Source organism: Cricetulus griseus (genome assembly GCF_003668045.3).
Source record: "Cricetulus griseus strain 17A/GY chromosome 1 unlocalized genomic scaffold, alternate assembly CriGri-PICRH-1.0 chr1_0, whole genome shotgun sequence".
NCBI lineage: Eukaryota > Metazoa > Chordata > Mammalia > Rodentia > Cricetidae > Cricetulus > Cricetulus griseus.
The window spans coordinates 209,293,350-209,434,842 of NW_023276806.1; the positions used below are offsets into that span (position 1 = coordinate 209,293,350).

General features: G+C 40.6%; 2 long non-coding RNA genes, 1 other non-coding gene and 1 pseudogene across 4 annotated transcripts; 1 reads left to right on the forward strand and 3 right to left on the reverse strand.

Annotated features, from left to right (window-relative positions):
- Positions 1–36,786: 36,786 nt before the first annotated feature.
- On the reverse strand, positions 36,787–48,304 carry LOC118239483. Its single transcript, XR_004771752.1, has 3 exons — positions 47,652–48,304; positions 46,167–46,254; positions 36,787–41,937 (listed from the first exon to the last, which is right to left on the reverse strand). It is a non-coding gene; the product is annotated as an uncharacterized LOC118239483 (long non-coding RNA).
- LOC113832651 lies at positions 46,816–46,879 on the reverse strand (annotated as a pseudogene).
- Positions 48,305–56,625: 8,321 nt separating the features above from the next.
- On the reverse strand, positions 56,626–107,431 carry LOC103160985. Of its 2 annotated transcripts, none has more exons than XR_003479984.2 (3): positions 107,328–107,431; positions 106,883–107,026; positions 56,626–61,087 (listed from the first exon to the last, which is right to left on the reverse strand). It is a non-coding gene; the product is annotated as an uncharacterized LOC103160985 (long non-coding RNA). The 2 variants fall into 2 exon arrangements; XR_003479985.2 differs by lacking the exon at positions 56,626–61,087 and adding an exon at positions 97,833–99,461.
- Positions 107,432–138,754: 31,323 nt separating this feature from the next.
- LOC113832649 lies at positions 138,755–138,861 on the forward strand. Its single transcript, XR_003480074.1, has one exon. It is a non-coding gene; the product is annotated as a U6 spliceosomal RNA (small nuclear RNA).
- Positions 138,862–141,493: the final 2,632 nt, after the last annotated feature.

Sequence of the window (141,493 nt, forward strand, 5' to 3'; positions counted from 1 at the left end):
AGATAGAAATCATCTGGAGGCAAGAACACCTTCCTTAATGTTTCTAGTTGTCCACAATATGAAATCCACATGTCATTATTATCACATAAAACTTTATGCTTATGACAAAATTATTAACTTGTGTATTCTTCATGCTTTAGTCACTGGAAGTCTGAATGGGACTGACTATGAGAAATCCTGTCAGATGGGGTTTGGGGCAATTAGTCTACTGTTTCTGTGACTTGCTCCTCAAACCTGGCACTCGTGGTGGCCTTAAGCTTTTGTTTCTATACCAAGCACATGCTTCCCAGCTGTGCCCTAGCTATTGTCTGGTACCAGCTACCTGACAAGAGAAAACAGATTCGTGAATGCAAAAAATGGATGGTTGCTTGATGTTCTGTCCCCCCTAGGTGTGATCGTATCTTTTCTAATAATGTCTGAATGGAAACAAAGTGCTTACTTCATTGTATTGGGGAAATTCACACTGCATTGAGGATGTATTTTTAGCAAGAAGCCATTCCATTTATATTAAAGAGCCAATGTGGAAGGCAGTTTCAGAACCAATTGTGGGTGTTGTTTTAAGCAAGTAGGGCAGATGATATTGGGACAGAAATACAAAGGTTGGACATTAAATGGGTCTAGGGCTTAAAAACATTGAGAAAGAAAAAATCAGTTATGGATTTAGCATAAATTCTACTCACTGTGAAATAACATATTCTGGGCTCATGCATAAGCCCTTTATGTCTATAACCTCATTTAATATTGATGATAACAGGTTATTGAAGCTAATGAGATCTTCATTAGATACCTGAGAAAGTGAGACAGAAAGACTTGTTCATCGTCTTACAGTAAGGAGAGCAGCCAGGCATTAATTGTAGAGGAATCGGAATAGTGGAAGCATGTTTTATCTTCTGGGTGGGAAGCTTTCCAAATGCTGTAACCCTTCCTGAGGGGCTTATTACTCTTTCATGAGCAGAAATACAGGGGAAGGAGTACAGAGAAATTACTCATGTCTCTTCAGGCTCATTGCAAGCTTCAGTCATGTATCATGACTTAGTCACATAAATTCCTGATTGAGGAGTGTTGGTGGGAAAATATTTCTCTTCCATTCTTCTTTCACCTCTGTCAGATTCCAAACTTCCTTTCAAATTTCCAGCTTCTGAACAAACGAGTGCCTTTCTCTGTTTGGCCCACACCTCTTTCCTGGCCTGCCCAGGGTCCCAGGCTTTGGGCTCCATTCCTGCTCACATTTTAGACTCCTTAAAACTACGATTGTTTAACATGTATTTTTGCTTTCTTTCAAAGGTGATTTAGGTTTTAGTGTCTCCAGTAAGCATACACATACACTTACTATAGCCCTTTATTCTCCATAGACAGATTTCTTAAATAAGTACATTTTCTTTCATTTGGAGTTTACATTCTCATTGGCATGTATTCATTTCCAGTTTTGCATTGGGTTATATTGTACCATTGCAATTCTTAGATTACTTCACCCTGTTTCTTTCTCCTTTTATAGCTTATCTTTTTAAAAAAGAAATAATAAGTGTTACTTCAAAAAAAAACCATAATGAACTATTTTATTCATAACCCTACACAGAAGATATAGATATCTTTTAAAAATGGATTGGCTTTAAATTTGCTTTCATATAATGTATTTGATCATAATCTTTCCCCTCCCCTACACTTCCCAGGTCTTCTTTACCTCCCTACCCACCCAACTGGGTATTTCTTCTCTCCTCAAAATAAAACAAGCAAAACAATACTCAAACACAATGCAGACATAAAACAAATAAAAATATTAAAAGCAACAACAACAAAAGCATGCAAAAGCATGGACCTCTTTTGTGTTGACCAACTACTGAGGATGGGACCTGCCCTGGTGTGTGATTGACATGCCCAATGTTACTCCAATAGAGAAAACTGAATCTCCCTCTCCCAGAAGCTGTCAACAGCAAATAGATCCTTGACTAGCAATGGGACTTTGTCCCCAGTTCCCCTTCTTAGTGCTGGGATTTGTCCGGCTTGCACTTGTGCAGTTCTTGTGCATGCTGTCACGGTCTCCGTGAGTGCATATGAGAACCAGCACTGTTGTGTCTGGAAGATGCTGCTTCCCTGGAGTCATCCATAGTCTTGTGCTCTTACGATGTCTTACATCTCCTCTTCTGCAAAAATCCCTATGACTGAAGGAGGAGTGTGTGATAAAGACCAAAATCTCTCCCTCTGTGCATTGTCTGACTGTGGATCTCTGTTGCTCTCCACTGAGGTGTTGTTTTTCACTCAAGGGGGAACACCTCTGTTTTTGTGAATTCTTTTGTTATTTATTAAACGATATATTTTTTGTAATTATGCACTGAATGAGTGTATTGATACAGTAAATTGTAAAGATTTTATGAATCCGACTACACTTACTGTCTATTGGAACATTCTGAGGGAGGTGGCTGTAAACAGAAAACAGGATGGTTAGTCATGATCTCTATGTAGATAGAAGGGAACTAACTCACTTGGGAAGCTAAGGTATGAGGATGTCCAAGTTTGAGTTCTCCAAAGGCTGTAGGGAATTCAAAGTTAACCTAAGCAACTTAATGAAACTACATGTCAACAGTGAATACACACACACTCATGCATGTACAAATACATACACCACATATATCCCCCACACAACATATACACACCACGCACACATACACACAAGTACCACATATACATATAACACGTACATAAAACACACCACACACATACACAACACACAGACAGTACACACGTATACACACGCACACACCACACATATACCAGATACACACATACCACATACACATCACAAACACACACACATATGCACCTACAAACACATATACCACACACACACACACACACACACTACATACACACACCACACACATACACATACACACCACATACACACATACCACATACACACACATAGCATACATATCAATACACATAAAATACCACACACACACACACACACACACACACACACACACACACACACACACACAGGTATGGTCTTTAGCTAAGTAGTAGAGTGTTTACCCATCATCCACAACACCCTAGTTTCAATTGCTGGTGTAGCAAATAGGGAATGGCTGTACAAAAATAGCTTCAAGCCAATTGTTCTTAGCATTTTCTTCTGACATTAAACCCAGAAGGGAGTGGAAAGTTTTTAATAACGATAATGATCTAAAGGCAGTGTGTATCGAGGGAAGGCATGGAGGGAAGGTATGTTAATAAGGAAAATTAGGGTATCTGTCTATTGTGAAAGTCCAAACTTGCTTCCCATTTCTATGTACTAGCATGACCTTGTCTTAGCCTTTGAACTTTTCCATGCCTCAGTTTATTCATTTGTAAAATGGGACTAAAATGAGTGCTCACTCAATAACTTTTTAAATGAGAGAGTTTGGTATATATATATATATATATATATATATATATATATATATATATGCCTAGTAGTTAAGAGCACAGACTCAAGTTTTATTCCCAGCACTCCTATCAAGTGGCTCATACCCACCTGTAACTCCAGCTCCTGGAAGTCTTGTGCCCTCTTCTGGTCTCTGCAAGAAACTTTACTCATACATGCATATTACCCACATACATAGACACATATAAAATAAAATAAAAGACTTTCAGAAGTGCTTATTATACATTAAGCAGTATGCAAGTGAAAGCTAGTACTAGTAATAAAATTAAGTATTTAAAATGACAAGTAGAATTCCTTTTTAAAATTACTACATTTATGTATTGTTTATTTTGAACAATACATAAGTTGGTTTCATCTTCCACCACGTGGGTACCAAGGATCAAGCTTGGGTAGCCAAAGTTGGTGGCAAACTCCTTTGCCCCCTATGACATCTCACCCATCTCACTAGTCCAAGGAGGAGGTTTTTGATTATGATTATTGTTTTTGGTAGGTACAAAGTATTTTAAAAATTTAAACAATAAGTCAGCTAGAGCAAGATAAGGGCTGAATATCAAAGAATAGCTGAGGCTTTGGGGGAATAGGCTTGTTTATAAATAGAGCTCATGTTATTCCCAGAGGTCTGGTGGACAACATTCCAGAGCATATTTTGACATATTTGGCCAGGAGGATGGTGTGCAGTTTTGGTGTTGGGGGGAGGGGGCATGATTACGATGTGGAAGAAACAGCAGACTAAATTGCTCACTGCTAGGCAATCAATGTTTTGATAGAGTAAGTTTCATGGACAAAAGAACTGGCATGCTTGGCTAACTTCCATACCTCTCCAGCTCTCTCTACTCACCCTGCATGTTGTTTGTGCTCTCACAAAAATCTGCTGGAGGAGTAAGGACAGAGGCTTGCCAAATGGGGTTATGTGTTGTATGGAGGGTTGTCTCATGCATTGCCCTGAGCATTCACCAACTCTCAGAGTACATGCTTTCATGCACAAATAATAGGTGATATTTTAACTCCTGCCAAAATGTCTGGATATGAAACTAGTGTAATTTTGTGAGACCCAAAAGTATTACTTGCTATGGTCCTGTCAGGAATACTGTTCAGTCTTTTTCTAAATTACACATAGTAGCTGTTTTTAATGGAGCATTGCTTTTTCGGGATCACAGTGAATCAATAAACTCCAATGTTTTGCAATGCTGTTTTGCTCTTTATTTTCTTTCAAAACTCTTTAGGCTCAAGGTTCAGGGGACACCACAAATGAGAGAGTGGAAAGATTACAGGGGCCAGATTATGGGGAAGAATGCTGCAAAACGGTACCTCTGCCCATGACAGGAGGGTTGCACTCATAAACTCACAGTAGTGGTACTTGCCTGTGTAAGACTTGTACAAGATCATGCCAGACAACATCCCAGCATTGATGGAGGAGGGCTCAAGAGATCCTAGCCCTCGATGAGGAATCATCAGCCGTTGTTGTCTACTGAGCATGGAAGAGTTAATTACTTCAGGTGTATGGTGACTGCTCAATTGACCATGCTCCATTGGACAGTCCTACCTCAATATTCATACAGGAAGCGCTAATTCAACCTAGTGAATTATATATATATATATATATATATATATATATATATATATATATATATAGGATGTTATGCAATTGGGAGGAGAATGTGCGGGGAGGGATCTAGGAGAAGTTAGGGGAAATGAGAATTGAATATGATCAAAATACATTATATACATGTATGAAATTCTCAACAAATAAATTAAAAATATGTTTGTGAAGATCTTTTTCCATTCAGAAGGTTGCTGTTTTATCTTGTTGACTGTGTCCTTTGCCTTACAGTCGCTTCTCAGTTTCCGGGGTTCCCATTTATTAATTGTTAATCTCAGTGTCTGTGCTACTGGTGTTATGTTCAGGAAGTAGTCTCCTGTGCCAATTCATTCAAGGGTACCTCCTACTTTCTCTTCTAAGAGGTTCAGTGTGGCTGATTTATATTGAGATCTTTGATCCATTTGGACTTAAGTTTCGTACATGGTGATAGATATGGATCTATCTTCTATATGTCCTCACTCATATATGGATATTAGACATAGAGCAAAGGATTACCAGATTACAATACACACCTCCAGAGAAGCCAGAAAATAAGGAAGACCACGAGAGAAACATACATGGTACCCTGGTGAAGGGGAAATGGACAAGAGCTCCTGAACAAATTGGGAGCATAGGGGAGGGGGAGGGAGGTAAGAGAAAGAGGAGGGGAGATGAGGAGGGGAGAAGAGGAGGAGGGAGGAGAACATGAGGGATCAGGAAGATTGAATTGGGGGAAGAATAGAGGAGAGCAAGAAAAGAGACACATCAATAGAGGGAGCCACTATAGGTTTAAAGAGAAATCTGGCACTAGGGAATTGTACAGAGATCCACAAAGATGACCCCAACTAACAATCTAAGCAATAGTGGAGAGGCTACCTTAAATACCCTTCCACTATAATGAGAACTATCACTCCCTTAAATGCCATCCTAGAGCCTTTATCCAGTAGCTGATGGAAGCAGAAGCAGAGATCCACAGCTAAGCACTGAGCCGAACTCCTGGAATCCAGTTGTAAAGAGGGAGGAGTAATGAGCAAAGGGGTCAAGACCATGCTGGGAAAACCCACAGAAACAGCTGACCTGAGCAAATGGGAACTCATGGACCTCAGTCTGACAGCCGGGGAAACAACATAGGACCAAACCAGGCCCCTGAACATGGGTGTCAGATAGGAGGACTGGGCAGTCTAAGGGGCAGTGGAAGCAGTATTTATCCCTAGTGCATGAAGGGACTTTGGGAGCCCATTCCACATAGAGGGATAGAGGGATATTCTCTTAGCCTAGATACTTGGGGGAGGGACTAGGCCCTGCCCCAAATGACTTGACAGATTTTGATGATCCCTCATGAAAGGCCTCACGGGAGGTGGAGGGGGGGTGGGATGGGGGATGGGGGGACATGGGAGGATGGGAGGGAGAGGGAACTGGTATTGATATGTAAAGTAAGGTTATTTATAATTTAAATAACATTTATAAAATATGTTTGTGATTAGTAATTAACATAAATTTGATTTAATAAAAAAAATAACCTTTAGGAGATAAATTGGATATTGAATCCACTAAAGTGGATTCAGTCAAAGAGTTTCAGTTCTAGAAAGTGGTTTTAGTATCTATTTTATCCTCTCAATACACCTCATTGCTTTGTCCCTCTTTGTGCCTTCTCTAAATGCTGGAGCTCTCAGGTTTTCACACGAGTCCTTTGGTATGAACATTCTTTGATAGATCCTCCTTGGTGCTTATCCCAGCAGCTCTGAGGTGGTTAGCCTTGCTCACATGGTCCTGCAGGGTCCTGCTGGTTCTCCCGTCGATTTCGTCTACAGATTGAGCCATGCTCAGTCACCTTGTGCTTGTGAATCAATGCACCTTGTAAGTCCACAGGCCACATTTTGCAATCTGTCTTTCTCTCCGATCCTTAATTGTTTTCTTGCCCCATCTAATGCATGTTTTATTGCATTGTTATAGTTGTATCATGGGGCCTTGCAGTTTTGGTCCCCCCTTTTATCAGAGTTATCCCCCAACTTAGTAAGCTTGCTTAGTTATAGATCTGAGATGGTCACTCTAGCAGGGATGTCATGTGGATCAAGACTGTATATGTTACTTCCTAGTATAATCCAAGAGCTTAGAAAAACCTGTGTCTTATTGTATTGTGTTTTACTTGTAATGTTTTAAATATATTCTTTGATAATTTTATACATGTGTACCATGTTTGATGATCATTTTCTCCTCCAAGTCTCCCCAGATCTCATTTATATCCCCTACCAAAGTCTTGTATAATTTTTTTTCATCCATAGAGTCCACTTACAGCTATCTGTTTGCCCATGGGAATAGGACCATACACTGGAGCAGGAGCAACATACTAGGGGTGGCTACCTCTTTAGAGAAAAATGAGTCTTCTTCCGGTAGATGCCATCAACTACCAGTAGCTCTGGCCTCACAAGGCTTTGCTACACTCATGCTTGAATTTTGACTGGCTTATCTTTTGTGAATCTTGAGCAGACTATCATAACTACTAGGGGTTTGTGACAAAGCAGCTCTATCATGTCCTGAAGGTTGAATTTCAGAGCATTCCTCTCTATCTCTTCAGTCTCTTCCATTCTTTGTGCCCCCTTTATGATATGTTCCTTGAGTCTTGATGGGCAGCAGCTGTGGTGAAATAGACTTAGGGTTGGTACACAACCCACATACAGATTTAGGCTGATATACATATTTAGTGTTGGACACTCACAGTCACTTATTCTTACTTAGCATTTTGGCTGGAAAGATGGCTTAGTGGATGTGATGGTGTGAATAGGAATAGGCCCCACTGACGCATGAGTTTAAATGCTTGGCCCATAGGGAGTGGCACTATTAGGAGGTATGGTCTTCTTGGAGTAGGTATGGCATGGATGCAGGAAGTGTATCAGTGGGGGGTGGGTTTTGAGGTCTCAGATGCTCAAACGGAGCCAGTGTACCACTGTCACTTCCTGTTGCCGGTGGATCCAGATGTAGGCATTTCAGGTCCTTTTCCAGCACCATTTCTGTTTTCATGCTGCCATGGTTTCCACAACAATAATAATGGACTAAACCTCTGAACTGTGAGCCACTCAATTAAATGCTTTCCCTTATAAGAGTTGCTGTGGTCATGGTGTCTCTTCACAGCAATAAAACCATAACTAAGACTGTGGGTAAAGGCATTTTTCCCCTAAGCCTGACAACCTGAGTTCAATCCAAGAACCTACATGGTGAAAGCAGAGAAGACACCCACTGGAGATTTTATGAAATGAATGTATCTGTATGCATACAATGCCTTTCATATCAGAAGGATTTAGTAATTGCTAAATGACTGAGTATTCAAAGGGTCTAGGTTCAGTGCTGGATCCACTTTTAATCCATATTGATTAATAGTTCATCCTGATGTAAGTTTGCACTAATACCCACAAATTCATAATGCTGTATACTTCTATATTGCAGTGATACGTAACTGTACGGTGGTCAGGTGTTAAGGACTATAATGAACAGGTGCAACGAACTGTTTTTTTTTTTTTAGAATTTTCTGCATATTAATTCACTGTTATTAATTCATTGTTTCTAATACTTAACTATGTGAAGAAAGCATTATTGTATACATTTTATAGAAGTGAACATGGCAACCTAAGTGAGTCCCTGAGGTTAAAGGTGTAGATAAAGGTGTACAACGAAAGCCAGCCCTGGCAGTGGGGCTCCAAGGCTCTTCTCTTAATCCCCTACTTGCTGCTCCTCTGTGATGCTGCATTTGCCACAGCTTCGGGTTGGGATATAACTTAGTTACTATTCTACTGTTGTGATGAAGCATCATGAGCAAGGCAAATCATAAAATAGAGAATTCATTAAAATAAAGCTTGCTTACAGTTTCAGAGGGTTAGTGGGTTAGCATGTCCAGGAATATGATATAGTGATGGAGAAATAGCTGGGAGCTTACATCTCATCGTCAAGTGGGAGGCACAGAGAGAGAGAGAGAGAGAGAGAGAGAGAGAGAGAGAGAGAGAGAGAGAGAGAGCTGGTGTAGGCTTTTGAAACCTCAAAGCCCACTCCCAGAGACATGCCTCCTCCAACATGGCCACAACTCTTAATTTTGCCCAAAGAGTTTCACTAACTTGGGACCAAGCATTCAAACTTATAAACTTATGGGGGCCATTCTCATAGAAACCACTGTAGAATGATTTCAGCTATAAGTCACAGAAAGCCCATTTCCAAACAGCTAAAGCTGTGCAGACTGTAGGAGCAGCTTGATCCGAGCCCTGGTGTGAGTGACAGCTTTACATTTGTCAATATATATCAGCCTCTGGTTGACACAGAACCTGTCAAGAAGCTGGTTGTGGCTTTTCCAAGTATCACCCAAGGGAAAGATAAAGTCTCAATTTGTTTTTGAAGAGAAAACTCCTTTCACAGATACCTTTAAAATAGCTGCCCCAGACTCATAGCCAGACTCTATATATTGTACCTTCTAGTTGTCATAGCCAGTGGGTAGACTTATAATGTTTGCTTTAGGCCTGAGATGCCTGTCTGGCATAGTGAGGGAGCTAGTGTTCCTAGAAGTGCAGAGGCTTCTTGGAGAACCTGTGACAAGCACTCCAAGGCTGTTGGTTCCTTTCTTCCTCAGGCTGCAGGCTCTCAGAGACAAGGTAACTTCACAACATTAGTTAGAGGTTGGTTTAATTTTGAGCTATAACATTATATATGAGATTCTAAGCTACCTCTAAAGAATCTTTGAAAACTTGTCTTGTTGGAACTCTAATAGGAAAATAATATCTGCTTTTAAAGAATTTTTAAATGAAATGTGAAATAAGGCTATTAAGAAATTGGGGCTGGCCATGGTGCACCGTGCACGCAGGAAGAAGGGGCAAGCAGATGTCTGTTACTTACAGACCACCCAGAGAGCAACATAGTGATATCTGTCTCAAAAAAAGCAGAAATAATTTGAGTTGTAAAAGAGAAAGCAGTTTATAAGAACATAAAAATTATCTAACATTTCTGTATTCTATCACTACAGACATTACAATCCTACTCTGTAAGTGACACAGCATGCCTTACTACTTTAGATCCAATGTTTAATTTCACCTGTGCAAACGCCCAGCCATGATTCTCTAAATCCTGGTTTGCCATGTTACAGAATGTTTCCTGGTTGCCAATGTGTTGTCAGTCCTGGTATGTCAGCATGGCCTTTGCCGTGTAAATCACTAATCTCAGGGTTGATTCTAATGTATGGATCCATCTCATAGTGAGTTGGGTGTTACTGAGAGCCAAGCCCTGGGGAATAACTACAGTTCTTGTTGGGAGTGAATTCCCCTGAATCCTTAGGATTTCTTAGCTGAGTTTTTTCCTGCCCTGGCTAAGCCTTCTCACTCCCCCACCAGCAAAGGGAACTTTTGTAAACCTCCCATTATACAGTGATAGACACTTCTAGAGACTGATAGGAAAATATCCAAAATCCTTTAAATGGCTTAAAAACATGTCTACAAGATGATTCTATGGCCACATAACTACCCATCTTCTCACATGCCCACCCTTCAGCCTGCAGTCCTGAGCACTTTGATGGGCATAGAGGAGGGATGCTCCCAGGCCACCTCTTGTCCATGCTAGCGGTTCTTCCGAATGGGTCCTGCCCCCATGCTTCTGCGCCTTTCTAAATATTGCTCATGCTTCAAAACCCAGATCAAATGATGCACATTCTGCAGCCACTTAGACAAGCCCCCTGGAAAGAGCTTCTAATCCTTGATTAAATTTTTGCCACACTTGATGGGACTCTAATTCTCCACATAATACTTCCCCTTAGAATTATTTACATGCCCCTCTCATTATAAAAGAGATGGCAGTTATCATTGGAGACTCAGACTTTGGTATCTGTTATTTAAGAGTCTTTTTAAGAGTTGCCACCTGACCAGAACAATGCCAAATGAATGTTTTCTTTTACTGTTTCAAAGGAAAATGACTGAGTATTTTCTCTGGGCCAGCCCCAGAATGTGACAGAAGTGGCTTCACTTTCTTTGTGTAATTGAGGTGCTTTGGGGACAATCTGGTGTTTATTTTGGCTCTGTGGACTGCCTAGCATATCAAAGCATAAATTGCTATTGCCAGAAGTTGTTGCTGTGTGCTATTAATTTTTCCTGTTTATAGAAATTTCTTGATAGGGCAGGTATGACTTGATCTACTTCCAATATTGCTATTTAAAATTTCGACAAAACAGTACTAAAATATTTGACATTTCCTTCTTTTCCTCTGAGATAACACTTAATGCCTTTCATGTAGTTGCATATGACAAATTTCTAATTTTTTCCTATTTTTCTATGTTAGTATTAACTGTAGAAGTTTCAGGCTTTTAAAAATAGAAATCATCTTCTGTTGAATTATAGTTCTTACTTGGCCTTTAGAGTAGACGTTTTTTATTAGAAACCTCTGTGAATTATTAGAACACTCGCTAATTGACACATGAATCTGAAAAATGCATTTCATGAAAGAAAAGTTGTGGTACACTCAAGTGGATTTTTAAAAGTTTCATCGAAGAACAAGCCGGGTGATCATAAGTCCTAATTCTGAATCCATCCTCGCATGACAGCATTGTCTTATTTTAAGTATGCCCCAGAGATGGAAAGCTTGTATCATTTTCCCATCATAAAGGGAATTCATCATGAGCAGTACAGTGAGAAATCATTAGGTGTGTCTTCTGATTGACTTAATCGTTTCTCAGTCACAGTGGGATGCATTCTTCTTCCTAACTGATCATTAGAGAAGCAGAATTGGATATTTTTCTCTTCAAATTCCCACGCTGCACTTTGTTGTTTTCTAGTCAAGAGACTTGGAACACTTCCATTTATGACCCCAAATTCATTGCTGCAGAGTAAATGCCCTCCATTTCGTAAGGAAACTCCCTGGTCACCAAACTGTCATTGCACAAAGTAGACAACACACAGCATGTTTCTGAAGGAACTGAGATGGCTTACAACCTAAAGGTGGCTGATGTTAGCTGTCACCTCATAAAGAATTATTCACCTAATCACCAGCAAGTGGTCTAAATAAGGTGGTCAGAAATTTGATGCCTAAAAGAGAAATTATCTTCCATGTCTATGGAAATCTATCTTCCACAGAGCCTGGAGCCAAATGTTTGTTAGATCCAAGTGGTAGACATCTAGGGTGTGGACTTTTGGAGTTTCTCTCTGCCAAGCCTAAGTAAGGAATGTGGTCTTGCAGTATGAAGTAGAGAAGGCAATGAAAAACTGAGTGTAACAGACATAATTGCATTTTGTTGTCACTGGTCTTAGTGACAGACCTTACATTGCACCCATGTCTCTAAGAGCTAGACCAAGGATGATAACATTTCTTCCATTAGTTTTCCCACTGGTCATCTCAACTTTTATTGAATCTTCCAGCCAGCCTCCTAAAAGGACCATCTCAGCTCTTCTGATGTGGTAATAAGCTGCAGTTCAGCACACAGATCCAAGCTCGTGATCCTAGTTGCTTCAGACTCATGTAAAGCCATGTTCTTACTCTGACTGCTAAGACAAGAAACACTTGGTAAGATGGCATATGGAGTATTTGGTGGGTAATGGTTCAAACCACTAATTTAAGTGACCTTTTTGTTGTCCTGACTGACCTTCTGTCCCCTTCATTGGGAGACGGTAGGGAAGGGAATACCACTGCCAAGGGAAAAGTCCACAGATGAGAACAAAGAGCTATGTCCTCTACTTACACAGTCAAGAGATATTTTGAATAAAACCAGAAAGATCTGATGGGGTCACTTCCGGGGGGACAGGTGATTCTTTCTGAGCATTAGACACAGGGATTCATAGAAATTGGAAAGTTTAGAAAATTGGGAAGCTAGAAATAGTGCAGGGAACAAGTGCTGTACTCCTTCAATTTTGAGAGTTTGCAACATGTGGACATTGTGTGTGTGTGTGTGTGTGTGTGTGTGTGTGTGTGTGTGTGTGTGTGTGTTGGGGAAAATGTAATGCAATCAACTTTTGGATGTACCTTCCCATGATACCAAGAGATTGGAAAAATTCGTCTACATTTGGGAAAAGTGAGGAAGCAAACAGGGATGTGAATAGAGCATGCCAGCAAGAGATCTGAAGGACAGGCAGTGCTCAACTCCAGGTGTCAAGAAGACCCAAGCACACACTGAGTGGGTACTTTGCAATTATTGCCTGGTTCCACAGAGATCAAAGAGCCACTTGATTATAAAGGATGTCACTATAGGAAAGACAGAGGGAGACTAAGACAGACTCCAAGCTCTACTTTCACTGAAGCATGGCAGCAGCTCTGTTCCCTCTGCTCTCTTGTTTCTAGCAATGTTAACTAAAGATAAAACAGGAATATTTTTTCATCTGAGTAGTGGAGTACTAGTCAATGGGAAAAAACAAAACAAAACAAAACAAAACAAAACAATGGAATCTTGAAATTCAAAGGTAAATGGATGGCACTAGAAGAAACCATCCTGAGTGAGGTAACCCAGTCACAAAAAGACAAACATGGTATGTATTCACTCATATATGGATTTTAGACATAGAGCAAAGGATTACCAGTCTACAATCCATACCGCCAGAGAAGCTAGGAAACAAGGAGGACCCTAAGAGAGACATAATGGTCCCCCAGAGAAGGGGATAGGGACAAGATCTACTGAGCTAATTGGGAGCATAGGGGGATGGGAGAGGGAGCTAGGAGAATGAGAATGGGAGAAGAGGAGAGGTGAGGAGGACATGAGGAAGCAGGAAGTTTGTGTAGGGGGAATAATAGAGGAAAGCAAAATAAGAGATACCATAATAGGGGGAGCTATGATGGTTTAAAGAGACATTTGGCACTAGGGAAATGTCCAGAGATCTACAAGGATGACACCAACTAACATTCTTAGCAGTAGTAGAGAGGCTAACTTAAATGCCCTTCTCCTATAATGAGATTGATGACTACCTTATATGCCATCCTAGAGTCCTCATCTAGTAGCTGTTGGAAGCAGAAGCAGACACCCACAGCTAAGAACTGAACTGAACTCCTTGTATCCAGTTGCAGAGATGGAGGAGTGATGAGCAAAGGGGTCAAGACCAGGCTGGAGAAACCCACGAAACACCTGACCTGAACAAGGGCGAGCACATGGACCCCAGACTGATCCAGACCCCCCTGAACGTGGGTGTTAGTGAGGAGGCATCTGAAATCTAAGGGGCCTTTGGTAGCAGTTCGGTATTTATCCCTGGCATACAAATGGACTTTGGGAGCCCATTCCACATAGAAGGATACTCTCTCAGTCTAGACACACAGGGGAGGGCCTAGGCCCTGCTCCAAATGAGATGACAGACTTTAAAGATCCCCCATGGAAGGCCTCACCCTCCAGAAGTGGATGGGATAGCGGGTTAGCAGGGGGAAGGGAGGCACAGGGAAAGAGGGGAGGGAGAGGGAACTGGGATTGATGTGTAAAACAAGCTTGTTTCTAATTTAAATAAAAAAAGCAAGAGACAGGAGTATTTACACCGTATAACACACACACATACATACATACATATATACATACATACATACATCATACATTCCTACACACACACACACACACACACACACACACACACACACACACACAATTGGCTAAAAGGAGTAAATAAGGGTGACTGATGTGAAGAGAAATGGAGTAATTTGTATTTCTTAATATTGGGAAGATATTAAAGACATTTTTGGGAACAACAAAGCAATTCTCTTACCCGGAAAAACAGGCCTGCACATGCAGAAGGAGAATAGCAAGATGAAATGGCAAGAAATGTTTTCATGTAGATGATCTGGCTATTTTCTTTCCCACGCTTTGCTTTTGCTGAAATGTGGACTCTTGGGGGGCAGTGGGGAGAGGGACAGGAAGTGTGGAGACAGGAAGGGAGGAAGAGATAGAAGAGAGATCCCAAGAGCAGTAGAGGCCCTTAAACCCACAGCAGCCACTGGTACACTTCTTCTGTATCCTGCCTGGTAACAAAGGTCAGAAATGATGTGAATTCTTTCTGATAAAACACACAATTTTTGCCGGGAGTTGGTGGCACACGCCTTTAATCCCAGCACTTGGGAGGCAGAGGCAGGCAGATCTCTGTGAGTTCGAGGCCAGCCTGGTCTCCAGAGCGAGTGCCAGGATAGGCTCCAAAGCTACACAGAGAAACCCTGTCTTGAAAAACAAAACAAAACAAAACAAAAAACCAAAAAAACAAAAAACACAATTTTTATGGACTGGTCACAGTTCAAAAGATGGTCACAGTTCAAATGAATAGAAAAAATGAGCACATCTAACAGTATGAGGAAGGATTTGGAAAGGAAACTGAGCAGATCCAGCTTTCTGCCGTGTGTGTGTGTGTGTGTGTGTGTGTGTGTGTGTGTGTGTGTGTGTGTGTGTGTTTTCTATGTTTATATGTTTTGGTTTCTATATCTATAACCCCATTAATTTGGTAGATAAATATAAATAATCAAATTGAGTTTTCCAGAAATCATATTGTTGAAAAACTAAAAACCACCCCTGCAAGTACTGGTGACCATCTTTCTGGCCACCTGGAGGACTACATTAATAGAAAAGAACAAATGCAAGCAAAAGAAAGAGATATTGGGAGAAGGATAGATAGAGATGGATATAAAAGCAGAGGTAGAGATCGAAATAGATGGAGACAGAGATAGAGGTGGAGATTGAGAGATGGAGATGGAGACGGGGTTAAAGATGAAGATGGAGAGATAGATGGAGGAAGATGTAGACATAACTGCGCTTGGGAGGATAATGAGTCATGTCCTGAGCCACTGTGTTTTGTAATTTGGTGTGGTTCCTTTCTTGGAGTTATATTAGAGAACACAACAGAAACATCTTAACCCGAAAATAGCAATACATGGCTCCAGAAAAGTCTCTCCTACTTGTCAATTAGAATGCCTTTCAGAGCCAGATGACAGCATTAAAGGCACTGGGTTTCCAAAATGACAATTAGCTAATATGTTCTTCCAAGAAAACAGATCCATTACGTCTATATTCTAGTCTTTAATTTTTAGTTTATTCCTGAAATGTGAGAGGAGATAAGAGTCCTGCAAATTTTACTGCCTTTGTCTATCTGGACTGTATTTTTTTTTTACTCATTAGACTCTTTGAAGTGAGGTTTTGATGCTAAGCTACTGAAGAGAAAAGTGAATAACTTTAGTGGAACCACATGGGCTGAGAGTGGAAATAGATTTAATTGGTTTGGGGCTTTAACCAAGGAATTTTATGGACTTTCTCTTCAGCATTCTGTTTTAAAACAATGACTCCTGGAAGATGTTCACTGGGATCATCACAGAAAACTAGGAAATAGTTAATGCCAGGGGCTGAGATAATTTTCAAATCTATTTATAAATTAAACATGAATATGTATGGGGCTTTATGTAGGAAGAAGAGGATTTAAAATTATAGTTACAGGTTGCCTCATTTAAAGTTAACTACCACAAGGTTAGACAACAGTTTCTTATCATTACTGAACTGACAAATCTGTTGAGAAATGTTCTTTCTATATTTGACATAAGTTCCAAAAATTACATATGAATTCTGGTCTTTACGGTTAAAGCACCAGCTAACAGAAAAACAATTTCGTGTGGAAGCCACACCACACCTAAGTGAGATTTAAGAATAAGTGCAAAAGACAAGACATTAAAAAAAACAACACCCAGCTGATATGAATGGATGCTTTGGTTTCAAATCAAACTTGGAGTGTCTAGAATCTGTCTGGGAAGACAATCCCTCAAGCCTACCTGGCATTTTCAGTGAAGGCCTGTATCTCCCTGCAGATGGGAGACTGAATGAGAATAAATATGGAGATTGTCTAAGGAAAAAATATCTGAAACTCACTCAATCAAAGTTCAAGACTAAAAACTGTTGGGTCAAGTTCAGGCAGTCTAGTCTATGGAGACATGGCAGTGCATCAGGAATTAGCCATGACAGCACCCGGGAAAGGTCTTCAGGAGTAGCCTTTGCAAATTCTACCACTTTTTAGTAGAAAAATCTGTATCTCTTTTATTTCATTAGCTCTCTCTCTCTCTCTCTCTCTCTCTCTCTCTCTCTCTCTCTCTCTCTCTCTGTGTGTGTGTGTGTGTGTGTGTGTGTGTGTGTGTGCTGCAAGTGTCCAGGCCAGAGGTTGACTTCATGTCTCTGACATTGTCCACCTTGTTTTCTGAAACAGGGTCTCTCACTGAACTTTGGACTTGCAACCAGTTTCAACTGGACTTCTGCTTAGCCAGAAAGTCTCCAGGACATCCCTGTCGCTGTCCCCTACTGCTGGGCCTATATAGATGCCACCAAGGCAGGCTTTTGCATGGGTTCTAGAGATTCAAACTCAGATCCTCATGCTTGCACAATAAGCACACTACTTACTGAGCTATCTCCGCAGCCAGTTTCTTGTTTGGATCCCTCCACTATTTTGCTTTGTGATTTCAACTAGGGTCTTCCCATGTGCCGCAGGCTGGTCTGGAACTAGCCATCTACCTGCTTTGGGTTCTTGAGTGTTTCGATCACAGGTGCAAACAAACCAACATGGTTGGCAGGATGGCTTCACTTATACTTATTTTTCCATCACATGCTAGACCTTTCCCCCTTCATTAATCTGTGGTTTCTCTTATAAAGATAAAAATCTACACACTTCCCACATACGTCAGCTTCTTACTAGTTTTCCAGTGCAATGTCCATGTGTATTTGTCTATTTCATATTAGAGTGTCAGTTATCTCCTGGAATGCTATTTTCACTTTATCTTTATGGTTATACTCCTGAGGTCATGCAAGTCACAGTTGCACCAAGTCTATTAAGGTTGTGGTGACACTGGCCATGAGCCCAGCTTAGAGGGGAAAAAAATGCCCTGACTTCCAGGGAGTGGAATTTCTGAGTCACACATCCTTGCCCTACTTCTTTTATGCAGATGTATCCTCAGAGGATGAGAGCCATTCTGAAGAGGCATTTCCCTGTTTAGACCAAGATTCTACAAAACAATTAACCATTTAATTTATCTAAAAGTTATCTTTCCTTTCCTCATTAGAGCAATTAGAGGTTCACTCCAGCAGACTTTGATATATGTATCATGCCGTTTTCTGATTGTCATTGGAAGAACTTCCAGAACTTCAAGGAATGTTTGAGGACTCTGGTGTTGTTTTGAGATTGAGGGAGCCACCTGCAAAAGCTCTCTATAGAATGACTGGCTTTATGGGAACTATGTACTGTCATGTCTTGAAAGGCAAAGCATTTCAGCTGTGTTCCACTTATTCATGAAGCAATGATGACTAAAAGACTAAAAGACTTCTCAGCAGAGGAGGTGATCTTCCTACTTAAGGTAGACTTTGAATTTACAATACTCACATATAACAACAACAATATGGGTCTAAATGTCAGATTTGTGGGTCTCTGTTCTATTGCTGTTACTTTTTATGTGCTAATATGTTCTAGTATTCCACAGCTTTTTGGTAGAGCCCCTTTTACCCAAATCCCTGAGACTTTTAACTGTCTTCATTGAGCTTGGCTTTCCTGATGTCCTTTCTAAGACCTGTGACTACAATGATGGATGAGTCAGAGACCCCCTTCAACCTCTCCCCTCCAATCCCTCACACTCCAGTCCCTCACCCCCACATCTAAAAATGCACTCCTAGAGAAAGGGAAAGATTCCCAGACAGATCAGAAACATGTTGTATTAGCTACTTGTTTCTTACTATGACAAAATGGACTGACAAAGCATACATGAACTGAAACCTTCTTCAAGGTTGATTTGCCAATCAGAACTTTAAAGATTCTGGAGAGATGGGGTGTTGCAGATCCAAAGTCAAACTGTAATTATCTTAGGGTATATGTTAGCTCGCCTTATTGGCCACCCCTTTCCACCTGTGTCTGATGCAACCCTTGCCACTAGCAGGCATAACATTTGAGACAGACTAATGTAGATAACCTCTGATTTTCCTGTAGCCAGCTTCTCTGATGTTTCTACAAATGCATTTGAAAAGTATCTCCAACCTTTGTTCTGTTACCATTAAAATATCATGAAACTTCTTTTACTTTGGAACCTGGGATCTGGGGTGACCTAAAATGTGTTCCTAGGACATGACTGCTTGGTTCCAGAGTAAACTATCTCTGTATTCCCTTTGAGGTCAGAGTTGTGTTTTGTTGTGAACAAAAGCAACGTAAGGAAGGGGCTTTTTATTGTTTCGTCATTCAAGGACAGGTGCAGTTCCTCAGTTCAACACTGCAGGTATGATGGCAGGGACAGGAGGCGGCTGTTCACATTGTACCCACAGTCAGGAAGTAGAGAGTGACAAATGCTCCTACTAAGCTTGTTTGCCCCTTTTTCTTCAGTCCAGGACCTCAGTTAAGGTGAGTCTTTTAATTTCAATTAACCTAATCCATATAATCCTTTGCAGACCTGTGAAGACTCAGCTAATATAGACATTTCTTCACAGGCGTAATCCCTAGGCTTGTTTTCCAGAGAATTCTGTCAAGATGACCACATTAACCTTCATAGATGCCCTGGTAAAATGAGAGGCTCAACAAGGTGATATTCAACTTAGATGCTCAAGGAAGTCTCCCCTCTTCACTAAAATAGATCCTTTTCTCATATAATACATCCTAATTACAGTTTTTGCCACCTCTACTTCTCCCACTTCCTCTCCACGTCCCCTCCCTTCTGGATCTACTCCCTTTCTGTCTCTCACTAGAAAAGAACAGGCTTCTAAAAGATAACAAAATAAAACAAAATGATGGATAAAAGATAAACATAACAAAATAAAACATAACAAAACAAGTTGAACAAGGCAAAGAAGCAGAAGGAAAAGAGCCCCAAGAACAAGCATTAGAATAAGAGACCCACTCATCCATGCACTTAGGAGTCCCATAAAAATACTAAGCTGAAAACTGTAACATTATACACAGACCAGACCTGTGTAGGCCCTGTGCTTGCTGCTTCAGTTTCTGTGAGTTCATGTGAACTTTGCTCGGTTGGTTTAGAAGCCCTTGTTCTTCTGACATCTTCCAGCCCTTCTTGTTCTCACACTCCTTCCTCTTCCATGGGGTTCCCTGAGTTCTGAGGGAAGGTATTTGATGGAGACATCTCATTTAGAGCTGTGTGTTCCAAGGCCTCTCTCTTTCTCTTTGCATAATATCTGCCCGTGGGTCTCTGTCTATGTTCCCATCTCCTGCAGGTGGAAGACTTTCTGGTGATGGCTGACTAATACACTGATCTATGTACATAGCAGAATATCATTAGGAGTCATTTTATTGTTGTTGTTGTTGTTTTTAAAGACCAGGAGAATTTGACTTTACTGTAGGTCCCTGGGCTAACTAGTTTCAGGTTCTTGGTCACACAAGCAGTGTGTGATCAGAGGTGATTTCTGTCTCATGGAGTAGGTCTTAAGTCAAATCAGACATTGGTTGGTTATTCCCACAAATGTTTTACCACCACTGCCCTAGCATATTTTTCAGGCAGGACACAATTATAGTATATCAAAGGTTTTGTGGCTGGGTTAGTGTCTACATTTTTCTTTTGGTAGCCTATAGAGTACTTTCCTATACCAAAGACACCAGAACATATGGGGAAGAGAAGGTTTTATATAGGTACCAGCTTGAACTCTCATTGGTATAATTCATGTTTAGTGGGCTTTGTGAGTGCTGTCTTCAGCAATGAGGCCTTACTACCAGTTTGTGGAGAGCAAGCTATTGCTTTGGCAACAGCCTGAGTTGTTTGGGATTTCCATGAGATCCTTTTGTCCAACAACTGAATTGGATGCAACCCAACTCTGGGACTGAAAGCTTCATTTTGTGACAAGAGATGGCCAGTTGAGACTATGTCTCTCTCATTATTTAGAAACTTCATCATGATCACCTTCAGATATCTTAACAAGTTTCTGTTGCACTGTAATAGAGGGTTTCTTATCCCTCCAACCTGGTTCTGTAGCTGCCTCAACCCCAAATAAACACACAGATGCTATATTAGTTACAAAACTTTTGGCCAGTGGCTAGGGCTTCTTATTTGCTAGCTCTGTCTTAATTATTAACCCATTTCTATTAATCTAAGTATTTCCACATGATCTTATCTTACCGGAGAAGGGTCCAGACCTGTTACTCCTTTGGTAGCCTACATGGTGACTCCATCTGCCTACATTTTCCATAATTCTCCTCATTTCCTAGCCTTCCCTATACTTCCTGCCTGGCCAATCAGCCAATCAGTGTTTTATTCATTAACCAATAAGAGAAACATATATACAGAAGGAGATCTCCCATCACTGCCCTAGATTTCCATATCACCTATGGTGGTTTGAAAGAAAATGACCCTCATAGGGAGTGGCACTATTAGGAGGTGTGGCCTTAGTGGAATAAGTGTGGCTCTGTTGGAGGAAGCGTCTCACTGTGGGGCTTTGAGGTCTCCTTTGCTCAAGATATGTTCTATGTGGTGCATAGTTGCCTTTGCTACCTTTGGATCAAGATGTAGAACCTTCAACTCCTTCTCCAGCACCATGTCTGCCGACATGTTGCCATTGCCACATGCCATGACAGTAATGGACTAAACCTCTGAACTGTAAGCTAGCCCTAATTAAATGTTTTCTTTTGTAAGAGTTTGTTGAGGTCATGATATCTCTTTATAGCAATAGATATCCTAAGATTCCACCCTTTAAATGTTTCTTAATCCTATCTGTATCTCTCCCAGTTCCCTCCCTCAGCTCCATCTCCCCTTTCTCCCCACCTGATATTCCTGTTCCCATCCCTGCCCCCAGTCCATTCCTTTAATCCCAGCACTCAGGAGACAGAGTCAGGCTAATCTTTGTTTGAGGCCAGCCCGGTCTACAGAGTGAATTTCAGGACAGCCAAGGCTACTCAGAGAAACTCTGTCTCAAAAACAAAAACAAAACAAATAAATTTATTCTATTTCTACTTCTCAGGGAGATCCATGTGTCTCTTCTAGTCGCTAAGGAGGATTTTTTTATTGGACATGATAATGGAGGTTAATTAGGTAAGGAAAACAAAGCAGGTCATTCTGGAGAAAGTAGGCTTTGTGTGTTAATCCATGAAGAAAATTAAGCACAGTGTGTGAGGGTTTTCTGAACTGGATTAAGGGAAAGTAGGCAGTAGTTAGTGGTCAACCTGAAAGATTGAAGTCATGTTTGCAAAATTAGCTTTAACCTTGTCCAGGGAGTTAGGTGAACTACCATAATTTAATTTGTTACTATTCTCATAGGTGTAACAAAATGCCCGAAATGATCAATTTAAGGGAGGAAGGATTTATTTGGCTTGTGGTTTGAAGGGTACAGTCCATCCCAGCTAGAAATGAGCAGTCTAAAATGGGAGGGAACAAGAGAGAGGTTAGCAGAAATTATTGTGAAATTAGATTTTGGTACAATTCCTTTGTTTGGAGAAACAATATGACACCGTTGCATAAAACCAGAGAAATAAACACAGATGGATGAGAGAAACAATGAGATTAGATAACATTTGTAAAAATAAATAGAATCTGAAATTTTTCCCAGGATCCTGGAGATAACCATTAGCTGGGCCATGAAGGATCTATGTTTCACCGAAGAGGCTTGGTATTTGGATAATATTTTCAAAATAGACAGTAGTAGGTGGAGGAAGAAGAGGCTCCTTAATTCTCTTTTTACTATTGGTTTTATCCTCATCCATCCACTCAACAAGGGCCCAGGCAGACTCTAAAAAGTGGATGACCATCAGCTTTCCAGGCCAGTAAATAACTAGTGTCTGGAATCCTTTCCATTCAGTGTTCTCTCCATTTCTGGTGTTCTGCCCCCGCCTCTTGGAGTGCTTGATTTACCACCTACACACTCGAGTTAAAATAAATTTCTAACTTTAATACAAATATTTTGTGCAGGAAGTTGTTTCTCATAGACACTAAAAGGTGAGGCTGAATTCCTTGCATTTCTTTTGTCTACACCCTGATGTCCTTGGCATAACATCAGTTCTTGGGGTTTGGACATTAAAACATATGCTAATAATCATTGATTGGCCTAATCTGGCTAAGGCACCTGAAACTGAAAAACTGCTCCATAACCATGGAAAATACTTGTCACCTTCACTGCTGTTATGAAATAAAAACTATTTGACACTTAACTCTAATTTTTCTCAATGATACAACACTATCTCTTTTTTTATTTTTGTGCATATTATTTTTTCATTTAAATTCTTCAATTACTACTCATATTTATATATCCATCCCCTCATTCCCTCACCCTCCCATCCCCCATGTTCTCAACCTATCCCCCAACTCCTCCCCAGGGATAGTGAGGCCCTCCACCAGGGACCTTCAAAGTCTGTCATATCATTTTGGGAAGGGCCTAGGACCTCCTTGCTATATCTGGGCTGCAATAGTATCCCTCCAAAGGGAATGGACTCCCAAAGTCCATTTGTGCTCTATGGTTAGAGACTGGCTCCACTGTTAGAGGTCCCATAGACTGTCTTGAACTCCTAGCTGGCACCCACATTCAGAGGGCTTGGTTCAGTCCAATCCTGTTTCCCCAGCTTTATGACTAGGGTCTCCATACTTTCACTAGGTCAGGTCAACTGTTTCTGCAGCACCATCTTGGCTCCTTTGCTCATCCCTCCTCCCTCTCCACAACTGGATGGTTCAGTGTTTAGCTGTAGGTGCCTGTTTCTGCTTCGATCAGCTACTGGATGAAGGCTCTAGGAATGGTAACCAAAGTAGACATCAATCTCATTATAGAGGAAGGGCATCAATGGCATTTTCTCCACCACTACTTGGATTCTTAGTTGGGGTCATCTCTGTGGATCCCCTAACATTTTTCCTATGCCAGACCTCTCTCTATACCTGTACTGTCTCCCTCTATCAAGGCATCTCCTTTCTTGCCCTCCTCTATTCCTTCCCTCTCTCAGTCCTCTCTTTTTTAAACATAATTCTTTATTGATTCTTTGGGAATCTCACAAAATGCACCTCAATCCTATTCACCTGGTAGTCTCTCCATATCCACCCCTCACCCCTGCAGCATGCTACCCCCATATTAATCAAAAGCAAACAACAACAACAAAAAACCCACATTGCTTCTCTATCTTTCCAACACCTCTTCATTCATCCTAATGGCATCAGGAGCAATGATGTATCACACAGTATACCCTTTGTCCAATCTGCCCACCCCCAAAATGTTTATTACCTGCTCTAACATCTGTCCCATCTATGACCCACTGGAATTCCTGAAGGGACTGGTCCTGCAGAATTTACAGACAGGATCTCCGAGACTCGGGGCAACAGCAGGATATCCGAGAGGAGTTTCAGAGGGGGTGAGGCATTGATGGTGGGCCAGAGGGCTTGAACCAGACTGATACACACCACCTTGGAATTTAGTTTTCTTCTTTTCATTTCGCATTTGCACTTAAAAATGATGACTTCATTCATTTTGCGATTTCACTTTGGAGATGGTAGGACACCCCTTTAAGTTCTTCCTTCTTTGACCGGCATTTTGGATGCCGTTATCAAGTCCTTGTCTTCTGGATGATGTAAGATGTGAGTGGTTCTAGTGACACATTTGTCACATGGGTGCTGTACTGTGGCAGACACTGTGTGCCTTTTTATTGGATTCTTTTTCCTTTGTTAATGCCTTTTGGATGGCTATCTCTGCTTGGGAGGTAATTTTTTTGAAGTGTATTCTTTGATAATTTCATATATGTACGTAATTGTTTTGATAATTTTTTTTTTAGCACAGATATGTGCTGCCAGGAAAAGGAAGATTTCAAGTGTCACTTTGTTTATGTCCCTGGGCTCAACTGCAGTCTGGTAGTAGAATCTCTTTTTTGATGCGTAAGAACTGCACAGCGTCTAGTCATACCAGTCATTACTAAGTGTACCTTAGAAGAAAATAGAATTTGCAAATATGAATTAATTTTGTCTCTACATTTTAATGTAATTCGTTAATTTCTATGCAAGCTAACAGTCCTGTTATTGGCTAGCAAAACAAGATGTTTTTGCTACCCTTTCTATATTTGGTAAGATGGAATAGAAATCTATTTGAGAAATATAAAAACAACCTTGTATTAAGCTATACGGGAGGCATGTTCACAGGAGAAATATCAGTTTCTTGTTTATTTCTTGGCAGCTTCAGGGTGGTAAGGTGCCTTATAGAGTTATGAATGAGAAGCAGAACAAGATTCTCTGGGAAGGTGGAAATTGCATCCCGCACTATGACTAGTGTTAATAGTGCTGGAAGGTGCTGTGTATACTAGCCATTTAAAAATTGTATTTAAAGCCTGCTCCATGAGATGGAGCCCATATCTGATACTGTTAATGAGGACAAGAGCATAAGACTAGAAAGGTCATGAGCCTAGGGGAATACTGTTATTCTGCTAAATATACAGCAATTTTAAAAAAATGACACCTAATAAAATACCACATAGATGAACGCACCCCTCCAACCTCATCAGAGAAGTTTCTTCTTGCAGTAGATAATGTAACACAGAGAGCCACTTATGCAGAGTGAGGGACTTTGGAGCACTCAGCCCTATGTGGGAAATTTTCATCAAACTCCTCCTCTCAAGGCGAGATATCTACGCAGAAAGAGGGGAGAAAAATTCCAGGTGGTGGTGGGGCACGCCGTTAGTCCCAGACCCAGTACTTGGGAGGCAGAGACAGGCTGGTCTCTGTGAGTTCAAGACTAGCCTAGTCTACAAGAACTAGTTCCAGGACAGCCTCCAAAGCACAGAGAAACCCCATCTGGGAAAACCAAAAACAAACAAAAAAGAAAGAAAGAAAGAAAGAAAGAAAGAAAGAAAGAAGGAAGGAAAGAAAGAAAGAAAGAAAAAGGGAGCGGGGAGAAAAGATTTTAGGAGCCAAAGTTGGTGGACAGCAAGGAAAGAGTGTTTTCTGTTTGTACCGAAGCTGATTCAGGTATGAACTCACAGAGACTTCAGAAGACCTAAATAAGCTCAAGCAAGACCAAATCCCAGCACCGAGAAGGGGAAGTAGGTACCCAGTTCCACTCCTACTTGAGGAGCTATTGCAATTGGTGGGTGCTTGGAGAGGCAGCATTGGGTTTTCTTCAATGGAGTGACCCTAGGTTTGTTAACCACATCCCAGGCAGGACCCATACTGAAGAGGGGCCAGCTGGTCAACACAAATCTGACTCCATGTCTGTTTGTTTTCTTTTCAAGAGAGAGAAAGAATAGGAAATTGGTTAGGAGAACCTCGGAGTAGTTGGGGGAGGTAAAATAATATAGTCAAAACACAATGTATAAAATTCTCAAAAATTGAATAAAACCATTTTTTAAAAACCCTCAAATTCTTTAGGAGCCTAGGAAGAGAGCAAGGGCAGCATGAGCTCAGAGGGCATCTGTTATGTAAATACACACTTCATATCACTCACACGGACATCTGTTCCGTGTTTAATCTGTTTCATTGAAATCTAAGGGCAGGAAGGGAGGCAGGCAGGTGAGAGAGGAAACCAAGTCTCGCATATAGTAAACACACACCACATATCCAAGTGATCATCCAAAGCTTAAGACGTACCAATATCACAATCGTAACTGCTCAACTCCTTTTGCAACAGTATCCTCATTTGTAAATAGATTTTGCATAAATGTTGCATGGTTCAAGTTAGTGTACCTCCTCTGAAGTGCTTTAACACTGATTCACCCATTTTTTTCAGGGCCAATTCTCCTTGAAGTGTTTTGTTTGTTGATTTAAGAGCCAAGAAGATAAGATTAACTGCTTTTCTAGTAGGAGGCACTGAAATTGCTCTCTGAGCACAAACATTGTAACGAATTTCAAAAGACAAATGGCAAAACAGATACTTGGAAGTACTTTGAAAGGATGGGCATGTATTCTAAGCCTCTGGCACACAAAAAATAAAAGCCATTCTGTTGTGAATATTAATAATAATGAAGTTATTTTGCATATGGTAGGAAGCTCCTAAATATGATGCCTGTTTGGCTTGCTCCCTAGGTCGGGATATTAGCACAGGTTCCTCTTTGCAAAGACTTCTAAAAGGGACCCAAGGTGTGTTGTTGGGATGAATCTTTGGAAAATGTGTTTCAGCCCAAGTCAGAGCACTTAACTGTCTAACTGAAATTACCCTTCGGTCTGTCAATTGATCGAACTATTTGCAACTAATTAATGCATGAAACTAATGTTCCATCCAAGTAACCTTTCCAAGGCAGAACTTTACTGAGATGCTCTGAGAGAACTGTGCTTGGAGGCAGTCACCTTTGTCTTCCTTGGAACTCTAAGCTGTGCCCTGCCAGTCTCATCCAGTGTGGTCCATATTAAGTGTGGAGAATGCACCTGTGTGCCAAGGTAGATCCATGGCGATTATTCAATTTTGGTCTGCCATCTAAGCTCCACCATTTTGTTTTGGAGAGTGTGGGGATATTTCCCCCTCGTGGTTTCTAAGCCAGGATCTTGCTGTGTAGTGCAGGCTGGTCTTAACTCGCTACGTAACCCAACTGACCTTAATGTCTTGATACTCTTTCTGCTTCAGCCTTCTGGGCACTGGGATTATAGGATGTACCACTATTCCTGGCTCAATCTGTAGTTTTGGGGTTGGCCTTGCAAAGCATCTATTTCTTCCTTTTGTGACCAGTTGTGGGGGAAGCTGCCATCCTCACCTGAGGCTTTGCAGGTGCTTGGGATGCATCCTTGCAATAAAGGTGACTGGAAAGAGAGCCCAGGAATAGAAGTTAGGATCCTGGTCCCCGATTCTTTCTGTACTTATAAACTGTGAACCAATTCTTGGGTATTATTCTGCTTCTGTGGCTTGTATCTACCTCTGCATCTGTAAATGAGACATGATGCAACTTAATTGCTCTTCTGAGTTCAATATTCTCTGTTGCATATGGTAGCCATTTGAAGGAAGAGAAGTAGTTGGAAAATGTTGATGCGTAGTTTGTGGAATACTTGTGTTAAGTTTTCGAAAATGAAAACTGTGCAAGATGGTAAACTGCTGCTAAATGCTGCTGCTTCTGTGTTCTTGGGTTTTCTCTTTCTAAAAATAAATTTATTTATTTATTTATTTTACATCCTGGCCACACTTTCTCCTCCCTCCTACTCCCAGTCCCTCCCCCAATCCCCCCTCTATTGCCACCCCAATCCACCCCTGTTCCATTTCTGTTTAGGAAAGGAAGGATCTCTCATGAGTATCAACAAAACAAGGCCTATCAAGTTGCAGTGAGACTAAGTTCCTCCTGCGTAATCCTTCTAAACAACCAAATTGTGCCTTTTAATCCTTGCCTCATCCATTCTATGGTTTCAGTCAAGGGGTTAAAGAGCTTTATTTAATTAACCAATCACTCCAAACTGACGAAAAATTCATCTCGCTACAGATGAGAAGATGAATGCTCCATTTTATTTTCTTCCAGGCTAAAGACTCAAGTCGAAGGAATACATAAATAAGCAAGCAAAATAGGATCCATTGCAAAAAGCACATCTGCCCATCACCATCCCACAGAAAGGTGCATTGTGTGGTCTTGGAGGGAGTCCGCAGCAGCTGAAGGGGTGTTCCTTCTTCGAGAGAAAGAGATGCCTGACTAGGCAAGCAAAGATGCTGTAAGGAAAATCAAAGTCTGGGTGGGTAGAATCGGAAGCGGAGGAAAAATCTAGGCTAGGGGACAAATAGAGATTTTAGTTGGCCAATCGGGACCTCAGGAGTCATCCAGCATTGCAGAGAGAAAAGCAACAAACAACAAACTAACTATTGAGCTGAAATTTGGTTAGATGGTGATAAACAGTGTATGCTGAACAGGATATAATGAAAGGGTGGACATGAAGATTAACATTGGATTTTTCTCATCTATAACTTAGTGTTTGAATTCTCAATACACATGTACAATCTGTCCAGTAGCATTAGAGAGAGCATGGCGACTGAGCCACCTAAACGCTCAACACCATCTGCACAGAAAAGCTCATGCGCTAAAGCCCAGAGCACACACAAATGATGTGAAGCAGTAAACATAGCCTACGGAAGGATAGCTTGGTGCCATGCCTCAGCGCTCTCTTTCTCCCTCTTTCTTTATTTTAAATAAAGAGTGCTAATGGGTGCTTTTCGGTGGTGGCATCTCATTCATCTCATTTTGTCATTTGTGCAGCACTTAATAGCACATGTTCCTTCCTGTTCATCTATATTTAATCTTCTGAAGGGATATGTATTCCTTGGCTTCCTTTAGACTTGAGGAGGACCATGAGGATGAGAATTAACTAGACATCTGCTTGCTTCTCCTTTCTCCTGTTCTTGCTTCTCTGGTGAGGATGTGTGCTACTTTGTGACCAGGAAGGAAGGACTCATAAATCAGATTAACAGACACAACAGCACTGAACCACAGATGCCAGTGTTACTAGCTGCTAACTTTGGAACTTTTGTTATGATAAAAACAATTCCCATTTGCTTGAATCTCTGCAGATTGGTTTGTAGATGTTTGTCCTAAGTGGATCCTAGAGTAGCGTATTATGTTCTGTACTCTCTTAGCCTGCATGGGGTCACCCGCTCCCGACTCTACAGCAAGAAGAGATTCTCTTCCCCCTCAGGCTTCTTATCCTGCTCTCCATGAACAAGAAGAGCTGACGTCAGAGCGTCTTGGCAGATGGATATGACATGCGGACTAGCTGAAGTCACTTTGCCATGCTGCACAGTGGAAGGAGCAGAGTAAGGCTGCTGTCACATAGCTCCTTTCTCTTACCAGAAGTAGCCTTGGATCATGAATTCAGTATCACGAAGCAATGTGAACCTGCTTTCATTCTCTCCTTCACTGATAAACATCACTATATCTCTTTAAAGATTCTTGCTCTGGTGTGTGTGTGTGTGTGTGTGTGTGTGTGTGTGCACGCACACGCATGCTCATCTATATACATTATACTGTACTTACTTCCAACAGACAGATAGGCAGACGAGGTGGAAGTGGAGGTCAGTGTCACCTCCAGAGGAAGAAAACTCACCCTGAGGTCAGTAGCTGGAAAATGACTTCAAGCTCTTGCAAACAATAGTGTTAATAAAAAGGCCTGGTGTAGAAATAAGTTCAGAGTAGCTCAAATTCCCTGAGATATCTATAAAAGTGTTGAAAAAATTTCACTGACTGCCACTCTGTGTGGGAGAATAAGGAATGTTAAATTAAAGATGTGTTCATTTCACTCGTGCTTACCCTGCATTTTATTACTCATGAAAGTAACTGGTTATGTCAAGAAAAACGTGTGGACCTGAGTATTTTAATCAGCTCACTATAGTAACTTTTGTTCTCTAAGTAACCAATGGCATCATGTTATACACCTTATGTATATATAATATAATTTGATTTAAAAATAAAGTACAATGTGAGAAATTTGAATTATAAGAAAGGGGGGGTAAGTCCATGATGGGTATGCCAGCTTCCTCACTACCATAACCTTTTATTCTCTGTGGCCCATTGTGTTGCATACCTGAAATGTGCACAACACCATTCATTCATGTCAGCTTTTTTTTGTGGCACTCAGGATTGAACACAAGGCCTTTCCCACGTTCAGCAGGCTCTCTGCCACTGAGCTATATCTTAAGCAGCAATTAAGTTTTTAAATTTTATTTATTTTTATGTTATGTGCATTGATGTTTTGCCTGTATGCATGTCTGTGTGAGAGTGTCCAGTCTCCTGGAACTGGGGTTATAGCATCTACATGGCAACAATTTGCTTTTTTTTTTTTTTAACAGCACACAATATAAAAATCTCTAATTATAAAACAAAGAAAGAAAAGAAGGGGGAGGGAAAAGGAAGTGTGAACACAGGAAACCTGACAGGACAGCTAGTCACAGAGAGAATTGTGAAAAGCTGATTTAGTCGAGTCCCCAGATCTATAAGACACCCAGAAAATGCCTATGGAAGGGAGAAGTAGTTAGAATGAAAATGGCATGCCCTGGGAACACCATCTTCTGTCATGTCTCTATAAAGTCATAACAGAGGTTAGAAAACTTTGGTCACAGCCTTCTGAGTTTTGCTCAATAAAATTATGAAATCTGTGACAGGGGCTTCTTTGGGCATAGGACAGAATTTTAGCTACCAAGCCATTGTGAGAAGTGGCCTTAATGTTGTTATGAATTACATCCTGGCTTGACTCTGAGAAAAAAAATACTGTAGAACTACATTAATGCAAAAACAGTTGGCTTATTTCAGTTAGCTCTCAAAAAACATTTAAGAGGGAGTTTCCTTAATCACAGGGGTAACACCACACCACTCATTAAGAACTAAGATCTGAAGTGCAGACTGTAATTCCTTTATTAAATTATAATTCTTGAAATTGAAGAAATCATTTATGTGAAATTTGGCTTTTGCCTGGAAATTGGAGCATCTGTGGCAAATTTTGGAACTTGTTCGTCATCTGTTTCATTTAATGAGAAAATTAAATGGAGTCCTGTGTCGGTCAGGGGTTAAGGCTGGGCGCTCCTCCTTCACTTGCTGTTACATGTCTTCATTAGCAGCACCTCTTGGCTACCATCAGCTATAGGAATAAGGGTAGTTCTAAAGAAAGCCAATGCAGCCTAATGTGGCTGGCAGTGAGCAGAGTCAAGATGGGGAATGCAAGGCTTGGTTAATACTGTGACCTGTGCTGCTGAGGCTGACCTAACTGATGAGTTTTCCACCAATTCCCTGGTGGCTGACAGAGGTCTAAATGTTAGAAACCTCCATGTGTTTATTCTTCAATTTTCCTTTTCATACTTTCCAGTCATCTTTCTGTATTAGCATCCCCTTGTGGGCCTCCTTAACTGTTCCTCATTTTACTGTATGATCTACTAAATTGTAATGATTAGATCTTTTCCTTCAGAACAGTTTTAAAGGGACCCAAAACTTGCCAAGATGATGTGTTTCGGTGGAATTTACACTCTTTATTTGTTCCCATTCATTTAGATCCTGCCAGTCATACATTTTCTTAATAATTTTTTTTACCATTTCCTGCATTTTATTGCTTATGAAACATTGCTATAATGTCTGTCATTAAAATACCAGTTATGAATGCATTACTGTCTTAGAACAACCTGCTGTTCAACTGTATGGAAACTGTGTTTCAGGGATAAAAATCTAGCTTTCCCTATGATATTTCAGCACTCTTTTAAACCATGAGCCTCGATTCAACTTCAACAATGTTTGTTCTTAAGAATTTGCTTCAGTGGAATTCCTCTTGAACCAAGTACTTTGTTCTTATGATCTTTAAAACAAATACCTTTCACTGGTGAAACAGAGACTCGTTCATTGAACCTTGTCACCAGAATCCAAAGCATCAGCATGGGCACGCCCTGTCCCCTTCACATTTTTGACATGTCTCATACCTCTGCAGGCACATAGTTTCTGGGATTTCCCTCTCACTAGGGCGAGGATAATTCTGGGGCAGTGCTTTGAGGAGTAATTGTTACTCTTTGTTACAGATGACTGTAAGAATTTTGAAAACCAGAAAAAATATTTGAGGAAGATTTGAACTATTGGTTCTAATGTAATTTATCTGAGAAAATATGAGGCTTCTCAAGTATCCAGAAGGGGTTTCTCTGAGTCATCAGTTGTCTTAGAAGAACTGGGACTCACTGTAGCATGTAGGGGTGACCATGGCCTGGACATATTTGAACAATTTGCAAAACTATGCATTTTTTTTATCTTATTCTAGTTGGAATTACTATGGGCATAAATTTTAGTGTTTTAGGTTGATAGATATAAGATTCAGGAAGAAAGTCAATTAGGAGAAAATGGATTTATTTGTTTTAAAGAATTATTGGTTTTCCTGGTTGGAAGATATCGCTCTTTATCCTTAACTACCTGTGTGAGGAATGAGCCTTCCAGCTGTGGGTACTATTGTGTCTCCATTCAAGAGGGGCCTCTAAATCTTTCATAGGAGCTACCAATTGGCAAGGGCCTTGGGAGACCACTTGAATATGGGACCCCTTGAAGATGGGTCGCTCATGTCCTCTTCACCCTAGGCATCTTTCACAGTCTCTTGTGAGATACTAATTCATTAGGCTTATAATTGGAAAAAACAGGTGTGCATTTTAAATCATATAATGATTAGATTAAATAATACCACCATTCATGAGAGAAATAGAGTAATATAAGTCTTAAAAGACTGTTTTGGTCTTAGTGTATTATGTTCCTTCACCTAGAATGGCTTGTCCCCCACAGTCCCAGGTATTAAAGGTCTGTGGTGTGGGATTATTGGTACATGGAGGAACCCGCAAGAAGTAGAACTAGTTGAAAGTATATAAATTGTTGAGGGTGTTCCTTTAAATAGAGTAGTGGGATGCTGGCTCTGCCTTCTGTTGTTTCTGGGCTGTGAACTGAGGGAGGTTTGTTCTACCTCATGTAAACACCACACTGGACTTCCTCACCTAAAAGCAATGGGTCAACAAATCACAGAACAAGACCTCCAAAACCGTGAGCCAGAGGAACCTCTTCTCTTTACGAGTTCCTTATCTTGAGTATCTGTTGTAACAACAGATGGAGTTCTACAAGAATTAACCCTTACCATAACTAATGTATATGTATATGTTAGATCTCTCTCTCACACACACACACACAGAGAGAGAGAGAGACAGAGAGAGAGAGACAGAGAGAGAGACAGAGAGAGAGAGACAGAGAGAGAGACAGAGACAGAGACAGAGAGAGACAGAGAGACAGAGAAACTCACACACAGAGAGACAGGGGGAGGGGACAGACACATATACATTACTAGCCACAGGAAAAGCATCTTTGGGGGTTTAAGCATTCAATGACCTAAAGAATCTGTTTGAAGTATTTCTTGGCTGTTTATTGCACATTTCTACAAATGACTACTGTTGTCCCCCCATGGCCGTTAATATTCTTCCCCAAAGGCCCATCTGTCAGAAATGGTGAAATGTGATCCAGCATAAATAGGATGAGGTATTTCCATTGGTTCCTGTGGTCTACCACAGCTTGCTTAAGCTCCCAATGGGAGGCAGAGGTCCCATTCATCACAGATGGAAAGTTTCTAGACTGCAAGTGTCAAACCAGGAGCAGAGATGCCGGTGGGTTTCAAAGGAAACTAAACAAACAGCCAAATCTTTTATCTTCTTTTCTTTTCTAGTGCACATTCTACCATAGCCCCATTTGAATTTCACTCTCTCACCTTTGTTTGAACTAAAGCTTGTGCTCACTTTGAGCCAATAAAAACTACAAGAAGGAAACATCTGCACTGCTGTGTAATTAATACTACAATTATCAGCAAAGTGACAATCTAATTAAAGATCAGACAGAACATGCTCTCATGCCCAAGACACAATGAACAAGGCACTGCAATTGATATATATATATATATATATAATGAATTTGTACCTAATTTCTATTTATGTTGTCTCATATTTTACATTTTAAATATGTGTTATTCCACAACATTTGATCTTAGAAACAAATGGAAAGATAGATGTGTCATGTAGGTTTAATTTAAAACAACACGAATAACTAGCAGAACTGGCCTAGTGTCCCAGCAAATTCCTTACAAGAATTATCTACAATGATATATATATATATATATATATATATATATATATATATATATATATATAGTTAAATCCTGAAGTGTAAGCCATTCAGGGAATTCCTACTGCCTTGTCAATAGGAATTTTAAACAATATGCAAGCTTTCTGGAAAATAATTTCAAAAACGAAGTTTTCATGTTTTGAAGAGCAATTCTATTTCTAGGAATACAGTTTCTGTAAAGAAGTAGATCTTTGTACAAAGATTTATCCACAAAGGCTCCTAAGAATTGGGCACAAATGTTTTGCTCACAAGGATGTCTCTGGTGAGTGTATAGGGACTCAAGCAGCTTCACTTTAACACTCTTAGGAGTTCTCACAAGGTCATCTTGGGGCTTGAGCGATGTCTTAGCAGTTAAGAGCACTAGCTACTATTTCAGACGACTGAGGTTGATTTCCCAGCACTGACAGGATGGATAACAACTGTCTGTAATGCCAGTTCCCAGGTTCCTAATGCCCTCTTCTGGCCTCCTTGGTCACTGGTCACACATGTGGTACACGGATGTATGAAATCCTCATACACAAAAATTAAAGACAATTCCCTTAAGAAAGAAGTTGTTTTGGCTTTGGCTCATCTATGTGAAAGAAGGCGGGCAGAGGGATGAAATTTATGTTGAGCTTGTAAGGATAGAGGTGACTTACCTCTGTTCATGTTGGTTGAGGAGACAACCATCGCTCCCTAACAGATGGGAAGCTGTGAAATGCTCTTCATCTTTGTTCTTGGCAACAGAAGAAATGGAGTTTGGCAAATACATGGCAGTCTGTCTATGAAACTATAATCATGCATACATTTAAAAGGGACTCATTCTAGATCCACCCACCAGCATATTGAGTAGTTATAAAACCAAACCAACAAAATGAACAAACAAACAAACAAACAAACAAAATGGATGATTGAATGACTAAGATGTTCTTGATACCCGGTGGAAAGTAACCATGATAAATAGTACTTTGGGGTCACATTTCTGTTTGTTGACATGGATGTGACGTATGAAGGTACTTCTGTTATAGAGGCTGACAGGGCAAAATATGAAATGCTGACATCTCTGGGTTGTCACACTTCCTGGTTTCCCAAACCTCCCTTCTTTTTATTTTCCCTCTTGTTTGCTTAATAAAGGAACAATGACATGTAGAAAAAGTTATGCTATGAAATCTGATATGTGCCATTTATTAACTGGGCTCATTTGATCCAATTAATCTATTTCTCTGGGGTTTCCTTGTTTTGTTTTGTTCTGTTTTATTAAGACGTTAATCATATACATTAAAAGCTCATCATGAAGATTGGGTGAAATAATGCTCTAAAAAGTAGAAAGAATCCAGTGGTACCAGTTGCTTTTTGTCATCATGGACCAGGGCAGATTCTCCCAAACTGCTACAAACAAGTTCAGCTGAATTACAGTTTATACCAGTCTTTCTCAGCCTACAACAGTTCACTGTTTTTTTTTTTTTTTTCTGAGTGTTTCTTGTAAACTCCAGCATTTTCTCAGAAACCTCCCAAAGTATATATTATGAGCTAGGAATATTTATTCCAAACTTCTAAATAAATATTTAACATCAATTTTAATTATGGTTGACACTGGGCAGTGCTTCCTTTCCTGGCTAAACTCTGGGAGCTGCCTTCAAAAATTGAGGGGGGAGGCACATTTTGCTAGACACATTGGTTGCCTCCCAGACAGCCATCCTGTCTCCACCTCTCAACACTCGCAAAGTCTGCCTCTTACCATAGGCCCTGAAAATGGCAGTCTCTGATCCTTGAAGCTACAGTGTAAGCATAGGCAGAGGGAGACCGGAGGGGAAGCACAGGAGGGAAGTCACAGAAAAGGCTGTCTTCTGACAGTGAGTGTCTTTGGCTCAGGGACCTAAGCTTTGTGGTTCCTATTGTTTAGAGATGGCATCTATTATCCTGTCTCCTGTGTATGAGCTGATTCCCTGATCCGACCTGAGCAATAGAATGTAGAAGAACTAATAGTGCTTCATTTGGAAGCCTTGACCCAAGAAACCTCAAGCTGTAAGAATTCCAGAATGATGGAGATGGGAGCAGGGTGGACTTTTCCTACCAAGGTACCAATTTAGCTGGTGAATTGTTTTAAAAAGGGAAAATAAAATTAAAAACTAGCTAAAATGCCTGGCAGTAGTGGCTCACGCCTTTAATCCCTTGCACTCAGGAGGCAGAGACAGGTGGATCTCTGTGAGTTCGAAGCCAGCCTGATCTACATACAGAGCAAGTGCTAGGGCAGGCTCCAATGCAATACAGAGAAACCCTGTCTTGAAACAAAACAAAACAAAAGCCAAACAAAACAAAACAAAACAAAACCAATTTAAAATTACTCCTAATTTACGAAAAAGCATGTATCAAATACAGATATGTTTATTTCTTGAAAATCTACTAAATCTGTACAAATGCCAAGAAGCTTGTGAACCACTGCGATGTTTTCAAACTCTTCAGGGGAACACTGACTTTTAAGGCTGAAAAACCTTCAAGGGACCAACTTCATTGTATTGCAAATGAGCTAACTCTCGAACTATCTAGTTCCTGATTTCTTGTTATATCAGAAAACAAATTTCCAGAGGTTCTGTGATTTTTAACTGACATATTTCACTTTTGCAAACATTAACATGTCTATAATTCTCTGAATAAAACTGACCCATGGCAAAAATAATGTGTTATAAAGATTTCTCCTTGTAGCATGAAAAATAAAACCCAGAGACAGACACTGGGGTTCAAGATGAAAGATCAGAGAAGCAAAGCAGCTAGGCACTGGCTTTCACCTCTACTTCAGACTGAAAGGGCAATCTTGGCTCCATGAACCCTCCGACTCCTAGACTGCAATGCTCTCCACCAAAAACCTCAGACTGAGCTCCTTATATTCTCTCTAGTTCGGGATTAAATGTGTGAGCTCTGTTTGTCTTTCAGACTGATTCATTCTCATGTAGCCCAGTCTGGCCTCAAACTCACAGAGATCTGTCTGCTTCTGTCTCTGGAGTGCTGGGGTTAAAGATGTGGCCACCACTGCCTGGCCTCTATGGTTGTGGCTAGTTTTACATTCTGATCTCTAGGCAAGCCTTATTAGATCATAAACAATATATCACCAAATCTCCTGGTATTTTTTTCTAAAGTGCTGTCCTTTAAAAACCTGTTTCTTCACTGGCCTATAAAGTACTTCTTCACTCTACGGTCATTGCCCTGTCCAGTCACCCTCTGGTCACATGTTCCTGCCTTTATTGTTTATGATATATTAAGGTTCATGATGATGAGTAAACAGTGTTCACTAATACTGTGAAAAATGTTTATATTTAAGGTGTTACTGTTAGTTCTTATTTCCCAAAATGTGTAGAAGGATTCACAGCATAAGCATGAATCTCACTGAGTCCTTAGATAAGGCCTCGGAACATTAGAATCCTTAGCTGAACATCAAATTTTGGCTTGTTTTTGCTAACCCATACTTGTTTGTGCATGGTAGATCTCTCTGTACAAGAGTCTTAAAGAGTCAGACAGCATGGTATACAAGTAGACAATCAAATCTAATAATCCAATTAGTTTAGCTCTCAAATTAGTGCTATCCAGGGCTCACACAAACCCATTCTGCTGTGAAAACTACTTTTTGGAAGCATATTAAAATTATTTCTGTTCTTATGTCCTCTTGCTTTTGTAGGAACAATCACTATCAAGGGAATATAGTTGAAAACCATAATTAATGAGTATTCAATCATTGTATCTTATGTATTAGTCATTAAAAACTTCATCATTCTATTCTTAGTGTGTACAATATAGAGTAGAAGCTATATATTTGAAACAAAATTGTCTCCTTGAGAAAAAATGGCAAGTGGCTTTTAATTTTTAGTAGATTGGTTTAGCTCTCTAAGATACTTTGCTTCCCAATGAATAACAGAAATTAACAAATAAAATCAGTGATTCTTTAGAGCCGAGACCTAGAGGTAAAAAAGGAAAGGGCACTTCCTACTACTGTAGTCAAGATGTTCTTTGGTGTGTTGCTCCTCTGTGGTATGTGACTGCCGTATCCTTCTACTACCCCTGTAGAACCTGCACCCCCCAAAGGATTTGCTCTTGGCTCTTAGCCTCTTATTTTATTCTGGGGGTAGCTGGCCTGTGATATGGGCAATCTTAAATTTTATCTTCTATTGTTTCCTGGAGGATGTGTTCTTCTTTATGGGTTGAATCTCACCAATAAAACTATGCTGATAATAAAACACTTGCAGGGTTATGTGAAAACTAGAAGCCTGTGATTTCACACGCTGTCCCTGACATAGAGTTGAGGGTGTGACTTCACATACATCTATTTATTGGAGTGGAGATGCTGAGTGACTAACATCTGGGTGCTGTTACTTTGCCACATTAAGAGGGCTGCCCTAGCCATATACTATCCTAAAAACTGATACTGAGCTTTTGTGACAAAAGCTCATGTTTAAGTCTTATCTATATTTGGTATGAGAAACACTGGGAAGTTTATTTCATAAAAATGCTGTTTTCCAAGATGGGCATGGTGTACATACCTGCAGTGCCAGCATCTGGGAGTTGAGACAGAAAGATCAGGAGAGAGCTCTTCATTGGCTACATAGTGAGCTCCAGACGAGCCTGGGTTCCCTGAGGCCCTGTCTTAAACCAACAAGCTGTTTCATGTATGTTTTGGGTATGGCCTTTCATATGTAACCCTTATTTAGTGAGCCTCTACCTCTGTCTGGAAGCAGAAAACTGATGCAACAAGAGGTCACCTTGTAGCACTAAATTTGTCTTTAGAATGACTGTATTTCTAACTCTGAATCACATACTCATGTAGGGGGAAAACCTGCACAACCTCTTGCCTGCAATTGAAACACTTCTCAGTAGTAGTGCCAATTTCCAAGTGGCAGCAACCACTTGGTATCCTGCTGTAGAATACCAAAACAAGCTGGGAGGAATGAGCAATTTCCTCTTGCTCTGATGAAGCTGAAGTATATGCAGTGTTGCTTTCAACCACTTAATCTCTAAACCCCTTCCCTGTACTTTTATAAAGATTTTAAATCACAATCTTATTACTTATGAAAACTAAGTATAAAAGAATGCCAGGAGGAAGACATTGTTGGACTAAATGAAGCATAGAAATAGGACCTGATAGTTATTAAAGTGAAGACTTTTCAGCCAATAGCAGCAAAAAGAAGTTTTGTAACTGTATGCTCCATGGCTAGACACATAGGCCATCAATGGAAAAAGCAAAAGACTAGAAATTTAGTTACAACCAAGCAAAGTGCACAGGGGTCTCTGTTGTCCTTCCCTGGGCAGTAAAATAATGCAGGCTCAGGACACAAAAGGAGTTCTGTTTCCCCAGTGTCAACTCCTACTTTCAATCTTCTGATGGGCACCAGTTGCCTGAGAGAATAATTCTGCCAAGCAGCCATTGCTGCGTTCTTTAGTATGAAGCAGGAGTGGTTGGGCTGTAACAAGCTCTAATTCCGGTGGTCCTGTTGTTTTCTTCTCAGCAAGGAGAAGCCATCAGCACCTTATGTAGAAGCTGCATGTTTAATCGAGTCCTTTGACCTGGTGCTGGGAGGACTTGCTGCTGAAGGGTCTGTGAGAAATTGTCTGAGGAGAACACAACATCTGTGCAACACAGAGAGCTTCCTCTTGCTCTTTCGTGTTGATTTCACAACAAAGTTCTGGCATTTAAATGGATTAGAGTCATTGGAAAGCAAAATAATATGAATTTTGAGAATCTAGACTATTTAGCAAGACTGGAAAACATATAGTTCCAGAGGAGAAAGAAAAGGAAAATACAGCTAAATAGTTTCATTCCATATACCATAAGGAGGAGACATTTTCTGCTTTTAATTAACTATCCATTTTCTTCCTAGCATGCGGCTTTGGATAATTAGGGAGATTATTTATAACAATGACTATGGCTTTCCCATTTGTTTCCTTAAAGCATTATGCTAATGAGTCCAAGATTCAGATCCATTCCCAAGTGAGCCAATAAACTCACACTGGCTTGGAAGCAACTACTCCACCCAGAGTCAGCCAGCCATCTTGCAAAACTGCTCCTTGAGGCTAGCTGAACTGAGGTAGAGCGTTCACTGCAGACATGTTCTCAGAAAGGGCTTTGTAGAAATGTTGCAAAGCACAGCAGCGAAGCCCTTAAACCTTCTGCTGCAAATCCTACATTGAAAGCAGATCAGACAATGGGAAGCGGCTTACGTGGCAGTGGGGCAATGGTATGCACAAAGTTCTTAGCTCGGCTGCCAGCATTTAGATTGCTCCGTCGACGGCTGTCAAAGTAAGGAATGAAATCTACCTCTGGGTGGAGATATGTGTTGTCTGAGCTAATCCATTCCAGTAATCAGCTGGCCAATGGAGCACCCCTCAGGAAGGTAGGTCCATCTCAAGTAAAGCTGAAGTGGATAAAAGGACCGATTGTCTCTTCAGTGAGATGAGCATACTTTTCCTTCTCAGAATTCCCACTCTCTGTGCATCTGCTCCAGGCCCGCCGTGAGGCTCTGTCAGATCGCTTAAGTGTTGTTCGTCCCGATTTAAGAAGATACAACTTCTTTTTTTCATTTTTTTCTTCTTTTCTATCTTTTAGATGCTGACTAGAATCTAAGTATGCCTGTTTGTTTTTTGTTGTTACTTTCAGCTTCCTTCTTTTCTCTATAGCTCCCCTGCCTACCATGTGGCTGTTTGTCCACCGCATAACTGACCTCCGTGTTGACTTAACTCAAACGGCATAGATTTTCTCTCCTTTTCTCTGCTCCATCTTTCTTCTCTGGGCAGCTACTGGGATGTACAGCACCTGCCCAGGAGTTGTTTTTGTTTTTTTTGTTTTTGTTTCTCTTTTTTTTATTTTTTTTGTTTTGCTTGCTTTTTACCTCCATCAAAATTGTTCTCCAGATTTAATTTCTTCATTAACGTGGCTAAGAATCTTCAGAAGGGACTCTGACTCCCCTGCTAACACATGAGGACCCTGCCAGCACACACAGAGTCTTTGGTATACAGTCTCTAGGTTTACAGAGCAGGTTTTCACCCATCATGACAATTATGGAACTGAAAGAATAATACATTTCTACAGTGACTCTGTTGCTTTGGGCTCTACAGAAAGCTTGGGGGCTGTGGGTTCAATGTAGGGTGCTCTCTGGCAGGCTGGCCAACAGCTAATTCCAACTTAAATGAATGCAAATGGGAGCCCAGACTTCTATCCCAAAGCTGAGTGAGTCAGGGATTCCAGTGTAGCAACTGGCTGTTTATGGAATAAATCACTGCAATCCCTCTCTGTGTGGCATTTTCTGATTTACCTGAAATTTTTGGCTGTAACCGGTGGTGTTCTGAGAGAATGTGTGTGTGTATGTGGAAGGAATTTAACCATGAAAATCTTATCTTAATCTTTGCCCAAGTATCACATGTCTTGATAATTTCAGGAATTTTATTGGCCAGTTTGCATGAGCCTTCTGTTGCGGAGACTGGAAGGCTCTTCCAGATGAGGCAAACAGATGTGGAGGATTGGTGATTTTCTGCTTTACCTGGAGAAACGCAAAAAGATAGGGGAAATCAGAGTCAAGATTGGAAGACCAAATATCCTGATTCCTTATCAGCTCAAACAACCATTCAAGTAAGAGTTTCTGCCCAAGCACACAGTTGTGTTCTTTTTTTTTTTTTCTGTTTTCTTTTGGTTTTTTTTTTTTTTTTGAGACATTTCTCTGGGTAGCTTTGGAGCCTATTCTGGCACTCACTCTGGAGACCAGAGTGGCCTCGAACTCACAGAGATCCGCCTGCCTCTCACAGTTGTGTTTTGTGTAAGGCTTCCAATAGCCTTTTAAAGACAAAAGTGCAAAATGATGTAATACGTGAACAGCTGTAGTGATGTCAACTGTAGTATCTTAGATGACTCAGTTTTCCCTCACTGATTCTATTTCTAAAGTTTGTCGAAGCAAAATAATCTCTACCTGTAAACAACAGAGAAACTAGAGTGGGATTATAGTTGCAAACATGACAAAAAACACACAATCAAAATATTTTAATGTGATCTCTCTTCCTTATGGAGGATAATTTGCCACAGTCAAAAATTCATTCACTTGACTTATTATTAACTTTTAGAGGCTGGGGGAAATGCCCCAGTCTTTAAAGTGATTGACAGGAACTATGAGGATATTTTTAGGATTTTCATTGCTGTGAAGAGACACTGTGACCATGGCAACTCTTAAAAAGATAACATTTCATTGACTAGGCTCACTTACACTTCAGAGGTTCAGTCCATTGTAGTGGGTGCACAGCTGCATTCAGGCAGCCAGGTTGAAGAAATAGCCAAGTGTCCTACATATTGCAGACAACAGGAAGTCAACTGACTATCACACTGAGTGATCCTTGAGAAAAAGACCTCAAATCCTGACCCAGTGACCTACTTCCAACAGAAGGTGTGGCCCAGATTAAAGTTATTCCCTCTGCCTCAAGGTCTCCTCCAACAATACCACACTTCCTCCAATAAGGCTACACCTCCTAACAGTGCCTTTCCCTATGATTTTATGGGGCTAAATACATTCAAGCTACCACAGAGCACCTGAGTTAAGTGCCCCAGTACCCCCACACAAAAGTGGGTGTGATAGCAAGGATCTGTAATCCCAGCACTGGGTGGGTGGAGACAGAAGGATTTTATGACCTTGGGGCCATCCAATCTAACAAATTAACAAACTCCAGATTTTGTTAGGGATTTCATCAAATAACAAAACAAAATACAGTAAAGAGCAATACAGAAAAACACCTGATGTTTAAGTGTGTCCTCCAAATTTGCACATAGCTATGTTCATACTGTGCACACATGGGCACATGCATTGTGCACACAGAAATGGTAATCTTATTCAAGAAATAGCTTCATAGAAACATCAAGAAATGTTAACAGGTGAAATTAAAACCATCTCATCCTGGATAATTTGGATGGATTTGAAGGGGGGGGTCAGAGAAGGTGATATGACCTACATGAGCAGTGGTGGAAGATGGGACTGGGTTGGGGGATTACTAGCTAGAACCTGGAAAAGGCAAGCAGAGATTCTGTCGAGCAGAGGTTCTCAACCTGTGGGTCTCCACCCCTTTGACAAACCTCTAGCTCCAAAAATATTAACATTTCAATTCAAAGAAGTAATGAAATTGCAGTTACGAAGTTGCAACAAAAAAATTTTATGGGTGTGGGTCACCACAACAAGAGGAACTGTATTAAAAGATAACAGCATTGGGAAAGATTTCGAAGCCCTCACTGCTCTGGAGCCTCCAGAATGTGAACATCCCCAGTGGCTGTTAATTTCTGTCATATACAATGTATTTCCATCTTGACTCTGGCACTGTAAGACAGTAAGAGTGCGTTGTTTCAGCCCTCAGTTTGTGATGATTTGCCAAAGCAGCAGAGGCATGCAAGAATCAATTGAACCTACAGAGACCAGAATTTAGTACTGCTAAATATGGTAAATATTCAGAGGCCTCTTATGCCTACAACTGCTCAAGGCTGTCGGTGTCCCCAGACAAATGGGTCTGTGCCCTGACCTACACAAGCATCCTCCAACCCTTCCTGCCTCTTCACTGAGCCTCTCATTGTCCTCTCTTCCTGAAACCTCTTTTGAATCTGTGCAAAGGCTTTTCCAGCCTGGAGACTCGCTTGTTTTGATTAACACATTTTTGTCTTTCTCCTCTCATGGTAGTCGTTTAATTGAGATGAAAACTACTCACCTTGCCTCTGCTGAGGAAAACATATCACTTCAATTAGCGAGAATTTTAGGTGTAGATGAGCCCTGAAGGTAGCTACGGCCCAGAGCCAAGATGAGGAAGTTCAATTTCAAATCATTAAGACATTTGGTGGGTAGCTACTGCTTCAAGGTATGTGGGTTGTAGGAAAGAGGAACAGGGTTTGCTACCAGGAAGCTCACACCTGGCAAACATGACAACTAAGGTCATGAGAATACAAGGCAGTGTGAGAACAGGGCTTTGGATGAGTAAGTGGAAAGAACAGGGCTTTGGTACTATCTACACCATGCATTTAATAGCACATGTGAGATCTTGCATGCACTTGTTTATCTTATCACATGAGTGACATAAAAATGTACCAATGTATTTAAAAAGTGTAAGTTTTTTATAGCATATACTTTCTAGAGCATACGATAAGAATGAAAGACATAGGATGATGGGTGACTTTACTGATTAATTCAAGAAATATATGCTAACTGCTATGTGTAAGATAGGTATTTATGAAAGAAACGAAACTTCAGCAGTCGTGTGGCTTATATTGTAGCAGTGTCTGGGTAGTCGCGGCAGGGTGGGGCTCTAGATGCCTCTTTTTCGATTCTTGATCTAACAGTTACAGGAATTTTAAAACAACCACAGAAGGGAGCATGGAGGTAATGTAACAGAGTCAAGGAGATCAAGGTTATCCTGAACTATGGGGCAGAAATGTGGAAATTAAAGCAGCTTCTGGGAGGAGGGAGATGGAAATAGGAAGGATGGGAAAGTTAGGCTTCCTCAAGCAGACACAGAAAACAGGCAGGTCCAGCAGCGACACCCAGGCATCAACTGCATGATGATTGTGAATAAAAACTTCAGTGAGCGAACATGGACTCCTCACATCTCTTTTTCTTGTCCTCAGGTATGCCACATTTCTTTTCCCCTATTGGCTTCAGGTCATCTTCAGGTTGTCAAACAGGATTTCCTGTTTAATGCAGGAAAAGTCTCACGATAAAGGCTCTCCACCTCATCAGGGAAGCGACATGGGAAGCTCCTACTGTCAGTGTAAAGGATGTTCCCAGTCACCAGCCATTATATTGCTGACAGGGGTCTCTGACACACATATAGTCCTGTATCACACATGCTGCCTGGGAAGCAGGAGGTCACAGAGACCTGTCATAACTTTTATCTTTCTCAACATACAATATACAAATATGTATGTCTAATATCAGTGTAGCAATAAGTCTTTCCACAAAGCCACCCGAGCCCTGCCGCCAAGTGGGCGCTTTCTGCCAGGCCGCCCAAGTTCTGGCCGCCACATTAAGGTCCCAAGTAACACACAGAGACTTATATTAGGTACAAATGCTGCTTGGCCAACTGGCTAGGATTTCTCACTTGCTAGCTCAGTCTTGAGTATCAACCATAAAGACTTATCTTATTGGAAGCCGGCTGCTGGCATCTTCTCTTACGGGGATCACCTGGTGGCTCAAAGCAGAGAGCAGGAGGAATGACTGGAATGACTTCATTTTTGCCCTTGCTTTTATATGAGTCTCCCTGCTATGCCACTTCCTGCCTGGATCACCACTTCTTTACTACATTTCCCAGAATCCTCCTTAACTCCTAGTCCCACCCAACTGCCTCATTGGCCAAACAGTACTTTATTTATCATCCAATAAGACAAACACATACAGAAGCACTTCCCCCAACATCTCCTCTTTTCTGTATAAATAAAAAGAAGGGTAATTTATCTTTTAACTGAAGAAAACTATAACCATAACTATCTGTCTTCAACTCCATCAAAGATCACAGAAGACTAATACATAAACTCTAGAACTGACAGAGACATCTGGTTGCCTGGACAGTCACCCAAAGTTCCTCTGTAATGCTGGAGCATCCATCTTCAGCCTATAGGCCAGTGTGTCTGTCCTCCATTTCAGCAGGAACCCTTCTGTACTGTCTTGTTTTGTAAGTTCAGCAGTCACTTTCTTTGTGGGTCCTGCATGTCCAGTTTATACAGCAACAAACAGTCCAGGCAAGAGCAGTTTCTTACCATGTTGAAGGCAAACTCCATGTTGAGTTTCTTCAATGCCCATCCTCCTTTCTAATGTAATTGGTGTGCCAGGAGCAGTTGTGTCTCACTGTCAAGAAAAACCCTAAACCATTTAAATGCCACATATTCTGTAGGTTTTTGAAAGGTTTGAAGAATATCCATCTCAAATACATCTCTGTATATCTAGAAAACCTAGCTAACCTAATTATAATTTTGACTATTATAGGTGACTATATGATCTGTATTTAATTATGCATTACATTTTAAAAGATCAGTATAAATACAATACCTAAACAAGAGGATATATAAATATATATATATATATATATATATATATATATAGTTGTTTCAATAAATGAAAATCCATACCAATGTAAAGTATTAATCTCCATATCCTATTCCCCCTTTTTTCCTTTAAAAAGAGATTGACTGTCATCATTACCATTTATAACCAACTCCATTTAAATGAAAACAAACATTTATAAACAATATTTGGGAATTTGGGTGTCCTTCATTCCAAACTGATTCCTGCTGGTTGGGGGCAATATTATGGGGATCTTGAGAAAACCCAGAATTCCTGGCTGTAGTGGTCTATGACTGCATCATCTCAGCTGTTTTGGATGTAGGATCGGTTGGGCCATTGCTTCAGGGGGTCTTGCTAATCTTTTCTGTATCATTCCAATTTTAGTATATGTGCTGCCATTCAGAAGCACTTATAATCAAACAAATGTATTTTAGCAGCTATAGCTCTTTCCTTGGCAATTAAACAATTTAAAGACAACAATATAGTATCTAGACTTTGGGTGTACTTTCCACCTTTACGTGGCTTTTTTTTAAAATCATTCTATTCCTTTTATTTCCTTTTGTTTCGTTTTTCCTGAACTCACAGAATATGAACCAACAACAAGAGAGCTTGCATGGGGCTGACCTAGGCCCTTTACATATATGTGTCAGTTGTGTAACTTCGGCTACTTGTGGAACGCCTAACAATGGGAACAGGGGCTCTTCCTAATGCTTTGACTGGCTCTTGGGAAACTGTTCCCCATTGCCTTGCCCAGCCTAAATACAAGGGGAGAAGCTTAGTATTACGGCAAGTTGATATTCTATGCTTTGTTGATACCCACGGAAGTTCTGCCCCTTTCTGAACAGAAATAGATGCGGGCCAGGGGGTGGTAGCCATGCCTTTAATTCCAGAACTCTTTGAATTCCAGGGACAGCCTGGTCTACCAAGCCAGTTTCAAGACAACCAGAGTTGTTACACAGAGAAACCCTGTCTCAAAACAAACAAACCAACCAAAACCAAAACCAAAACCAAACCAACCAAACAAACAAAAGCAGAGGAAAAGTGGACTGAGGGCATGGGGGCAGGGCAGAGAAGAGGTGTGGTGGGGGGAGAGGATGGAAGGGAGAAGGGATGGGGAACTTCGGTAAAGATGTAAAATAAATAAATTAAAATAAATTTTTGAAAAAGTAACTTATACTCACAGAATGCCTGGAAGGTGTGCAAAGGGCTAGCCCCAATGTCTCTTCACAATTCCCAATCTGAAGGAAGAATTCTAAGGTGTAGATCTTGTCGTCTTGACTGGGCGATGGTGCAGTAGGATTTTGAAGTTGGAGGAAGAGATTGATGGAAGGGAAGGCAGGGAAGGCCTTGGAGCCGATGGAAGCAAAGGCTCTTGGACATGAACACTCCCAAGTGTGCTCTAGTCCTAAGAAAATGACCGTTGCCCTGCTTAGCCAACCCTATAGCATGTGTCCTTCAGATTTCATTTTTGAGTAAGGGCCTTGTTCTGTCACTCGGACCTGTGTCCCAAGCTGGCCAACATTCTCTGCTGTTGTGAGTCAGCAGATAGCCTCTATAGCTTTTTCTACTAGCCCTGAAAGTTTGGCCAGTTTGTTGACTCAGGAACCATCACCCACCCACAAGGCAGACTCTCATCAACCCAGTTTTTATCTTCCTTTCCTCTGGAACTTTCCTTCCCTTTTTCTTTGAAACCCTGGCCATTATTTCCAGTACAAGGAATCCAATCCTTCCTTGGTTGCCAGAGATAGTTTGTTTTAGTAATCTGAATGTGCTGTGCTAGAATCCCAAAGATAAACACAGCTTGGGGGACATAAAAAAAAAAAAAAAAAAAAGAGGAGGAGGAGGGGCTAGGTGGCCTGGGAGGAGGGACTTGGGCAGGGTGGGCAGGCAAGTACAGGAAAGCCTGGGGCTCATCACAGGAAGTTCAGCTCTCCACCAGAGTGAGGTGGGGGTAACCTAACATGTCAGTGCCTGCATCGTGGGTTCAGAGCCAAGCCTGTTTAACACAGACTGTCTCAGTCCTCCGGGCCCAGGCTCACCTATGTGAGTATGCATAGGATAAACCTGAACCGGAATGTGATTTGTAACTTCCTTTTTTTTTTTTTTTTCTTCTGATGGAGACGTTTCACTTCCCTGGGATGAAGGGCAAAGTCACTGTATCTGAAATGCCTCTCCCCCCCCCCTCCTGCTCCTACTTTCCATGTCCATGTTTTGGGGGAAGGTTTTCCGCTCAGATTTCCTCGGCTGCCTCACTGATTACTCATTTGCAAGCCAGTTTTTTTTGTTTTTTGTTTTTTTTTTTCTGGCAGTGTAAGTTCATGTTCCATTTGTCTACTAGAATTATTTCTCGAGGACTAAAGCATTGCCAATTCACCAATTTTAATTGCCTACCCATAGTTCTGCCCACCCCTTTCTGTCTCATCTGAGGCCCTATTCATCCCTAGGCCTCTAGATTTATTAAATTCCTTTGATTTTTTTCTTTTATCTAGATGTGCATCCAGTAAAATTATTTTTCTTCTCTTTTATTCATCCAAATATAGACATTTTCTTTGTGACCTTGCTTTGACTCTTTTATCTTTTCTTTGGTATTTTTTCCCCCTGCCTTAGCAGCTCCAAACTTGCAGAGAGCACCAGGTCCAAGTCCTTAACTACCACAGGGACCTGTCCTTCTCTAGTCTCATCAGCATCTCAGCTCCAACAGATTGAAGAACATGCTCCTTTACCTCCCTGGTCCTTCTGAAGAAATCCCAACAAATCTCACAGCTAATGCCTGTCTTTCCAGCAATATATATAGACTGTGGTATATGGAAATAAAAATATAGAGGGCACATGAATTGCTAGCATTTTTATTTTAATTTTTCCTGCTGGTGGTATCAGAACAACATTTCCTACACACTTTTGATAGTGAATTGGACCCAAGTTCAGTCTTCTGTGACTGCACATAAGAATTTAAGAGTTTGAAACCTGCTTCTAGTAGGTCCTTTGGAGAAGTGAATCCCTCTCAATGCATTTATCAAGCTATGTTGGAGCCTTACCTTACTATACATACTCTTTGCTTCTTCAGTTTCTTAACTCTTGGTTGTCGTAGCTTGAGAGGTGGTTCTTTTTCCTTTATCCTCTCAAACAATGCATCCTGACTGCAACCTCCCTTCCTACCTCTCTTCGCACCTCCTGTCTTCCTCAGGTCCACTCCTCCTCCATTTCCCTTCAGAAAAGAGCAGACATCCTAGTGACAAGTTACAATAAGACCAGGCAGAAACCCTCAGATCCAGGCTGGATGAGGCAACCTTTGTTGTTTGTGACTTCTCCTCTGAATCTCACAATTCTCTCTCCATCCCAGGCAAGAGTATCACAACAGTGAACATTTTCTTAAAATTCCCCTTTAGCTTTCCCATCTCATTACCACCTGGTATTTTAATGCACAAACACCATGTCTAGAAATTGTTTTTCCCTCAGGTCTCCAGCTGCTGCCTGGCCAGGCACTGAGTGAGGCATTCACTGCTGTCCCAGGCAGGGCTTCCTGTCAATAGCAGAGAGGAAGCTGTGCTTTTGGATGAACCCTCATTGTCCGGGGCTGGAACAGCGATCACCAGGCAGTGATAAGGCCCTTTCCATCCTTGCAATCTGCACGAATCTCACTAGCCTTGTTAGGGAGAAGAGAAAAGAAGGGGCTGTCGCAAGGCTGCTGGGAACTCCATTAGCCAGCCCCACATATCCCAGCAACCAGATGAAATGAAAGCATGCCCGGTGATCACAGTACTTATCTTGCCAGGGTTTAGAACTCCTTGCTTTGCAATTCCAAACAAAATTCCAAAATTCCTGACATCAATTCCAAACAAAATAGTGAATAGACTTAATTTTTAATAGAATATCAGGCATGAAATGTGTTCTGGATTATGTTTGTTTTATTCTTTTATTTCATGGTAACTCATTGCTTAGTATTCTCCACTAAGGACCAAGACATAGTCTCCTTTGGTGTCACTTTTGGGTGTTTGTCACTTTTTCTCTTTCATCCTCACTTTCTTCAAGTGGCCTAGTAGACAAAAGATGTATTCATTAAATAGATGCTAGCTGCAGTGAAAGGCACACCATCAACCTGTCTTCCTTTACCCAAAACTGGATATAAATACTTCCTCAATTTATTCTCATGTGTCAAATAATTTTAAAAGTTCCTACTTTTCAGATGATAAAAACTAAGTCAGTCAATCCTCTCACCCCCACCGTGTGTGTGTGTGTGTGTGTGTGTGTGTGTGTGTGTGTGTGTGTGTGTGTGTGTGTGATGTCAGGAGCCTGGGGAAGGAAATGACCTTTAGGAGGCTTTGGCTTTTGTTTTCAGTGGCCAAAGATTCTAAAACAGAATGAAAATACCCTGACAGTCCAGACAACTTTCTTGCAGAAGATCTGAGTTTGGCTCCTAGCACCCACATTGGGCAGCTCACAGCTAACTATACTTTCAACTCCAGAAGATCTGATGCCCTCTTCTGGCCTCAGTGTGCAGCTGTACTCATGTACAGATGTATATGATTAAAAATAAAATCTTTTTTTAAAAAACCGTAACAGGGAACTCTTTTGTTTTAGTGGTTTTATAATGGTGGTGTCACAGTGCTATCTACAGTGCCACATAACATAGAGCAGGTGTGTGTTCAAAACTATACTAGCTATGTACACACATCCCCAAACACTTACTGAGGAGCGTGGATACCTGACATGGAGATTATGTACTCAGATTGGGGGCATGGGATTGTGTGTCCTTCCTCAAACACCATCCTGTTCTCACTAGTAATCTTTGTCCATTTCATCCTCCCCCCTCATCCTGACAAACAGGGTTATACTGAACAACTCAGGAGAATGACAATTGTATTATATATAATCTACGTACGTCAGCAGAACCCCCATAGACTCTGATATTAATTTCTTCTAAAAATGCAACCAACAAAGAAATATATTCCTTAATTTTGGATTAATTTCACGAGGTTGCCTAAGGAGAGAACCGTCTTGTTGGGTAGAAGCCAAAGGGCAGAGTTTCTGATTCTCTTATTGCTGTTTAATGAAGCTTAGCAGGAGGGTATTAACTCTCCCAGATGGAAGCCACCTATTTTTAGCCATAAACTACTTGAGATCAGGGAAGCTGCTTTGCCTATCTCAGGTCCTAAGTGCCTAGCATAGTGTGTAGCATGCAGTCAGTGTCTGAAGCACGTTTGCTGACATTTAGTGTCTTGTTCTGGGCCTATCTTATCTGTGAAGTAGAGCAAAGAGATTCTCAAAAGTGCCTCTGGATTTAAATGCTTATTGTTTTGTTTCTGGAAGAGCACAGAGTTTTGTAGGTGTGAGAACATTAAGATAAGCTCGTGATTTAATTATTTTGAGACACAGAAATACATTTGGTTAAAGTTATAGTGCAAGTACATATAATATTAAAATGTCAATAGGCTCATGCCATATTTAAAATATATCTTATCTGAAATAATGCCATCCTATGCAGCCTATGAAGCTGTGTATGATGCTGATGCGGAATTTGCAGTGCTTGCATCTGTATAGGGTTTTACATGCTCATGCCAACCACTTCACTTTGCTCACTTTATCCAGGCAGCAAACCTACTGTGTGCTTTCATTTCCCCTGAGCATACGAAGAAACTGAGTCCCAGGTAAAGTGTTCCATTGATTATGATTGTAAAGTCAACAAGGCAGTCACCCAGATCACCTGGTTTCCAGTGTGGGGTAAACGATCTGAGCCTTTCTTGATACATCTACGAAATGTAATCACAATATCCGCCTTTCAGGGCTTATTGTAGAAATTATCATTAACATTAACATAAATGTTAAGTGCTTGACATTAATCAAATGGTGTCTGCTTCTTTAATTCAACTGTACGGGGTCCACCTAGCTCAGCTGTCAATGGTGAAGTCAGGTGGCCAGTTATATTTTCACAATAATGGAAACGAGACTGTCAAGAAAGCTTATGAGAGTGGATGGAGGAGAGAGAACACACGCTTGAATGAACACTGAATGAAACCACATGCAGGCATCACTGAGTTATCTGAGACACACAGCAAAGAGCTGGGAGACTAGGTCTAACTTGGACACCTCGGAGACCCTAGAGAGATGATGGCATGATGTAGTGATACCCAACAGACCACAATAGGAGGCATGAAGCGAATGTTCCTCATGGTCCTTTTTGCAGTGCTGTCAGGTTGGGTAATGAATCATGTTTGTCTTCATAAAACTCTGCCTGTTCTCATGCCTGTCTCCACATGCCCTGTGTAAGCACCCATCTACAGGAGGTAGAAATATATCCCCTTGGGGGCTAGAAATGCTTGATATTATCCATGGTGCAGACAGTCTTCTATAAATTCCGTGGTCTGGTGTGTGGAAAGTAGCTGTTGGTGAATCAGGTTTCATTCAATGTTAGGGGTTAATTGGTGAGTTTAGAAAATGCATTGAGTTTCCATACTTGAATACCTCTTGTTGGTCTGATCCTTGGGAATTACCTAATTGATTCGTTGTTCTGCTCTTAGCTCACGATGTTATGAGATGGTTTCTGCCATAGTCTGGAGATGGGTTAACAGGAGGTCTGAGAATGATGGGAACATAGAACTAGGAACTGAATTCTGGAATGTTGAATGTGATCCTCTGCCTAGTCTGGACAAATAGATAAGGAAAGGAGTTTCTGTGATTTTTTTCTTTCTTCTGGCCCTCATTCTGGTTAATTAACAAATAAGGAATTCTTTTCAATTTTAAAGACTAAGATTGTATATGTGTGTTTGCAAATGTGTGAATGGCATGTATGTGCTTGTGGAGGAAGGCCTGAGGCTGATGTCAAGTGTCCTCTGCTATTACTCTCTGCCTTAGTTTTTGAGACAGTTTTTCACTGAACCTGAAACTCACTACTTTGGCTCTGCTGGCTGGCCAGCAAGCTCAAGGCATCCATCTGTCTCCTCCTCCCCGTTGTTCTGGGATTATAGGTGTACCCCTCAAATGCAGCTTTTTTTTTCCACGTGGATTTTGGTGGCTCAAGTTCAGATTCTCATACTTAAACCATTTATTGACTAAGCCATCTCTATCCCCAAGACTTGGACTTTTGAGTCTCTGATTCATACATAGTTTCTGTCGAAACTGAGACAGTGCCCAACATGGAAGCAGTGCCCCCTGTCAACAAGAAACTTTAAAGCGAACTCTTAGAAACTAGACCCATCTGAGAGATGTGTGTTATTTCTGGAGCCATCTGCCTGTGTTTCTTTCCCCTTGAGTCTAAGCATGATCCCTCCATGTGTCTATGAAGGAGTTGACCTAAAGTCTTTATTTAGGATGTTATGAGAAGTTGACCCCAAGAAAAAAATCTCAAGAGAATTAGAATACTTCTGCTCACATTTTAAATAAAGCCTTGTCAAGAATGGAATGCAGGAAAATAATGAAGCTTGCAGCCAGACCAGAGCCAAGGTTGGCTCATCTTAATGGTGGAGTGGGCTGTGCTAATTCCCAGGACTTAGTTTTAGTTTAGTGTGACGGTCAGAGGGAAGTGTTCTCAAAGAAGGCTTTTGAGAACACTTTTTTTTTTTTACTAGCTGGTAAGATAATAGAATTAACATTTATTTTTTTTCTTTTGTAAGTGTGATGCCTTTTCTACAACATGGCAAATGATTTATCCCAAGCCAATATGAGAGCATTGCAGATGTTTTGAACCACTGGCTCTGAGCTCCAAGACCTTTAACATGCTCACCTGTTCAGGTCAGGCCCACACAAAATTACCTTGCTTACAGTTAGCTGCAATGCAACAGATTAGAAATTCTAACTGCATGTTCAATGTCCTTCATCTTTACCATGTAATCTTTCCTAATCATGGGAAAGATACATCGTAAGTTTTACCTGCATGGGAGGTAGGGGTGAGATTGCACATGATGTGATATCAAGCATTGGGGATTCTGAGAACCTTTTCAGGATTTAGCCTACCATAACCTATCTTTATTGGAGGCGAGTGACTGGAGCACTGGGATTAGTTATTTTGTGTTGTGATAAAATGCCAGTACCAAAAATGACTTATAAGAGAATTAATTTTAGCTTATAGTTCCAGAGAGAGAGGGGGTGGGGAGAGAGAGACAGACAGAGAGAGAGAGAGAGAGAGAGAGAGAGAGAGAGAGAGAGAGAGAGAGAGAGAGAGAGAGATCGTAATTGTGGGGGAAGCTTGGCAGTAGGCAGCTAGAACAGGAAGCTGAGTTTTCATCTGAAAACATGAGGCAGAGAGAAAACTGGAAGACAGTTGCAGCCATAAACTGTCAGAACCCACCCCCCCTCACCCAAGTGATTCACTTCCTCCAGCTAGGCTCTACCTCTGAAAGGCTCCATGACCTCCTCAAGCAGCACCACAAACTGTGGACCAAGTGTTCAAACACATGATGAGCCTCAGAGACATTTCTAATTCAAACCACCAGAGTAGGTTGACGTAGACTTTAGGTTGAATAAACTAGAATTCACCATCTCATATACAAAGAATGAAAGAAAGTCAGACACTTGTAACACAGCTCTTGAGTGGTTCTACATAAATTACTTGCAACAACTTTTAAAATTGTTGGATTGGCTTAGTTCTCAGTTGCTTCCCTCACACAAAAGAGGCAGAAGACCACTAGCATGATTTAGTTTCATCTTTTTGTTAAACTTTGGACAGTCAGAAGCTGTCAGAATCACTGTTCTAAGAAAGACTCTAAAGCTTGGAAGGAAACCAGGATGGCTGAACGAGTAAGAAAGTGTTCAACATCCTTAGCCATCAGGGAAATGCAAATCAAAACAACTCTGAGATACCATCTTACTCCTGTCAGAATGGCTAAAATCAAAAATATCAATGACTGTTTATTCTGGAGAGGATGTGGAGAAAGGGGAACACTCCTCCACTGCCGGTGGGAGTGCAAACTTGTACAGCCACTTTGGAAATCAGTATGGCGACTCCTCAAGAAAATGGCAATCAGTCTACCACAAGATCTAGCAATTCCACTCCTAGGCATATACCCAAAAGAAGCACATTCATACAACAAGGACATCTGTTCAACTATGTTCATAGCAGCATTATTTGTAATAGCCAGAACCTGGAAGCAACCTAGATGTCCCTCAACTGAAGAACTGATAGAGAAAATGTGGTACATTTGCACAATGGAGTACTACTCAGCAGCAGAAAATAAAAACCAGAAACAAAACAATGGAATCTTGAAATTCACAGGCAAATAGATGGAACTAGAAAAAAACCATTCTGAGTGAGGTAACCCAGTCATAAAAAGACAAACATGGTATGTACTCACTCATATGTGGATTTTAGACATAGAGTAAAGGATTACCAGCCTACAATCCACACTGCCAGAGAAGCTAGTAAACAAGGAGGACCCTAAGAGAGACATGCATGGTCCCCTGGAGAAGGGGAAAGGGACAAGATCTCCTGAGCAAATTGGGAGCATAGAGGGATGGGAGAGAGAGCTAGGGGAATGAGAAAGGAAGGAGAGGAGGGATGGAGGAGGACATGATGGGTCAGGGAGGTTGAGTTGGGGGAAGAACAGAAGAGAGCAAGATAAGAGATAATATAATAGAGGGAGACATTATAGATTTAAAGAGAAATCAGGCACTAGGGAAATGTCTGGAGATCTACAAAGATGACACCAACTAACAATCTAAGCAGAAGAGGAGAGGATACCTTAAATGCCCTCCCCTGATAATGAGATTGGTGACTAATTTACATGCCATCCTAGAGCCTTCATCCAGCAGCTGGTGGAAGTAGAAGCAGACACCCACAGCTAAACCTTGAACTGAACTAAAATCCAGTTGCAGAGAAGGAGGACTGATGAGCAAAGGGGTCCATACCAGGCTGGTGAAAGCCACAGAAACAGCTGACCTGAACAAGGGAGAGCTCTTGGTCCCTAGACTGATAGCTGGGAAACCAGCATGGGACTGATCCAGAACCCATGAATGTGGGTGTCACTGAGGAGACCTCGGAAATCTATGGGGCCCCTTGTAGTGGATTAGCCCATCCCACATGGAGGGATCCTCTCTGAGCCTAGACACAAGGGGGTTGGCCTAGGCCCTATCCCAAAGGATATGACAAACTCTGAAGGCCCCCTACAGAAGGCCTCACCCTCCCTGGAGAGCAGAAAGGGTATAGGATAGGTAGGGTGTTTGTTGGGTGGGGCAGGGGAGGAGGGGAGGGAGAGGGAACTGGTATTGACATGTAAAATAATCTTTCTAATTCAAAAAAAAATTTAAAAATTTACAAAACAAAAGAAAATAGGATGGTTCTGGACAAGCTGAGAAATTTCTGAAATGGTGATGGGTGTGAGGATACCATATAAGTGCACACTATCCCTTTTGTGTATGGTGAACCATTTCCTCCCTGAAATGTTTACTTTAGAGCCATAATGACAATAAAATAATTATGTACTATGTTTTTAATGTTTTAAGTCATGGTCTCAGGAATTTATTTCAGGTGAGTTCAAAATTAAGCAGATAGTAAAAGGCAAGTATTTAAGAGATTGTTATCTGTGTTTTGTTGGCACTTCATGAAGTATTTATTGTGTGTCTACTTTGAACCAGACACTGCTCTAATCACTTTATGAATAGAAATGCATGATTTTGGGGGTAAACAATTTCATAAAATAGATACTGTTATACTCATCTTACAAAAAAAATATAAGAAAGAAAGAAACAAAAAACTGAGGCATTATGAGTGCTGTAATTTACCTAACCTGAATCCTCTGGGGAGAGGATATACTTATACATTCTCTCATAGACATTACTGACACCACTAACTCTGTAACTACGTTGGCACTTTAGACATCTTGACTTACTCAATGAATCTTACTAACATATCCTTCGTGTTATGTATCAGGGAAGCTCTAAGACATAAGGGAAATGAAGATAAATTAGGCATATATTCTCTTATAAATAAATACACAATCAAAGTGGATGAAGAAAGTAAGAACACAGATAACAATTGGCAAATCACCATGAGGCCATATGAAAATTACCACACACTAAGGAAACACAGATACATACTGGGAATTAGAAATTGATTCACTTGCCCTTGACAAATTTGAAGCTATTGCAAAGGCCACGATTCCTTGTGTTGACCTCAGGTGAATGTGATTAGGGATAAGGGAAGTGCCATGGAGTCATCCAGGGTGCTCTTAAACAAGCAGGCAAGAGGAGGACAAAACGTTGCTCAGCTCTCAAGAGAGTAAGGGTGGTCAGTAGAACTTCACGGAAACTGTATGAAATGGAAAGCAAGTGGTCAACATGGCACACAACACCAATCATTGTATGTGAGATGGGAAAATTAATAAGCCCAAGGTGTCAAGGACGGAGGGCAGAAGGCAGAAGAAATCCATTTACGTCATCTTTCAAAGTTCAAATCAGCGGCAGCTCCTTTCCCCCACTCCATCACGTGGCCTCTTGGAACCTCCAGATCAGAAGCTTCATGTGCCAGGCCACCTATGATATTTTTACAGTCAAGGAAGTTGTTTACAGCTTACATTTCTCTATATTGGTGGCATACATTCTTTTTCTAGCTGATGGCTACAAATTCAGTTGTTTTTTCCTTTTTTTTTGTTTTGTTTTTGTCTTGTCCACCCTTGTGGCAACTTCATTCATGTCAGCTCTTTAACATGGTCAAGGAAGGGATGTGTGGCCTGTCTGCAGGTTTGGGTGCACAAACATCCAAGCTTCTACAGGTCCTTGCTGGTCACTGATATGAGCTGGTGCCCTTTGTTGAGTGGGCATTCTGGCCTTAGTTTACTGTTAATCCAGTCTGCCAGGTGATGGACTAGCTGAAACTCAATTTTAAGTCTTGGGCCAATATGAATTTCAGGGTACAGACACTCTCTGGTCTCAGATCAGTGTGATAGTGATAGGTGAACAGATGAAGGGGAGTTGTCTTTAGTAGTCTCTTATTGAGATTCTGCGTTGGGCACCATGAAATCCTAGGAACCAGCAATGGCCAGGGATAGCTAAGAAATGAATAGTAATGCTCATCTTACCTTCTCCTGTTTCTTTCTTATTCTGTCCAAGTCCCCAGCCTATGGGATAATGCCAGTCACATGCAGAGTGGGTTATTCCTCTGAGTTAGTCTTCACTGAAATGCCCTCATAGACACCCTTCGATCTTCTGGGTGGTTCTAAACCTAGTCAGGTTGATAACAAAATAACTGCCACAGAAGCCAAGCTTACACCATGACCAACCCATGTCTCAGAGATAGTTGTAAATATGACCCAACACAAAACTGTAAAATTACTTAAAACATGACTTTTTTAGGCTGAGCAAGTTAGCATTCCTTTTATCCCAGCGCTTGGGAGGCCAGACTGGTCTACATAGACAGTTCCAGGTTAGTCTTGGAACTACATAGTGAGATTCCGTCTTAAATAAATAAAGATTACTATGTTTTTGTAAGTTGGTTGCATGTTTCCTGCTTATGATCTCTGTGGATGACAATGTTATAATGTCCAAAATTTGAGCATATGAATCTGTTTCTTTCTTCTTTATGAGTGTCTCACTATGTAGCCCTGACTGTCCTGAGCATGCTGTGTTGAACAGGATGGTGTGCAACTTGCAGTGATTTCCTGACATCAGCCTTTCAACATTGAATTGTTAGGAGCATACAACCCACATGCCATTAGAGCTAGATGGACTCGCTCTACATCATAGGAAAGGACCTCAAAGTTCAATTATTTTTCCCAAGAATCTGATAATACATACACATGATATGATATGATATATATTTATATATGTATATATACATATATATGTATATACAAATTGCAAGATCAAAAATAAATTGCCAATTTTACGGGGAGATTTTGAATCAGTAAGCAATGTTGTATCCACTTGCTGTGTGGTGGGATAATAAATCTGTCTTCCAAATTATCAAATAGAAAAGTGCTTGATATATCTTGAATGTGTCCAAAATCACTGAGTTAGAAAGTTAATCTGCAAAGTACAAGTCACAATGACATTTGTCTTCACAAGTAAATGATGTAGCTGTTATCTTAGAGGGTCAGCTGTTGCAAGGGTAGGTTTTTGTAAAGTGAGTCCAGCATGACATCCTTTTTTCTCTTTGTCCATGTTACCAGGTAGCACGAGGCTCTTTGTATATGTCGGTACCGATGTTCTTAGATTACCAACTTTCAGTAGGTTTCTTCCTTATGAATTGTGTAGCTATGACATTCTTTTATAGCAACATGAAATGCATTGAGTCAGGAGAGCAATGTTCAGTGCAATTAAGTTACTATTTCAAGTCCTACATTCATTCCCAAGAGCTTTGAAAAGTACTGTGTGTGTGTGGAGGGGTGTGTGTGTGTGTCAGTGGTAGGGTACTTGCCTGGCAAAAAAAGATACAGGTATTAGTTATTTTTATTACTGTGATAAAATATCATGTCCAAAAGTGACCTATGGAAGAGACAGTTTAATTTGGCTTAATAAGGTTGCAGAGGAAGAGTCTAATAGAACAGAGGTGTGACAGCAGTGGGCTGGAGAAGGAAGCCGAGCAATCATATCTTCAATCACAAGCAAAGAGGGGAAGCTGGAAGTGGGGTGAGGCTATAAACTCTCAAACCCCACCCAAAATGACATTTGGCCTACAGCAAAGCTCCATCCATGTCTTAAAAGTTCCCTAACCTCCCCAAACAGAGCTACCAACTGGGAACCAGGTGTTCAAAGACGTGATAAGCCTATGGGAGTCACGTCTCATTCAATCCTCCACAATATGTTTGAAAGCAAAGTTCAAAACCTCATTCATTAATTCTATTGTATTGTATGTTGAGCTTCCCTATGAAATGCCAAACATAAGCAAAATGCTGTTGCGAACATCGATTTGACATTTTCATATAGGTCACAAAATATTTCAGCATTTTCTCAGGTTTCCAAAAGTTTCTAGAGTAACAAACAAACCTTTAATATAATGATGTATTTCAAATGATGAGACAAATTATTTATATGGCCTTAATGCCATAGTCAGTGTTGCTAAACTATAATTTTGGACATTATAAATAAGAAGTGACCACAATCTATACCTTTAAATGTCAGAGCCTGGTACTATTAGTACTTATGTTGGTTTATTTGTTAGTTACTGTAATAACATATTACAAAAAACATAACTCAGAAGAAAAAGAGATGAATTGCTCACAATTCCAGGTGAGAGTCCATCATAGTAGGGAAGACATTGGGCAAGAGCCTGAGACAACTGATCACACCACACTCGCAGTAAAGAAGCAGAATGGAATGAAATGATGGAAGCAAGCTATACTCAGCTCACTTTCTTCTTATGTAACTCATGACCCATCCCCAGGGAATAGTGTCACCTAAAAGGCTGGATCTTTCCACAACAGTTAATTAATAAAACCCTTCACATACATGAATAGTCTTTCATTGAGATTTTCCTCCTAGGTTATTATAGATTTCTGTCAGGTGGTCAACTGCAGCCTTCCTGTGTGATTCTGCAGTTCGTTTGCTGTAAAGAACATGTCCCATGTGATGCCTCCTGGGAGTCATTCATCCAAGGAGCTCTTCGGGGATTCTTCCAGGTTGCAGCTTGTGTCTTTCACCTTCTACTCCATTGCATCTTTTGATGAGCCATTATACATCTCACCTATGGGGACTACAAGTTGAATTCCATGAGGCTTTGCATTGAATCTTCAAACCTGCTATGGTCTTAGGGACCACAAAAGATATTTTCAGAATTTTAGCATTTATTAAAATGTATTTTTATTAGGATATGCTGATTGTACACAATACTGTGGTTCATTAGGCATTGTTACACGGTGTACAGTCATTTCAATCATGTTCATTCCTGTCATCCTCTCTTCTTTTGTGGGTCTTTTCTCCTTTCGTGGGTCTCCCTCCTCCTGCCAACAAAACCTCCCTTCTATATTTAAAGATTTCCCCCTCTTTCCTTTATTTGATGATGAGATTAATTAGGGCTGTTACAGGAGCATGGGTCAGGATTTGCTGAGAGGAGTATGAATACCTTGCCAGGAACCACACCACTGGATAAAATCTCTCTCCCTCCTCCATCAACTATTTAGTGTGAATAATTCCGAGGGAGCCTTGGAGCCCCATGAACTCCTCTCCACTCCATGACAGGATGTCCACTGGCACATTCTTATGTAGCTCCTCTGTTGTTAATCACAGTTGCTATCAGTTCAAGAGTGCAACAACCATGTCATGTCTGGAAGTCAGTGATGCACAGAATTTCCCTCCACTACCATTGGTTCTATATCCACTATGCCTGCTTTGTGAGATATTTCGTGACATTATGGTGGGGGTAATACATCTGTCCCATTTATGGATGAACATCCAAAAGTCACTCATTCTCCCTACTATGGCCTGAAGTTATAGTGATGACAACAAAAGGAAGCTTGCCAAACAGAGTATTATAACTGACCAAGGCTGACAGCAACACTCTTCTTTGGACATAGTGTGATTACTTAGAAGGAATTTTGATAGGCACTTCATGTCCATTTAACAAAACAACAGCAGAGACTTCCCCAAAAGGGCCTGCAACTTCTCTAGCCATAGACTTTAAACTGGACCTATAGTACTAGACATGAATTCTTTCCTGTAAAATTGGCCTAAGATCCAATCAGGACATTGGCTATTCCCCCAAAGACAATCCACTAATGCACCACTAATATGCCATTAAGGTTCATTTTGCCTCACCAAACAGCAGTATTGTATCTAGGGTCCACAGCTGGGTGAGTTTCCCTCCTTCCACAGCCTACACAGCACCTTCTAGCACCAGGAGAGCAGGGAGGAAATTTCAGGGCCAGTTCCAGATGATATCTCTGTTCTTTAATCAGGACATGTAGTGTCTTTAACAATCCAGCTCTTGTGAACAAGTAACACCAAGTGTATTTTAGCATTTTAAAAACAAACAAAAACCACATTAAAAAGGAGTTGAAGAATGCCATTTCTGTGTATTCATAGGGTTTTTTTTCTATCACTAAGATTGATTGAATTTTATGTCATCATTTTGATTAACAAATAGATCAGAGTTTCTTCCTCCAGGGTTACAATGGTGGCATCCCCATCACAAAAATATTATACGGCATCAGTGGTGTGTGAATTAAGTACAAACACTGAAGTAGAAAAGTGAACACGCAAGCTTTCAGGGGCAGCCCTCTCATGTGAATAGCATAAATTTAATCCAAATAAGGTTGAGATTGGCCCTTTGGAACTATCCAGCCCAGAGGGAGGGAAAATGAAGCTGGGCTGGTAAATGTGTAGCAGCTGGTACGCTTCTGCTGCCAGCTCTTATTTTAGATCACTCGCTCACACTCCTGGCTCTCTGACATCTAGCTTGGAATCTCAAAGAACCTTCCGAGGGGATTTTTAAGACTCCATTTCTTTTTCATTTTCTTGGGCTCATTAAGTTGGTAAATGTGAAGGGAGGTGTGATTTAAAAGAACTGAGGGTAGGGATACTGATGAATAACAAATAAGAAAGGCGGGCATCTGTGACTCGTGGTGGAGTGGGTTTTAAGCCCATACCCTGCCATTGCCAGTTAAACTATTGTGAAAACATGCCATTGACTAATTGAATGCTGGCTTACTTAGAAGGAAAGTCTGAAAACCAATTAAGTGAATCCAAAGTGGTTAGAGTCTCCAAGCTGTCTCTAAGTACCTATTTATAAATATGTTGAGGCCTGGGATACATTATTAAATTCTTAGTAACAAATTTCAAAATCCTAAGATTTTGATATTTCACTGATGGAAATAAAGTGCATTACAGATTTTACTATAATAGAAAATATAAATTATCAATAAAACAGGTTGTGTTTTGCAAATGGCTCCCTCTGTCACAAGTAACATGAAGTCTTCCAGTCTTCCAGTCACAAGTCTCTGTTCCAACTATGCTGAAAGTTCCTTATTAGAGTGATGGGGGAGGTCCTTCTGTACATATGTTTTTCTTATTGGTTAATGGATAAAACACTGCTTGGCCAATAGAGGCAGGGACTAGGTGATGGGGAGAATTCTGGGAAAGGTAGGCAGAGAGAGACGGTGAAGAGATGCCATGGAAGGACCAGGAGGATAGGATGCACGAGGTGTTCTCCAGTAAGTTAAGGCCATGTAGAAATACATAGATTACTAGTTAATAATTAAGACAGAGTTAGTCAATAGGAAGCCCTAGTCATTGGCCAACACTTTTATAACTAATATAGCATACATGTGTTTATTTGGGGCAGAAACAGCTATGGGACCTGGTAGGACAAGAGAACCTCAAGCAACACTGGGGTATCAGTAGGCTGTCTATGTACACTGGCTTGAATGTGAGTGAGAAAGTTGTTGTCAAGTTTAGTACAACACACTTCATCTTTATTTTTAGTGCTGTTGAGTATTGTGTAGATTATAAGTACTTATTTTTTCAACCTTTTCCTGTGCTGGATAACATTATGTGACAATTCAGCTGGACTAAGTATATTGAATATTGGTTGTAGCAGCTTGTCAGAGCACCTTCCAGAATGCGATTGAAGTTCAGACAAGGATGGGTCAGTGGTAGGTGGTACCATACCTTGACTGGGACTGCTTAGATGTTACCATCCTTGACCCTCTATTTATTTATTCATATTTATTTTTTCAGACAATATATTTTGGTTATGTCCTTTCCCCTTCTCCAACTCCTCCTGAATCCCCCTCCACCCTTGGCCCTGTGTTTAAACTCTAGTATAACTTCAAGACTGGAAGACAGATGGGGTTTTTGTTGGAGCTCTTTGTTCCTCTTCCCAGTGTAACCATAATGAATAAATTTCCTTTTCCTGAGTTTTGCTATTAACTTGGCTTATTTAATTAGCCTATTGAGGGAAGGTGGCTGAACCTGGCTTGGGACACAAGCTGTGACCCCCATATTTAATAACACTTCTATTCCACCATGACTGATCTTCAAGGTTGACAACAGTAAAGACCTCATTTAATTGGATTTTGAGTCAGTGACCTCTGATAATATTAATTAAATAAAGATTTCAACCTGACTTGGAGTTCAACAGCATTACCCAGAGTCCTTGGAAGTCACTTGGGCTCCATTACAAAAGAGCAAACCCATGGCGGCATTGGGGTTAGAAGTTGTGCTTCATGAAGAACTGAAGGCAGCATTATTAGGAATGAAGCAAAACACACAGAGACATTGGTCCTTTCATCTCAGGCTAGCCGGCATCCTCTGATGATCAGGAAGATACATTTTTATTGGAAATTTTTTCATGCTTGAAAGATACTTTGTATACTGTAATATCTGAGACAGCACTAATATTATCAAAGGAGGTTTTTACTGAATTTTACTTTTGCAGTATTATAATAATGAAAATGATATTAAAGGGCAAAGTACTACTGGTATCTATAAAATGAGGTATTAAGAAGCAAACAGGTCATCTTCACAAGATGAATGAAGATGAATTGGTTTTGAAATAGTTGCTGAATCGGACATGATTACACGTGCTTATTATCCCAAGAATATTTTTAAGAAAGATAGATTAATATCATGTTCCAAATCCATCACTTTCAAAGACTTAGTGAAATACTGCAGTTGTCTGTCAATGCCTGTAATTACTTCTTCACAACTCTAAAATTTAAAAAAGTCTATAAAAAACAAATAATTTTCACAAGTTTGTAACAAACACACTTGGTAACAAAATCTAATCTGAGTTTATGAGGTCATTATATCTTTGCTGTTGTTTTCAAGACAAGGGTTCTCCGTGTAATAGCCCTAGCTGTCTTGGACCCCCCTTTATTCCTGCCCCCACTCTCTAACAGGCTGGCCTCAAACTCACAGAGATCTGCCTGCTTCTGCCTCCTGAGTGTTGGGAATAAAGGCGTGTGCCGCACCCATGCTGAGGCCATTGTATCTTTATTTGTATTAAGTATGAATATCTGTATTATATATATAGTGTATTTTATTGGGGGGGGGCTGATGTAGGCCATGTGGGAATATTATTAAACAATGCGCTGATCACAGATGAACACATTCTAAAATTCATTTAAAACTCTGAATTTTACTCTAGATTTTTATCTTACATATTTATTATTTGTTCATTGGGAGGGGCATGTGTGTCAGAGTGGGTCTGTGCTTGTACATGTGTATGCCCAGGTGTATACATATGTGTGGAGATCATAGGTTGACTGATGCTGGCTGTCTTCTTCAACCTCATGCCATCTTGTTCTTCCAGATGGTGTTTCTCACTGAAGCTGGAGCTCGCCAATCTGGCTAGGCTGACCAGTTCTGAGGATGCCCCTATCTCTGACTCCCTAGTGCAGCAATTATAAACAAATGGCTCTAGCCCAGGTTTTTAGTATCAGTTTGGGAATTCACACAATTCAGCTCAGGTCCTTGTCCTTGGGTAGCAAGCACTCTACCTATTGAACCATCTCCCCAGCCTGCACTGTAGAGTTTTAGAGGAGAGATTGTGAGGTCATTTTCTTGTATTTGTTTGTATGTCTGAGGCATACACAGATAATTAAGTAAGCCCCAGTCATCTGTACTCTAATGGGGTCCAGAGAAGGCAAACAATAATTAAATGACTAACGTTGACTTGGGGTGACAAATGTTCCTAACATGGTCTTCACTGTATTTCTGAATTATGGAGAAGGGAGTTACTGATTGCCTGAGGAAAAGGTAGAAAAGGCTTGAGGAGTAAGGGATTTTTGAGAAAGAAAGTTTACCAGGTGATGAGAGGAAAAGACTATCCAGTCCCAGTACTATTCAAACTCAAAGCTAAAAGGAAGGAATTCATGATGGGTAATTAAGTAACTTGATGCACTGTTCCTCTCGCCAGCATCCAGACTCTTCTCAGTAGTATTGATTTGTAAGGATCAACATTAACAGGCATTCCACAGGAAAACAGCCTGTCATTGTGTTGAAGCTTTGGACAGTACCATTTGCAGATTTAATGTAGATTTAATTTAACCCCTGCACCTGGACTACCTTCAAGAAACTGCTCTCAATCAAACACCAAGCATCCTGTCTCACAAGGCAGATCCTTGGACAGGAAGACAGTGAGACAATGAGTGTGCACGAACCCATAAAATCCTTTAGGAACATAAATAAGCGTTTTCCCTCCTGTAAGTATGTTCCATACCCTGCTCTGGCAGACTGTTGAGAGCTCTGGTTAGGACTAACGGTGCTAAAGTTCAAGCTGGCATTTTCAAATACCTCTAAGAAATGCTAACAATGGAGATATGATCTGGTTTCCTTCAAGGAAGGATGATGGCAATGTGATTTGGGTCAATAATACAAAAGGAAAAGATTACAAGCAAAAAGAAGCCCTGCTCTCATTTCCATTCTGCTAAGCTTTTGCCGGGGAAATTTTAACATTGTTATCAATGACTTCCTTAATTTTCCAGATGAGTCCTGGTTCACTTTGCATCCTGGCTGGCACAAATTTTCAATCTCTGTACAATAATTTGGAATGTACATAAAAAACAAAGAGCCAAATAGACACTTGGTGTTGATCAGAGATAGCCTAATGCTTTTGTGACCTACCTTGTGTAAATGAGACATCACTCAATTTAATCAACAAGCTATGTTAACTTTGAAAGGAAGAAGTGATATGGAATAGAAGTGATATGGATAGTTAATCTGGACTCACTTATTGGGAATCCCGCATGATTCAAGCATAAAACTATGGAGGATGGAGTGCAAGGATTCTGAGATATCTTTCACATGTAAACATGCATGGTATATTTTAGTCTAAATTTCACTTCCACTGTAGGTAATGCTAACCGGCTTACTTTACCTGAAAGCTTTATTCTTTATGTAGTTTTTGATAAAACAATAATAGCCAAAGTTAAATAAAAAATACTTTTAGTGTAGATGACCCATATTACCTATCTAACTGTATAATTTCTGCAGAGGCTTTATGCTAGATTCACCTACCAAACAGTAGTCAAAGTGGATATTATATATAAAAAGAACTACTGTATCTGATAAGCACTTAGATTTTAAATCTGGTAAACCTATACATTTCATACCTTATTGAGAAACTATCATAATGATCTTAAAAGTCTTTGGTAATAGTTCACTTGCCACGAAGCTATCACTCTTGACAAAGTTTTTCGAGAAATGAACAGGCATTGGAATTTGTGTCAGAGTCCATTGCAAGATATTATTGGACAGAGACTAGGTAAGTCTAACTGGGAACTGTCGACACTACCGCCTACTTAAATCATTTCCACTTTTAATGAACAATGTGATTTCTTTGTTATTCATTCCCACTCCCAAGTGCAACTGCAGTTCACCAAACCCTGTGATGTTAGATTATCTTCCAAATTATTAAGATATTTGTCATGTGCTTGGAAGTGCTTTAAATGTCTATTTACTGAACTCTCACCACCTTCGGAGATAGGTACAATGACCGCCTTCATTTCACATATGAGGAAACTCAAAGCATGACGGTTCAGTAACTTGTGCTGGCACACGTATCTAGAAATATGTTGAGCTGGGAACCGAGTGGAGAATAACATCATGAAATTACAGAGCCATTAGTATGCATTGCTATGGGGCTTATAGGCTTATCGTTTGTGGAAACTGGAAAATTAGTTTAAAAATGTATTCTTCCAAATGAATTGTGAGGATACCTTTCCATGCGTCATCATGTTAGTTTATGGAAATGCTTTGGTAGGTTAATTTGCCAAGTGACTTTCCCCTTCTCTACTTACTTTGTAGTTGTAGTTGACTAAGTATGCTGAGTCATATCAGTGGGTCCTTAGACAAAATAATCTTTGTCTGTAAATAAGTAAAATAGTAGAAATGTGTGCATATGGAAACACAGTGAACTGAGTTTTTATCACACATCCCAAATTGCCTTTTCCCCCTCCTAACTGTGTTTCTACAAGGTTTCTAGATAATGTTTTCAGATGCATGTCACTATTTTCTTAATTGTTTCTTGAATACTTTGCAAATCTTAACTTTCAGGTTGTGATACCCTTTTAATGTTGCAATAAATAAATAAATAAATAAATAAATAAAACTGCCCTCCAGGCAAAATCAGCCACATTCACATCATTTACCCACCTATAGGCAACGGGCATACTTGAGTGGTGAATGAGAATCTCTGTTTAAATCTGGAAATATCTGTATATCTGTCTCATTTCATTGATAATCTTATAAACAATGAGGAAAACCAGAACTGCATTGGTGTGTTCTGACTGTGAATGTTTTGAGCTGGCTGGAGTTTTTTTTGTTGTTGTTGTTGTTTTCAATTTTCAAGATGCCTTTTATTTAAAAGTCTTACAGAAATATCTCTAATGGTTAGAAAGTGTGGACGATGCACCCTGATACCCAGGCTCAAATACAAATGCCAGTAATTATTAAAGAGCCCTGTTAATCACTATCCTAAGAAAATGCTGGACAACAACTATGTAATGAGAGATCTTACTACATGCCTGCTTACGTGAGTGTATGGGATTTTGGTCTGGGGTCAGGGACAGGCTTGCTCTCTCGGAGTTCTGGTCCGGTCGCAGAGGGCAGCTGAGATTGGATGCTCTGAATGCTGACCTGGGGTTATTGGTTTCTCATACAAGTGATTTCTCCCCAATAAAATTAACCTACATCATCCCAGTCCCACAACTATTTTCCAATTAGACATCAGGGTAGCTTAAGCGTATTTAGGATATAAATGGACACCTTCAATGTTTCCCATTAAGACTATCTTATTTTGAGAACTCTGAATATGTTAAAAATAAACAAGCGCATTTTGTAGCTGTACTCATCTACAAAAGAACAAACCTCTAAGGTAGTATAGCCAACCTCCAAAACAAGAGCCAATTATACTCAAAGACAGCAATGCTTGTCGGGCACCTCACCACCCTTCCCACGCCCAGGCAGACATTACTCATTGAGCATGCCCAGAGGCAGCCTTAGACTTTTCTTTCATAGTGTTCTAGAAAGCGGCACTCAGGCACTCAGGGACCACAAATGGAGAAAAACAATCCATTCTGAATGAATTAAAACAGATTAAATGTGATCGTGTATCATCCATGAGTCTCATGTGTGTGTGTGTATGTGTGTGTGTGTGTGTGTGTGTGTGTGTGTGTGTGTGTGTGTGTGTGTGTGTGTGTGTGTGTGTGTAGAGCCTAAACAGACCCTCTCTTAACAAATTAAAGGAAATGAGCCCTTGTTTTGCAACAAAGAAAACATAAAATACCACCCAAAGTTGTTTACCTGACTTCTTCTTCTACGTTCCTTTGGGTGTTGGAAACAGAGAAAGCGTTTCTGACTATGAAACAATGAGTTTTGGAAAGGGAAGTTAGCAACAATCAAAGTCTCAGGAATCCCCTTCCACAGGAACCTTGGCCTTGCAGCTGAAGGGCTGGGCAATTCCAAAGAAGTCTGCTGCCGTGTTTCCTAGGCTGGGGGAGCACACCCTGACCCAGAGGGTGCTCTCTTGTGGAAGGCCAGCCCTAGTTAAGAATAGAAACAAACTGTGTGGTCAGAAGGCTGCAAATGAATTCCTCATGGATGTTCTCTTGCAGTTTTCCTGATGCCTTCCTTCTCTCTGTCATTTCCTTATCCCTGACTGTAAGCATCAGTGGTGGCTGCAGTAGCAACAGAAATTGAAAACAGCATAATTTGATAATTCCTTTTTTGGTAGGCATGTGGGAAGAATAGGATAGATCCCTGAAATAAATAAATAAATAAATAAATAAATAAATAAATAAGATAGGGCGTGATTTCTACTAGACTACTTAACAGGACAAACAAATTGCAGATTTTTATTTTATTTTTAGGGGCATGCCAACAGGCAGTATGTATAACTCATGTCTTACAGAATGACCATCATTTTCTTGGTCTCTAAAAACTTGAGAAGTAGAGTTCAGCTAAAATCTCCCCAACTCATTTAAAAAGGATGTGAACATTTCTACTAAGGAAATACTAAGAGTAAAAACTATCAGATGTTAAGGGGAGCTTTCACAGGGAACAAAAGTGATCAGCTATGAAAGTTGACAGACAAAAAGCATGGCTTTCTTCACACTGGCCAAGATCAATTAGAAAACATGATCATAACAGGCCAGTCATTCACAACAGCACATGCATGGGTATAGCTAGGCACAAACACAAAACCAGCTAAGCTTTAACAGAAGGGCATTATAAAACTAGTTTGAAAGTTTGATTCTTGCACAGTGTTTCATGACTATTAAAAAAAATCAAACATGAGCATTCAATACTATCCTGCCTGGAGGCACCACACACAGAGGCTTCCTGGAGGATGTGAGAATCACAAGCTAGCCTGCTGCTGACTTGGTTTGGATCTTACATTGGTTCTTGACCTTGGGCTATACTACCAATGTTTCTCTTCTGAGAGGAAGTTCTTTAAGGATATCCAGGTCCTTTTTATACCAAAATTGAATCTTAGATATGACATAATGTAACTCTCATTCTCTGTGTGGAACCCCAATTTCTAAAGGCAACTCAGTATTTCTCAAGCCTGAGTCATGTCCTCTCACCCAGAATTCTGGAAAATCATTACCACTGGAAACCCAAATAAAGTAGTAAAGTAGTAACATGTCCCCATTTCTAAAACAGTAATCTAAAAAGAAAGGGCAATTTCATTTGCAAATTAAATTAATAAGTAATTTACATATTCCCAGAAGTTAATGCTCTTTCCATCTATTAGTCCAGAAAAAATAGTGATTTCCAATGACAATTCAACTCTGTTTTTAGTGTTAAATTTTATTTATGTGGATTTATTGTGTGTGTGTGTGTGTGTGTGTGTGTGTGTGTGTGTGTGTATCTATGGAGGCCAGAATAGGGCAGCAGGTCCCCTGGAGCTGGAGTTACTGGCAGTTGTGAGCTGCCTGATGTGTGTGCTCTAAACAGAACTCAGATTCTCTGGACAAGCAAGCATTCTTAACTGCTGAGCCATCTCTCCAGCCCTGATACTTCAATGCTCTACATGGGGATTTTTAAACACACATGTTACTTTGTATTGTCTTCATTAACTCTGCCCAGACCTGTGGAGGGGTAGTTGGCTTATCAACATTAATTAAATTAATCTATTTGGACAGCATTGGTAGTATTAGTGTACTTCACATCATGAATATTCTGTTTGTGGTTCCTGTGTGGACCCTTCAAGCAGCTCACCAGTCTTCCTGAATATTGGCAAAGGAAAATTAGAAATCTTCCCTTTTACATTGACAATACTAGTTCTAGAACAAACTGCTCTAAGAATAGTGTGCTAAATTCCTTCACTCAGAGCCCTTGTGGTTAGAATTTGCACAGGCTACTTTTGTGTACTCACAAGTGTAACCTTCTAAATAGACCATTTCCCTCCTTTAGAACCCAGCTGTCCTGTTCCCTATTCTGCAAGGGACTGCTGTACACACATAAATGGGCTGTATGAAATGCGCTCGGACTTGTGACTGTCTCATTTAGTCCTGTATTAATTGCACATGATATAAAGACTTTTAGTATATGAGTAGTGACTCCTTTCTGTGGCTCCAAGGTGGGGCCCACATTCCACTGTTCTTCCTGGGTTGGCGAGCTGTGGGTCACCATTTAAAGCCCAATCTCTTGAGACATAGATTAGAAAATCGCCTGTTAGAAGACTTCACCATCAGCCAGATATCAACAGAACTCACTCAAGAATGAGAATCTTTGATTCTAGGCCCCAAGATAATTTTGTAACTTAAAGAAACATGGTTTTCTGTTAAATTTTAAGAAAGATTTATTTTTATTTTTTGCATATGAAAATTTTGCCCGCAGTGCACAGCATTATGAAGTGCCCTTGGAAACTAGAAGGAATTGTCACATCCCCTGGAAGTAGAGTTGCAGATGTAAGCCAAGTTGCCATGTGGGTGCTGAGAACTGAACTCAGGGCCTCTGAAGGGCAGCCAGTGTTCTTAACCACTGACCCATCTCTCCAGCTCCCATTTTGTAAAATTTAATGTGAAAATGGAAGTCACTACTTTGCTGCAAAATGTTGGTTCCTTTATGAGTTCTTTAATGTTGGTCTATTTTCATGTTTAAGATACAAGGAAATGATCCTGTTGGCTGCCAGGGAAAGAGGAAGCAGAGAGGAAGAAGCCAGAGCTAGATTGAGCACCATCATCTATAGTGCTATTCATTTGATATGCTGGCTGTTGGACCCAGGGAAAGACACCTTCTGTTTATGCCTCCAAACCTTGCTTTTATCTCTAGATAAAAGTGTACAGGGGAAGTTGCCAAAATTAGTCCACCTTTTGGGTCCAGGCCATGTTTAAACTTAGATGTAAAAGAGATCAAAGAGTTTCCATTCTAATTCAAATAGCAGCCTCCCAGCAGTGCGCTGGGGGCAGCATAAATCCTCAGAATCCTCTCTCTGCACATCTCAAAGATGCTTTCTAGGCTGCGAGACACAAAAGAAGCTGCCTGTGTGTCTACTTCTGAAATGACTGCCTGCCTTCCTGCACCTGGTGGAGAAATGTATGCTTGGACTTCTGCTGATAACCTCCTGGGAAACTCCCAGCTCTTTCTGAAGGCAAGCTGGGGGTGCTTCGAACAAGCTGTTTCTCTCCTTGCCCTGGTACCAGCAAAGAGGATCCTGTTTCCCGTGTTTATTGTAGATGGAGTCAAACTATTGAAGGTTTTTCTTAACAGGATGGGAAAATTGCCACTCTTTTTTTATTTTATTATTGTATGTTATTTGTGTGTCTGAACATATGCATGTGTGGAGGCCGAAGGTTGACATCAGATAGCCTCTTTCATCCTTTTCCAACTTATCTTCTAGAAAAGCCTCCCACTGAACCTGGGGTAACCCATTTGACTAAACTGGCAGAACTAAGAGCCACAGGATTGCATCCCCAGTGCTGCGGTTGTAGGCAATTGCTACCACACTAGAATTTTACGTGGGACTGGGAATCTGAACTCAGGTCCTCAGGCTCACATAGCAAACACATTACTGACCGAGTCATCTCTCCATTCCTTTTAAATTGATCTTTATGTGTTGTAGTCAGGCTCTGAGCTTTGTAGAACTTCATAACATTGTTCCTGGGGATGAAATAGGAGTAGTCAGCAAACCCTTGGTCTCTGAGCATGAATAGGGTCATCGGAGTTTTTATTATCCCAAACAGAACACTTTTGTGAGCAGTAACCTATTTTGTAATTGAACCTGAACAACCGGGCTAAGCTGAGACTGTTTTAGCAAATCTGATTGTATAGCCAATCCTGCATAGGGGACTGGGTAATTGCTGGCACTTAGACACTGGTCTATTGCTTTTCTCTTGCACGTGGTTGGGCATGTTCTAGTCACTCCCTTAGGTTATTACAGATGACCATTCTCTGCTCGTGACAGCAACCTAGCAGCAAGAGGAAAAGAAAAAAAGAAAAAGGATTGGCTAAAAAATTTCCGGATGACTCAGAACACAGACCCTTTGTTAAATAATACAGCCCCAGAATAGATTTTGTAGCAAAGAAAATGGTCTGTACAAAGTCCTTAAAGAAGTCTTTCAATGGATTTTTTTTTAAGGATGCCACTACCCCACTATTTACAAAGACAGTCTTGAAGGGGGAGCAGTAACCCTTCAGGCCGTTTCTAGCAAAGAGATGGACATTCAGTACCCAGGACACAAAATCACTGTTGTAGCCACACTGCACTGTTCCATGTGTGTGACTTATTTTTGCCTTCGAACTGCAGCCGCATGGCTGGGCTTCCTTTCCGTTTGTTTTACCACTTCCCTTCTAAATATTTTGCATCATCTGGGAGACTTTGCCAAGCCTTGGTCTGCTCGCTGGAGGACCACATTCCTCTGATCTGTGGCATTAGGTTGTTGCTATGGCAAAGGCTATTTACCACTGGGGAACACTTCTCAGGACGGGCAATTCCAACCTTTCTTCCTCTCCTCCACATACTCGGATATTCTGACACCCACCCGAGCCCAGATAGGGCTTTCTCTAATCATAAACTACATTCCTGGAACATGAACTTTATTTTTGATAGGGAACTATTTGGCTCTGTTTATTTCTTTCAAACTGGGCAGTGCCTGCTTGAGTGTTATGACTAATCCACTTGTCAGGACTGGGATCTCCTAACAGTTCTTTCCTCCAGGTGAATCATATCACTCAAACCTGCGAGGCAAAAATGCCACAGAGGCCAAAAGGTGACCCCGTGGTTAACAAAGCACAGCCGCTCGGTGGAGGCCTCTGAGGACCATAAGGAAAGGAGAAAGACATGTCTGTCCCCCTTCTCACGTTCCTACAGAGGAATTGGCCTGGCAAGAGATAAGGGCTTAGGGGTGACGCCCTGATTATGCCTACATTTTTACTGTTAAATGTGGACATTGACTTCATCAAATTAATAAGAGCAGGAAACAGTTTTTGTTTTCTCTTTGTAGGAAAACATGAAGTAAGGGTTTTATCTTAATTTGTCAGGCATTCCCCAAGAGACTACAGCCATGTGGGCGGGTGGCCAAAAACTGCTCTAAGGCCGGAGTCCTCACACCTAAATAGAAAAAGAATGCTAATTGGTTTTCCAGCTGAAAAATAATAAGGAGCACAGTGCCAAAAAAGGTTGTACGCTATGGAAACCCCAAGTTTACACAATAGAATCTGATTGCCATCTGGGGCCTCCATTTGTACTCCTATGGAGAGTGAAACAAAGGGAGGTGTTTTGCTCGTCCGCCTTTGTAGAAAGCCCCGGTTCTAGTGCAGCCTGGTGTTGCACCAGGCTTCCCACCGTGTTCCTGCCAAATCTCCAAGATTTTTCCTGGCTACCAGTCAGGAAAATACAGCTCTGTCTGTAGCACGGAAAGTTAAAACGGCCCTGCTTGGATACGTGGAGAATATACAAACACTGCCTGACGTCCGCGCGGAGAGGGCTGGTTCTGCACAAAATGCCGCTGGCCTCCTAAGCCACGAGTGGGAGACTTGTAAAAATCATTTTGACTAAGCTGAGAGTTTAGCAAGAGGAGACTATCAGACTTTTTAAAAATTCAACATATCTTTCATTTTAATGATTTCTCCTTAGTATGGCGACTAACTTCCAAAATGCAAGTCATGTGGTGACTAAGCTGGGTTACACTGGGATATCCCCACCTTAGGGCTGGCCTGGCTTCAGCATCTCTCTATACAGGGCACCAATGACGTCACTAGAGAGGGCACTGACTGTGAGCCACTGTCCCTACATGCGGTCTGAGCTGAGGCTCCGACACAGATTTGCTAGTTGGCAGCCTTGTCTCTAGCTTCGTCCTGTGACTCTGGGAGTACTTCACCAATGAGAATGTGACTAACTAAAAAGGGTTTTGCAAAAAGGCAGTCAGATGTCTATGAATTCTAGGCTGCCCCCTGTCTACATAGCAACCAGCTAGGGCTACATAGCAGAGCATGTCTCCTGTTTAAAAAAAGAGTTTGAAAGCACCAGAACATTGCTCTCATTTTATTGATATCCCTGGAGAATCCAGTTGTTTAACGTGAGTCATAGTGAATTTTTGTATGTATATGTACATGTATGTGTTTGCGTGGATTCATGTGTACAGGTGTACACATATGTGTAACAGGCAGAGGTTGACATCAGTTGTCTTTCTCAGTTACTTTCCACTTACTTTTTTTTTTTTTTAACAAGATCTCATACTGAACATGGAGCTTACCAATTTAGCCAGTATGTCAGGTCAGACAACTTCCAAGATCCTCTTGTTCCCACCTCAATATTGGGATTACAGGTGCATACCACTATGCCTGGCTTTTACTGGGAGCTAGGGATCTGAATTCAGGGCCTCGAGCTTGTGTAACACATTACTGAGTCATCCCTCCAGCCTGCTTACAATGATTTTTCGTTGTGATGTATGTATCATCAGGACTGAAAAGAGGACTCCGTGGCTAAGAGCATTTGCTGCCCTTGTAGAACTTTAGTTTTGTTTGGACTGTATAACCAAACCATATCCACGTCATATGAAAGAATGGTGTATAATAATAAGTCATGAGGGCTCTGTAGCCAACAAGATTTATAATGTCTCATACACTCTCAGAGTCGCTTCCATGCAGAGGGATCAGAATACACGTCACTTGTCCTGTAGTCTTTCTAGGCTTTCTCTCTCATGTCTGCAGCTAAGATCCTCGGGGGGCAGGGGGGGTTGTCTCCTGGTCATATCTGATCTTCATTAATTTTGAAGAGAACCGTAACTTTTTGTTTCCTGCGGAAGCAAAGGTACAACTTCTCCCACAACAAAACATATTTTCTGACTTCCATTTTGAAGCTAAAGACATTCATAAAACATAAAGGTTTGTATAATTTAGCACTCTCCATAATCCAATGTCTCTCAGCACCTATTATTTTTTTGTACATTAGCATTTAAAAAATTCAAAGTCAGCAAAGCACCACACAGGATCCAGACACCCTGTGTATTTCCCATCTTTATGGGGCTTATTTTTTATATTATTTTACTCTATCTTTAAACTTACTTTAAACGATTTTTTTCTATGACTGTCTATACCCATTTTCTTTCTTTCTTCAGCATCCAAGAACATTATAAAACACACTGTACCTTTTGAGAGGTATCTTGTCTCTGGACCTGGCTTTACTAAGCACCTGCAGCTTCTCTGACCATGAGAGACAAAGACCTCATGGCTCAGCCTCAGCTTGGAGCATTGCACTGGCAGCTGGCCCTAACCTGTAGGCAGGTGATGGCAGCCATTTCTCTGTGCACTGCTGAGCACCAACCCACCTGAGAGACTGCAGGACTAGGAATTCACATCCAGCCTGTTGTCTGGAACTTTTCTTAGCTTTCTTAGGTCCTCTGTTTAGACATTTGAGCCTCCATGTTGGACTCCATATGGAATCTTTTTCTGTCCCATCAGCCAGCTCCCAAATAACCACATGGAGATTTCTTCTTAATTATGAAAGCTCAGCCTATAGTTTAGGCTTGTTCCTAACTAACTTTTATAACTTAAATTGACAGATTTATATTAATCTAAGTTCTATCATGTGATGTTACCCGTGTTCTATCTTGCATCTCCTGTTTCCTCTCCATGCCTCCTGGCCTCTCCTGCCCCTCGATTGCTCCTCCTCTTCCTTTGTCTCCCTGGAAATCCCGCCTATACCTCTTGCCTAGCTATTGGCCATTCAGCTCTTTATTAAACCAATCACAGCAATATATCTTCAGACAGTGTCCAAATACTCCACAACGCAGTTCCTTGTCTAATCTTTCCTTTTTCACCACCACTAGACATTCTGATTTCCCTGGTACACTTTGGACCCAGAAACCAGACATCAAAATCTGATGAGATTTCTGAGTAGTCTTATCATACCTTAGTTTTCCACAGTCACTCTAAAGTTAGCATTTGGTAAATCTGAGCTTCTTCAGGTTGTTCTTGTGTGGCAGGGAGCTGACTCATGGGCAGTATGTAGAGATGCTTCTTTGGCATATCCTTAAGCCTCTGTGGATCAAGACTTGCCTTAGAACAAAAGTGTATATTCTTGAGTGGGAACATTCTTTGGTGGTTTGCAGCCTTGAGTTCTTCAATATAGTAAGTGAAACCAAAGGAATGTTTGAAGTTTTGAGTGGATTGTCTTAATTGCTTGTTTCCAAAGGAAAACTACTGCCTTCTTGCCTGTGTGTTAAGTTTTCTTGAGATGTTTGTTAATAGCCTTTGCAAGCCAGCCACCATAACCTTGGGAACTCATTAGACACTGATTTCTGTGTAGATTGAATCACAGGCTTTTGCAACTCCTAGCCCAATGTTCTTCTCTGAGGAGCTCTTTGCTGATTTTTCCCCAAGTGCCTCCAGGGAAGTATTAACAGCACTTGACATTTTGGCAAAGGATCACGAGAAAGAATATTGCAGGAGACATCTGATACGACTCAACCAAGCACAATGCCCTTCTATCATAGCAAAGACTAGTTTCTGTGCAAGCACTTTGCTAACCTCCATTCAGGATATGAGATTTCCTTCTCAGCCTTACACATCCACACCCAAGATAACATGCATTCTGATGCTCATTCTCCTCATCCTCCCCTCCTCTTCTTCTTCCCCTACCTCCTCATTTTCTATTCCTCCCTTTTCTCCCCCCTTAACTCTTCTTCTACTTACTTCTTCTCTTCTACCTCTTCTGAGACAGGATCTCCTTCTGTAGCTTATGCTGATCATGGCTTGCCATTTGACTGCCTCAGCCTCCTTAGTGTGGGGTTACAGATATACACTACCATGTGCAGTTACAATGCTAGAACTTGAGCTTCCTTGGGGGATGATAAGAATGTGTATTCCCTTCTCTAGCTTTAGTTGAACAGAAGGAGTAGAGACGCCACCCTGATAGGCTGAAATGGGATTGACAGAATGACATTCACTGGCATGTATTCTAGAGTATGCCATTCATGTGTAGCAGACTGTGGTGAGTTTGGTAAAACAGGCAAACAAACAAACAACAATACTGTATTTATTGATGACCCCATCAATTAAGAAAGAAGCTATATTCTACTTCATTCATAAAAACTGATGTTTATGACCGTTGCATACCTGACTGAATCCCAAATTTAAGTACTCCACAAAAGGAGCGGTGAACAACTGCTAAGCACTATTAACCTGCTATTCCTTCAATGCCTGGAGTCCCAAAGCTACAGATGGGTACAACTCAACACTAAAAGCATTTGTTGAAAAACTACACAGCATCATTGGCAGGAAATCTTTCTGCTATCACATACAACTTTAGGGCATTAAGAATCAGGGACAAGGTAGATGAATGAAAGACCCATCAAAGACTCCATACAGTTTCAAAACAACCTTTTCTTTTATAGATATTTGATCTTGTTGCTTCAAGTTTTAAAATAGCATCATCATGTGAATCTTAGAGAGAAAACTTCCTGGATAATTTGAGACTGTGTTATGCAGAGAAGGCATTTGGTCTTACAGGGCAACAAGGAAAGACAAACACTGGAAATAAAGTAGAGAGAACATGAGGCGCCAAAGAGAAATGACTCTGTGTTACTAGAATATGAGGTACACATTTGTCAGGGAAGGTAAGAAGTGATTGGTCAAAAACTAATTTGCACGTATGGCAAGGATCTAGGAATTTTAAGAAGTGGAGAGACATTAAAGAATTCTAATAACTAGATTATCCCATGGCACACATCATTCCGAAAGTTTGAAGGTAAGGAAACCCATTAAAAGGCTACTGTAGGTGAGACAATTAGAGGGACTCATCTCTCTCAAAAGTTCTGGGCAGGTCCTAAACATGGTTAAGTTTTATTGAGAATATTAGTTTAGTTTTTGTTAAGCTTTCACTAATTCTTTTTTGTAAGCATGTTTTAATGCTCTTCTGTAAACGAATGAAGCTATCAAGAGCGAGTCTTTCATTAGACCTGAAGGTAGGATCTGTCAGAAGAGAGCTACACTCCAGCTGCAGGAGACCCTGTCACCTGAGACCATGTTTGTTGAAGACATGTCTTTTCCAGGAGGACTTGGTCTAATCATAACCTAGAACAATGACAGTGACCTCCACTCCAAGCAAGACAAGTCTTGAAGACCTGTAAAGGACCCATCCTGTAGAATTATTCCAGACCTTTCTAAGACTATTTTCCATCATGTCAAAAGAAGGAAGTATACTTCCCTACCGAGTCCATAATATTCTCAGTTAATAGGTGTGCTATGCACCCGCACTTAGCTTTTACTGGTCTTGATAAAACTGGAAATTGAGCTGTGATGGATGCAAGTTACATCATCAGATTAGCCTGCCACACCCTCCTCCTGTGGGCTATTCACCTTTCCATTCTATCTAGTGCAGACCCTTCTTCTATGCCCATGGGGACTCTAGCAGATAGCTCAAGAAGGGCTTCTTTTGAGTGCTCTTTTCTTTGCTTATCTGTGATTTTTACCACTGGTGGAATAGCTGAGGCAGTAACACACACACACACACACACACACACACACACACACACACACACACACGATGGTAGACCAGCCATGATAACAAGGTGACAGCAGCAGCCACCTTGGCAAACAGAAGCAACATTAGTGGCCACAGCACTCAACACATTGGTGATAGTAGCAAGAGAGCAGTTGAAGAGTAGGTGGAGGTAGGATGGAGATGAAGGGTAGGAGGGGTTGGGAGTTTAGAGAAGGTAAAAGAAGACTGAATACCATGACTGTAGAAGGCAGAAGTCTATGAGGAGCTGAAGAGGAAAGACTGCAGGCCTTGTCCCTGGAAGAGCTCCAGGAGCTGTCATGCCTTAAAGGTCCAGCGTCCAGACACTCAGGGCTTAGGAGTCATAGCACTAGCTGAAGCCAGCTGCTGCTAAAGCTGAGGATTTCAATCATTTCTGTGTGCTGGGTCACAGACAAAGCCCAGAGTGAGAAGCATCAACCATGAATATTTCGTGCTGTAAGTCTCTGACTGGCTCCTAAAACCTGGATTCAAAAGTCTCTAGTTTCTAGGGCTTGATACTATAAACCTGTGAGTGTGTCCATCCAGGAAACCTTGGTACTCAAGAGCCACACCAGAGGGGCTGTTTTCTATCCACTTAGAATTTCTATCAATTAAACCAGCGCATCCCAGCCAGCTCAAGGGTAACACATCAACTGGGGGATGTAGGTTGATATTTGGACATTTGCCAAACAAGCATGAAGCTATGAAGCTTTCGCTTCTATCACCAGCACATGCAGAGAAAGAATGAGAGGGAGAGGGAGAAGAGAGGGGGGAGAAAAGAATGAAAGTAGAAATCTATTATAATTAGCCAAGGCTGATGTGAGTCTGACATCAGGCCATGGTGATTTTAGAGTAAAGCAGTGTTCTTTTGTTGTTGTTGTTGTTAATTTTTTATTAATTTATTTTTTACATTCCAATCACAGTTCCCCCTCCCTCCTTTCCTCCTATTTCCTCCACTCCCCCTGTCACCTCCCATCTGACTCACTGGGAGGGTAAGGTCTCCCCTAGGAAGTCTACTAAGTTTGTTCCATCATCTAGTTGAGGCAGGACCAAGGCACCTCTCCACGCCCACATCCCTGTGATTAGGATGAGCAAGGTATCTCTTCATATAGAATGGGCTCTATTAAGTCAGTTTGTGCATTAGTAGTAGATCTTGACCCACTGCCAGTGGTCTCATGTATTGTCCCAGTCACACCACTGTCACCTATGTTAAGGGAATCTAGTTTGGTCCTATGCAAGTTCCTCAAAAGACCTGAGTCAGTGATCTCTCACTAGCTTGGGTCAGCTGATTCTGTGGGTTTTCCCATCATGGTCTTTACTCCATTGTTCATATTATGGATCCTCCCTCTCTTTGATTGTACTCCAGGAGCTTGGCCCTTTGGTTAGTTGTGGATTTCTGCATCTGCTTCTATCTGTTTCTGGAAGAGGGTTCAAGCTTCTCTGAGGTTATGGATTACAGGCTGGGTATCTTTTAAAGCAGTGATTCTTGATATGTGAGTCTTCACCCCTTTGGAGGCCAAACAACCCTTTTACAGGGCTTGAACTTCAGATATCCTATATATCAGCTATTTACATTACAGATCATAACTAGCAAAATTACAATTATGAAGTAGCAACAAAAATAATGTTATGGTTGGGGGTTACCACAACATGAGGAACTGTATTAAAGACTCAAAGCGTTAGGCAGGTTGAGCACCACTGGAGGAGAGGTTATAGACTAGAGAGGATGTGAGGAGATCCAATGGATAGGACTTGTACTTAAGTCATGGGAGGAAAAAAAGAAAGCACAAACAGATCTTTGAAATGAAGTCTTCATTGCTGCAAACACTGTCTATTCTAACAACATTTTATTGATTCACTGGAGGTCCAAGTGGCGGAAATCAAAGAGTCCAAACAAATGTGACCTGAGGCTCAGTTCAAACTTGTGAACTTGCAGCTTGGCTCTGCAGTGGTGCCTTTCTCATCTGTCCACCAGGCATCATTATCTAGGCCCCATTAGAGATTTCTCTGCCTCTCTACCATCTACCAGCCTTCTGCCTCTGCCCATTAAAGGCTCTTTGGAAATTCTTGAAGTTTGCTGCAGCCTTCTTATCTTTTTGTAGTTCCACCACCACCAACCCACACACAGATACACACACACAGATACACACACACACACACACACACACACACACACACACACACTAAATGGTGTCTCATGCTGATTTACTAACAATAGTTTAGATTGGAATAATAGAAATAGAATAATAGAAATCCTGCTTACTAATGGCCAATCACTCAGGAAATCATGACTGCCAAACTTCAGCCATTGAAATGGATGTAGCTTGTGAGTATATTGTTAATAAATTCCAACATTGAAGAAAGACACAAACATGTCTGTATGTTTCTGACAGTCTGCGAGGACAACTGCCTGTGATGAAGCCAATTGCAAGTCTTACCTTTCGTAGACTGAATGACAACAGTGAATTATACCACTACTGTAAAACTCTACCAAAAAAGAAATAAACTTAAAAAAGATTTACTTCTAAAACAAACAACAACAACAAAAAAACAAACTCTACCATTGTGCGTGTGGTGAACCAATAGACTGGGGAGAACTAGTACTTCTTTCTCATTTATTGAGAAGAGATTATACAGAAATTCACTGTAGCCCTGACCATGCATGTAAGGGGTGGGGCAAGTTGTTGTATACCAGAAAGCATGTAGAGAATACAGAGGCTAAGCCTGTAGCCTTATATCTAAATTTCACTGCTTTGAATCCAACGTAGCCTACATTTATTCTTAGCCAGCCCAGTTATCTGTTTCCCAAGCACAGGGAAGATTAGAAGTGAATTAGAGGCAGGCATTTTGGCCTTTAACAATTGAGAAGTTACAACCTGGTAGCAATGGAAAAGCATAAAAATAGAAAGTCGATGAAGAATTCTGCTCTGCATTATAGAGCATGCAAGGGAGGACAGATGAAGTCATGGGCCGCTGTTGTCAAGGGAGATTAAATTATGACTTAAAAATATTGGAACATAGTTATTTTTTTTTCTAGGAAGATTATCATCAAAATTTCTTAAAATAAATACGGTCTGGGGATTCAAAAAGTTTTACTGCTTGGTAAATATTAGACATACACATGTTTCCTTCTCCCACAGCTTCTGACATTGAGCCTTGTGGAGAAGTCTCGAAGGAGACCATGGAAGTGAGTATTTCTCATGTGTGGACTCCCAGAATTGACCTTCTCATATGCCAGTGACCACCTTCCTGCTTCTCTCAGTGTCATCGCTTCATTTTTATATAACCATTCTTGCTTTTTCTTAACTTCTGGAGGGAGAAGGAGCTAGCTCTACCAATGGCCAAGTTCGATTAAAAAAAAAAAAAAAAAAAAAGACAGTCAGGTTCCTTCTTGTTACCAGAGGATAGAATGTCAGCAGAGTCCACCAAAACAGTTGAAAGGAGTGGGAAGGAAAAACCAGGAAGTAAAATCGAAAGTTAGGGGTTAGCCTACATCTTGATGAATCAGAGCCTTTTGTGTTTACTTTCTGAGCTCATGGACTGTGCAAAGTTCTTTGTAAAACATTAGTGCTCTAGGAATTGAAATTGGTTCTACCTAGACATCTGCAGACAACTTGCTCTGCTTCTGCCTGTAACCATGACTAACTGTTCCTGACTCCTGTCACAGTGACATACTGACCACACTTAGATTGCATCACATAGCCTAGGTTAGTAAGAGGCATATTGCCTCCATCTGTGTAAGTATACTCTATGATGTTCAAACAAGGACAAAACTGATTACTGCCACATTTCTTGGACTGCATCTCTTGTTATATAAAAAAAAAGTCACCAGCTAAAGAAACAGTTTTGTCACATAGTGAACAGACAGGGATAGGCTAGGAATGAGTAAGAAACAGATTCTGTATGCCATCGAATTTCATTTGAAATTAATTGGTGTTAAAATTTCAGAACGGTACGTAGAATCCTACAATAATCATGAAGAAGTAACTATTGAGCACCCTATGGAGGCAATGATAAAGGCAGTTAAATGTTTCATTAGATAAAATCAACTAAGCACAGAGGGGGTCAGTGACGTATGGTATAGTGACCAAAGACACACAGACATGCAGTATAGGTATGAGTTAGACTGAAGTATGATGACACATGAGCACAAAACATGATGAAAGCATTATTTAGTACACCGACTAAAACAATAAAAATTTAAGGGCAAGAAAATAAAATTCAAAACAAAAGTCACCTCTTACTTATTGTTAATTCATTTAATCATAAATGGGTTACATTTTCCAATCATAGGAAAGAGATTGATGAAATGAATAAGATTGTCTACTCTGGTGCTTTTGATCCAGAGGCACAAATAAACTGATAATACTAAGATGGAAAAAGATAGTCTATGATAATATATATATATATATATATATATATATATAATATATATATATGAACAAAATGTGGTAAGAGGAAATTGGGACTTTAGTACACTAGTCTCTATAATGGAGAGAAGAGGCAGAAAGAAGTGAGTAATGGGGACTTCACACATTAAACCAGCTAGTCCTCGAATGTATACAGCTCACTACCGAACAATAGACTACACTCAGTCTTGTTAGCAAACCAAAACAAGCCTTTAGCTTTCATTCTGAGTCTATCAGTTACCACAGGCTTTAAATTGTGGTTTCTTCTATTATGTTGAGTTCATTTTCTTTTCCCAATTTGGTGAGTGTTTTTATAGTGAAAGGCTGTTGTATTTTGTCAAATGTTTTATCTGTGTTGATTGAAATACCTTTGTGCGTAATTTCCTTCTTCATGTCAATGTGGTATAATATATTCGTTGGTTTGTCATGTCTTTCCCATCATTGCATTTCAGAAATAAATAGTGCTTTATCCTCCTGTGGACTCTCATGTGCTGCTGGCTACCTAGCTTGGATTTGTTGCTAATACTGGGTCTGTATAGTCACCGGCAGGCTTCTCTTCTTTAGTGCCTCTGTTTCTCCTTCTCAACGGGATAGTGCTGGCCGAATACATTCAATTAATATGAGGCAATTTCTCTTCAGCTTTTTGGGAAATGTTAAGAACAACTGTTGTTAAGTCTTCTTTAAATGTTTGAGAAAATTAGCCAGTGAGGGGCTGGGGAGATGGCTCAGTGGTTAGGAGCGCTTGCTGCTGACTATTCTGGAGTTTGATTCCCAGCATCCACATTGTTTGTCTCACTGCTGCTTGAACTCTAGAGCCAGGAGATCTGATGCCCTCTTTTGGCTTCTATGGACACACATGGCATACAGTGATTCACATCAATAAAAAGAAAAATCAATCTTTAAGGGAAAAAAAAAGAATTGCTCGGTATAAACATCAGGTCCAGAGTTGTTTTTTTTTTTGTTGTTGTTGTTGTTTTGTTTTGGGGGTTGTTTTTTGTTTGTTTGTTTTTTTCTGATGGAAATTTTAACACTGAAACATTGTCAGATATCGTTGGTCTATTCAGATTCTCTACTTCTTCATGAATTAACATGGGTAGATTCCATATTACAAAGGTATTTTTCATTTTTTCTAGTTTGCTAATTTTATAGTATAAATATTCCTGTTACATATGCATTCTTTTTATGTCTGTATAATCAGTATTGATGTTAATACTTCCATTTATGATTTAGATAATTTGTGTTTTTTCTTTTTCTCTTCGTCCATCTAGCTAAATATTTGTCAGTTTTATTACTCTTTCCAAGTAATTGGGTTTCCATTTTACTTTCCATTATGTACTGTTTATCTACTGTTTTTTTTCTTTTCTTTTTTATTTTTTGTTTTGTTTTGTTTTTTGAGACAGGGTTTCTCTGTGGTTTGGAGGCTGTCCTGGAACTTTCTCTGCAGACCAGGTTAGACTTGAACTCACAGAGATCTGCCTGCCTCTGCTTCCCAAGTGCTGGCATTAAAGGCATGTGCCACCATCTCCTGGCTTATCTACCATTTTTAATTTAATTTATCTCTATCCTGGTCTGTGCCATCTTCTATCTTTTACTAGTTTTTGGCTTCAATTTACTTTTGTTTTCCTGTGTTTGCAAGTCAGATTGTTGGTCTAGAATCACTCTTTTTGTTTTTGTGTAAACAAACATAGCTAAAAATTCCTTTCTAAACACTGACCTGTGCTTTCTTCTACAATCAACTCTAAGTAGCTGTTTCAATTTCTCTTTAACTGCTTCTCTGGACTATTCTTTTTTTTTAAAGACTATTCATTTCCACAGTTTTATGCATTTTACAGCCCACTGATTTTTTTATTGTTGTAGGGAATAATTAGGCATTTACTATTCCATTTGATTTTAAAATCTATTGAGACTTAATATTTAGACTAAATGCCCATAGTATTCAATGTAATTAATTATTGGTTGCTGGTTTGTGGGGTTAGATTTGGATTTCTTGCTTCAGGATCACAAAGAATGATGAACAATGAATGATTAAAGGGCATGAGCCACCTTACTCTGCCTAAGAGTTTCAATGATTTCTTTTTTCACTTCTGGGGATTGAATCTCACAAAAGCTGGTCAAGTGATCTGCCACTGAGCTAGACCCGAAGTTCTGAAAGCATTCATTCAAAACAGGAAGAATGCAAGGATGTTTCTTCCATTCCTCCCCTCCAATATAACACAGAAAGTTAGAGCTGGGTCTTTGGTCAGTAAAAGGAACTAGAAATCATACAAATTCAATAGGAAGAATTTTTTGCAGATGATATCATCATGCATATAAAAATCTCTAATAAGTACATACACCCACACACACACACACACACACACACACACACACACACACACACAAATATAAGCCCTGCTAGCTCAGTCAGTAGAGCATAAAACTCTTAATCTCAGAGTTGTGTGTTCAAGCCCCATGTTGGGTGCCCAATGAAGCATTTATCTAATTATTCTTTATCAATAAAACTTGGGAATCAGATATCAGGGTATGTGACCAGTGACATCCGCTTTCTTTCATTCCTCAATTCCTAAAAACACCAAGAACCTCTCTAAGCCCCATCCTACTACCTCTTGCATCTCTTTCTGTCCTCAGTACTCCAAAAACTCTATGATGAATTTTTGTCAGCTGGTAGCTAGCTCTGCCCTCTGATTCAAAGCAACTTTTATTGGCAGTCTTGAGAGTGTCAGAATGCGATCAAAATATCACACAACAGAGTTCATCGAAGTTGCAGGCTATAACATTAATGCAAAATATAATGCATTTTATGTTCTCACAATGACCAACCTGAAGATGAACTTATGAAGACAACTTCTGTTAAAATGACATAAAACATACTAGAATGCTTAAGAGTTAGCTTAGCCAAGGAAACAAAAGAATAGTTAAAAACTATAAAACAGTACTGAAAGAAATTAAAAGGATGTATGAACAACTGAAAACACATCCCATGCTCACGGAATACAAATCTTAATATTGTTAAAATGTCAATATTGCTTAAACATTATACAGACTTAATGCTTTCACTATCAAAATCCTTATACATATGATAAAACATTGACAGAAAAATATCATTCAATGTACAAAAGTGTATTTTTAATACATGATACTGGGAAAGCTATATTTCCATATGTAAAAAGAATGAAGTGAAAATATTACCTATTACCATATAAAAATAACCGAAAATAAAGTCCTAATTAAGACCTAAACCTTTAAAACCTAGAAGCAAATAGCAAAAGTTTCATGAGATTGAACTTTTCAGAGATTTTGGATATTACAATAAGTGACAGATCACAAAAGAAAAAAAATGCATGTATTATCTTCATGGGAATGTTTTTAAAAAGTGCACCTAAACACAATTTCAACCATATAAAATGACAGTGTTCAGAATGAGAAGAAATAGCTGCAAACCACAAACCTTATAAAAGACTAATTTATGGCACACAGAGGGAATGCTAAAAATTCAACAAAACTGCTTGGAAAACAGGTGAAGCACTTGAACAAACATTCTTTAAATATATGTACATCCAAATGGCTAGTAAACACGTGAACAAGCGCTCAGTACCCCTAAGCTTTTGGAGAATGGAACCCAACACTATTTATTGAATTAGTACTCTGTACCCAATAGAACACTGAGCATCAAACAACAATGAAAACAAATCAGAAAATGAATGTCTCCAAGGAGGTGGAACGCTAAATGGGACAGCCACTGCCAAAACAAACAAACAAACAAAAACGACAACAACTAAAAAGAAATACAACCTTGCGACTGAGAAATTACGGCTTCTACAGAGAGGAGAGCATGGAATGAGGATGGAGACTGTGTTGAGACAAGAGAAAAAAACAAACAAAAGCTGCCATCTAATACTGACCAAAGAAGAGAGGAAAATGTAGAAGAGTTAACAGATGCAGATATGTGAACCCATGTGAGTGCACAGGACGCAAGACTGAGGAGAGCGGTAGACATAGCAGCAATGTGCACACCTGAGCACCTGGAAGTGAAAACAAACAATTCTATTTAAACTTGACCAGTCAGAAACTGGAAGAGTAAGTATGTCAGTTAGCATATCAGTAAAAGGGGAAAAAGGGACACTAATAGCACAAAACGGGGAAACGGGTAAGTAGCAGTGGGTTGGAGAAGGAAGTAACTTCTAATATCATTCCTTTTAAAATAGTAACGCTTTGCAATAATACTAAAAGTAGCTTGCTCTGGGTTTTGCCCACCACATCTTCATTCATTGTAGGATACTGTTGCCTGGTGACAGAGAGAAGATAGCACACCACCCAGAAAGGAAACAATCTAGATTACTTCACGTATGCGTATGCCTCCTGATCTTGCCTGTCTGGGTCGGGGCTGTGACTTATGACACTATTTTGTATTATGCTTTTGTGGGCCATTTATCAAAGTACAGCAAGCCGGGGCCTATGTGACTCATTTTCCTCTTTGGAAATTAGCAAATACATTTGTCTGAGAATTTACTCAACATTTCAAGATTTTTATGCATTTTGATTCCTTAATCATAGAACATACATATTTTATTTGAGTTTCCCAAGAATTATTTGACAGTTTGGGACAGGCCCCTTACTGGACAGCTTCTTTGTCTGTCCCATGCTGATTACTTAGGTGTGCGTGATTGAATGGCATTTAAACACACAGGCAGCTTGACAAATGGAAAAAACACATGCCTAAGAGGAAAAGGAGCCACTACAAACAGGAAATGCTTGGGAATACCTCAGCTATAACCTTCCAACCACCCCCCCCCAAAAAACTCTTGTTCAGATTGAACAATGTGTCATCTGAAACGCATACCACAAAAGAGGCTGTTGAAGGAAGAGCTGCTCGTAGAAAAACAAGTTAGAAGAGACTCAAAATGGCTTCCTTAGACAGAGACAGTTGCCGTTCCAGCTGTGCAGTTCTATGAAGTATACCGGTGTGAGCCCTCGTACGTATCTGTGCTCAGAAAAGCATCTGCTGACTTGAAACCTGAGATGGTTTGGAATGGAGACTTTGCAATCTATGTGTTCACTGCAGGCTGGACACTTACTAAGCTTTTGCTCCTATACCAACCTTCTGTGAAGACCTTACAGTGCAATGGAGTGAACTGGACAGAGGCAATAGAATAGGAAATAATAACTGGATAAAATGATGTGAACTTTCTATATGAATGCACAGAGGAGACTGGCTAATCCGGATCAATAGCTTTTTCCATAATGCTATCTGATGCCTCTAAGTAAGTTTTGAGCCAGATATGGTTGGTCACACAAGTCTGTAACCACAGCATTTGGAGGCTGAGGCAGAAGAATTGTAATTTTGAGTCCAGCTTGGGCCATGTAGTGAGACTCTTTCCAAAAACAGAAGCAATGGGGGTGGGCAGGTTGGGGGCCGTGAGTGTTACCACAGGAGCTCTTTCAGAAAGAGGTATTTCACAGCTCATTTTGATCCCTTACTAATGTCAAAGTCTGCAATCACAACAGGACTCTGGACTTCATTCAAACACATCTTTTTTTTTTCTTTTTTTTCCAACAACTCCAGTGGCAGGGTGTCCCCCTCCTCCTGGCTCACCTAACATAGGTGTGAATATCTGAAGAAACTTGGGACACTTTGGACTCTTTCCATCCAGACTCTCTGTTCACTAGAACAAGGTGGCCTGCCAAGACTAAGTGGACACAATGTGGTGACTCACTCACAGCACTTTTTTTCCATCTAGTTCTAAACAAGCTAAGTGCAAAGACATTTGATAACTGTGATGTTAGCAACCGTGTTATCAGTTCTTGGAGAGCCAGTCCCTCTTCCTTCCTCCCCTCTCTCGCTCCCCCCAAATCATACAGCCTTCACCCAAGAGAAACAATCCACAGTCTTTTCAAAGATAAACTTTCGGTTTGAGTGTTGCCCTGTAGTTTTGAAGAGTGTGTGACCTGACGTGTCTAGCCAAACTGTTGCTAAAATTCTTTCTTGACAATTACTATGCAGTCACGGGAGCTTTCTGGGGGTGCCCAGCCATAGGTGAATCGAATGTAGTTTAACTTAAAGGAAAGTGAGAAATCGAGCATTATTGTCTTCTGTAAGGGCCTTGAGAAAAGCAGACTACCATTAATTACTCTAATAGAGCAGCCCAGCTTTGTTATTTAGTATTTTCAAGTTACACCAGCAAGGTTAATGACACTGTCTTTGCGATTCTGAATGTGACTTTATTAAAACACCAGAACACAAATTAAAGGAAAATGAGAGAAACTAGTATATATTTTCCTATATTTAAAACATATGCTTTCACTATTTTTTATTGAAAAAAATCCATACAATATAGTGTGATCATGCTTTCCCCTCCCCCAGCTCCTCCCAGTTCCTCCCCACATCCCCATGGATCCAACTCCATGCTCCTTATCTTTTGACAAAAAAAAAAAAAAAAAAAAAAAAAAAAGCAAGCAAAACAAACAAAAAAACAACAGCAACAAAAAAGGGACACGAATACACACAAACACAAGAATAATGGAAACCAAAACCTACTAGCAAAAGACCAGTAAGACATAAGATTTCCAAACAAAGCGGTTTGAGACACAAAGTCCACAAAAATACCACTGATCGCATGTTGTGTCGCCATCTCCTGCTACCCTGAAGTGTAGCTCACATTCCAAGGAGAACATTGAAGAAAACTCATTTTTCCTTTGCAACTGGGTACTAATTGCAGAGAGCTTCTTGGTTAGGGGTGGGAGCCTGTGTCTGTTTCCCCCTTTCAGTGTTAGGATTCAGTCTGGCGTGAGCCCTTGCAGCCTGGTGCAAAATAGGTGCATCAGTCTTGTTGTGTCTGGGTGACACTGTTTCCTTGGAGTTTCCCGTCCTCTCTAACTCTCAATGGTATTTCCACCTTCTCTTCTGCACAGATCATTGAGCCTTCAGGGGAGGGTTTTTTATGTATTGGTGTGTGTGTGTGTGTGTGTGTGTGTGTGTGTGTGTGTGTGTGTGTGTGTGTGTTGCATGCCAGTACTTGCAGAGCCCAAGAGAGGGCATCACATCTCCAGAAATTGGAGTGACAGGCAATTATGAGCCACCTGATGTAGGTCCTGGGAACAAAACGCAGTCCTCTGGAAGAGCACCAATGTTCTGTGAACCAATGAGACATTTCTTTAGCCACATAATAGTTTTTTTTTAATGAATATTCCTTTGCTGCATGCTTACGACTGAGATCGCTAACAATATGCAATGGTTACATATTTTGTGTTTTTACCTTTTACCTGTCATAGTATGTTTTGTGCTACTAACATACCCCAAGTTAGGTAAATTATAGATAAATAAGTTTTATTGTGGCACTTTGTTGTATCTAGAATTAGAAATCATATTTTACTGGCTACCAGTGATAGCCTCAAATTGTGTCATATCCCATCAGGGAAGAAAAAAGAGGAGAGTGTAAGGGACAGGCTCAGTTTAGAACAGTTTAGTTATCCAAAAAGCAGTTCATCACAGCAGGTCCTAACTCAGTCCTGGGATGGATAAACCACTTTTAGTGGAACTGACTTGGTCCTGTGAGGGAAACATTTATCTGGACTGGGGATAGGATGCAGCTCATTAGCCCCATGCTTGCCTGGTGTACATGAGACCTGGTTTAATTTCTGGCACTGAAGATACACAGTGGGGTAGCTGATGTCTGTCACCCCAACATTCTGGGAGTAGAGTCTGGAGGATGTTGAGGGAATTTTGATCACACTGTGACACTCTGAGACTGCTAAATAAAGTTTACCTTGAATCAGGGGAGGAAATAGCAACTAGCAGGCCAAAATTGGCCATAGAGAAGCCAGCAATTTGTCTAGAGAAGACACACAGGAAGGAAAGGGCAGGGACTTAAGTTTGGGCCTTCCTTTTGGTTGGGGTGAGTGGAGAGACACACATCTCTTGCTGGGTTTCTGGCCAAAGGTGATGTCAGCTGGTTGCTTTTCAATTTCGCTGATCTAGCAGGTTTTTACCCCCACATCTGACTTCTGAGTCTTTGTTGGTGAATAGAACGATAGAGGTTTAGTTTAAACCTACATATTGTGACTGCAGCAGAGCCAGGGCTGAGGACCTGAAGGCCATCGGAGCCATATCCTGAGTGACTGGCAGAGCATTGACAACAGGGCCATGGGGCCCCAAATGATAGAAAACATCTGACAGAAAACATCAGGAGGAACAAGTCATTGTTCAAGGTCAGCCTCTACCATGTAGTGAGTTTGAGTATGGGCCTGCCTGTGGTAGTTTGAAGGGAAATGACCCCCAGTGCTTATAGGGAGTGGCACTATTAAGAAGTGTGGCCTTATTAGAAGAAGTGTGTCACTGGGGGTGGGCTTTGAGATTTCAGAAGCTCACGCAAGTCCCAAAGGCTCATTCTCTCTTTTTCCTGCTACAGATCAAGATCCGGAACTTTCAGCTACTTCTCCAGCCCCATATCTGTCTGTGTGCTGCCATGCTTCCTGACATGATGAAAACGGACAAAACCTCTGAACTCTAAACCAACCCAATGAAATGTTCTCCTTTACAGGAGTTGCTGATGTCATGGTATCTCTTCACAGCAATAGGACACTAAAACACTGTCTCAACAAAACAAGGAAGAAAAGAAAATATGTTGACTGGCAGAGTGGGCATGGTGGCTCTCCTCTGTAACTCTCAAAAAGTTGAGATGGAATTGTCATGCATTTTAGAATAACCTAGGCTATAAATCAAGTTCCAGAACAGCCTGGGCTATGGGGTAATACCATGTCTCAAAAACAAACAAATGAACAAAAAAGAAAGAAAGAGAGACTGACCTACTTTGAGGGTGTCACACCCGCTTCCATTACCTACTCACTTCCGAGGGGCTCCACTCCCACAACTGACACACCGGGAATCAAATTTCACTGTGAGTTATGGAGGGGACAAATTATATGACAACCACAGCTCCAGCCCAAACAAGCTTGGCATGCCCACTGGTAGCCAGAGATGGCTATGCATGTGAGAGGAAGTGACATCTGCCACTGCTGGCTGGGCCAAGGTAGTTAAAGATCTAGTAGAGTTTTTCTTCTTTTTCTACCTTCTCTTTACATTGAATGTTGACACCCTGGCTGCCTTGAAAGCTGAGGACAGCAGTTGACCTAGGTATAAAAGAAAGACATGAGACAAGACAGATACGATACATGCCAGCTCCACAGTTGACTATGCTCAACTGCTAGGATTTGCTGTTATTGTTACAACATCTATGTTCCTAACATGAAGTCCATTTCTTGTTACTTTCATAGTAACTGTTATTTGTAGAAAGTCTTAACTACTTTTATATTTAGAAAAGTTTAAAAAATAAAATTGGAATTACAACTATACATATTTTTGTTGTTTGTTTTGTTTTGTTTTTTGAGGCATGCACCACCATCACCCAGCTTAAGAACTATACATATTTTTAAAGAAAATTTTAAAGTGGCATTAACAAAGTCTTTATGACATTTATCTTTTGGTACCTGTAAGCATGTCATGTTTTCAGTGTTTCAAGTTACTCTTGTAACTCTAACTAAAATACTGTGTTATGGTTAGATTTAACACATTAGAGATTTCTCACATGAGGCACCAAAATGCATTGGTTTGAACAAATAAATAAATTTCTAGTCACCAATAATGTGTCAGTGTTGCATTAAGGACAGAAATCAAAGTACTTCCCCTTAGTGTCATTTGACCAAGAGGAAATTCAGACCAGTTCTCCACTTCACTCGCCCTGTGTCTGTGTCTTCCTTTGTCCTTATCTGTTGTATAAGTCTGAATCTGTGCCTGCCCGATGGCTGCCTTGTGAAATCTCTGTCCCTGTCTCTTGTGTATGTGTGTGTATCTGTCCTTATTTTTCTCTAACAAAGGACACTGTTTATTGAACAGGACAGAAAAGATGGAGAAGGGAAAGAGGAAACTTTATAGAAATCTTTAACAGTGTTTTACAAGGGATTATGTCACTGATCCCAACTGACCCAGATAAGAAACAAACAAGCACCATCAAGCAATATGCAAATAATGTTTCCAGTGTTTATCATGGATATGTATCTTAAAGGCTGTTTTTGGCCTATTTTCAGTTTTCATCAAATGATTGTTATAACACACATTCATTACTCTGGGTTTGGAGCATGGAGGTGTACATAACTTAAGGTTACATATATGCATTAGCTTAAGTTATAAAAGTTGATTGTGCTGGGTGTTTGATGGTGCACGCCTTTAATCCCAGCACTCGGAAGGCAGTGGCAGGCAGATCTCTGTGAGTTTGGGGCCAGCCTGGTCTACAGAGTAAGTTCCAGGACAGCTTCCAAAACAATACAGAGAAACCCTGTCTTGAAAAACAAAACAAAAAGCAAACAAAAAGTTGGTTGCATGAGAAATCCAAGGCAAATAAAGTTGGTTGTTACATTGCTGTCTTAAATGAGGGTTCAACAAACAGTTGAGGTCTTAAGTGACCTCAGGGTCATTATTAACTCTGGCTGTGAAATCCAGCAAAAGTTCCAGTTTCTTGGAAAGATGAGACATTTTTATCATAATGCATTCCCACAGTTTTATCTTTGTCACACATGAGCACAGCATGCTCTTGCCAACTCTGATGAGTGAAAAGTAAGTAACAGCTCTCCATCAATCTAAAGTCCTTTCACAACTCATTGTTTGCATATGTTCAAGAGAATAAACGCATGGGCTCACAGTGCAGCCTTGTCAGTGTGGTCCATATGGTTAGTTAATAATAGAATCCCACAAAAGACACCCTTTAAGTGGAAGGAATGCCAGGGTTCTGATCATCCTTTTTTCATCAAATTTGTCTCAAGTAATTTAATTAGTTTAACTACAAATATGGCTGGTGTTCTAGGCAATAATTTGTCAGGTTAATGATAGAGCCCATTTTCTTGCTTTTAAAGGTAAGAATTTAGAAAAACTTATTTAAAAAATAGACTCACTTTGTCTTAGACATTTGTGTCTTTTGCCTTTGGGCTAGCTGGCTTTTATGTCAACTTGACACAAGTTAGAAGTCCTTATCATAACTGTCTCAAGTATCCCCACAGGTTTTGATTTGCTTTCGAAGCTATTCTACCTACAATTTAAAGACACAGCCATGAAGCCAAAACCTGTTATTGCATAAGCAGCTCTGTGAATTTGCTCAGAGACACACTTTTACAGGAGTACAAGGTCTGGGTTTTGGTGTGGAAGATGATGAGTCACTCCTGTGTCTCCTGCTTTTAGGGACTTCAGTGACTTCTGGCCGAGGCCACCAATAGGGGAATGAAGGCAGAACTGGTCTGTAGAGGATACATGGGGAATTTTACTAACCTGTTTGGAGACTTGAGCATGTAACCTGGGTATAATTGACTTACGCTCATTTTACTTTGCCACTGAGGCATAAGATAAGACGGTCGCTGGGGCTGCTAATGTAGCATCGCCTGACTCAGGTCTGTAGACCGATGCACCTGTATCTCCCTTCACTTTTCCAAAGGCTGCACCAAGGTCACAGCTTTGTGAAAGCTGACCTAAATTAGCTGCTGGTTGTTTGGCGGAAACTGGCTCAGATACGGTGGTGTAGTAGGAGGTATCACTTCATCCAAGAGAAAGTTGGCTGGGGCAGCTAATTTTTGTGCTTTGAAGCTATTTGAAGAAACAAAATGAATTTCTTTTATCTTTGGCTCTAAGAGACAAAACCCCATCTGCAAGCTTTCTAGCCCTGTGTGAGGGATGCAGGGATGCCATGGTACATATCTTTCTAGGTTCTGTTTTCATAACTACCTGACAAAGCTACTTTACTTCTGCTGTCATATTACTGCCTCACTTCTCGTGGTTTTAAGGTTTAGCTAATAATACAAGCTGGATGAAGACATAAACCTGTAGTTGTTTAATTCAATTGTTACCAAAATTTCACTAAGAGTAATATATTCTAGATGTACCTTGTACCATTTTTATAACTGTAGATGATGTCTTCATTGGTTGGTTCTCCTTCACATCATATACAACACATCCAAACTCTGATCAACCCCAAAAGCTAATTCCTAACGAGCCTCAACTTCTGTTCAGTCCTCCTTCCTTAAATGTGGACAGAACCCATGGCTTTCTAAGACCAATAATATATGGAAAAGATGATTGTAACCATAAAACTTTCTGCCATAGCCACCTGAGCCTTGCTGCCATGTGGGCGCTGTCCGTCAGGCTGCCCGAGTTCCACCTGCCACCACGTTAAGGTCCCATGTAACACACAAAGACTTATATTAGGTACAAATGCTTCTTGGCCAATGACTAGGATTTCTCATCTGCTAGCTCAGTCTTAATTATCAACCATAATCATAAGACTTATCTTATGGAGGACGCAGGCCTTTCGTCCTGTCTTCCTGGCGGTTGGTTGCATGGCAGCTCCACAGAGAGGAAGAGCAAGAGAGAAGGGGCCACTTCTTGTTTGTCCCTGCTTATATATGAGTCTGCCTGCTATGTCACTTCCTGCCTGTATCACAAGACTACATTTCCCAGAATCCTCCTTGACTCACATATCTTTCTAGTCCCACATATCTTTCTGCCTAATTGGCCAAATAGTGCTTTATTCATTAACCAATAAGATAAACATATACACAGAAGGACATTCCCCATCAGATGATGGCATTTCAAATTTCATATCAGCTGTATATTCAGCAAAGGAAATGAAGCTCGCTATTTTTATAGTGTGTGTGTGTGTGTGTGTGTGTGTGTGTGTGTGTGTATGGTTGTATCTGTATACATGTGTGTGTACTCTCTTTAAGTATGCATGTGGAGGCCAGATGTCAAGTTCTGGTATCTTCTTTTTTCTCTTCTACCTTATTTTTGGGGGCCATGGTGTCCCACCAAAATTTGAGCTCACTGTTTTGGCTAGACTGGTTGACCAATTAATCCTCTTGTCTCTACCTCCCCAGTACAGGGGCTATAGAAACATGCCACCACACCTGGTTTTTATATCAGTGCTTAGGATCTGAACTCCATTGTCATTCTTGTGCAGCAAACACTCACTGAGCCATCTTCCTAGCTCTATCTATCACTGTCTTACCTAAGATTTCTACTGCTATGGAGAGAAACCATGACCTCAACAACTCTTATAAAGGAAAAACATTTCATTTGGGTGGCTTAAATTTTCAGGGATTCAGACCATTACCATTATTGGTATGACATAGTAGCATGCAGGCAGGCATGGTGCTGGAGAAGTAACCAAGTGTTCTACATCTTGGCCTTCAGGCAACATGAAGTAGACTGAGTACCACAGCGAGTGAAATTTGAGCAAAAGAGACCTTAAAGCTAGCCTCCACAGTGACACACTTCCTCCAACAAGGCCATACCTCCTAATAGTGTCACTCCCTTTGGGGACCATTTTCTTTCAAACCACACAGTTACTGTCTTAAGTGTTAGCAAACTATGACTGGAGATTCTCCTCCTGTCCTTGAGAAAGAAAAACACCATATTATATATGAATTCCAATGGCTAGGGGCTAAGTGGCAAGTAATTAAGGATTTCTTTCTGTTATCCATGAGAGAGAAATCAAGACCTTTGGTCATACTTCAACAAAGAATTAATTAATTAATTCTTGAACACAACTGGGGAAAGTTCTTCTCCCTGAGCCAGTCTTCCAGATAAGGTTACAGCCCAGGTGACACTTTGTTTGTAGTCTGTGTTGCCACAAAGACCATGATTGAGCTGTCCCAGACATTAATATGTAATGTAATTGCAAGACAGGAAAGGTACGGTATTTTAAGCTGCTGTGTTTCTGGTGACATGTGACCCAGCACATAGAACAAATGCACAAAGCTGAAGCACATCATTTCTTTGTTGTGTACAAACTTTACACCACACAGATCCTCTCTAGCAAAGTACATTATTTCTCAAAGTCAAGTGGTTACCAAATCTTGTCAGTTTGGTATTTTAGCCATTTCCTGTGTGACTTCACTTTTCTGTGTCGTATTCCATTTTTCTGGTTTACTTTGTCACTATTTCTCACCTAGACTGACACAAATCTTTTTCTTCCTGCTTAAATACTCCTCTTCAGGTAGCAGTCCCATGAAGTGTGCCACAGAAGAAGCTTCATACAAGGAAAGCAGTTTGCTCTTTAGGTCAAATATGCATGGTCAATGTAGAGTAAGCGTGTCTTAGGAAGTGTTGAAAGCACAGGTAAGAATGTTGAAAATTGACTTGAGAATAACAAAAGCCTGGTAAGTTTTGCTTCAGACTATAAAAGGGATGTAATAGACAATTTTCCAAATGTTTTCAAAGTTCATTTCAGAATGGATCTGGGGTATGAGGAGAGTAATCATGTTTCTCACTCAAGGTTCCCCTTTAATCTAAAAGCCATCCTAGCTGAAGCTCTAAATTAATCTGGGTGTTGGATAGAGTACTAGTTTATTCAGGAGACCGAGAATGAGAAGACTATATTGGGCAGGTTTCCTAACTTGAGTCCCTGCCACATACCTCCCTTTTAAATTGAATTATCCTAGCTAACTGAGAGTCATCTAGAAGTCTTGATTGAGGAATTGACTAAAGCAGATAGACTTGTGGAAATGCCTGTGGGGGATTGTCCTGATTATTAATTGACATAGGAGGGCCCAGTCCACAGTGTGATACCATCTCTGAGCACCTAGTACTGGGCTGCATAAGGAAGTTGGCTATCTGTAAGTCTGTGGGCAAACCAGAGTGAGGTGAAAAGTAGTATTCCTCCACGGTTCTTGCTGTCAGGTCCCAGCCCTGATTTCCTTCGATGGTGGATTGTGACCTGTAAGTGTAAGCCAAATAAATCATTTCCTCTCCAATTTGTTTCTGGTCAGAGTGTTTTGTCTTAGTAACAGAATGAACTTAGAACAATAATGAATTGGTAGGAAATTTGGTGCTGTGGTTAAACCATTTGCAGTTTGTCATGTCCTTTCATCCTGACTGTAAATCTTAAAGGGAGCTCAACCCCCATGTGTTTCCTGTTAGTTTGCACATAAAATACCCGAAAGTTCTTCTTCTTCCTCTCTCTCTCTCTCTCTCTCTCTCTCACATACACACACACACACACACACACACACACACACACACACACTCAACTGTATGTTAGAAAAGGAAGTTAATGAGATAGATAAAGAAGTGAAAGAGATAATTTGGAGTCAGAATCAGGGCCATACGAAAGCCTATCAAAAATGGAAAAATTCATAAACTAAACTAAACTGTGTAAAGTCTGTTTTGCATAAATATAAATTTTGTGCATGACACAGCTTAAAGCCTCTTGTTAAAACTAATTTCTGGCTCTAATAAATATCCACATGCTTCATAAACATAGGAAGCTTTGTAATACCAGATTTTAAATTGCTTGTGTTTTACTTCTAGATTATCATAGAAATTATTTTTTGAGTATTTGGCATATCATTAAATATTATAGAATATTTTCCTGTTACATGACTTATAATGAACAAATGTTATTTTAAAAACACTATTAAACATATACAATAATATTATCTAGTGGATAAAGTTGAAAGCTGAATATATATAAAAATAAAAATTCACAGCATTGTTAGAATTGCAGACCCATTGCAAGTCAATCATTTTATATAGACAGACACACAAACTAATGATGACAGATATGATGATCACAAATTATTTTGTACTAGTTTTGGCTGAGTTCAGCATCTCAAGTCACAATGCAGAATGCCAATGTGCCTAGGGTTCAGGGAGTGGTCTTCTCCTGCCTCACTGATCCTATTACAGGTTGTCTTTGGTCTAGACTTATCCCGTTACAGGTCATATCTGAGCAAACTGATAGGCTGCATGCATTTTGAGTACTTAAAATTTTGAAATGGAATTGTCTCACAGAACATTATTTCTCAGCCCTCCAAAACTAAATGTGAGGCTACACTCAGGATTTTGAACATGTTCACAGCCTCTGTCCATAGGTTGGAGCATCACCAACATATTGCCTCTTAACCTGAAAACAAAGGGCCTCAACTTGATCATGGCAGAATTAACTTGAAGTGCTACATCTGAGGATGGGCTGGGTTTATAGAACGCTCTTGCTTCTTCTGAAAAGCATGTTTATTTTGGGGTTTGAGCAGATGCGTTTCTGCAGTTGAAAAGCACCTTGCCAAGAAGCTAGATTCTGAAATCTAGCCATGTTAATAAGAAAATCAAACTAGTGGTGTAAGTTATCGACCATCTGCTAGGGCTGTTATGGAGAACATTATTGCCTGGAGTAGGAGGAAAAAAAATAATGAAATTAAAGATGACACTCAGAATACTGGGATTGTGAGTTTTAAGCTCCTCAGATTTATTTATTTTGTTCAATGTATTGTAGTTTATTTTGGGAGTAGCTATGTGTTGCTATGCATGTATTTGTGTCCCTTGAGCTGCATAATGGGCTTCGCAAGGCTACTCCTATAAGCAACACTTTTTCTGACACTAATCCCTGGTGCTCAACACGTTAAGTAAGGAGGTGGGAGGGTGTGATACCTTAAAAAAGCTTTCCAAGTCAGGTTGTAAACAAAGACTAAAATAATAACCTACAGAGCGCTAGCAAAGACGTGGCAGATTTAATTCTCCTTAAGGTGAAAATGACAGATATCAGGGTAAATACAGTGAGGGAATTGTGACAGTAGACACTAGACACCAGAATAGCGCCTGGGGAGACAGCTTCCAGGGCAAAGGCAACCCAGGAAAGAGCAGGCAGGGATGTTACCATTTGCTCAGTTAGCCCCCTCCAGCAGGGAGGCGGGTAGCTCTTCTTCAGTTCCCGGGCTTGGAGTTGGTAGTTCCATATCCCAATTGCAAGAGGACCCCCCTGATTAGTTTAGCTGCTTATTTCTCCTTACAGATCCTGGAATTGTTTTCATTAGGTGAAAAGATTAGCAGCGGGGTTAAGTTTAGCTCTTAATACACTCACTCACTCCTCCGGCAAATAAAAAGACTTACAAAAGGTCAGAGTCTGCTTCAAATAACACACAAGGAAATCCTCACCCCTCCCTTAGTGTACGTGTGGCCTGTACATGCTCAGGTGTGTGAGCACATATGTATTAAGGTACATGTGTGAGTTCATGCATTTGGAGTCTAAACGTTCGGGTCAGATGTTTTCCTCAGTTGAGTCAGAGACCGTCACTAAGCCCAAAGTTCACTGATTCAGCGCTGTTTGCTGGCCACTGAGCTAAGGAATTTACCTCTCTCCCTGTTGACCAGGGCTGGAATTCTAGGCATGTGCTACAGCCTCTAGCTTCTCACATCGGTCTTGGGGATTCAAACTCACTTCCTCACACCTGCATGGCAAGCTCTAAACTGACTGAGCCATCTGGAAAGTCCCCATCTTGATATCTTGATTACTGAAGCAGAGTTCAATAAATGTTTGTTTCAGCTGGTGACTCCCGGGTAGCTTCCTCACCCATCTCCCAGCACTGGGATGCCACGCCCACACTATGCCCAGCTTTCACATGGCATAGAGGACCACAGTGTAGGCCTTAAGGCTGTGTGGCAAGTATTTTACCAACTGAGCTGTCTCCGGGGCTTCTCAGAAATATAATTTCTTTCTCAAATAGTTTTGTAATGTTTCTATCATTGGGACAGTACAAGGTGGACTATTGTTTAGTCAGAAAAAAAAAAAAAAAAAAGAGTAGTACACACCAGTTTCTCATGTACCTTAGGGGCAAACTGGCTTCCGTGGCTTCAACAGGCTGTATATGACCCTATTAGGAGATGTTTCAAAGGCGTTTCTTAGCATTTTGAAGAAAATATTTGTGCTCCCTACTGAAAATAGTTTAATATCACGTCCCAAAGGAATTCTGTCTGCCTCATAAAGTTGCTTTTAGAGTTTTCAGCTTTTGGCATTCCTCTTGCAAATGCTGTCTCCAAATTCAAATTGGAACTATGTTGTAGTTACCTCCTTAAATAGGAGACTTTTACCTAAATCTTCCATTAGAGAATATTCTACTATATCAAAGCAATCTTCAAATCTAAAATTATATTCCCAGCTCTTTACTGTTTTCTAAGCAGCTTAGTTTCCCTTTGTATGTGTTCAGACATGCGCTCTCCTGATTTCATCTGCTTGCTAATCAGAGGGGTCATGTTCCCTGACTCTCAAAAGTGTGCCCTCAGATTTCAGCTGCCCGCCCGGCTCACCAGCTGTGCAGCAAAACACTCACCTACCACAGTGGTTATAACCCACTGCTTTGTAACATAGGATCACAGTAGCAACCCCCAAACACAATAACTGTGGTGAATGCACGAGAGGGTGAACATGCAACCTGCAGGATGGCACCAACGTGTGGAATGGGCACAAGAACTGTCAACAACTCTTACCTTAATTACTGATTTGGATCTCATTAAGGAAATCACATTTTTTCTCTCTCTTTTTGTTTTGCCTGTACTGACATCACTTTTTTGTTTTGTTTTGTTTTGTTTTGTTGTTTTTCGAAACAGGGTTTTTCTGTGTAGCTTTGGAGCCTATCCTGGCATTTGCTCTGGAGACCAGGCTGGCCTCGAACTCACAGAGATCCCTCTGCCTCTGCCTCCCAAGTGCTGGGATTAAAGGCATGCACCACAACGCCAGGCTCTGACATCACTTTTTAAATTTTATAAACTTTATCATAAAATGTCTTATAAACAAATAAAAAACATCACACACTAAAAATAACCAGACCAAAAGTCTTTACAACTCAATCACCTTCCATACAGTTCAAACAGGCACTTAGAACAGAAGCTGTGGGGCTTCACACTATCTTTTACACCTTTTCTTAAAACCCTGTCTTAGACTTTGTTTTCTGTTGTGGATAAGCACATAAAGTATACTGGGTACATTTTTTTTTTAAATAACACCCTGCTTTTACTTAATCAGACATAGTAGAAATAGTGACAGAGCCCAAATGTCATCTTAAGAGCAAACTCCTGTTAATGCATTATCTGGTGAGAGCCATTCATGTTGATGGTAATCTAAGCATGTTAGACTCTAAAGTGGAACTAGACAGTGTCAGTCAGAGCTGGTTGCTATGCAGTATAATGTCAAATGTGACCCATAACATTCTCTGGATAAGTGCATGGTTATGGTATATTATGAACTTGAGCACTTCTTTCCATGCATTAACAATTCATTAAGGTTGGTAAATAAAAATAAGATGGATATATTGCAGTTAAGCATGTTTGACTTTTTTGACCCTCTGACTAATTCAGAGATTTCATTCATCATACATTTCATTCATGTATATCACAGCTGATGTACATGAAAAGGAGCAGGAACCACCAGATTTCTGGTCTTTCCTGGGCCACGTCCATCACTGTCTAGCATACAGCGTTGTCTCCCAGCTTACACCAACCAATCTTTTCTCTCCCTTCCTGCCTCCATTAGCTGATTCATTTCGATGTCTTTATTTATGTTTAGACACTTCCTTTCCTAGGCCATCCTCTTCTAACAACTCCATGGAGAGTTTTCTTGTCAAGGCCACTCAATACTTTGCCAAATTCCAACTCGTTCTTCACCTTTGGCTCAGCTGTTGCTGAGTCCTACTACAATGACCTCTCTCTCTCTCTCTCTCTCTCTCTCTCTCTCTCTCTCTCTCAGTCTCTGTGTCTGTCTCTCTCCCATTTTCACCTTTGTTCAGGCCTTTGATTTATCTTTATATACAGATGACCTAAAATCTCCAACATTGACATTTCCATGAACTTTAGAAATGTACAATACAACTGCTAATGCCTTATGTCTAACTAAATACAAAAATTTACAAAGGAATATCAAAGTTACCTTGTCCATAACAATGACTCTGTTTGGGGAATATTTCCTCCTAAAGTTTTCTCTATCTCAGAAAAAAACGAATATATACTGGTATCTTTGTCAACAGACCAAATTGACCACTTTGGAGTTAACCTTAAATTTTACTTTACTTTTATATTTTACATTTTTATCAATAATCACCATCCCTACTTCCTAGATATATACATAAGTACTCCCTACCATCCTAGCAGCTATTACAGTTTGAGCCCGTGCCATGGTCTCCTTTCACAGAGAAAGCTGTGGAAATAGCTTCTAGATTTCTTCCTATTGGCCTAAATAATACCAAGACTCTTGTTACTGCTAATTAACTGTGTTATGGTTCTTGAATGTTTCTCTGTCACATCGAGAAAGAACACAGGCAAGTCATCAGCATCTGAATACCAGGAAGTCCCAATAATTATACTTTGGGAAAAGACATAGGTGGAATTTTGATGTGACTTTTGCATGTAGGTAAAAGGTGAGATCATGATACACTTTGGGGTCTTGATTCGCTGATTGGTTAGGTGCACCCAGAGGGATGCTGAGTGAGACTTAATGGCCCATGAGCTAGTTAGGAGACCCTCCAGTCCCACTGATTGAAGCAGGCACTGTTCTGGAGGCTGTGAAAAACTTATGTAGGCACATGGGATAAATGATATACCTTTTGTCTTTCAGTTCTGGGAATCAAACCTAGGGCCTAAAAACTATTGGACACATCATACTCTGCCACCACTGAGCAATAGCCTCATGACACATGACATCCCTTTGTGTATGCTCACACAGGTTTGTGTGCATTGTGTGTTCCTCTGTGTGTGTGTGTGTGTGTGTGTGTGTGTGTGTGTGTTTGTGTGTGTGTGTGTGTGTGTGTGTGTACATGTGGAGGTCAGAGATCAATCTTGGGTTATAGTTCCTTAGGAAACAGCCACCCTAGTTTTTCAGATAAGGTATCTCATTGGTTGGCTTGGTGCAGGCTGATTAGTCTGGCACACTACCGATTAGTGTAGGCTGATCTGCTAGTGAGCCCCAAGGATATGCATGTTTCTACCTCCCCAGTGCTGAGATCACAGGTGTGGTCTTATGTCCAGCTTTTTTATACATTTTACACATATAAACACAAGTCTATTTTTATCAGTCTACATTTATGGCTGTCTGGGCTTAACCTTTTGAGATTGAGAAAACATTCAGAAAACCTCTTTTGAGCCCATGAAGTTAACTGCTGGGAGGAAAGCCAGGGTGAGCTTGACGCCAGTGTCATCTTTTCTAGGACTCAATTTCCTATTGCAAAGCAAGAGACTTACTAAGCTTTCTGGAATGACCTCGCCATCCGAATATTCATGCACAAGTGTCTTGTTCTCCTCCTTATTTCTCTGGGTCTCCTTTAGAATTTCTCTTTAGAAAAACCAGGCGATATTCCTGGGCACATTTTAACTCCACAATTAGTCATGGATGTGGTGATTCATCAGGTTGGCTTGTAAAGCAAAGCCAGCCTTGCCCTTCCTAAGCATCAACTGCTGGCAAGTCTCTTTCCTCCTCTGAATCAGATGTGTATTTGTTTGAGTAATCAAGAAAGAACTGTCTGTCTTGTGACCTTAGAAGTTGGTGAAAGGGAGCAACTGAGTGTTTTTGGCATAGGAAAGTTAGCAAGACAATGCAAATCTGTAAAGCAGAAAGCCTTTCTGCTGGCTGCTTCCTCCGGGTAGACGTGAATGTCACACAAGCCTCTGATTGCCAGCAGGCTTTTTCATCCTCGAAGAAAACTATTTTAATATAAGCAAAAGTGGATTTCAGATCTTATAAAAAGCCATTCTCAAACGCTGTCTGTGCTCATTTGTTAAGTGCACTGTCTTATATGAGGAGCAGCAGGTCATTGCCAAATGAGCATTTTGAATCCTACTGTGATAATAGTCAGTTAAGAGGCAGCTTCACAGCATGGCTACCATGGGGAAAGCACACCCTATAACCCAGATAGGAATGAATGAATCAGACCAATGCAAATTAGGTGAGGCATTGAGAGAGCAGAGAGATGGTGGCTGAAGCCATTTCAAAGACAAGTGAAGGCTGACATCCAGGGAGCCCAAGAACTTTGAATGAGATGACAGATCTGATGACAATAGAGCAAAGAGAATCTTGCAAAAGCAAGGATTCACTTGACAATGAATTCCCTCCTTCTGTCAGTTAACCAACGGGTTATCAAAGGCATCATTTGAAGAAAGCTCAAAGGTTGAATTTTAAGGATGTTTTACTGTATTAGTTACAAGATGCTTTGCCTCTCATATACATACAAACAGAGAGAAACACGTGCACACACACACACAGAGAGAGAGAGAGAGAGAGAGAGAGAGAGAGAGAGAGAGAGAGAATTTTTATCCTTACAGATGTGTAGAATATCATGAAAAGATCAAATAGAGGGAACCAGATAAGCAGACCCCTCTCACCTTGGATAGATATCTTCTGATTTGGTGCCTTTTATTTTGAAATCTCTAAAACAAATCTCTACTTCTTTTTCCTTCCTGGGGAAGTCAGCTCCATGATTACACGCCTTCTTCTTTAACTCCTCTTCTCTGTGGGCAAATCTTGAGCTGTTTACAAAAAAAAAAGAAAAAAAAAGGATGATTGGTTGCCTATATTGAACCAGATGAAGTCACTGCATGAATAGCTCATGTTCAGTGTTCACTAGGTAAAGCATAGGGTGCCTAGGTGCATGATAGGCTGACTTTAAAACCATTGGCTGGCTGTTTTCTCTACTCTGCGGTTGGTTTTTTGTTTTAAAAGATGCTTGCTTTGGGGCAATAAATGATTCCTGCTTGACTAGACTCCCTGCTGCATCTGATTGTCTCTGGGATTCTAGGAGGCTGGGGAATGGGTGAGCAGAGTACTTACCCTTCCTTGGACCCAGCTCAGCCTTTCCTGGTTGGGCTAAGACACTGCACTTCCCAAGTGATCCTACTCTAGCTATGACTCAGGGTTGCTTATGTGTGTCACTCTGATGTCTTCCTAAAGGAAATCTATTTTGAAAGTAAGGTCTCTCATAAAAAAAAACAAGATAATGCACTATGCAAATATGAAAATATGGGCAATATTGGACAACACACTATCAAATCAACAATGGGTTTTCTTACCACAGAGTGATTTATTGGATAAAACATATGGATGACTACTGGTTTGGATTAAATTCCTACATTGACCAAGAAGATCAGCCTACTCTGGAATAGTGTACATACACCTTCGAGATAACCTCGTTGAAAGAGCCACTTTTCAAAATAAACAAGCAACCCCAGGGCTTTCTAGCATCCAATCGGAGGAGGATTACAGCCAGCCACGAGTGTAAGACACTCCCCTCTTTACCAACCTGAAAAAGAAAACAATTGCTCCTGGTTCTGCTTCTTTCAGCCTTTTTCTGCCAAAAGACTTCCTCAGCTGAGCTCATTGGAACACCTACATCTCCCGGAAGGGGTGAGCCTAACTCATGAGCAGAAGAGATTCTCAACTAAATTCAAGAAATGTCAAACTAAGATTTTTTAAATAATTACATTCAGGAGTACTGTTTGAGTGGGTACTTAGGAATTCCTCATGGAAAAGAAAACACAAACAGCCAATATGCCAGGAACAGAAGTTAATGTTATAAAAGAAACAAACAAAAATCAAGTTCCTTTCTACTTGCCAACACGGGAGAATCTCTTTTGCCCCAGCCTCCTGTTCCTATGAGAACATGGCAGCCCCAGCTCTAGCCACCAGACAGTCTGTCTCTGTGGGGACTGCCTGGAGAAAACCTGGGACTCTTTGACTCTGTGACTCTCTGCCTGGGGCCTACTACTCTGACCATCTTATTGGGGGCAGCGCTGCTGGAGGTCAATACAGCTGCCACTTAAAGAACACATTCTTCCTTTTATAAGGTGACTGACTGAACACCTATATTTCAATAGCTTCTGAGTTCAGATAGAAAAGAGGATATTTATTTATGAATTCTGCTAAGGCTCTTACTAGAGAATGGAAAGAAGTCTGCCTAAGTATCCATTACACAGATCCATTAAATAGAATCTGTTTTCTGGAGAAGATAAATCAATTTTCAAAAATATATTTGCTTGTGCTGGTGTGTGAGGAAGACCAAGCATAGAGGGAGCACAGGGCTCCACTGCGTGAGTATTGCCCAACCAGAGGAGAACTAGCACTTCCCAGAAAACCCCCAAAGAAGAAAAGAATTTTGAATTATTTTCCTCCCACTCCTGTGCACAGTGGGCATTAAGAAGCAGAGGTAGACTAGCTAGGTGCACAAGAAGTAGATGTTCATGCATGCCACACTGAAATGTAGTACACAAGGCCACCGTTTGACTGCCAAAACAGGAAACAAGTGCCAACCCAAAAAGAGCGGCACCCAATGGGGTCAGTGGAGACAACTGCTCACTGTCCTTCGCTTAAAGATAATGGCATCTCCACATCACTAGCCTTTCAGAATTGCTACTCCCATGATGCATCCAATGCCATGATACCCAGAAAACCCAACACAAAGACAAGGGGAGTAGACCCCATTCTGGTGAAATTCTGACCCATTCTTGGAATTCTTGCCCATTTTACTGTTTTAACTCTATTAAATTCACTCTCAAAACATCCTAGTAGTCTCCCAAAAATATCCCAGTAGTATCTCCAAATCCCAGTAGTCTCCCCACAAAATCCCTGTGTTGTCTCTCTTTTGGCAAACCCGAACTCACCTCATGAGTGTTAAAAACATCCAATGCTTAGATGTCCTAATCTCTGAAATTTCTCCCTGATGGGAGAAGAATCTAAGAAGAAATCTCAGGATGCTCTGTCTCTAAGACCTCCCAAGCCATCATCACCAGAAAGAAGATTCTACACTATGAGTAATTGATTCCAAGATCTAAATCAGAACCAATTGCTCCATCCACATCATGAGCAATGCAATGAGGCTACGCTTGAAAAAGTTCCCGGTGATCCGCAGAAGGGAAGGTTCTCTATGGAAACAAGAGTTTCCTTTCAGAGAAGAGTAGGCAAAGAAGAGGACTAATACAAGACCTAGAGGATCCTGACAGCCACATATTTGTGTGTATCTGCACACATGAACAGGTACACACACACACACACACACACACACACACACACACACACACACACACACACACACACGGCAAGTGACAGATTCAAATTTTTCCATAGGTTTTGTGGTAAGCATGAATCTTCCTATCCTAACCCATAGAAGTGGCTAGTTCTGACTTGGCTCCTCTTGAGGGCTCTCTCCAACTCCCTAATCTCCCATTCCTCAGTAGTCTTCCATGATTTCCTCCCAAATTTGGAGTTGGTCTACGTTTAAACACTTTGATCTCTGTAGACAGACTTGTGTTTGAAAACCATCTCACCAATATAGTATTTCAGTTATTTTGTCAGTCTCTCCTTACCTTAGTGTTTCTTTGGGTACTATCTGGTAAACAACAGTACACATTCATAGGCTTGCTGGGAACAGGAACTAGCTAAAATAACATGCACAGTACCATTGGCACACTAAAAGCACACGGTAAAGGGTAGTTATGATTAGTGGGCCAGTCTTTCTCGTGCTCTAGCACAATCCCACCTCCTGAATCTCAAATGCATGTCTGGGTCTGTTTTAGCACAGGCTATGAGCTGGAACTTTAGTGTCCAATGCCTTGTGAGCACCATGAAGCCCCATGTGTGTTTGTTGAATCACTTTAAGGAGCAAGCCTACTCACTTCACCACCACAAGTGATCTGTGGTCAAACTTGGGAGACTGCATGCTAGAGAAGAAACTGCCCAAGAAGAACTGTCACTGCCTAGTCCTTTAAAACATCTAAAATAGCAGAGCCTGCGATCTCCCTAAGGACAGCCTGCTAGCAACACTCCCGATAAATCAAATGTGCTCCTCTTCTTTAAAATAGAAGCCTATCACTGAATGTCTTGTATCGGTGGAGAGAGAAGACTTCTGCTTTGTGTAAAATGGCCTTGCATGCATGCAGGCATTTGCATCAGCTGGGCTTCCACTCTTCTTTTAGTGAAGCAAAACTACTTCCTTAACCTTTTAAAAGTCTTTGTTGTCACATGCTCTAATAATTGCAGTTCTGTAAAATATAGTCACAAAGAATGAAAATAGTTCACCAAATACTTAAATCTCAGAGTGAAGGATGACCATCTAAAAATAGCCTAATATTTCTGAAGCGTTACAGCAAAAGCATTTAATCCAAATGTGCTAGTTAGTCTTTCTTAATAAAAATACTTTCCCAAGTGGTTAAAACATTCATGAAAGTGAATATTTTAATAACCTTAAAATTTTTGTGTGTTTTGACATACATACTAGCTACACTTCTAAAGATAAGGCCTAAGAATTATCAGTAATTTTATCATAATATGATGTGAGACAGTAAGAAGCTGGAGACAGCCTGAATTTTAGCATTAGGGAAAAGACTGTAAGGTGATTTGTCTCAGAAAAACTCTTCTAGAAGAACCCATAAACAGGAATTACATCTACAAATTTTGAATATACACATAAAATAATATTTTAAACATTATTTCCAGTATGATTAAAATATTCATGATATAACAGAAATTTTAAGTAAATTATCAAATTGAATATTAAAAAAGACTTATGAGATTTTTTTTCTTTTTGAGACAGGGTTTCTCTGTGGTTTTGGAGGCTGTCCTGGAACTAGCTCTTGTAGACCAGGCTGGTCTTGAACTCACTGAGATCCACCTGCCTCTGCCTCCTGAGTGATGGGATTAAAGGCGTGCGCCACCATCACCCTACTGACTTATGAGATTTTAAAATAATATTTCAATAAATATACTGTTGTAGGCATTTGCCACGTATGTGATTTTGTATGGTGTAAGATTAAAGTTTGGTAGTCTGTACTGCACTGATACCCAGTAAAATCCAGACTTGCTGAAAAGCCTTGCTACTCTGCTTTGGTCCCAAGGTCCCAAACCTGGACAACCCTCCGTATCACAGGCATCAGACACAATATGTGCTGATCCCTGGAGAATCAGCAGTTTCAGAATCCAGAAGAATCTCTGCTTCAGTTCTCAGACATCCCGTCGGACAATCAAATGTATTGATCCCAGCCTCTTGTAAGAATGAATACCACGTCTCTTTCGGGACTACAAAGCCTGCCTTCCACATCTCCTACTTGCTCACTTTGTTTGCAGGTGCAGCCCACCACATGGGTTCTGTGGGGGTGCTGGAGCCCTTCACCAAGCTCTTCTCTGTTCCCAGTTATTCTTTAAACTGCTGTTATTTTGAGTCTTCCCAAAGCAGACGTGACAGGAATCCCACTGTCACCAATGAGAAGACAAGAAGGCCACCAGAAAACGCTCTAAGCCAGTAAATACCCTCTTTATATTTGATGAGCTTCTCGCCAAAATAAAAAGCATCACAGTTCGAGGACATCTTCCTTGCCTGGCTTCAGAAAGTGTGTTCAAGAGAACAAGATCCCTGTGTGTGCAGCTCCAGCAGGAGACAGTCAACTCCCACTGTCTTCAGGACTGTGCTGCGAAGGTATTGGGTGGTAGTGGTTTTACTGAGGTGGTGAGTTATTTTATTTCGCCCCCTAGATCGTGGTAGAAACACATTTGTGAAGGCTGTGGTGCCCTAATGGAAATTCGGTGGCTCTTCTGACTAGACACTGTTTGGGACAAGGAAGCTTTTCACTCTGGAACTTTGACCTACCGGGAAGGCCAATATGCATTTCTGGATTCCAGGCCATATGTGAAGTAGTGTGAATTGATTCTGTTATTTACAGTTTGGTACTCAGAAGATCACCAATGATATCAGAAATAGCAAGCATTTAGACTCACGGAAAGAGGAATCTTCTATTATCTGCCCAGCTTCTGTCCGAGAGTGTGGAGCATAAACTTTTTTCCCAAGCACATGTGAAGAATGGCAAAACAGTAAGTTGAGGCTTAACTTGAGTGATTCTCAACCTTTGGGTCATGATCCCTTTTCGAAACTTCTATCTCCAAAAATATTTATGTTACTATTCATAACAATAGCAAAATTACAGTTATGAAGTAACAATGAAAATAGTTTTAAAGTTGGGGCCACCACACCATAAGGAACTGTATTAAAGGGTAGCAGCACTGGTAAGGTTGAGAACCACTGATTCAAGCCTTCACCAGTTCACTGAGTTTGCTTCAAGTAGCAGGCTAAAGAACAAAACTGCCAGTGCCCTGAATCAGTAGGGTGTCCATGGGGAATATAAGTGTACAGGGTCGGCTGCTCGGTTCTAGGCTCACTGAAGAATCTACAGAAAGACAACACACCCAGAACCCCCAACCATAGCGTGCAAACAGGAGGAGACATTTCCTGGATCAGATGAAAAGGACTTAGAAATTTCCAGATCTGAACTGGAGGAGGAGTAGTTGAAAATTAAACTAAAAATTGTGTCTTCTGAGTCAACAAATTAAGAAAACCAGTTGAACTCAGACTTCTTGTGCTCACGTGACAAGTCAGGGTGTCCTTCAAGCAAGAGGAGGAGTCTACATATTAAATAGGCCATGGAACCCGCCAGGTGCTCAGAGTTCCCACTTTCATCCTTGTCAGGACAACCCTGCCCCAGTTGGTTGGGGAAGGCAAAGGAAGCCACTTTTCATGCCCATCCACACCAAGTCTCCTGGCTGTCAATGTGAGCATACCTCTGTTAACAAAATGGGAGGAAAAACTTACGTTACAGGGGGTTTGAATATTTTGCTGACAAAAGCCTAGGTAATAAATGGGATACATTCTGGAGGTGGAAGACAGAACAGGGAGAAAGAATTTTAGATGAAGCTTAATTTAAAACACTTACCAGAAGTTCTCTAATCAACATCCTGAATCAACTAATCTGGACATGCTATTAACTATGAATGTAATTCGAGTCACCCAGGGTACACCTTCTAAATTAAAGGAGAGGTCGTAACTCAGCTCCTCACTATAATGTAGATGCAAAGAATTATAGTTAACAATATTTTTCAGTCAGAGAAGCTTGCAACTTTTACCCATATTTTTTCCTTCACCATCTCGTGCACACTAACAGATTCTCTTTCCACATATCCCTATTATTACCATTTCCCTACTATTTCATGTGGGAAGGGTTGGTAGCAGCTAACCTTCTTCCATAAGCTATAATATATACACTAAACTTAACCTAAATTCATGGCTTACAGAGTATCAAGAGAGGGATGTTAACTCAAGCTGGAATGAGTATTGCTGAAGGATCCTCACTTAGAAGCAGTTGTGATTACTACTGAGATAGAGATAGTCTTACTCAAGAAATAGAAGTATGCTTTGGTCATGCAATAAATGGCTGCATAGGGAAAGGCCAGAAAATACTATTTGGAAATTTAAATGTAAAAGAGGTTAAGTGTTGATGAAGAACAGCAAAGAGTTAATTGCTCACTCATATTTTATTTTTTTTCAAAATTCCTTCTCCGTGTGTGTGTGTGTGTGTGTGTGTGTGTGTGTGTGTGTGTGTGTGTGTGTGTGTGTGTGTGTGGTTTCTAACCTGTATTTGTAGCCAAACTTTTCTATACTTTGGGAATCCATAGCTGTGTTATTGAGTCTTCTTTAAGCTAGAATTTAGACAGGTTATTGGAGTCGGTGTATAAAAGTTGTTAGTTAGCTTAATTAAAATCATTACTTTGAGTCTATCCTCTCCTCATGAATAGACTTGTTCTCATGGGAGAATGTGAGTTGAAATCTGTGATCTTTTTTTGTTTTTATAAATCAAAAGATTAAATGGAGCTAGCAGAACAGAAAGCTAAATTGTATCTGTTCTTACAGTTGGGTCAGCTTTTGAGAAAATAGTGGATAGGACAGGTACAGGGATGACAGGATGAGAAATAGTTATTGGAGACACAACTACCTCTATCGTGGTTCAATTTGGTTTTTAAAATTTATTTCTTTTGGCACTTCTTTTTCTTAGAATTTATTATAAAGCTGTTTATCTTAGCATTTCTATATAGAAGAAACTGAAAGGACTTTGTTTATTCCATAGCCAGATGTAAAAAGCTGGGAGTTAGAGGTGTCAGTAGCAATCCATAAACTAGATGTCTAAGAGGGCTAGAGCCCTGAAAGGGAGTAGAGGCTTATGTAACTCGGTGCCCTTTCAAGCTCGCTTCTGCTCAGACCTTGGAAGGGATCACTTTGTTTTAATTAGAGAAGCCAACACCTATAAAAGGAGACAAATTTAATTAATATTTGTCAGAAAGTATCCAGATACTGTATATGAAAGGTAAGCACAAAAATTACTGGTGAGTCATGTGCAGGCTACAAAACCGGATCAAGGGCTGAGGGGTCAGTCAGTGGGATGTCCAAATTTGACTGAGCATGTGGCTGCCATCATGAGAAACCCCGTTTAATAAATGCAGGGACCTGTAAGTTTTTGCAAAGTGAGGATGCAGGGTATAACACCCAAAATGGAACCCAGCCAACTGTTTTTATTCTCTTCATCATCACCTAGCCCCTCATTCATAAACACATCTCAACATTCAGTTCATCAGGGTTGTGGTTCCATAGCATGGAAATCATATTAATTTTGATTCTTTTCGACTGTATGAAAGGAACCAAATGATATATATGTGTATATTTATATGTACATGTACATGTATATGTATATGTATATGTATATGTATATGTATATGTATATGTATATGTTCTTATAGGTCTGCCTCCTTCAACTCAATGTATTTTGTTAACATTTGTCCATAATACTGCTTGAGAGTGCAATCATTTCTTTTAATTCCTGTAATGTTTTGAAATGTGCAGTCCCGGATTGAGCATCCTACTGTTGATCATTTGAGTTCTCTGCAATCTGGCATATTCTGAATTATGCTGCCACAAGCACATCTATGTGTTTTGACGAAGCCACAAGCACATCTCTGTGAAGGATGTATGGTAGGAAGAGAGTTGTTTGGTCGTAGGGTGTGTACAAGTTAAGCTTTAGTAGGAGTTTTGTGTTTAATTTTTAAATGCTATATTTCAAAAGAGTTATGAGAACATATACATTCTTTCAGATTGCAAAGGAAAGCAATTTTGGAATTTTCCCAAGTGATAGTATTATAGTGTTATCCATGCTTAAAATACTTCTTAGTAAAGTTGGTTTTATATACCTTATCTTTTAGGAGCAGTTTAACATATTTTCCTTTGTCTTTTGATTTACGTAACCTTTGGTAGCTCCGATTACCATAACATAACAAATGGATGACTACATTCTTAATAGACATATAAATTGACTTTAAAAACCCTCCTGTGACCCTTTAATAATTTGGAGATCTCACTCACTAACTGGGCAAATGTTATGTAGTAGGTTGACTAGACAGTAAGGTATATGATTGTGTGAGCCAATTTTATTGGATAATAAATGTGTCTATTTGAACACTTCTGAAGTGAAAAGTTTCACTGTGGGTTTTGATTTTTGCCAAAAGGGATGGATTTTGTATATTATTTCTCAGTCAAGAGCCATTATTTAAAGCCTAAGCTTATCTGTTCAAGTCCAAAACTGCACTTTTTATTTTTTATGGTGTTCCTTCTCCCAGCGTTTCTTTCTCACCATCATTCACTCAGCATGGTTTTTACTAAACTTTCCCAGTGTGCATTCGATGCCTTGTGATGCACAGCACAGGATCCCAACTTTCAAGGAGCTGGTGCACAGCTGAAGTGTGCTCACAGGTGTCAAGCTAGTAAAATGTCTTACCTGAGCCACTTTGTCCCCTCACCCCATTCTTCAGTAGAATTTTGTGTTGAAGAAATTTATTCTGCAACCCCATCTTCCTCCTATACACAGGTCTGGTACCCACTTTTAAATCATATGCCCTTAAAGTTTGCTTCGCATATCCCTTACTATCCAGTGTGTGCTCACTATACTGTAGATCTGTTCATCCTCATTCCACTACTGTGCTTAGCCTCTTTGACCCAAATTAAAACCTATTTGCTAACTAGATTTTCTCCCATTGGGGACATTTATACCTGTCTATTACTAGCACTCACTGATGATGATATTGACATGCCACCAGGACTTGTCCTACATTGGGTTACTCGTCCTTGTCCATGTATCATCCCAATTACATTACAAATGTAATTAGTGCAAAATATAGGCTTTGTATATTTCTGTGTCTCCTATATCATTTACTGCCGGCAGTTAAGTGAGGGTTGGTCTATTCTTATTTTTAAAAGAACACAAATATGTTAGCAGAGTCTTCACACTGTTACCATATAGTGTGTGTGTGTGTGTGTGTGTGTGTGTGTGTGTGTGTGTGTGTGTGTTCCATATATATAAATATATGTGGATTCAGTAGCAGTTATAGTTTTCATTCCATGATACTGAGCTAAGGTAAGGAAATATGAGGCAGGGAAATCCCATCCTGGAGGTAGAAAATGTTTTAGGTATGACGTATGACATAACAACTGATACGAGGGGAAAATAAATTTTCCTAATGTGTGAATTCAAAATTCCACAGTCTCTTGCCAGGTGTTGGCGAACTTTGGTTCAGTTGCAATAGCTCTGTTAGAGCCAAACTCTCATTTGTACTAACGTAAGAGCAATACAACCGCTAACTTGGTGCTATGATAAACAGCAATCTCACCTTGACTCTGGATAACAGAAGACCACAGAGTATTTCAAAGTCAGTAAACTGTATGTAAGATAGCATTTCTCTTAAAATCAAATTTTATGCTTAAATTAAATATTTGTGACCCTCAGACTTTTAAAAGTACATACTCATTGCTTAGATTTTTAAGAGGGACATTATTTTCTTTCTTTTAAGTACAGAGATGGAGAGGACTAGAGGCTCTAATATTAAGAAGAATACAAGAGAAAATTAAGCTAAAGTTGAGCCTTAACTACATGGAAAAACACAGCCATGGTTCTGCTGGCTTCCCACCTTCTCATACACTTCCAGCAAGATTCATGAGCTAATAAAAGATTCTGAGAAGAAAATCTCTACCATTTGTTCCCACAGATCCAAAGGACCTATTTGCCTCGTGATTATAGTTAAAGAAAAATTATGGAAGGGCCTTGTTCTGGACTGAACTCTTGTACTGTATGCCAACAGACCAGACCAAAAGGAGTCACTCTTGAGAAATGTCACATCCGACTAAAACTTGAAGGAAGCAGATAGATGCCAAGATCTGTTTTACCAAACAGCTGGAAACTGCAGTCTAATGAAGAAGTTATCTCCGATTTTACACCTATAGGCAAGTATCATCAGGGACCTGACACCATTTGACAGTTTCTTACTGTACTGCTTCATTGCTTACGTCTTACAGGTATTGTTCTGTTACTGGTAGTGGAACTCCCATGCTGTTCCATAATTAATTAGTCTTCAATAAGCTTGTGGACGGATCCAATCTGTAAGCTGCTTGCTCCTTATCCAGTACCTATGTAAACCAAAACAACAGCAACAACAAACAAAAAACAGGTGCAGTGACACTGAAGTAAGGCTTCCATTCTGGAGTCACAAACAGAAAGATCCTGGGAGCTTGCTGGCCAGCTGATCTAACCAAAAAACTGAACTCCATGTCCTGTGGGAGACAATGTCAAAAACAAACAAACAAACAAACAAACAAACAAACAAAAAAACATAAGGTAGAAAGTGATCAAGTAACCAAATAAGAAATACAACACTGATCTCTGGTTTTCCCATATACCAAGCATACAAATGTGAGCACAAACATGAGCCTCACCCTCACCCTACTCCCCCCATCACTAAAATCTATTTGAGTTAAAACTGAATTTGTTGTATTTTTCTGATGTTACCATGGGTTACAAGTAAAACATTCTATAAAATGGATTTTAAGCGTTTCAAGAAACTTGGCAAAAATTTTTTTTCTACCTGATTCACACATTTCTTTTAGTATACACAGTAATTTCTTTGCACATTCTTGTATCAGAATACTAGTCAGAAACAATTTATATGGAGAAAAACTTAACTTTGCCCATAATCTCAGCCCACCATGGTTGAGAAGGCATGGCAGAGCAGAGCTCTCCAAGTCATGAAAGACAAACAAGCAGAGAGAAGGAGAATATCAGCATTCTACTGACATTTCCTTTTTTCCCTTTCAGTCACACATGGCCCAGGTTAACCCATATAGTAGTAACCCATATTTAGGGTGGGTCACTTAAATTTCATTAATTCTCACTGAAAACACCCTCACAGATACACCCAGAGGTGTACCTCACCAATCTCTTAGGGCCTAGGTGATTGTAAATCCAACTTTGGTTCCAACTTTGGGAATAAGATCAGAGAGAAGGCTACAGGTATCCATTCATGCATTACCTACCAACTAAGAGAAGCCTACAGATACCCATTAATGTATTATCTACCAACCAAGAGAAGCCTATAGATATCCATTTATGTAATACCTATCAACTAAGAGAAGCTTCTTAGATGATCAGCGGTTGTTGTAAGAAAGTTACAGACTAATCATCTAAATGAGAAGAGTGCTCTAGGGGCTGGAGAGATGGCTCAGAGGTTAAGAGCACTGTCTGCTCTTCCAGAGGTCCTCCTGAGTTCAATTCCCAGCAACCACATGATGGCTCACAACCATCCATAATGGGATCTGGTGCCCTCTTCTGGCCTGCAGGGACACATGCAGACAGGAATACTCTATACATAATAAATAAATAAATAAATAAATAAATAAATATATGTTAAATGAGAAGAGTGCTCTGTACTCCTTTTTGTGGTACCTCCAGACCTTTGTGGGCTTTGTAAAACTTTAAAGATGCAAGCCATATCACATGCTTATACTACAATGTATCTCATGGTCTGCCTTGATTATCTAATAACTTCTGTCCTTAATCTGGTCTTTTGTTGCTAACTCAACACCTGGCTACCCAGGGTGGTCTGTTTGAAGTCTGACTCATTCAACTAATATTTACTGAGCAATTGGAAGAAGCCAGCCTCTGGCTGATTGCTAAGGTGATTGAGGTAAACAGCATTGCCTCTCTCCAGTAATAGTTACAGTCTATTAGTTTGGAAAGGTAACCTATTTCTTTCTCTTGACAACCTTCTTAATACTTAAAAATGATACTTTTAGCAGTGGAGTGAAGTGGGGAAGAGAAAACACAACATTCAGCCTAAACATGACAAGACAGAATGACATCATAGTCACATTCAAATTTGTATGGATTTTCAAAGACAAAACTTTCATTTGCATTAGATTTGGACCAGCACTTTCTCAGATTCTATGGGATTCTCAGAATGGGACACTTCCTGTCATGGATATAGACTGCCCACTTTCCTTCCCCTCAGAGATGCTCTTTTTCTCTTAGTCCTACTTTCCACTGTGAAGAACGCACTCTCTTCTGTCTCCAAATACTTCTGCTTTGAGTTTGATGCTATATTGTGTGGTGATATATTATTTATGATTTAATAAATATTGCCTGGAGTATCAGAATGCAAAGCCAGCCATACTACTTAGCCACAGAAGGCAGTGGTGGTATACACCTTTAGTCACAAGACTCAGGAGACAGAAGCAGCTGGATCTCTGTTAGTTCAAAGCCACACTGAGCTACACGAAATTGATCCAGCCCACACAAAGGTGATCTCAGCACTTGGGATCCCATGCCTTTAATACCAGGATTTGAGAGGCATAAAAGAAAGAAGCAAAGATCTCATGAGAAAATTTGTCTCCAACCACATTGAAGAGAGGCAGCAGTCTGGGATTGCAGTCTGAGGCTTGGTGGAGAGCACTGTCTCTGGCGATTTGTGGAGACAGCATTGCCATTTCAATCTGAGGTAGAGGTAAGACCTAGTAGCTTGGCTACTTTTGTTAGACCCCCCGGAAAACTCAAGCCTCCGGGGTCCCAGCCCATGACCGAGGTCACCCCCATCACCAGGCAGATTCGAGAGATTGATGCAAACTGCATGAGGCTTTATTATTTCTTTAAAGAGCTAACCCCATGTAAGCTCAGGTCTTTCACCCACCTGCCATGGCAGATGGCTAGCAAAGGCACCTCGATCCGGCTGCCGAGCGATCTTGTAGAGCAGCGTAAGGGGAGTGTCTAGGGGTATGCACAGGCTCAGGATTGGTGTGCCTCCAGGCTTGGAGGGCTTGCCCTGTGTTGATTGGCCAATTGGTTGTTATGGCCCATAAGGTGGTTGCTATGCTCTGCGAGTTATTGCTGTGCACTTGCGCATAAAGCACACCCAGAGCCATAAAGCATAGCGCCACCAGCTAACTTCTGATTGGTTCCTTGCCACGAGGCAGGCTCCTAACCTCTTAGTGACCAAGGCAAGGTCATAGTGAGCATGTGTTACTGTCATGGCTGCCGAAATTGGGGGCTGGTCCCTTTACTTTGCTTCTCTGATTTTCAGCTTGGAGTTTGAACTCCCCTACCAGTCTCTGGGTTTTTATTATTCATGTTACAATATTGACTGACCCTGTTTTAGTTTCTTACTCCTTCCCATCTGCTCCCACAACTCCTTGGTTTTGGTATCATTTGTCTCCTACTTTTTTACCAAGCTCCAATAAACTTTGACTTTTCCACTGACTGCTTCCAGGCTATAGTTTTTAAAACACCAACCACCACTTATTTATATTTTCTCCTGAGAAAAAAATTAAAGTTAACCAAAAGCCCCCAGAGGAGGCAGGTCCATTGTCTTGCAGACTATGACAACTGAGTATGTAATTATGGGAAGCTGACCTGAAGTCATACCAGTATCTGATAATCATTTGTGCATAATATGGTCATGCAGTACCCAGGCTGGAATCAAAGCCACAGTCAACCCAAACCGGGTTGCACTCATTAGCTTTGCATTTCCACAATGAAACACCTGGCACATGGTACTTAAGAAGATCAAGAGTATTACTTAGCTTATAGTTTGGAGGTACAAAGTTCCAGTGGCAAAGAGCAGGCTCTACAGAAAGGCTGAGCCTTTGCTGAATTATCCCATGGCTTACATCGCAATTGTGGAGAAAGTGTGTAGAACAAACAAGTATTTCTGTGTGAACTAGGAGCAGATGGGCCAGGAAAGGCCAGGCTTGATCCTTTGATCACAGTTGCCTCATAAAACTCAAAGCATCAGATGAGAACTACATTCCATGTCCCTAATGACGTAAGGATTCCCCACTAGGCCCCATCAAATTAGTTGGTGGTGGTGGTTTACATATGTGTATGCATATGGTATGTACAAGTATTTGTGCATGGTCATGTGTGTGCATGTACATAGGAAGGCTAGAGGTCAACTTTAGTCATCATTCCTCAGGGGACATCAACCCTGCATTTTTTTTACCTAATTTTGTTTTGTTTGGTTGGTTTTGGACAGGGTCTCTCACTGGGACCTGGCCTACTTGATTAGACTAGGGTGGCTGCCTGTCTCAGCCTCTGAGAACGAGGACTGTGAGCACATGTCACCACTCCCACCTTATCATATGCATTCCTCCCTTGTGCTCCCATGACAATCATTTCATGGATGGAGCTCTCTCCCCAGCCCTGAGGCTCCACCAGATTTTTTTAATTTGAATTAGAAACAAGATTGTTTTATATGACAATCCCAGTTCCCTTCTCCCTCCCTCCATCCCCTACCACCACCCGCAACTAAAACCCTACTTATCACACATCCTTTCTTCCATTCTTCCCCTGACTCAACCTTTCTGCTCCCTCATGACCTCTGCATCCTTCCTCTTCTTCCCTTCTCATTCTCGTAGCTCCCTCCCCCCTCTTCCCTTGCTCTCAATTTGCTCAGGAGATCTTGTCCCTTTCCCCTTCTCCAGGGGACCAAGTATGTCTCTCTTAGGGTCCTCCTTGTTTACTAGCTTCTCTGGCAGTGTGGATTGTAGGCTGGTAATCCTTTACTCTATGTCTAAAATCCACATATCGGTGAGTACATATCATGTTTTGAAGGGGCCAGCTCTCCATTTCAGCAGCCATAACAGCCGAACACATGCTTGCCATAACCTTGCCTTGGTCACTTAGAGATCAGATGCCTGCCTCGTGGCAAGGAACTAATCAGAAGTTAGCTGGTGGTGCTATGCTTTATGGCTCTGGGTGTGCTTTATGGACAAGTGCACAGCAATGACTCACAGAGCATAACAACCACCCTGGGAGGGCCTATGGGCCATAACAACCAGTTGACCAACACAGGGCAAACCGTCCAAGGCTGGAGGCACACCAATCCTGAGCCTGTGCGTACCCCTAGACACTCCCCTTACGCTGCCCTATACAGATCTGTACGCATCAGCTTCTAACTGTCTTTGCTAGCCATCCAACATGGCAGGTGGATCAAAGATTCGAGCTAACATGGGGTTAGTTCGTCAAACTACAATAAAGCCTCATGCAATTTACATCAAGCTTTTGCCTCCATTCTGTGATTGGGGTGGCCATGGGCCTAAGGCTAAGATCCTGGAAGCCTGAGCTTTCTAGGGGTCTTACATTTTGTCTTTTTGTGATTAGGTTACCTTGCTTAGAATGGTTTCTTCCAGTTCCATCCATTTTCCTGAAAATTTCAAGATTCCATCCTTTTTTTTTTTTTTTTCGATGAATAGTACTCCATTGTGTAAATGTACCACATTTTCTCTATCCATTCTTTGGTTGAGGGGCTTCTAGGCTGCTTCCAGTTTCTGGCTATTACAAATAGTGCTACTATGAACATCATTGAACAGATGTCCTTGTTGTAGGAATGTGCTTCTTTTGGGTATATGCCTAAGAGTGGAATTGCTGGATCTTATGGTAGACTGATTCCCATTTCCCTGAGGAGTCGCCATACTGATTTCCAAAGTGGCTGTACAAGTTGGAGGCTCCACCCATTAAAGGCCCATAGGACTTGTCAATGCCTACACTCTGGGAACCACGCCTCTAGTCACAATGGTCTTGGAAAACACCCATGCCATATATACGAAAACTGAAATAGTGAGGGACTACTACTTTGAAGAGACTAAGTAAAAATCATGATGGAGGGTTTTTTAATTTTTAGAAAAAAAATCAAAGTAGGAAATGGGAAATAGAAGGGAGATAGATTGTCTTATGAATTGACAAGCACTGGTGAGGAGTTCCAGTAGGAATCACGTGGTTTCAACTCTCAGCTTTTCCTTGACTACAGGATTACTTGTTCCTTTATCCTCCGAGTCCTTTCCCGGGGACTTGAAAGAAAGTGAAATGTAATCCATGGAAATATAACTGTAGATTTTATTTATACTCTTAAGTGCTAAAAAAGTCTATATTTCATGAAATTAAATGAGAATGTGTCTCTATTGGATATAGGGATGATCCTAGAAATACTCAGCTTATTCCAGATGGCTGTTTAATGAAGTAGAAACCGGGGGGCTTGCTCAACATCTCTCCTCCAATTACTCGTATGGGGAAAAAGCATACAGGTATTGTTCAGGTCTGTGGTAGGATTGGTGTGATTACATATATTCCCTGATTACTTAGCAGTGCTTTGCATTTAGTTTTGAGTACACATTACAGGAAATCACTAGTGGCAGTGGTCTTGTCAATATCTTCTAACAGTGGTATCATCTTCCCCTGCTATTTCTTCACATCTTCTTGTCTCTAACCCTCCCTTCCATACAGCTCTCCTGTACAGTGTCCAGACGTGAAAATAACCTCCTTCATTTCATTCTCTCCAGTCTTCTGCCTATCCTTCGCAACCCCCTTTACTGAGATTCTAGTTGGAGTGTGAGACAGAAGAAGGCCAATTAAATTAATTCATGTGAAATCTTGAAGTACTCAGAAATGCATGTCTCTTTCAAAGAACACATGTTAAATATAGCTCAAATGTGGAAACATCAGAAAGTATAAAGAAAGAATGAGCTGTTTCTAGGATGTGGTCAAGAAACAAGACAGATCAGGAAATACAGAATTAGAATAATTTTTTTTTTCTTAAATATATTGGAATACTCAGACGTGGTCATTTCACAGCATGTCAGATGTGTAATATCTTAGCCTGGGAATGTAGCACTTCTGGGAACTGTTTCCGTTTTAAAACTAGCAAAATAAAATGGATCTTGGGTGTTCCCTCATGTGTGTGTGTGTGTGTGTGTGTGTGTGTGTGTGTGTGTGTGTGTGTGTGGTATGTGTACTTGCTCATGTGTGTGCACACTTTCTCTAAGATTTCCATTCATGGGATGATGCTAATGTGCATACGTGTAGATGTCAATGTTTGTCAGTTACTCTCACCTTGTTTTTTCAGATGAGGTCTCCCGATGAATGCCCACAATTTGTCTGGGTATCAGGTTGTATGCCTTCTCTTTGGTGGTCTTTTGTCTACCCAGAAATTCCCTTGTGTGGGGTTCTTGCAGCTTCTCAAGTAGGATCATGAGAAACTGAAGATCTTTGCCCACCTCTGTGGAGAGCACAGTGCTATGTGCAGAAGGCAACAGCTGTAGCCATTGGAAATCTCCAGGGCATGCCAGATGGTCTAGCTCCAGAGGATAGGACAGGGTCCTGCTGTGGACTCTCTGAGCCTTTCTTGTAAGGTGATGGGAAAACTCTCCTCATGCTTGGAGGATGTGAGGGAAGGGCTGTAGGCATAGGCCAGACTCTGGAGGGCAAACACTGAGGTTTCTAGGTTCTTGTACCAAGGAACAGGGAATTGGACTAGGGACATATAATTAGTGATAGAAATAGGTACCTTTATTGAGAAAAGGAACACTGACGAGGAGCTGGCAAGGTTAGAAATTCTAATGATCCTCAGTCACAAGAGTGATAGCCTTTATGGGTCCATTGCATAGCATCCTTATTCTCTCACATTAGGAGATCACAGAGTTTTTATTTCTTTCTTTCTGTTTTTCCCCATTCTCCAACTCTTCCATGTTGCACAAAGGGAAGGGTTTCCATTCCTTGTGACAACTAGCATGCTGCTCAGTGTTAATCTTGACCCCCCACTCTCCTAGCCCTCCTCTCCTGACACAGAAATGGAGACACACATTGATTGAACAACTTCTGCAGCCTCTTTATTCATCAGACTCATGGGAATTTATGTGCAAGTGAGAAAATACAAAGCCACTTTCCTTTTAAGTGTCCCAACATTCTTTCATCTTTGAAGTGACCAACATACCTTTTGCAATGCTGGAGGGTGATGGTAGGCATTGGCAGTCCTGTTAAGAACCTAAAGTAGGGTGGTGATGGCTCATGTCTTTGATCCCAGCACTTGGGAGGCAGAGGCAGGTGATCTATGTGAGTTCAAGGTCAGCCTGGCCTACAAAGCAAGTACCTGGAAGGTTCCAAAGCTACACAGAGAAACCCTGCCTAGAACCCACCACCACCCCACCACCCAAAAAAGTATCTATTTGGGGTTGGAGAGATGGCTCAGTGGTTAAGAGCACTGTCTGCTCTTCCAAAAGTCCTGAGTTCAATTCCCAGAAACCACAGGCTCACAACCATGTGGTTGTGAGATCTGGTGCCCTTTTCTAGCCTGCAAGTGTACATAATAAATAAATAAATAAATAAATAAATAAATAAATAAATCCTTTTTTTTCAATTCAAGCATGACTGAAGAGTTTATCATCATTAAAAGTTATGTTTATAAACTAACTTACATTTTTTCAGATACCAAATCAATTGTAACATCTTTTCACTTGGCATGCAACAAAATATTTTTTCCTGTTAGAGTTCATATATATTCCTTTTTAAAAATTAATTTTTATTTAAATTAAAAACAATCTTATTTTACATACCAATTCCAGTTCCCTTTCCCTCACATCCTCCCATTTCCCCCACCATCTCCCCATCCCACCCCTACCATTCACTCCTCAGGGAGGGTGAGACCGCCCATGGGGGATCATCAAAGTCTGTCACATCATTTGGGATAGGACCTAGGCCCTGCCCTATGTATCTAGGCTAAGAGAGTATCCCTCCATAGGGAATGGGCTCCCAAAGCCCATTGGTGCTCTAGGGATAAATACTGGTTCCACTGACAGAGGCCCCATAGACTGACCAAGCCCCCAATTGACACCCACATTCAGGGGGCCTGGTTCAGTCTTATAATATAGGTTCCCCAGCTGTCACTCTGGAGTCTTTCATCTCCCATGTGCTCAGGTCAGCTGTTTCTGTTGGTTTGCCTGGCATGGTCTTGACCCCTTTGCTCATCACTCCTCTCTCTCTATAACTGGATTCCAGGTGTTCATATTCAGCTCAAATTTAATTGACATGTGTAGCCTTAGAAACAACAAAAAAATCCCTAGGGAACATGCTTAAAGTTTCAGGAGAAACATTAAATAACATTAATTTAAAAGAATAGCAATTGATTTTTTGTATCTGATACCTTCTCTTTTTACTTTTTACTTCAGATACACAGAGATAAGAGAGACACAGGAATTCAATTATTTCCAATCTCAAACTCTAGATTCTTGGACATTTTCATGAGAATTTAGATTGTGTGTGTGTGTGTGTGTGTGTGTGTGTGTGTGTGTACTTGTGCAAATGTAGAAGCCAGAGGTTGATGTCATCTATCATTCTCCACTTTATTGTTCTAGACAGATTGTCTATGGTTCTACTGGGCTGTCCCTCTAATGAGCTGACTAGTGATCTCCAGAGATCCCCTGCCTCCTCTCATACCCATACTCCCTACAGGTTTATGCTACTGGCCCCTGATTTCAGAATTTCTTCCATTCTTTTACTGAAACAAATACATTTGAAGTCTCCCAATAAATTTTTATATAAAAACCAACTTTTTATCCTAAAAAAAAAAAAAAACTTGGTGTCCATGTGCAGTAGCTAAGATGATTCATTGTTTGTTTTAAAGGCTTGAGCTCCTTCCCTGGGTATCAATGCAACACTGCTTTGAAAACTTACTATCGTTTTTTTCTCATGAAAGAAAATGAAGATATGATATATAATGATTTTATTATGCCTTTTCATGTGTTACACGTGCCTGCACGTGTGTGTGTGCGCTCGCGCGTGCGGGTACACATGCTCGCATGTGGAGGTGAGAAGACAAATGTTCTCCTTCCATCACATGGGCCTTAATGGAACAGTAAACAACTCAGGTCCAACTCAAGTCATCTGGCTTTTACCAGCATGATATCTTTATTGTAAACCTTTAAAAAGAAATCTACAACTATTTCTTACACACACTTCAAACTCTGCAAAAGGTTAGAGCTAAACAAAGCACAATAAGCTGTGAATAACACAGGCAAATATCTGGGAAGGACTACCATGCCGATTCACACTGCCGGGATCCCGGAAGGCAAGGCTCCAACTGCAGCTGGGCTAGTGAGTCTCTGAGCAGTGCTGTGGAGCCCCAGGAGCCAGCCCACTGTGACAAAGACCGGAAGCTGACTGTGAGTGAGGCCCTTCCTGACAGCCACCAAAATGGTAGCACAGTGGAAATAAAAATCTCTGTCCCTTGGGTGGAGGAGGAAGAGGGGGGAGGAACCTGTGTGAATAGCTTTAATGTTTCCTAACACCTAACTTAAAATGACAGAGGAAGAAGAAATTCACCAGCAGCAACAAAACAAGAGGAGGGTACAACCTCTGTCTGTCAAGTTGAAAAGTGATAGTTTAAGAGACAATAACCCAAAAGATAAATTCTCTTAGAAAACAAACATCACTCCTCTCTGTCTGCTAACATGAGCTCAGATGGTTTCTCACAGTCTTCCAAGTCAAAGCTAAAGGCATAGAAATGCCTGCCCAGGCCTCTGTGTCCTAACTTCTACACCTCTGACCTTACCACACCCATTCTCATTTATTCCTCACTAGTCACCTTGCCATGTTCACTCTGAGTTCTCACACTCTGGGGCTTATGTATGCTCTGTTCTTCATTCATTGTAGTCTTGTCTCCCCAGAAGGTGATACACTTGGGTTCCATCTTTGGCCTCTGCTGTTTGCTGCTCTAAACTGAAAAGAGTGGGTGACATAGACTGAAACTGTAAAATACGCTTTGAATGAGTGAATGGATTTTGTTGTGGCACTGAATTACAGCCCTAATCTCACCCTTTAGAAACAATGCTTAGTTGATGTAGCAGTTCCACAAATGATGGCAGTCTTCACTAACATTTCCCTGGGAGAGACATGGCACTGACAAGGCACCCCAGGAGGATTTTGCTAAGACTTCATGCCAACACACGCAGACCTGGAGAAGCTTGCAGAAGTTGAATGTACAACAGATTCATCACCCTAAAGATCTCTATAGATCAGGACCATGGCAAACAACAAATGAACTCAGTTTGGAAGATGATAACTTCATGATAGTGGTTTAATTATTTGTAAAATGGTATTTTAAAAAGAATATAGCACACAACAATAGAATAGCATTAAGAAGAAAATTACAGAGCTAAATAAACAAAATTTTAAGCAGACAATATTGTATAAAAAGGTGAAATGAAAAAATTAAGAATGTATATAGTACAAAAGCTCAATGCTGTTGCACTGGACGAATTTTGGATAGTCAGAATGCCCACAGGTTTCTGCAATGGGAGCAGTGATGTTAAGTATGGAGGATGCCCAGATCTCTTAACAATGTGACATCTGATCTCTATGTCTCTCTGTCTCTGTTGCTCTCCTTTCTCTACCGCTGAGCTACACCCTGACATTCTTCTTTCTGAGAATCAGCAAGTGTTTTGAAAAATTTCCTGAAGCTCACTGGAGTGACTAGACTCTCTATAGCTCCGTCCTCTGGGGTCTACGAGCTGGTACTTGTCTCTGGACATGGCCTGCAGGTTTTTATCTGCTGATATCATATTTGAAAGATAACTGGACATAAAACCTAGGTATACACAATTAGTTCTGAGAGATTACATTGGCCATCTAAGAGGGTAGTCATCCAAGATCATGCTGAGATGGACTTGAATTACCTTGGACTTCTGATAACAGCTGCTTCTTAGGTGACCTCTGTTGTGTTAAAATTGTTCAGAAGAGGCCATTCTGGGAAATGATACTTCCTCAAAGAACATACACACTGAAAAATTTTAACACATTGTAAAATTTAACACAGAGTCAAATTTTCTGCTATATGGGTTTCATTTGGGCTTGACGGTGGTGTGCATGAATCTGCGCACTAAACCATATCTACACAAAACTTGAGCATTCTTAACCTCAGCTTACACTTTCAAGGAACCAGGAGGAGGATTTTTCATAGCAAGACCAGTGGTCGTAAGTTATTGGCAATAGTTACAAAGAAAATAGCAAAATATACAGGCTGATATTTTAAAATTAGGCAGTGGACAGCTTTTCGAAAAGCTCTTGGACTACAGTTGATGGCTGGCATATGGACTCCAGTGGTCTTGAAACAGATCCAGAGATGAGAAAGGAAGACTAGTCTGGGCCAGAACACAGCAATGCTAAACAGGACATAAGCAGTGTTCCGTACTCACATCTGGATGCTGCAGTTTGACAGAAGATCTGACAGTGGTCATAGAAGGAGTCCAGAGACCATCTGTTCTAGAACTGCTGTGTGTGAACAGCCCTGGTAGAGTGCTCCCCTCCAAGAAACACAGTCAAGGTCATGGTTGGGAAGTTTCAGGCCTGACCCAGCAGACAGAAGTAACATCATCTTGGTCTCCAGGCCCTGGGAGGAAGATGGCACTGTTTATCTGGGTAGATGGGGTTAGTTTTCATCTTCATAATGTGCATGGCCCAACATGTGACCAGACTCAAGAAGTTTTCATTGCTTCATTTTATAGACAGACAAGCAAGGCTCGAAAAGGAATAGGACCTTCTTGTCCAAGATCATTTCCAAAGAAGCAATCATAATCAAACCCAGGCAGCACAGCCAGATACTCATCTTGATATAATTTGATCAGCATCTAAAGTCAGTAAAGATAGTAGGAAAATTGCTCTGCTTTACTCTGGTAATTGCTCTAAGAAGTGAAAATAAATTGCCCATGAGATGTTTACATGCTGGTGTGAGTCACAGACTGGTGGTAAGGTAACACTGGCATTTTGCAACAAATGATTCATGCAAGAATATCCACCATTTGGCCTTGGAAAAAAGTGGAAACTGCCTGTGTACACAAGATTGAGATAATATTTATTTCAACAAAACACTCTGAGTCTGTTCAGTTTCAGACCCAGAAGTTTGGAAAATACGACATTTGCTTAGCCTAGCTAGTACAATCTATTTTGGCATTAATGTTTCTCCCTTTTCTAATGAAATTCGTTTTAGGTAAAAGGGCAGTCTGTATTAATTCAAGTGTTTTCACTGTAGTGTTGTTTATCTTAATCAAAATTGTATCCAAATTGGCCCCTGGAATACAAGTCCTTGTAGATCATGAAGTTTAGGAAAGTTGGAAGGATAGGGTTGATTTTCCCAAGGAATTTTAAATCCTAAACTGATACGTTATCATTTTCAATTGAAGTTGCGACCATATATCAACTTCTCTTTGTTCTCATTTGCTTCTAGAACAGCAAGTTGTAGTTATTGGACAATAATGCCATTGCATTGAGAATAAGTTGCTAAATAGATCTGGATACTTTATATAAACAAATATGTGTCTTTGTGTCAGTTTTTCTTCCAGGAGAGGTTGCTCATTTGTAAACAGTATAGTAAAACAATTCCATTAAAGCCTCAATTAAGGCTGGAAGTTTTTTGTGGAAAGCAGTTTGAATGAAGAGACGGCATCTAATTAAAACCATTAGCAAGTAGAGAAAGAATATCAATGTAAAGATGTCTACAGAAATCTCAGGCTTCAATGCCCCTTCTTTCATGAACTCTGGACACACATTCCCAACATGCCTCCCTCAGTATGACATGGCCTTCTGAAGAAATATATCCCCTCTCAGACTTATGTCTCCAGGCCTGTGCATTTTGTTTCTGAACCTAGCATTGCAGACGGAAGTGACAAAATCATCACGTATTATACCTGTTGATTTTGATTCTTAAGTTGAATCTTAGGGCTGGAGAGATGGCTCTGCAGTTAAGACTGCTTACTGTCCCTCTCTTCAACTGGATTCCCCAAGCTCAGCCTGGTGCTTGGTTGTGGATCTCTGCATCTGGTTCCATCAATTACTGGATGAAGATTCTATGATGATAGCTGGGGTACCTACCAATCTGATTACAGGGGTAGCCCAGACAGGAGGTCTAGATTATAATGGAGAAATCTACACAGACAGCTGAATCAAGCTCATGGAAACTCATGAACTCTAGACCAACAGCTGTGGAGACTACAGGGGATTGAACTAGGCCCTCCATATGTGAGAGACAGTTGTGAAGCTTAGACTGAGGGGCCCCTGGCAGTAGGACCACGATACAACCTGGTACATGAGCTAGGTTGTTGGAGCCCATTCCCTATGGTAGGGTGCCATGCTCAGCCTTAATGCATGGGAGAGGGGTTTGGCCCTGCCCCAACTTAATGTACCAGACTTTGTTGACCCCTCATGGGAGCCCTTACCTGTGAGGAGGACTGGGGGTGAGCTGAAAGGGAGGTGGGGGGTGGGAGGATGAACTGTGGTTGAAATATAAAATGAAATTTAAAGGAATACATAATTTAAAAAAAAAAGTGCTTACTGTCTTGTGAAGGAGCAGTTCTCAGAATCCCTGTCAGGGGCTGGCTCACACCATGAGTAACTCCAGGTCTAGGGTATCAGATGCTTTCTGGCTTCCACAGACACTTGCATGTATGTAGTACACATCTAATACAGGCACCAATTTATAAACACATAAAATTAATCTTAAAAAAGATAAATACCTACAATGTGACAATGGGGTTGCTAAGTTACTTTTAAGACTCTTTTTAAAAGAAATTCCAAATGTGTAGAAAAATTGCAAAAAGTAGACTACTAACATTTTTTCATACAACTTCTACCAAAAATTGCCATTTTCTATTTATTTATTTATTATTTGTTTATTTGAGACAGGGTCTCATGTGTAGCCCTGGCTGGCCTGGAACTCTCTATGACAACTAGTCTGGCCCAGAACACAGAGATCTGCATACCTCTGTGTGGTAAGGCAATATTATGAAAATATCTCTTATTCTAAGAAACTGGAACTTATGTTGGAACTCACAGCCATAGTTAGTAATACATCTTGAGGTCACTTAAGACTTAAGACTGCTATCCTACTATGTACTCAGCTTGCATGTTTAACCTGACTTTAAGAGAACAATGTGGCAACCAACCTCAGTTGCCTTGTATTTCCCATGTAACCAACTTTCACAGCTTAAGTTAGTGCAGAGATATAATAGCCTTAAATTCATACTCTCCATGCCCCTGACCCAGAATAATGTATGTGTACCAATTGCTAAAAGCAACAAATACAGAGGTAGAGAGCAATCTTCTTTTTTCTAATTGTAGAAGCACTCTTATTTTATGTATCAATTCTCTGATTGCCTCACCCTCCCATCCTCCTACCCTCCCATGCCCCCACCCACTCTTTAATGATAGTGAGGCCCTCCATGGGGACCATTAAAATCCTTCACATCATTTGGGGGAGGGCCCAGGCCCTCCTTCCCATATGTGGGCTACAATAGTATCCCTCCATAGGGAATGGACTCCATTTGTGCTCTAGGGATAAACACTGGCTCGACTTTTAGAGGTCCCATAGACTGCTCAGGCCTCCTAGCTGGCACCCAGATTCAGAGGGCTTGGTTTGGTCCAATGCTGTTCTCCAGCTTTATGACTAGGGACTCCATAATCTCACTAGATCAGGTCAACTGTTTCTGTGGGTTTCTCCAGCACAGTCTTGGCTCCTTTTCTCATCTCTCCTCCCTCTTCGCAACTGGATTCCAGGAGAATGGCTCAGTGTTTAGCTGTAGGTGCCTGCTTCTGCTTCGATCAGCTACTGGATGAAGGCCCTAGCAATGGCAACCACAAAGCAATCTTTTAAAATGGATGTCCACCATAAAGGTTGATAAATAATGGTATTTGTAATACTGCTTGTTATCTGTGTCAGTTAGAGCCAGTGACTTAACCCCTTGTTAAACTCTGTCAAACATTTCTGCAAAGTGTTCCATTCTTTTGCCATGGGATGCTTTCTACATTGTTCAATAAAGACCTTTATTTGGAACAAAGACATACAGAGACAAACACAGACACAGAGATAGACACAAGAACAGGGACAGACAGACTCACAAGACATCCTTCATTAGGCCAACACAGATTCTGACTCATATAGCAAACAGAACGAGAACACAAGACACAGGGAACATTAAGTAGAGACATCAAATCTGGACTTTCTTGTAGTTAAATGCTTCCAAGAGGAAGTTCTTTTATTTCTTTTCCTTAATGTGACATTGATGCATTACTGGTGACTCAGAGTTAATCACTAATATGTTTAATCCTTTCACCTGTGTCTCCTGAGTGCTGGGAATAAAGGCATAGCCATAAAGCCTGGTCTTAAGTAGATTTTAACATTTCATGTTTTAACACACCATGTTTGCCTTATTATTGTCTTTCTCTCTTTCTTGAAATTTGCCCCATGAAATATGTAGTATATATTTATGTGTGTATATTGCATATTTCTATTCTGTTTGAGAAATTTATAGGCTTCATGCTTCACTTACTGCTTAACCACTTTGTTGCTACTTTCCCAGACTAAGAACATATTTTAAAATTAATACAGCAACATAGTCATTTAATAAAAAGTCAAAACTGACATATGATTATTAAACTCATAAAAATATTTCAATCTGCTTCAATGTCTGCTGTAGCACATATTTTGCAGGTATAGGATGCCATGAAGAATCACACCTATATTTAGTTTTCGTATTTCTTTGTCTTCCTACATCTTGAACCTTTCCTTGGCCTTTACTACCTCGATATTTCTTAAAAATTCATTGAATTTTTTTCAGAATGTTTTCCAGGTAAATGTTAGCTTACATATCATATTGTATGTACTGGTGTGATGGCCTTGCCAGTGCACCGTATCGGGAGTTCCTTTACCATTAGTTTATCTCAGTACCACAGCGATGTTATTTTTGATGACTTTGCTACTTTATCATTTATACCCCCGTTCAGGTCTCCACTCTCCATTAATTAACGATTTAATGCTGTAAATTCTGAAAATGTATCAAATTCAGACTTTCTGTGCCATTCACTTGGGCTTTCCTTGGACTGTCACTTCCCAACTTAATCTTCCAAGTCCCCGTTTAGTTTTGCTAAACTTGAATTTCTGAAATTCAAACTTCTCTTAAGAGTCTCCTCACTCTTTAGTGATTATGACCTTATGACCTTATGACCATTATGACCTTATGATTATGGTCTTACTTGGTTGTTTACAGTACCACACACACTACACTAATGCCTCATGATAACCTGTGCAGGAAGGTTTCCTTTGGTCAATTAAGCAAGGGGACCTGTCATTATTACAATACTTTACTATATCTTAGCATATTAGATGTAAAAATTATATAGACAATAAATTCAGAACTTCTTTAATGTGCTTGGGGAAAAAACCCTTTCCTTGTCAGTTCACTGTAAGTAACTTAAGAAAAAGGCAACCAATGAAGTCACCATTCTGTAAAGTACCCTTTAGAAAACATGACATGTAGCTCATTGCTGACAATGTCTTGTTCATGCTTTCTCCCTTTTACCAGCTCAAAGGCTGCTTCTCTGCCTACATTGCTCCTTCTCTTCTGTCAGTCAAACTACTCCTCCTCCTCCTGGGTCACATGCACACTCATGTCTTGTTACTGAACACACAATGCTTCATGTTTGCATGACTGTGTGGTTGGCATGTCTACTGTGATGCCTTCTTCCTGCAGGCCACAGACTCCTGTTTAGGAATTCAGTTCCAATGCTGTTTTCCACTCAATGTCTGTTTTTCTCTCCTTCCCTCTCTTTCTTGTGCAGATTCATGTGTTGTCTTAGTCTGTTGGGACTACTATAACAAAATATCATAGACTGGCAGGCTTATAATCATGGAAATTTAGTCTTCACAATTCTGAAGTTGAAAGCTCAAAGTCGAGACTCCAGGGCTAATAAGGGTCTGCTTCTTTATAGACTGCCAACTTCCCCACTCAGTGACAGATTACCTCTTAGTCTTCCTTTGTAAGAATGATAAAGACTTCACCCCCATAACCTCTTACTCCTCTGGGAGAGAAAATGCCAGCACAAAAGCTTGGGAGGAAATAAGTACTTAGGCAACATTCCATGGTGATTAATAGATTTCATATCTGCTTCTTTCTCCACATGCTAAGTATCTTGAGCTCATGAATTTGGTATACACCTTGTAAATGATATCACAGTTCTTAGAACTTTGTGAGCCCTGATGGTTAAGGAAATGAATAAACACAAACCTGATATTTTCTACCTGCCATTGGAGTGCTGTCTGATGGGTCTGTTGACATCACTTATACCTGGTGATAGTGTCACATTATTGACTCTGAAGGGACTTTCTAATAAGGACATTATATTTACCTAAAAGTGGATTACCTTTCATGTTTCTTTTCACAAACCACTTGGGTGCCTTTGAAATATTTGTTACAAGTGAGGAGAGGGAAACAACTTGACTTTTCCAATTGAATAACAACCTAAACCAGTAGGCATCATCCATATTTCCTTCTCAGAAACTTTGTAAGATTCACAAGTAAAGAGGGCATGTTCACCAGGTGTGGCACACACCTTTAATCCCAGCACTCAGGCGGCAGAGACAGGCAGGTTTCTATGAGTTCATGGTCAGCCTAGTCTATATAGCAAGTTTCAGGACAGCCCTGGCTATACAGAGAAACCCTGTCTTGAAAAGCAAAAACAAAATAAACGGACAAAAAATAATAAAGAGGGAATGTTCATATTATTGATTGGCAATGAGAAAAAATTATGGCATATGTACATTCTTCATTTCTGGAACACTAGTAATTCTCTATAATTTGGTAGATTATGCCACTTTGTTGAACTTATCTTGTAGAGAAACTTTTAATCCTATAGCCAAAAATTTTCTGTTTTCTTCTTCATTCAAAATGCCTTCATTATATAATTTTAAATTTTCAGATATGTTAGTATTCATTAAATTCAAAAGGGAAAAATAACATCTGAATAGCACCATCTATCTGTTTCCTATGAAATAAAATATTCAAATGGGATACGCAAGTGTGTGTTATTGATCAGCAAACCCTTATTTTCAGCTTTGGGTAAACCTGTAAGGAACATGGTGTAGGTGACGTTCTCACATCTGTCTGTGATTTTTCTAAACAGCCCTTACCTTGTAAGAATCTTAGCTTTTTGCAGTTGAAGCAGTGATTCATTTGACCTTTAGATTTGTTCAAGAGAATTGGCCAAAAGCTTTGTCTATGGTACCTATGTGTTCTCACGGCACATCTTCCCACTTCAATTGACCGCTGAACTATTTCTGTTGCCTCTGTCAGAAAGCTAGGTCATCCAAAGGGGTCAAAAATTGGCTATTTCCTAGTTAGTAACCTCAGAACATTAGATTAGCAGCTCAACTCCTGTCCCTGTCTCCAGACAATGTTTGAGGAATGAACTTTTCCACAGCATAGATTTTTTTTTTTTTTATGTTGCCCTCTACTCTTGAAAATTTCTTTGAAATCAACTGTTGAGCTAAACTTTAGACTTGTCATTTACTTAAAAGCATCCATGTAGATTATGGCACAGGACTAGGGTGTATCATTGTCAACTGTGATTCATAAGAAAACCCCTTTTACTGACTGCCAACAGCTCAAGAGCTTGACATACCAAGGTCTGAGGGATCACAGATCCAGAGTGAGCTGGCAGGAATACAGTGTGCATTCCAGGTTGTCGAAAAAGCACAGTTTACAGTTACAAGGCAAGGAGTAGCTGTTGTTACCAAAGAACAGTTGGGTTGGGAAGGTTGATAAATATGCGATAAAAGCATTCCCAAATGCCACTCCAGTCTGTGTGTGTGTGTGTGTGTGTGTGTGTGTGTGTGTGTGTGTGTGCGCGCGCGCGCACGCGTGCCTTTCCTTCTCATTCCCTTTCTTTCTTTCATTGTCTTCCTTTCTCTTTCTCTAAAATTTGAGGCATTGTCACTGTTCTGAAACTCCTTATCCACTGTTACGTGGCAAGCCAGTTAAATTCTCTGTGGCACCAAACTGCTGACCCAACACTCCAATCAAATCATAGTTGAATTTAGGATACTGAAGCGTGTGGTGGCTTGAATCAGCATTACCATACAAGGCAGCTTTGAATTCCTCATGGTAACCTTTTATTACTGTTTTTAAGTCTCCAAGCACTGCCAAACATCTAGAGCTTTGTGGAATGATTATAAACTTTATAAAGATAAACCTTTGATTCCACTTTGAAATTCTGCTACAGGATGCCAAAGTTACAATAAAGTTGCAAATATTTCAAAACCAAAGACCTATAAAGCCATTTGGATCATTCAGTTCTAGAAAAAAATGTTGGTGGTGTTGGGCAATTGATAAATGGGCATTGCTGCTGCAGTCATGCTAGCTTTCAGAGGGAAAAAAGGAAACCCTCAGAAACTGCTTGGGCTGGAGAGCTAGCTTGAAGTCTGGCTGCTTGCAGATTCCTTGGGTATTTAGAAAACTTCCCGTTTACAATCCCCGAAACATTTGTTAGGAACACTTCATAATGTGAGTGTTTTCCTTGGCACTTCAGCAGGGAGCTTCTTGCTTTCAGCTCACAATTGGAGGGGCTTTGCTAGGAGCAGAAAGAGCTCTCTGTCTGAGCAAGCTGCACTGTCACCAGGAATGACAGTGCAGCAAATCCTCAAGGATGGGTGACCTTCTCTGTGAAGGTTGGTTAGAGGTTCTTGGAAGCAGATGTGGAGGAGAAGGCAAATAAGCAAATCTCACCACTTCTATGTGGTGCTGACACAGTGATCTGCTGTAGTGTCTGTGAAAGAGAAGAAGGTAAACGCGGATGCTCGGCAGGCTAGTGTGGCATGGTGAACGAGGCTCAGGCTTTGGGGCCAGACTGCTACAGTCCCAATTCTAGCCTTTCTGTTTGCAGGCATAGCTGTGGCCAAATGGTAGCATCACTTTATCCCCAGTGACTTTCTGGTAAAAGGATGTGCAAAAGGACTTACCTCAAAGCTTCTTGTGAGGACTAAAACTCTAAGAACAGTCTAGAACTTCTGCTCAAAACAACATTAAGGTGGTTTCAGAAAGGAAAGGAAAACTTAAAGTGAACTTTGTCTGTAAAAGTTTCAGTCAAATTTGCTTTCATGGACTATACCATGCTCCAAATCACAGACATACATGAGCCAATGTACACATGCACACACTAACATACACACTGTCACAAGTACATCCACAAATGCATGCACCCAGGCACAGGCACACATATGTGTATACAGGCATACATATACATACACATACGCACACACATAGACGCATACATAAAAGTACAGACACATGCGTCTACCTATATCTATGCACACACATGTGTACACACACACACACACACACACACACATGTGCATGCAAATATGCAACAAGAACACACAAAAGTCATGCTAATATATTCACTCACTCCTTATTAAAATCCAGAAGTCTTGTGCTCACTTCAGCAGCACAGATACTAAAACTGGAATGATACAAGGAACATTAGCATGGCCTCAGCACAAGAATGACCTGCAAATTCATAAAGCATTCCATATTTTTAAAATCTGAAAGAAGTGGACAAATTTCTTGGTAGATATCACTTACCAAAGTTAAATCAAGATCAGATAAACAATTTAAATAGGCCTAGAATAGCTAAGGGTATAGAAGCAGTCACTAAAAGTCTTCCAATCAAAAAAAAAAAAAAAAGGCCCAGGACCACCTGGTTTTAGTGCAGAATTCTATCAGACCTTCAAAGAAGAGCTAATACCAGTACTCCTCAAATTATTCCACAAAATAGAAGCAGAAGGACCATTGCCAGATTCATATTATGATGCCACAGTCACCCTGATATCAAAACTATGCAAAGACTCAACAAAGAAAATTACAGACCAATTTCCCTCATGAACATGGATACAAAAATACTCAATAAAATACACACAAACTGAATCCAAGAACACATCAAAATGATCATCTATTATGGTCAGGTGGGCTTCATCCTAGAAATGCAAGGATGATTCTATTTAACCCACCATATAAACAAACTGATAGAAAAAAGTCACATGATCATTTCACTAGATGCTAAAAAGGCCTTTAACAAAATCCAATACCCCTTCATGAGAAATGTCTTGGAGAGATCAGGGATACAAGGGACATACCTAAACAGAATAAAGGAAATTTATAGCAAGCTAATAGCCAACATCAAATTAAATGAAGAGAAACTTAAAACAATTCCACTAAAATCAGGAACAAGATAAGGCTCTCAACTCTCTCCACATCTATTCAATACAGTATTTGAAGTTTTAGCTGTAGAAGTAAGACATCTAAAGTAAGACATCTACTTTAAAGTACTAAAGTAGGCCATACAAATTGGAAAGGAAGAAGTCAAAGTATGGCTATTTGCAGATGATCTGATACTATACATAAGTGAACCCAAAAATTCTGCTGGAGAACTCCTACAGTTTATAAACGTCTTCAGAAAAGTAGCTGGATCCAAAATTAACTTTAAAAAGATAGTAACCCTCCTATATACAAACAATAAACGGGCTGAGAGAGAAACCAGAAAGGAAACAACACCCTGCCCAATAGCCACAAATAAATTAAAATGTCTTGGGGCAACTCTAACCAAGCAAGTGAAAGACCTCTAAGACAAGAACTTAAAGTCTTTGAAAAAAGAAATTGGAGAAGATATTAGGAGATGGAAAAATATCCCACGCTCATGCATTGGTAAGATTAGCAAAGTAAAAATGCCAATCTCACCAAAAGCAATCTGCAGATTCTGCAATCCCCATCAAAATTTCATCACAATTCTTTACAGACCTTGAAAGAACAATGCTCAACTTCATATGGGAAAACAAAAAACTCAGGATAGCTAAAACAGTCCTGTACAATAAAAGACCTGGAGGTCTCCCCATCCCTGATTTCACACTGCAACAGCAATAAAAACCACATGGTATTTCGATAAAACAGACAGGTTGATCAATGAATTGAATCAAAGACTCAGATGTAAATCCGCACACCTATGGACAACTGATTTTTGACAAAGAAGCCAATTACTATACAATGGAAAAATCTTCAACAAATGGCGCTGGCCTAATTGGATGTCAGCATGTAGAAGAATTCAAATGGATTCATACCTATCATCCTATACAAAACTCAACTCTAAGTAAAACAGCAATTGCAACATAAAAACAAATATACTGAGCCTGATAGAAGAGAAAGTGGGAAATAGCTTTGAATACAGTGACACAGGAGACAACTTCCTGAATAGAGCCCCAATTGTGCAGGCACTAAGAGTGACAGCTAATAAATGGGACCTCATGAAACTGAAAAGCTTTTGTAAGGTAAATGACACTGCCAAAAGGGCAAAGCGACAGCCCACAGAATGGGAAAAGGTTGTCACCAAATCCACATCTGCTGGAGGGCTGATACCCAAAACATATAAAGAACTCAAGAAACTAGACATAAAAAAACGAAAACAAATAAACCAATCAAAAACTGGGATGCAGATCTAAACAGAGAATTCTCAGCAGAGGAATCTCAAGTGACTGAGAAACTCCTGAAGAAATGCTCATTATCCTTGACCATCAGGGAAATGAAAATTAAAACAACTCTGAGATTCAGTCTTACATCTGTCAGACTGGCTGAACCACAAATGACAGCTCATGCTGGAGAGGATGTGGAGCAAAGGGAACACTGCTCCATTGCTGGTGGGAGTGTAAACTTGTACAGCCACATTGAAGATCAATATGGAGGTTTCTTAGAAAACTGAGAATCAATCTATCACAAGACCCAACTATACTACTCCTGGGCACATACCCAAAGGATGTGCCATCATACACAAGGACATTTGCTCAAATGTGCTTATAGCAACTTTATTAATTGTCTTAGTTAGGGTTCTTATTGCTGCAACAAAACACCATGATCTACGGCAAGTTGGGGGAGGAAAGGGTTTATTTGACTTACATTCCACACTACTGTTCATCACTGAAGGACATCAAGGACAGGAACTCAAAACAGGGCAGGAACTCAAACAACTCCTGGAGGCCAGGAGATGGTGCAGAAGTCATGGAGGGGTGCTGCTTCCCTGGCTTGCTTTCCCCTGGATTGCTCAGCCTGCTTTCTTATAGAATGCAGAGCCACCATACCAGGGATGGCATCACCTACCATGGGCTGGGCTCTCCCCTCATTGATC